At 47.4% G+C, this 144,179-nt stretch overlaps 1 protein-coding gene across 3 annotated transcripts; it reads left to right on the plus strand.

Annotated features, from left to right (window-relative positions):
• The first annotated feature begins 2,090 nt into the window (after window positions 1-2,090).
• On the plus strand, window positions 2,091-107,614 carry CDH15 (cadherin 15). Of its 3 annotated transcripts, none has more exons than XM_068260034.1 (14): window positions 2,091-2,168; window positions 64,955-65,125; window positions 68,752-68,907; window positions 70,853-70,997; window positions 74,006-74,166; window positions 76,048-76,176; window positions 81,442-81,627; window positions 87,817-88,070; window positions 93,121-93,263; window positions 97,389-97,625; window positions 98,511-98,750; window positions 101,269-101,405; window positions 104,674-104,838; window positions 104,920-107,614. In XM_068260034.1, exons 1-14 carry the CDS (start codon window positions 2,100-2,102, stop codon window positions 105,118-105,120), a joined length of 2,394 nt encoding a protein of 797 aa, XP_068116135.1. In that variant the 5' UTR covers window positions 2,091-2,099; the 3' UTR covers window positions 105,121-107,614. The 3 variants fall into 3 exon arrangements, with proteins under 3 accessions (XP_068116135.1, XP_068116136.1, XP_068116134.1); XM_068260035.1 differs by lacking the exon at window positions 2,091-2,168 and adding an exon at window positions 11,499-11,614; XM_068260033.1 differs by lacking the exon at window positions 2,091-2,168 and adding an exon at window positions 26,463-26,543.
• The last annotated feature ends 36,565 nt before the right edge of the window (window positions 107,615-144,179 follow it).

Raw genomic sequence — 144,179 nt, forward strand, 5'->3', positions numbered from 1 at the left:
GGGTCACAGCATGAGGAGAGAGCATGGCCACTCTCCCCCTTCCCTCACCTCAGGCTCTCCCCTCAGCACTCCTCCTCCAGCATCATCAGTGGCAGCAGGCAACGGGCAGGAGCACATACCTTCATGCTTTCCCATGCCGAAGGTTCCACTCTCTAAGTGTCTGATGCTACTTCCTGTTTAAACAGGAAGTAGCGTGAGGCACTTAGAGATTGGACGCCGTGGTGGATGGAGGTATGTGTTCCTGCCGCCGCCCGCTGCCACTGATTGATGGTGAAGGACGAGCGCTGAGGGGAGAGCCCAAGGTGAGGGGGGGGTGGAGTGACCCCCCTCCCCGCTGATTTGTGGCCATGCTCTCCCCTCATGCTGCGACCCCTCCGGCCCCCCCTAACAGCGCTGAGTGGGGAGGGGGGGGGCCATCCACATTTTTGCAGGGGGGCCCGGTGATTTCTAGTTACGCCCCGGATTGAACTTTAGAGTTGCTCTGTTTGATGCAGTGCAAAACTATAGGACAGCGATCTGCCAATGCTCTTACTCCAACTCCAATTTTTTTACATTTTCTGTTCTGTCAGATCAATTCTTTCAGTCAATTTTTATTTAAAATGGATCAAAAATAGATCGATCGATACATTTTGGGGGATCGATTCCCAGCAGATGAATTGAACCACGAATGAGAAAATCGATGAGTATATGGTCACCTATACTGTGGAAACCAGTGCAGAAGATGTCAGCGCTATATAAATAATAATAATCCCATAACTAACTCCCAACTGTTCTGTTTTGGAGGGACAGTCCCTCTTTGGGAGCACAGTCCCCCTGTCCCTTTTTCTTCTTCATTTGTTCCACTTTTAGGACTCATGTACAGATATATACGGTGACCATACGTCCCGCTTTACCCGGGACGCGTCCCACCTTCGCGGGGCGCTGTCCTAGGCTGCATGAGTTCCCGGGAAACGTCCCGCTTTTAGCCGCGGGACGTCCCGCCCTCGGGACTCTGGCCACCGTATATTGCATGAACTGGCAGCGGCGTTTATAGACACCGTGGCAGTTCATAGCTCGAACCCCCGCTCCAGCCTCCTTCGTCTTCCTCTTCCGGCAGAGCAGGGCCCACATTGCGTTTATTTTGTGCTGACATGTTGCCCACATTGTGTTTATTGAGTCCGCCAGGAGAAAAGCGCGATATCAATGTTATTTGTCTTGTCTTATTTGTCTTGTCTTATTTTGTACTGACATGTTGCCCACATTGCGTTTATTTTGTGCTGACATGTTGCCCACATTGCGTTTATTTTCTGGTGTCTGGGGTAACTGTTGCTGCATTTATTATTTAATGGTCATAGATGGCTATGTTTGCTTTGGGGTTACGGTATACTAGTAAATAGCATCACACAGTTTCTGCACACCCATGATGCGAATCCTCGTTTGACCACATCATGGCGTAAACACTGCTGTCTTATGCCTCGCTGTTACATCATTACGTTAGCTCCGCCCATACAATGTCATGGTCACGCCTATTTTTGGGCGTGCCGCACCTCCCCCATTTTTCGCTGCGCCGTGCTGCAGCCCCCTCCCCATTTTTCGGCGGCCCGTCCCAGGTTGAACCCACAAAAATCTGGTCACTCTACCATATAACAAGTGCAGCCATCATGTCCCTCATATAACAAGTGCAGCCAATTAACCCTCAGTAACAAGTGCAGCAGCAGCCATCATGTCCCTCATATAACAAGTGCAGCCATTCCCCTCTCTGGAAAAAGTGCAGCCATTATGCCCCCCTATAACAAGTGCAGCTGCAGCCATCATGTGTCACTTTCTGCATCCAATCACATACCAAACCAGAAGCACCATGTTTTAAATGTGCCCCCCCCCCCAATCCTCTTATTCATCCATCAAGTGGACCAATTGAAATTTATGAGTAATCTCTCTGGGGAGAAAACGAATGCTTGAATGTTAAGAGTTCTTATTGGTTCACTAAATGGACCAATAGGAAGTTGTCTCCGTGGAAATTCAAACCGGCCGTGATTTGTCCTCCTAATGAGTATTGTGGCGGATGAGAACAGCTGCAGATATGATGAGAGAAGAACAGAACTAAACACATACAGAGGAGAATGCCAGAAGAAGACAGAAGTATACAGAAGAAAAACAGATATAAAAACATAAATATACAAAAGATACAGGTGAAAACTGAATGCATGAATATACAATGTATGACCAATTCCGATATTGTAAACGACTTAACCAGGTCCCTCGGAGTTTGCTACAGTATAAAATAAAGGGATTCTACTGTATATAGTTTTATTACAATTAATAAATGTGTCTTAACAGACAAATAACATTTATATTGTGCTGTAGCCTCTAGAGTGCGCTCAGTAGGCATTAGCAGGGTTAGGGAGTCTTGCCCAAGGTCTCCTTACGGAATAGCTGCTGGCTTACTGAAAAGGCAGAGCCAAGATTCAAACCCAGGTCTCCTGTGTCAGAGGCAGAGCCCTTATCTAGTACACTACCCCTACCTATCTATAATTAAGGCTAGGGGAATAAATAATAATTAAAAGAAAAATGTATTTATGAAAATAAAACTAAAATAATTTAAAAATAATCATTTTATAGCAAATTAATAATACATTAATATGGCAACAATACTCAATAATAAAAAAAAATGAACAATCAAAATATTAATAATCACATTTAAACATCACTCTATGTTTGGGCAGATCGATCATGAGACAGATCCCTCTCTAATCGAACTTGATCAGAGAGAGAGATCTGCTGCCTGCCCATACACCACAGACCAATATCTGTTTAATTTCAGCAATAAATCTACCAGAAATCGTCCTCATGCCACCACCTCCACCGCCTGCCTGGCCACCCCCCTTGTTGAAGTGTGTCTGTGTAGGTCTTTGGTGATTCCTTCACAAGGGAGAGGGTTGTCCCAGACCTATAGAGAAGGTGAGACCGGGAGCCCTTATGGTGTAGTATCGTTAGGATGAGTGAGAGAGCAGAAATGTGGATAATATATACTCACAAAGGTAGGTTGCAATCCTGAAACCACCGTAAGTGCATGCGGAAAAACCCGTTTACGCTCGGTAACCCAGAACCCTCTGGATCTAGGTGGTCGCTCTCCTCCTATGGTCCTGTCCACTGGTGGACTGTACCGCCCAGTGGTTGGGACGGCACCTCAAAGAGGTGTTGGATACACAAGTAATAGCACGTCGGTGGAGGAGCCCAAGAGTATATTAAGCAGTAACAGATTAGTAATAAAGGAGGTCTCTTACCTCCTAAGAAGACTCACATAGATGGAAAAAGGAGTCTTTATTAATAATGGTAGACAACATGTTTCACGGGACACAGCCCGTTTCCTCAGGTCAATAAAACAGGTAACCTATGCGCCCTTGCTCTGCACGGCTGTTAGTTAAGGTTATCTGTTTTATTGACCTGAGGAAGTGGGCTGTATCCCGTGAAACGTGTTGTCTACAGTATAACCATTTTTAATAACGACTCCTTATTCCATCTATGTGAGTCTTCTTTGGAGGCAAGAGACCTCCTTTATTACTAATCTTGGTTGGGTTGTCTTGGCACCCTATGGAAAAAAATACAGGAGACAAAAAAGGGAGCCCGATAGTGCAGTATGTCAATAGTAAGTGTGTGGAGAAATCAATTGATTGAAAGGGCTACTCACAAAGGAGGGTTGCAAGGGGCAACCGACCACAGGAAGCAGGTGGAGACCATAAACCCGACTCCACTCGGGGCGGTCCTGGACGGACCTGGTTGCGGTCGCTCTCTTAGATGAAAAAGGATGGACAAAACATTAACCGTGGTAAAACAACGGGTGTTCTGTCACCACCCCTCGGACAAACATGTACGGGGTATAACTATGCACAATAAGGGAAAGAGGCGGCCTGATTTGAATAAAAGCTTTTAAAACCAGTTTAAAAACGAAAAAGAATAATGAGGTATCTTACCTCAATGACGAAATCTCTGTAAACTTACAAAAGATTTTTATTTGAGCACAGGCAACGCGTTTCGCGGGTCTGAGCCCGCTTCCTCAGGCCAATACAGTGCCAAATGACAGAAATCATGTAGCATAGGGCGCCTCCACCGACATGCTATTACTTGTGTGCATTTGTTAAAGTGTCCCCCAGATACCCATGCTCGGTAAAGTCTTACCTGTCTGCCGGTGCGACTTCTAGCCTCCCCCGGCGTTCATCACTGCGAGCAGCTGTACCATGTGGCACCAGGTAAGCCCAGCAGGCATGGACCATCGAATTAGATAATTACTATCAAATCGGATGCAAATTGGCGCCACCACCAGTGCTGGTCGTAATGGAGAAAGCTACGCTTACGGATCATTACGCGTAATTTTACGCTATTACGCATTACGAAATTACGCTTACGGCATAGACAGTCAATTTCGGTACATGTCTATAATTACGCATAGCACTTACGCAATTACGCGTAAGTATACCGTAATTCAGGTTATTACGTTATAGGTTTACGCGTAAAATCCTACTAGCAATTAATGCGTAAGGTCATGCTGCCAAGCGGAAAAGTTGACGCATGGATCAATGGTAGGTAGCCGCCGACTTTAAGGGTTAATAGCAAAGCCCCCTTAAGTGCTAAGAGCCTCAAATTTGGAGAATATATTAAGGAGATCAGAAGGAATAAGAGGAAAAATTTTTTTTCAAAAAGACCTTATAGTTTTTGAGGAAATCGATGTTAAAGTTTCAAAGGAAAAATATATACATTTAAAAACCCGCCGACTTTAACGGTTAATAGCAAAGCCTGCTTAAAATTTAGGAACACCAAATTCACAGGGTATATTAAGGGGATCAGTGGGAATAAGAGGAAAAAAATTTTTTTTTCAAAAAGACCTTATAGTTTTTGAGAAAATCGATTTTTAAGTTTCAAGGGCGAAAATGTCTTTTAAATGCGGAAAATGTCAGTTTTTTTTGCACAGGTAACAATAGTGTTTTATTTTCATAGATTCCCCCAAGTGGGAAGAGTTTTACTTACTTCGTTCTGAGTGTGGGAAATATAAAAAAAAACGACCTGGGGTCCCCCCTCCCAGACCTCTTTAACCCCTTGTCCCCCATGCAGACTGGGATAGCCAGAATGCGGAGCACCGGCCGCGTGGGGCTCCGCACCCTGACTATACCAGCCCGCATGGTCCATGGATTGGGGGGTCTCGGAAGGGGAGGGGCAGCCAAGCTTTCCCCTCCCCCTCCGAGCCCTTGTCCAATCCAAGGACAAGGGGCTCTTCTCCACCTCCGATGGGCGGTGGAGGTGGAGGCCGCGATTTCCTGGGGAGGGGTTCATGGTGGCATCTGGGAGTCCCCTTTAAAAAGGGGTCCCCCAGATGCCCACCCCCCTCCCAGGAGAAATGAGTATAGAGGTACTTGTAGTACCCCTTACCCATTTCCTTTAAGAGTTAAAAGTAAATAAACACACAAACACATAGAAAAAGTATTTTAATTGAACAAAAAACATAACCACGAAAAAAGTCCTTTAATATTCTTAATTAACCATTAATACTTACCTGTCCCTTTAGAAGGCCAGTTCCCACGCAATATCCTCGGAAATATACTAATCAGTTACAATGTAACAAAGTTATTACAATGTAACAACTTTGTTACTTTGTAACACCACCGCACCCGACGTCACTCGCCGCTCACCCGCCGGCCGCCGCATACACGCTAGTCCCCGCCGGCTCCCGCCGTCCACTCCGCCCACACCTGTCACTCATATACATGCTGGCACCCATGGGTGCCAGCATGTATATAGGTGACATGTGGGAGAGGCGGGGAGGGCAGCGGAGCCGGCGGGGACTTAGCGTCCCTTCACCCGACAGAGCTCTGAGCTATATTAGCTCAGAGCTCTCGAAAGCATCTTTGTATTTGGGCTCCAAGGAGCCCCATTGGTCCTTAGCAGACCAATGGGGTTCCTTCAAATCAGAAGGAACCCCATTGGTCTGCTAAGGACCAATGGGGCTCCTTGGAGCCCAAATACAAAGATGCTTAGAGAGCTCTGAGCTATAGCTCAGAGCTCTGTCGGGTCCTGCAGCACAGACACGGTGGCGGCGGCGGCGGTGAGTGACGTCGGGTGCGGCGTAGTTACAATGTAACAAAGTTGTTACATTGTAATAACTTTGTTACATTGTAACTGATTAGTATATTTCCGAGGATATTGCGTGGGAACTGGCTTTTAAAGGGACAGGTAAGTATTAATGGTTAATTAAGAATATTAAAGGACTTTTTTCGTGGTTATGTTTTTTGTTCAATTAAAATACTTTTTCTATGTGTTTGTGTGTTTATTTACTTTTAACTCTTAAAGGAAATGGGTAAGGGGTACTACAAGTACCTCTATACTTATTTCTCCTGGGAGGGGGGTGGGCATCTGGGGGACCCCTTTTTAAAGGGGACTCCCAGATGCCACCATGAACCCCTCCCCAGGAAATCGCGGCCTCCACCTCCACCGCCCATCGGAGGTGGAGAAGAGCCCCTTGTCCTTGGATTGGACAAGGGCTCGGAGGGGGAGGGGAAAGCTTGGCTGCCCCTCCCCTTCCGAGACCCCCCAATCCATGGACCATGCGGGCTGGTATAGTCAGGGTGCGGAGCCCCACGCGGCCGGTGCTCCGCATTCTGGCTATCCCAGTCTGCATGGGGGACAAGGGGTTAAAGAGGTCTGGGAGGGGGGACCCCACGTCGTTTTTTTTTTATATTTCCCACACTCAGAACGAAGTAAGTAAAACTCTTCCCACTTGGGGGAATCTATGAAAATAAAACACTATTGTTACCTGTGCAAAAAAACCTGACATTTTCTGCATTTAAAAGACATTTTCGCCCTTGAAACTTAAAAATCGATTTTCTCAAAAACTATAAGGTCTTTTTGAAAAAATTTTTTTTCCTCTTATTCCCACTGATCCCCTTAATATACCCTGTGAATTTGGTGTTCCTAAATTTTAAGCAGGCTTTGCTATTAACCGTTAAAATCGGCGGGTTTTTAAATGTATATATTTTTCCTTTGAAACTTTAACATCGATTTTCTCAAAAACTATAAGGTCTTTTTGAAAAAAATTTTTTTCCTCTTATTCCTTCTGATCTCCTTAATATATTCTCCAAATTTGAGGCTCTTAGCACTTAAGGGGGCTTTGCTATTAACCCTTAAAGTCGGCGGCTTTTTTATATTATACGGGAGCGTAATATTACGCGATTACGGCAGACTGTGTAATTTCAATGGGAGTTTACTGTCTTACGCGTAATTTGTTACGCGTAAAACGTAACCCTACGGTCTACGCGTAATTAATTACGCGTAATACCGTAACCTTACACGTAACGCTTACGGTGCATTTGTAGTGAATTACGATGCGTAATTACGCTAATGCGTAATTTCGGCCCAGCACTGGCCACCACAAGCATGCCCGTTCGACGATTCGACCATTTTCGGCTCGAAATTGGTCACATGTATTAATTGGATATGCTGCAAGATGTCAGGCCGATGTTGACCGGGTGAGCAGCTGTAACGGCGTGCGATATTGGGATGAGCGGCAAACACAACTGATCTGCTGGCGCTATTTCCCCTATTGTGAATGTCCTCCCCTGTCTGCATTGCGCTGAGCTTCTGCAGAACACACGGCTAAAGTCGGAAGCCTGCCCGTAATGTGGAAAAGGCAATAGGGACCACAGCGGGAGACAGCTGAAGTATTAAATGCATGGGCGAGGGGGACATTGTCATTCACATGGGGGGGGGGGGGGCAGAGACTGAGTTAACAAGGTGACGTCACAAGGCCAATTCCCAAGAGAATCTCAGAAATCGGTCTGCTGGTGTATAGGAAGGCAACAGACCTCTCTCCAATCCAACGGTCAATCTGCCCCATAGCTTCCAACTGTCCCTCTTTCTCTTTCTGTCGTGTCCCTTCCTCATTGTCCCTCTTTCAGGATTGATGTACAGGTCTGTGTTAATAGATGTATTTTTCTACTGAAAAATGTATTTAACTGACTTTCAATTGTATTCCCAACAATTCAATTGATCTATTTCTTGTTTTGAAATGCTAAAATGAAGAAAACCTAATGATGATAAAAGGACCAGCGTGGTGTGAATGATACAATTACACCTTTTCAATCTGAATTCTTTGTAATATGCATTGCGAGGGGTGTGGTTGAAGGTGTGGCAGGGATAGTGTCCCTCTTTCTTTCCCCAAAAGGTTGGGAGGCATGCATACATCCTCTAATGCAGGCACGGGGAAAACTTGGCCCTCCAGCTGTTGAGGAACTACAAGTCCCACAATGTATTGCAGGAGTCTGACAGCCACAGTCATGATTCATAAAGGCAAATGCATTGTGGGATTTGTAGTTCCGTAACAGCTGGAGGGCCAAGTTTGCCCGTGCCTGCTCTAATGTATGGTCACCTTTAGGAGTCAACACCAATGTGCAAAGAACAGGAATTTGCTCTGGCACAAAGGATCAGAGTGAAGACCCATCGTAAACATGTCATTGATTAGGTTTCCTGCGCCCCTCCATCCCATAGCAACAGCGCATTGTCTGCTGACTTCTCCTCTGCAAAAGTTTGTTTTCTTAAAACAGAAAGTGTTTGCGATAACAGTAAGGAGGCTTTTAGGACCATTGTAGCCCCTCACACACTCCAATGAGTTCTGGGTCACCATGAGCTGGCTGGTAAGTCTGTTCCCCTCTGCACTTGGCCCTAGACCAGGCATGGACAAACTCGACCCTCTAGCTGTTACAGAACTACAAGTTCCACAATGCATTTGCCTTTATGAGTCATGACTGTGACTGTCAGACTCCTGCAATGCATCGTGGGACTTGTAGTTGCTTAACAGCTGGAGGGCCAAGTTTGCCCATGCCTGCCCTAGACTATGATACATACACTACACCATACATGCATAAATAGACATATGACTAAGGTAGGGACTAGACTGTGAGCCCCTCTGAGGGACAGTTAGTGACAACTAGCGCCAGCATATTACACAGCACTGTACAGAGTATATTAATAATAACAAATTATTGTTGGGACCTCTAATGGACAAAAATCTAATCAATCTGATCAGATTAATGAAATCGATCCTAATTTCACTTTGATCCCATCAATCTGATTGGATTGGTTAGGAGATTTTTGTCCATTAGGCTCTCTGTACACTGCATGCGATTCCAATTCCGATTTTTAATCGTTTTTTACATCCGATTGCGATTTTTAATCGTTACTGCATGCTGCGTTTTTTCCTACGTTATTCTTTTGATTGCATTTAGGGAAAATTGGAATTGCAAATCGGAAATGGAATCGCAAAACGGATTTGCAGTATTGGTCCCAAACGCTCATTTACAATCGTTCGTATGACGAATCGCTCGTAATTGATTGCTCAGCAAATGTTATCATTAGTGGCCACCTTTAGGCTATGAAAGCTGGAAAAAGCCCCAAGTAAGTAAAATAGAACTCGTTCCCCCGTCTCGGGTACAATTTAAGCCCCGTCCACACGCTAAATGAAACTCTGCCAGATCGGCTTATCATGTCTGATAACACATCCAGAGCGTGTACAGCAGTCTCCTTCCTGGTGGATCCCTTCGGTCAAGATATGGTCAAGAGCATTGTTCACCCCCCGGCCACCCCATGATGTCACTCCCGCACCACTAGGTCCGCCTTTTGTTATTCTCCCCCCCCCCCCCCCCCCCCGTACAGCCCTGGCCCTGCAATGTGGCCTGGGGGATGGGGTCCCCGCCAGATGACATACTTGATACGTGTGTACCAGGCTTTAAAGCAGTACTAGCTAATGACCCGGCGTTGCCCGGGTATGTATTTGGCTGGTGTTGGCTCCGCCCCCTTTTCCTAATCCTAACACACAATTACTCAGTGACCAAGTTTGTGAGCTTTGCGATCTTTGGCATCAATAATTTGCATTGAAATGAAAAAATCTGATTGGCTGTTTGTGGCTCCACCCCCTTTTCTGAATTTGAACCCTAGTCACCCAATGACCAACTGTATCAGGTTTGAGGCTTGTGCCATTAACAGTGCAAGAATGACAGCAATTAAATATTCCCCTTGAAAATCAATAGGTGAATTTTGATTGGCTATTATAGGCTCCACCCACTTCCCTGAATAGTAATCTCAGTCACCCAGTGACCAACTGTGCAAAGTTTGAGAACCGTGCCATTAACAGTGTAACAATGGCTGCCCACTTTTTGGTTATGGGGATAAAAAGTATCCTATATGTTATTCCGGGTAATATACTGTATTATGTGTGTGCCAAATTCCATTCACATCCGATCAGCCATTGTTGCGTGATTGAGTAACAAACATCCAAACTTTAAAGGGACCCTAAACTGAGAAGGATATGGATTTTTCCTTGTAAAATAATACCAGTTTCCGGACTCTCCTGCTGATCCTGTGTCTCTAATACTTTCAGCCACAGCCCCTGAACAAGCATGCAGATCAGGTGCTCTGACTGAAGTCAGACTGGATTAGCTGCATGCTTGTTTCAGGTATTCAGCCACTACTGCAGCCAAAGAGATCAGCAGGACTGCCAGGCAACTGGTATTGTTTAAAAGGAAACATCCATATCCCTCTCAGTTTAGGTTCCCTTTAAGGCTATGTTCACATATAGCATAGCGTGAAAATCCTGCCTTTTCCGCAGGGGCGTTTGCGTTAGGGTAATGCGTTTTTACTGTATTTTTGGTGCGTTTGCGTTTTGCAGGGTGTTTTACGCAGATACGTTTTTCATGCGTTTTGCATGCGTTTTAGTGCGTTTGCAATTAGGTAAGGTAACATAACCAAGCAGCTCGGGGTGACCAAAACCACTGGGAATTTGCGTTTTGTATGCGTTTTTCTTCAATGTATGCAAATCAATAGGAAGACAACAGGAAGCGGGAACACATCACAGATATTTACTTTTTAATTAAAAACGCACTAAAAATGCATTGAAAACGCACAGCATATGCGTTCCCATAGACTTCCATTATGTGCGATTTGGCAGCCAGCCTGCACATTAGGCAACACTACCAGCGTCTGCAGAACGCTTACTGTACAACGCAAGTGCAATCCTGGTCCTTCTGCGTCCCACAGACTAACATTGCTGCATATTATACAACACTACCGGCGTCTGCAGAACGCTTACTGTAAATCGCAAGTGCAACGCTGGTCCTTCTGCGTACCATAGACTAACATTGCTGCATAAAACACAGCATTTCCCGCTCCGCTAGCGTTTCTGCCCTGTGTGCCCCGACGTCACATTTATAATATTAGTGAGATTGTAGAGTGAGTAACAGGTGTCGGATCTCGCATTGTCCCCGCATTCCTCCGCTGTTTTGATCCCCCCAATAATAGTGGGGTCCTGAGCCGGGGAGTGACCTTGGATAGAGCAGAGACTGCGACTGGCACAGCTGCAGCCCCTCTCTGAGCGCACACAGCCTACACCCCCCACACCCCTGTGATTCCCCCTCCCACCTCATGGAGTAAAGTTACACTTCACAACATTTGTGCTGTCACTCACACAGAAGTGGAGAGGGATCCTGGGACACAGGCCGACTCACAGACATTTGTCCTGATCCCAGGGAGAGACAGCAGGATGGAGGGATGGAGGATCCTGCTGGCCATGTGCTTCCTTCTGACCCTCTGCTGCCAGGTAAGGGAACCCATATTTTATGCCAGTCCTGGGGGGATAGTCACATTGTACTTATCTGGGCAGCACGGTGGCGTAGTGGTTGGCGCTTTGCATCGTTGGGTCCCCGGTTTGAATCCCAGCCAAATCTGCAAGGAGTTTGTATGTTCTCCCTGTGTCTGCGTGGGTTTCCTCCGGGCACTCCGGTTTCCTCCCAAAACATACAGATACGTTAATTGGCTTCCCCCTAAATTGGCCCTAGACTACAATACATACACTACACAATATAGACATATAACCATGTTAAGGGACTAGATTGTGAGCTCCTCCAAGGGACAGTTAGTGACAAGACAATATACTATGTACAGCGCTGCGGAAGATGTTGGCGCTATATAAATATGAAATAATAATAATCTGTAGATAGGGTTTTGCCTAAGGCTAGGCTCACAGCGGGTGTTTGTTCCACGTAAAAGGAAGGAATGCAATGGAACAGAAAAGTCTCACCGCATGTTATCCGCACCTTGCCTTGCAGTGAACCATACAGCCAATGAAAAGTATGCTTCACTGTTAACGGTCCAATTTCTAGTGAAAAATCGTTAGAGCGATCAGAAATTCTAATTGGATTGGTTGTAAATAATCTCCACTGATGGGCACATTCGATTACGAACGATTATAAAAATAGTTGTGCGATTGGATTTTGGTCAAACCAAAATTTGGATTTGCTTATTGGTTGTTTGTGATAGATAGGAAGCAAATATTGGTTCGTTGATGGTGTAGTGAACGACTTTTCTTCCAGTCAGAATTATCTGATCGCTCGAACGATTTTACGATAGAAATTGGATAGTTAGTGGCCACCTTTACTGTTAGTAATTTACGGTGGCATGCCGTTAGACCGCACCGGGCGCATTGTGAACATAGGTGTTGCATTGTAGTGTGACATTCTGCATTATATTGCAGCCGTTGCGTCGCGCCACTGTGAACATAGATTAATGCTGTCTATATACTAAGCAATTTTCTAACGTTATCAATCTCACAGTTTGAGCCCAATAACCCAAAGTAAAATCGTGAGTGACTTAAAGGGGTTCTGTGAGGTGTAGAAAAACCCAAAAAGCGTCACTTACCTGGGGCATCTATCGGCCCCCTGCAGCTATCAAGTCCCACGCTGCCACTGAAGCCTCCGCCGTTCGCCGCCGCCGGTGACCTGATAATTATTTGTCTAACTAGCCGAATAGCACTGCAGCAGTGGCCACGTTCGCCCTCGCTCCCCCGCGCATCATCGGGAGCTCACTGTGCAGGCGCAAGAAAACTTCAGTGACGGCGTGGAACTTAATAGCTGCAGGGGGCCGGTAGAAGCCCCAGGTAAGTGACGCTTTTTGGTTTTTTTACACCCCACACAACCCCTTTAATGCATGTCCACTGTCTATTACACCATAATTATTATTCCTTATTCCTATGGAGCCAACATCTTTTATTTACGCTGTACATAGTACAAAGCAGATAATAGGATCATCTCCAAATAGCAGATAAATAAAGATGGATCAAACTTTCAAACCGTTCCAGGTGATTTATTGTAATAAAAATAAAATGATAAACACACTATTCACCATCAATAAAAAGAAGAACTGTTATGATTTTGCTATTATAGTATTAATGAATATAGCACTGATATCTTCTGCAGCACATTACAGAGTACATAGTCATGTCACTGACTGTCCTCAGAGGAGCTCATAATCTAATCCTACCATAGTCATAGTCTAATGTACTACCATATTATTATTATGTATTTATGTAGCACTGATATCTTCTGCAGCACTTTACAGAGTACATAGTCATGTCACTGACTGTCCTCAGAGGAGCTCACACTCTAATCCTACCATAGTCATAGTCTAATGTCCTACCATATTATTATTATGTATTTATATAGCACTGACATCTCCTGCAGCACATTACAGAGTACATAGTCATGTCACTGACTGTCCTCAGAGGAGCTCACAATCTAATCCTACCATAGTCATAGTATAATGTCCTACCATATTATTATTATGTATTTATGTAGCACTGACATCTCCTGCAGCACATTACAGAGTACATAGTCATGTCACTGACTGTCCTCAGAGGAGCTCACAATCTAATCCTACCATAGTCATAGTCTAATGTCCTACCATATTATTATTATGTATTTATATAGCTCTGACATCTTCTGCAGCACATTACCGAGTACATAGTCATGTCACTGACTGTCCTCAGAGGAGCTCACAATCTAATCCTACCATAGTCATAGTCTAATGTCCTACCATATTATTATCATGTATTTATATAGCACTGACATCTCCTGCAGCACATTACAGAGTACATAGTCATGTCACTGACTGTCCTCAGAGGAGCTCACAATCTAATCCTACCATAGTCATAGTCTAATGTCCTACCATATTATTATCATGTGTTTATATAGCACTGACATCTTCTGCAGCACATTACAGAGTACATAGTCATGTCACTGACTGTCCTCAGAGGAGCTCACACTCTAATCCTACCATAGTCATAGTCTAATGTCCTACCGTATTATTATTATGTATTTATATAGGACTGACATCTCCTGCAGCACATTACAGAGTACATAGTCATGTCACTGACTATCCTCAGAGGAGCTCACAATCTAATCCTACCATTGTCATTGTCTAATGTCTTACCATATTATTTATATAGCACTGGCATTATCTGCAGCACTGTACAGAGTACATAGTCATGTCACTGACTGTCCTCAGAGGAGCTCACAGTCTAATCCTACCATAGTCATAGTCTAATGTCCTACCATATTATTGTTATGTATTTATATAGCACTGACATCTTCTGCAGCACATTACAGAGTACATAGTCATGTCACTGACTGTCCTCAGAGGAGCTCACAGTCTAATCCTACCATAGTCATAGTCTAATGTCTTACCATATTATGTATTTATATAGCACTGACATCTTCCGCAGCGTTGTACAGAGTACATAGTTATGTCACTGACTGTCCTCAGAGGGGCTCACAATCTAAACCTACCATAGTCAGTCTAATGTCCTACCATATTATTATTATGTATTTAGATAGCACTGACATCTTCTGCAGCACATTACAGAGTACATAGTCATGTCACTGACTGTCCTCAGAGGGGCTCACAATCTGATCCTACCATAGTCATAGCCTAATGTCCTACCATATTATTATTATGTATTTAGATAGCACTGACATCTTCTGCAGCACTTTACAGAGTACATAGTCATGTCACTGACTGTCCTCAGAGGAGCTCACACTCTAATCCTGCCATAGTCATAGTGTAATGTCCTACCTTATTATTATTATGTATTTATATAGCACTGACATCTCCTGCAGCACATTACAGAGTACATAGTCATGTCACTGACTGTCCTCAGAGGAGCTCACAATCTAATCCTACGATAGTCATAGTCTAATGTCCGACCATATTATTATTATTATGTATATAGCACTGACATCTTCTGCAGCACATTACAGAGTACATAGTCACGTCACTGACTGTCCTCAGAGGAGCTCACACTCTAATCCTACCATAGTCATAGTGTAATGTCCTACCATATTATTATTATGTATTTATATAGCACTGACATATACTGCAGCACATTACAGAGTACATAGCCATGTCACTGACTGTCCTCAGAGGAGCTCACACTCTAATCCTACCATAGTCAGTGTAATGTCCTACCATATTATTATTATGTATTTATATAGCACTGACATCTTCTGCAGCACATTACATAGTACATAGTCATGTCACTGACTGTCCTCAGAGGAGCTCACAATCTAATCCTACGATAGTCATAGTCTAATGTCCGACCATATTATTATTATTATGTATATAGCACTGACATCTTCTGCAGCACATTATCATAAACTCCAATTGATTTTGAATGATGTTTTGGTGATCAGACAGAGTGGTAAATTTTCCGTTGGTAGTCCAAAATATTGTTCTCATGGACAGTTTGTCTGTTTCCCAAACACTTTCTGATCAGCTATCTGGGAGTGTCCTTAAAGGACAACTGAAGTGAGAAGACTATGGGGGCTGCCATATTGATTTTATTTTAAACAATACCAGTTTCCTGGCAGCCCTGCCGATCTATATGTCGAAAGAAGTGTCTGAATTACACCAGAAACAAGCATGCAGCTAATCCTGTCAGATCTGACAATAATGTGAGACATACCTGATCTGCTGCATGCTTGTTCAGGGGCTGTGGCTAAAAGTATTAGAGGCAGAGGATCAGCAGGAGAGCCAGGCAATTGGTATTGTTTAAAAGGAAATAAATATGGCAGTTTGGATGAGGTTGGGCAGGTGAAGGTCAGCTCAGACTCAGCCTTTCTGACCAAGGGAAGTATGTAAACAACAGCACATGCTAGCCAGGTAAATCTAGAGAGAGAAGATGGAGAGAGGGGGGCTGACCTGCTCTTTCAGTTGCTATGCAAGCCCCAGTTGGGTGTCAGAGAACCCAGCACAGGAGATGCCCACAGTACTTTTTTAGACAACAATTTTAAGATGTAGTTAAAATAATTACTTGTAAAAATAATGGCTCTGAATGCTTGTTTAGGGTCTATGACTGAAAGTATTGTTCATCATATAAACATTTAAAAGCCGCTCGTTGTGTCTGAGCCACAGCCCTGCAACAAGCATGCAGCCAGACACACCGGAGTCACACCGGAGTCCCAGCCCTGCAACAAGCATGCAGCTAGCGGAGTCACACCGGAGTCCCAGCCCTGCAACAAGCATGCAGCCAGACACACCAGAGTCCCAGCATGTTATCTGCATACTCAGTCTGGGCCGGTGACTTGCACAGTTTTTAAGATCATAAGCAGAGATCATATTGAATCAATTGTGTAGCATGGTGGCGTAGTGGTTAGCTCTCTTGCCTTGCAGCGCTGGGTCCCTGGTTTGAATCCCAGCCAGGGCACTATCTGCAAAGAGTTTGTCTTTTCTCTCTGTGTCTGCGTGGGTTTCCTCTGGGCACTCTGGTTTCCTCCCACATTCCAAAAACATATGGATAAGTTAATTGGCTCCCCTTAAAGGAGAACTGTAGTAAGAGGGATATGGAGGCTGCCATATTTATTTCCTTTTAAGCAATACCAGTTGCCTGGCAGCCCTGATGGTCTATTTGCCTAAAGAAGTGTCTGAATCACACCAGAAACCAGCATGCAGCTAATCTTGTCATATCTGTCTAAATTTGTCAGAAACACCTGATCTGCTGCATGCTTGTTCAGGGTCTATGGCTAATAGTATTAGAGGCAGAGGATCAGCAGGGCTGCCAGGCAACTGGTATTGCTTAAAAGGAAATAAATATGGCAGTTGATTAGCGCTTTCTAAGTGCTTTTTAAAAATAGCTCCCAATCACTTTAAATAAAACATTAAAATCGCGGTAAAAATCGCCACGATCGCATAAGCGTAAAAAACGTATGCGATCGCAGGATTTTTACACGATTTTTACTGCGATTTTAATGAAAGTGATTGGGAGCAATTTTCCAAAAAGTGTTCAGAAAGCGCTAATCAATCACAAGTGCTTAGAAAAGCACTTATTGTGTGGCTGAGCCTTAAAGGGAAACTGAAATAAGAGGTATACGGAGGCTGCCATATTTATTTCCTTTTAAGCAATACCAGTTGCCTGGCAGCCCTGCTGATCTCTTTGGCTGCAGTAGTGTCTGAATAACACCAGAAACAAGCATGCAGCTAGTCTTGTCAGATCTGACTTTAAAGTCTGAAACACCTGATCTGCTGCATGCTTGTTCAGGGGCTATGGCTAATAGTATTAGAGGCAGAGGATCAGCAGGGCTGCCAGGCAACTGGTATTGCTTAAAAGGAAATAAACATGGCAGCCTCCATATACCTCTCACTACAGTTCCCCTTTAAGAGTCCTTTCACAGTGGGGCTGACCACACCGCAGGGCAATGAAAGTCAATGGGGACTTTGATACTGTCGCGGTACGGCACGATGTGATGGAAGTGACGTTTTTTACGAACCTCTAGATCTACGTTACCGCGTGCTTCTGTGTCGACATGCGTCAGACCACAAGTCATGTAAGTCTATGGGGACGGCTGTCAGTGTGAAAACCCACTGCAATTTTTACGTGTCGCGCATGCACGGAAGCATATTTTCTGTAATACACTTCAGCGCACATGATCGCATCGTCCACAGGAAGTGAAAGTCACTTCCTGCTTGGCCCACTGCCAGACGGGATTACTGTGTACTAATGTGGTAATCCCCGAAGGCCTGTTTTCGGCAGTGCGGTGCTTCCCCTGGGCTGCACCGCTGCCGCCAATCCGCAGTCTGGCAATTGCCATTATTAGAGAATGAAGATGGCAGCCTCAGTATTTCTCTCACTTCAAGTTCCCTTTAAAAGGGGCCTTGAGAATTCAGCTCTAGTGATCATCGTAATGTGCTAATTTCGCAATTATGAAAAATTTCACGTAAAATTTCACAAACATAATTCTGAATTTAAAATTTAATTGATTTTGCAAGATCCATTAGTCAATTTTGTATGTTATATGAAATGATGAATGCGCCAACAAAACAACAAAAAAACAGTTCGCGCAAACCAGAATAGTTATGGAGGAAATAGTGGGAACAAGTCCTCAAACTTTTTTTTCCCAAAAAGACCTAGTTTTTGAGAAAATCAATTTTAAAAATTCAAACATTTTTTTTTAACTCAGTAAAATGACATTTTGCTGCAATAAGTTTAATATATACAGCAGAGTTCCAAGTTCTGTATACTTTTTTTTATATAGGGCAGCGGAGGTGGGGGAGAGCCCCTTATCCCTGGTAAGGAGAAGGCCTTTGGGGGGAGGCGCTGTCGCCCATCTCTTCCAGAGCCCTCCCCCCCCCACACACATCATGGGCCATGGTTTGACAGAGGCGCTCAGTGTGGTTTTGATGCTGTTAAGCTGTATGCTCCTTTTTGATTGGCCTGATGAAGCAGGATTGAGCCCGTGAAACCCGTTGCCTATTTTTTACTGTGGAGTATAAATAAATTGTTGTTTGACTGTTGATGCCACAGTCCTTCCTTTGTCTGCATGGATGGGATAGGCCCACCACTGCCCCATCGGTTTTAAGCTCGTTTAAGTGACTTTTATTCTATTGGCGCCTCTGGAAAGCTTCTACATATTGCTAAGTCCACCCTTGGTGGAGGGTTGTACCCATCTTCTTCCCATCTACAGAGAGCGACTTTTAATCCTGAGTGGGGTCAGGTTAATCTCCCCACCTGCCTATACAGTGGTTGCCTAATGGTAACCCTGGTTTGTGAGTATTAAATTGTTATATTACTCATTATTAATTATCATCTATACAATATCCCACTATTGGGCTCTTGGTGTCCCCCCTCCCTTTATCATGGGCCATGGGGGCTTGTATAGGTCAGGGTGCAATTCGGGCTCCGAAGTCTGGCTATACTAGCCTGCGAGGGGTTAAAGAGGCTTGGGAGGGGGGACCCCCGTTGTTCATTTTCTTAAAATATATAAAATGTGTTTATAGAGCTCGTAACTCTGTATATATTAAAGTGAACAGCAAAAAAATGTCATTTTGCCGAGTGTTTAAGCCATTTTTCCTTTGAATTTTTGAAAACCTATTTTCTCAAAAACTACTTTTTGAATTTTTCACTTGGTCCTAAGGAATCAAATTTTGCATTTTCACATAACGCGTAAATGCGAAATTACAGATTATAATTATGGCTACACGCAAAATGAATTACAAATTAATTTTGCATAATGATGTTACATTGTAATTTGCTACTTTTAAAGCGAAGTTATGATTATGTGAAATCTGAGCTTAACACTGCTCTGCTTACTTACAGAGATCCAATCCCGTGGTGTAATGTCGGTTACACACCTTGCCATTTTCCATCAGATCGACAGACTGAACCAAAAATTTCTGCCATGTCTGGTCTGCTCTCGATTGATAATGGGATTGAGTTTCAGATCACTACAGCACAAAATCCAGTTATTGATCGGGGGCAGGTCGGATACGTTGGACGTTATCAGTTCGAACTATTGATCTGAACAAAATTGCATGGTGTGTACCTAGCTTTAATGCTTGTATCCACCTCGTGATTTTTCCGATGATTTTCCCGATGACCATCAATTTTTTTGAACGAGTGGTTGTTTACACGATCTTGCGACGTGGGTACAGGCGCACAATTACATGATTATTATTATTATGTATTTATATAGCGCTGACATCCTCCCCAGCGCTGTACAGAGTACATTGTTTTGCCATTTAACTGTCCCTCAGAGGAGCTAACACCCTAGTCCCTACCATAGTCTTATGTACTATGTATGTATTGTATAGTCAGTGTATCTGTCATAGTCTAGACTCTAGGGCCAATGTTTTTAGGGGGAAGACAATTAACTTATCTGTATGTGTTTGGGATGTGGGAGGAAACCGGAGCGCCCGGAGGAAACCCACACAGACATGGGGAGAACATGCAAACTCCTTGCAGATTTTGACTTGGCTGGTTGCGAACCAGGGACCCAGCGCTGCAAGGCAAGATCGCTAACCACTACGCTCCCGTGCTACATGAACGTCGCTTAGCGTTGCACGGCGATTATTGACCGTCAAGGCGGATCGGATCTTTAAGACCTCGGATGACTCCCGTGCAAAGTACCACGATCATTAGTTGTGTAACGTCGCATGATGTCGCGCATGCCCACCGCCCGGAAGATAGATTGGAGGAGCGACTGTCGTCAGGGAGACATCGCTGGATCCATCCTCCTGCATCGCGAGGTGAGTATATAGCATTAGTGACTAGATAACCAGACGCTGAATCGCGGTCAGACCCGGCCAGGCTTCACTGCGCACGCACACGGACGCGCACCGCCATCCGTCATCGGCCATTACCAGGCTGTAGCGTTCTAATTGGCTTTTAAAGAAACAGAACATCCATAAATAACATGCCGGTGATGGGATTTGGCCCCCCTGGAGGCAGCAGCTTGATTAATGGCGATCTTTATGATAATTTCGCCGTATCTCGTAGCGGCGGGTGAACTGAACCAGATGTGTCCCCGCTTTTATCTGTCGGAGCAGATGAATGATGCTGGGCTATTATTATCTCGTCATCGGCAGAGCCAGGCAATGCCGAGCACATGTTCCAGTGCGTCCCGTCATACAATGCGGGGGGACATCACCAGCCAGGGACCCTCATTGCCATAATAGCAGCCTATTATCCTGGTGTAATCACTGAGGATGCCCAGGTACTGTACGATCATTGCTCTGCACTGCCCCCTCTGGCTGAGGGGAGGCATGGTTTCTTGTGGGTCACAACATACGGTACATTGTAATCGTCCGCAGCGCTGTACAGAGTACGGTATATTGTCATGTCACTAACTGTCCCTCAGAGGAGCTCACAATCTAATCCCTGCCATATGCGCTTTGAGTCCTATGGAAGAAAAGCGCTTTACAAATATTATTGTATTGTATTGTATAGTCTTATGTCTATATCGTGTAGTGCCTAGTTTCTCAACGTGTGGTACGCGTACCCCAGGGGGTACTTCTGATGGTCCCAGGGGGTACTCAAGCTTGATATACTTAACCAAGAATAACAAATTTTGTGTTTTAGAAAATGATAAATCTTATTTAAACAACACCAAATTAGTATATTAGCTATTTAAAAGTAATAGTAAAAGCTTGGAAATGTTTAGAACCAATTATCATGTACTACGATAAAATATATATTTGTCAAGGGGTACTTGTGATAATGTTTACTATGCTAGGGGGTACTTTGAGTACAGGGTTTTAAAAGGGGTACTTGCCAATAAAATGTTGAGAAACACTGGTGTAGTGTATGCATCGTAGTCTAGGGCCAATTTAGTGGGAAGCCAATTAACTTATCTGTATGTTTTTGGGATGTGGAGGAATCTAACCTATTCCATGGCGCTGTACAGAGTAAGAACAAAACATGAGGTACATAGTAATCAGGGCCAGTGAGGCAAACGACGCTGGAACGCACGCTGGATCGCGGAAGAGGTGAGTCATCCCCGCCCGCTGCCTCTTAGTTATTAATACGCTGCTGCTGCACTTAAAAGCTAGAGGGGGAGTGCAGATCGGGGGACCCAGGTGAGGGAGGGGGGGTCCGACCCCCCTACCCACGTCTGTGCCCAATACCCCCTTCCTGCCCGCTACCCCCTCCAGCTCGGCGGCCCCCCACACCCACGGCCAGGTGGGTACCGCCCTCCGGACTTTGCCGCCTGAGGAACCAGCCTCATGGGCGAACCGGCCCTGATAGTAATTAGTACAGACAGTGGTATACACACAATATAGACATTAAAGTGGAGCTGAACTCTGGCACAGGACAGAAGGGAAACACAGAGAAATGCACCCTGTGTGTGTTTACAGAGTTTAGCCCGTCTAATCCCCCCTTGTCTGTAAATAATCACAAGTTGTAATTAGATCTCTTAGCTCTGTCACATGACTGCCAGTTTCTATTAGAAACACCAAGGGAATCTGAAGCAAAAATAAACTTATGATATAATGATGTGTATGTGTAGTACAGCTAAGACATAGAACATTATTAGCACAGATATGACTCTCATATTGTTTCCAGTACAGGGAGAATTAAGAAACGTCACTTGTTATCTGTGCAAAAGAGCTTCTCTGAGTCCTCTGACCCAACTCGGGTCGGTTGCAGTGCTGTTTTCTGAAGCACGTATAAGAAACAGAGACACAACAAAGAAACGGTGGAAAAACAGCTTCAGATAAGGTTTTACTGCAGGGAAGTTCAAAGGGCCATTAGCTCAGCTCTGTTTCAATAAAGTGTGTGGTTTGTTATTGCATATACAGTATGACAGTATGATGCAATGTTATAACAAAAAAAAAGCTATAGAACTGAAAATAAAAATATGAGACTTTTTTTTTGCTACCAGTGTTCTATTAATTATCCGTACTATACATATAATTCATTGTATCAAATGGTTGTCTTTTTCGCTTCAGTGTCACTTTACCTACTTAAGCCTTTTGGAGGTAGCTGCTACGTCCAGAAGGCTGCCCCTGCTGTCGCTCACGCCGCAGCCGATCAGGCGCACTCCCGTGCACATTCTCGCCGCTGCCCGTTAGCCCGGGAATGCAGCTACATTCATTGATCTAAGTCCCTGTTGGAAAGATCGCTGGCTTCTATCAGAAGTCGCAATCTTTCTAAGTTACACATCCACGCTTCACTTCCTGTAAGCATAAATAGTACGCTAACAGGCCGTCTAGAAAAAGAATTGACTGAGGCCATCTAGGGGCCAAATAGTAAAATTACACCTACCTACATTTTTTTTTTATACATAGACCCACACTTACATCTAAAATGTACTTCTTACTTCCCACACACTCCCAACTATACACAATAAAAACGTTTAATAAAAAATACAAAAAAATAAAATAGTCACCTTAAGGTCTGAACTTTTTTAATATGCATGTCAAGAGGGTATATTACTGTATTTTTTAAATTATGAGCTTGTAAATGGCAGTGGCTGGATGGTGTACTGGTTAAGGGCTCTGCCTCTGACACAGGAGACCTGGGTTCGAATCTCGGCTCTGCCTGTTCAGTAAGCCAGCACCTATTCAGTAAGGAGACCATGGGCAAGTCTCTCTAACATGCTACTGCCTATAGAGCGCACTCTAGTGGCTGCAGCTCTGGTGCTTTGAGTCCGCCAGGAGAAAAGCGCGATATAAATGTTCTGTGTTTATAAATAGTGATGGACATAAAACTGAATAAACCAACCTTTGTGTAAAATATTGGCTCCATACATTGTAATAGGGGACATAATTGAAATGGTGTAATAACTGGCACAAATGGGCAAATAACATATGTGGGTTTTAGTTATGGTAGCATGTATTATTTTAAAAACTATAATGGATGAAAACTGAGAAATAATTATTTTTTTCTATGTTTTTCTTAATTTTTGAGTTAAAATGCATTTAGAATAAAAGAATTCTTAGCAAAATGTACCACCCAAAGAAAGCCTAAATGGTGGCGGAAAAAACAAGATATAGATAATTTTATTGTGATAAGTAGTGATAAAGTTATAGGCTAATGAATGGGAGGTGAAAGTTGCTCGGATGCATAAGGTGAACAACACTGTAGGCTGAAGTGGTTAAAGGCAGTCAGAGGCCAGATTAAAAAACAAACGAACAGATACTCACCTAAAGCCCCATCTACACCATACAATTTTTTGTCCGATCAATTTGATTCAATCCGACATGCCCGATCGGGATTCGATTCAATTCGATTCAATTTGCCATTGTTTAGCAATGGCAAATTGAATCGAATTGAATCCCGATCGGACATGTCGAATTGAATCAATGAATCAAATTGACTTGTAGATGGGGCTTAAAGGAGTTTTCAGGCAATTTGAATCAAAATAAGTGCTACTTACCCGGGCTTCCTGTAGCCCCAAGCTACCAGCATGTCCCTCGCCGCAGTTCCGTCAGCCCTTCGCCGCCGCTGCCTCTCGGTCCGGCGCTGTCAATCACCGCCACGTGGACTGGAGTGTACTGTGCAGGCGCAGTACCTTTCGAACCACGTGGCAGTGATTGACAGCGCTGCTCACGCAGGTGCAGTAGAGGCCGACCTGGAGGTCGGCCTGAAGTCACCGCCGGGGACTGGGAGGCAGCGGCGGCGAACGGCTGCGGGCAGAGCTGTGGCGAGGGACATGCTGGGAGATTGGGGCTGGACGAAGCCACGGGTAAGTAGCACTTATTTTGATTCAAATTGCCTGATAACTCCTTTAAGGCTTGGGAATGCTCTGGGGTCCTATAGAGCCTTCCCTCCAGGTCCCGTCGTTCCTGCGCTGGCTCCCCTGATTGGCCGGAGACTGCTCTCTGCCGCTGCGGGAGCCTTCGGAAGTCTTCTGGAGCCCGAGTGTTCCTGAAGATGGGCCACTCGGTACTGCACATGCGTGACCGCGCTTTCTTGCGCACTCGCATCCATTGTAGTGGGAACTCAGCCTTACGCTCTTTGTTAGAGTTGTTATTTCATAAATCATGTTTTGCTGTTCATTTATTATAGATACCGTATATACTTGCATATAAGCCGACCCGCGTATAAGCTGAGGTACCCACTTTTCCCTCAGAAACCAGGAAAAAGTGATTGACTCGTGTATAAGCCCCTCCCCCCCCGTATAGCCCCCTCCACAGTAGCCAGATGTGCCCCAATACAAGTTAGCCCCCCTCCCCATAGCCAGATGTGCACCAAGGATCTTACAGCTGTGTCTCAAGAAGCCACTAGATGGCGTCATAGATATGAGACACAGTGATTGCCATACAGGAAGAATCCCCGATCATTGCACCATTGACGTGTTGCTTGCATGCTCCGTTCCACAAGCCGGGGACACAGGTAGCCTTGAGCAGCGCACTCTGCACACCATGTTGCTGGGGATGCAGGGCATGGACAGCAGGGCACCAGCTGGCAAGAGCAGAACCACTAGTGCACAATCCTTACACTCCTCTGCCAGTAACAAAACCTGCTCCACCATCCGCTCTGCTCCACTGACTCACATATAAGCCAAGGGAGTAACTTTTCAGCACATTTTTTGTGCTGAAAAATTAGGCTTATACATGAGTATATACAGTAAGTTCCCACCTGTAGCTGCCTGTAGCTGTATTAGTACAAATGTTCACTTCTAATATCCTTGCTGAATTCTGATATGACCCAGGAGAGAGCTGCAAGTGGTTGATGCCAGTAGACAGTCTGTGAAAAAGAAAAATCCATTCCAGGCTTTGCTGGACCATCATGTACGTCCTCCAGGCTAGCTCCAACCCTAGTCAACCAACCTGTGGTCCCGGTTGCCAACCAATCATTGTGTCTAATACGTGTGAGACCAGCCTTCCTCATCCTGTATGCACATCAGCAGTATGTGGCCTGTATTCCCCGCTGTCCCATTCCCACCAGGATCCCCGGACACCGGCCTTCCTCATCCTGTATACACATCAGCAGTATGTGGCCTGTATTCCCCGCTGTCCCATTCCCACCAGGATCCCCGGACACCGGCCTTCCTCATCCTGTATACACATCAGCAGTATGTGGCCTGTATTCCCCGCTGTCCCATTCCCACCAGGATCCCCGGACACCGGCCTTCCTCATCCTGTATACACATCAGCGGTATGTGGCCTGTATTCCCCGCTGTCCTATTCCCACCAGGAACCCCGGACACCGGCCTTCCTCATCCTGTATGCACATCAGCAGTATGTAGCCTGTATTCCCCGCTGTCCCATTCCCACTAGGATCCCCGGACACCGGCCTTCCTCATCCTGTATACACATAAGCAGTATATGGCCTGTATTCCCCGCTGTCCCATTCCCACCAGGATCCCCGGACACCGGCCTTCCTCATCCTGTATACACATCAGCAGTATGTGGCCTGTATTCCCCGCTGTCCCATTCCCACCAGGATCCCCGGACACCGGCCTTCCTCATCCTGTATACACATCAGCAGTATATGGCCTGTATTCCCCGCTGTCCCATTCCCACCAGGATCCCCGGACACCGGCCTTCCTCATCCTGTATACACATCAGCAGTATGTGGCCTGTATTCCCCGCTGTCCCATTCCCACCAGGATCCCCGGACACCGGCCTTCCTCATCCTGTATACACATCAGCAGTATGTGGCCTGTATTCCCCGCTGTCCCATTCCCACCAGGATCCCCGGAGATCGGGATAACACCATCTATTGGACATAACGGGTGCTCAGGAATGTGGGACATCCATGAAATGACAGGAATGCTGTGTGTTTGTGACTCACTGAGGAGCAAATGTGTCTCTATTTATCCATGGTGTAGATGATCTATACATGTGAGGCCCACTGAGAACCTGTCTTGCTCACATAGGAGTTCCATGTCCTGGGAGAGGTCATGAGGAAGAGACACAAATGCCTGGAATGTGTGACAGTGCTGTGCTGTTCATTGGGAATGCTAAAATCTCAGGTGTGTCTATCTTTTTGGTAAAAAAAAAAATGGTACACATTTTTTGTAAGGGATTCTGTTGACAGCGAGCTACCTGACCGATGACTGTGGCTGCTACAGAGGTCTATGGCGTAGGAGAGGGGGCCGGGGACTATCATAGAGGAAGCGACTGCTACCTCAGAAGGTAACTCACTGTCACAAGGAGGGGGGGAATCAGGCATCAACGGGCAACTATACTACCTATAATGCGGCAACTGCCTATACTGGGGAAACTATACTATCTATATTGGGGAAACTATACTGCCTATACTGGGGAAACTATACTACCTATACTGGGGAAACTATACTACCTATACTGGGGAAACTACACTACATATACTGGGGCAACTATACTGCCTATACTGGGGCAACTATACTACCTATAATGCGGCAACTATACTGCCTATACAGGGGCAACTACACTGCCTATACTGGGGCAACTACGCTACCTATACTGGGGAAACTATACTGCCTATACTGGGGCAACTATACTGCCTATACTGGGGAAACTATACTACCTATACTGGGGAAACTATACTACCTATACCGGGGCAACTATACTACCTATACTGGGGAAACTATACTGCCTATACTGCAGCAACTATACTACCTATACCGGGGCAACTATACTACCTATAATGCGGCAACTGCCTATACTGGGGAAACTATACTATCTATATTGGGGAAACTATACTGCCTATACTGGGGAAACTACACTACCTATACTGGGGCAACTATACTACCTATACTGGGGCAACTATACTGCCTATACTGGGGAAACTACACTACCTATACTGGGGCAACTATACTACCTATAATGCGGCAACTGCCTATACTGGGGAAACTATACTATCTATATTGGGGAAACTATACTGCCTATACTGGGGAAACTATACTACCTATACTGGGGAAACTATACTGCCTATACTGGGGCAACTATACTACCTATACTGGGGAAACTATACTACCTATACTGAAGGCAACTATACTACCTATACTGCAGCAACTATACTGCCTATACTGGGGCAACTATACTACCTATACTGAAGGCAACTATACTACCTATACTGGGGCAACTATACTACCTATACTGCAGCAACTATACTGCCTATACTGGGGCAACTATACTACCTATACTGCAGCAACTATACTGCCTATACTGGGGCAACTATAATACCTATACTGGGGGCAACTATACTACCTATACTGAGGCAACTATACTACCTATACTGAGGGCAACTATGCTACCTACTAATACTGGGGCAACTATACTACCTATACTGGGGAAACTATACTGCCTATACTGGGGCAACTATACTATCTATACTGGGGCAACTATACTACCGATACTGGGGAAACTATACTGCCTATACTGGGGCAACTATACTACCTATACTGGGGCAACTATACTACCTATACTGGGGAAACTATACTACCTATACTAGGGAAACTATACTACCTATACTGCAGTAACTATACTGGGGCAACTATACTACTTATACTGGGACAACTATACTAGGGAAACTACACTACCTATACCGCAGCAACTATACTGCCTATACTGGGGCAACTGTACCACCTATACTGGGGGCAACTATACTGCCTATACTGGGGAAACTATACTACCTATACTGGGGAAACTATACTACCTATACTGAAGGCAACTATACTACCTATACCGGGGCAACTATACTACCTATACTGGGGAAACTATACTATCTATACTGGGGCAACTATACTACCGATACTGGGGAAACTATACTGCCTATACTGGGGCAACTATACTACCTATACTGGGGCAACTATACTACCTATACTGGGGCAACTATACTACCTATACTGGGGAAACTATACTACCTATACTAGGGAAACTATACTACCTATACTGCAGTAACTATACTGGGGCAACTATACTACTTATACTGGGACAACTATACTAGGGAAACTACACTACCTATACCGCAGCAACTATACTGCCTATACTGGGGCAACTGTACTACCTATACTGGGGGCAACTATACTGCTTATACTGGGGCAACTATACTACCTATACTGGGGAAACTATACTACCTATACTGAAGGCAACTATACTACCTATACCGGGGCAACTATACTACCTATACTGGGGAAACTATACTACTTATACTGCAGCAACTATACTGCCTATACTGGGGCAACTATACTACCTATACTGGGGAAACTATACTACCTATACTGGGGAAACTATACTACCTATACTGCAGCAACTATACTGCCTATACTGCAGCAACTATACTGCCTATACTGAGGCAACTATAATACCTATACTGAGGCAACTATACTACCTATACTGAGGGCAACTATGCTACCTACTAATACTAGGGCAACTATACTACCTATACTGCAGCAACTATACTGGGGCAACTATACTACCTATACTAGGGAAACTACACTACCTATACTGCAGCAACTATACTGCCTATACTGGGGCAACTATACTACCTATACTGGGGCAACTGTACTACCTATACTGGGGGCAACTATACTACCTATACTGGGGGCAACTATACTACCTATACTGGGGCAACTATACTACCTATACTGGGGGCAATAATACTAGCTATACTGGGGCAACTATATTACCTATACTGCAGCAACTATACTACCTATACTGGGGCAATTATACTACCTATACTGGGACAACTATACTACCTATACTGTGGCAACTATACTACCTATACTGGGGAAACTATACGACCTATACTGCAGCAACTATACTGGGGCAACTATACTACCTATACTAGGGAAACTACACTACCTATACTGCAGCAACTATACTGCCTATACTGGGGCAACTATACTACCTATACTGGGGCAACTGTACTACCTATACTGGGGGCAACTATACTACCTATACTGGGGGCAACTATACTACCTATACTGGGGCAACTATACTACCTATACTGGGGGCAATAATACTACCTATACCGGGGCAACTATACTACCTATACTGGGGAAACTATACTATCTATACTGGGGCAACTATACTACCGATACTGGGGAAACTATACTGCCTATACTGGGGCAACTATACTACCTATACTGGGGCAACTATACTACCTATACTGGGGAAACTATACTACCTATACTAGGGAAACTATACTACCTATACTGCAGTAACTATACTGGGGCAACTATACTACTTATACTGGGACAACTATACTAGGGAAACTACACTACCTATACCGCAGCAACTATACTGCCTATACTGGGGCAACTGTACCACCTATACTGGGGGCAACTATACTGCTTATACTGGGGCAACTATACTACCTATACTGGGGAAACTATACTACCTATACTGAAGGCAACTATACTACCTATACCGGGGCAACTATACTACCTATACTGGGGAAACTATACTACTTATACTGCAGCAACTATACTGCCTATACTGGGGCAACTATACTACCTATACTGGGGAAACTATACTACCTATACTGGGGAAACTATACTACCTATACTGCAGCAACTATACTGCCTATACTGAGGCAACTATAATACCTATACTGAGGCAACTATACTACCTATACTGAGGGCAACTATGCTACCTACTAATACTAGGGCAACTATACTACCTATACTGGGGAAACTATACTACCTATACTGGGGAAACTATACTACCTATACTGGGGAAACTATACGACCTATACTGCAGCAACTATACTGGGGCAACTATACTACCTATACTAGGGAAACTACACTACCTATACTGCAGCAACTATACTGCCTATACTGGGGCAACTATACTACCTATACTGGGGCAACTGTACTACCTATACTGGGGGCAACTATACTACCTATACTGGGGGCAACTATACTACCTATACTGGGGCAACTATACTACCTATACTGGGGGCAATAATACTAGCTATACTGGGGCAACTATATTACCTATACTGCAGCAACTATACTACCTATACTGGGGCAATTATACTACCTATACTGGGACAACTATACTACCTATACTGTGGCAACTATACTACCTATACTGGGGCAACTATACTACCTATACTGGGGCAACTATACTACCTATACTGGGGAAACTATACTACCTATACTAGGGAAACTATACTACCTATACTGCAGTAACTATACTGGGGCAACTATACTACTTATACTGGGGCAACTATACTAGGGAAACTACACTACCTATACTGCAGCAACTATACTGCCTATACTGGGGCAACTGTACTACCTATAATGGGGGCAACTATACTGCCTATACTGGGGCAACTATACTACCTTTACTGGGGAAACTATACTACCTATACTGAAGGCAACTATACTACCTATACCGGGGCAACTATACTACCTATACTGGGGAAACTATACTACTTATACTGCAGCAACTATACTGCCTATACTGGGGCAACTATACTACCTATACTGGGGAAACTATACTACCTATACTGGGGAAACTATACTACCTATACTGAGGCAACTATACTACCTATACTGAGGGCAACTATGCTACCTACTAATACTAGGGCAACTATACTACCTATACTGGGGAAACTATACTACCTATACTGGGGAAACTATACTACCTATACTGGGGAAACTATACTACCTATACTGCAGCAACTATACTGGGGCAACTATACTACCTATACTGGGGCAACTATACTACCTATACTAGGGAAACTACACTACCTATACTGCAGCAACTATACTGCCTATACTGGGGCAACTATACTACCTATACTGGGGCAACTGTACTACCTATACTGGGGGCAACTATACTACCTATACTGGGGGCAACTATACTACCTATACTGGGGCAACTATACTACCTATACTGGGGGCAATTATACTAGCTATACTGGGGCAACTATATTACCTATACTGCAGCAACTATACTACCTTTACTGGGGCAATTATACTACCTATACTGGGACAACTATACTACCTATACTCTGGCAACTATACTACCTATACTGGTGGCAATTATACTAGCTATACTGGGGCAAATATACTACATATACTGGGGAAACTATACTATCTAAGTATCTATGCTGGGGCAACTATACTAGCTACCTATACTAGGGCAACTGTACTACAGATACTGGGGGCTACTATACTAACTACCTATACTGGGGCAACTATACTACCTATACTGGGGCAACTATACTGGCTACCTATACAGGGGACAACAATATTGGCTACTTATACTGGGGCAACTATATTAGCTACCAATAGTGAGGCAAGTATACTGGCTACCTATACTGGGGGCAACCAACTACACCTGGCTACCCTATACAAGGGGCCCCTGTGCCTGGCTACCTACCTACCTATACTGAGGGGGACATTTTTCGGGTGCCGTGCTGCGATCATTCCTAATCAGGGGTGGGTCGGGGGGAGAAGGGGCACATCCCTGATCGGGGTCATGTCCATTCCCTCCAGGTGCTGCGATTGATTCCCTTCCCCATTAGTCGCTAGGCATGCGCGGGCACCCGCCGTTATAACACTGGGCACGTATACCTGTCCAGTTACACTTGAGCGGTGTCTATCTGGACGACTATAGGCCACACAGCGGTCGGGGGCTGCGGTACACACGCCGATTCAACCAACTGTAATCTAGCGTGAGTATGGGGCTAAAAGTGCACCTGAAACACTGAAAAACAATGATATATACCTTGGGCTTCCTCCAGCCCCTTTCAGGCTGATCAGTGCCCTATTAAAGGTTCCTGAGATGAAGATAATGGCTATATTTATACTTACCTGGGCTTCCTCCAGCCACATGAGGTGTGTGGGCTCCCTAGCCGTCCTCTCCGGCCGCTCAGTTTCTAATCGGCTCCGGTAATCAGGCCAGTTCTGCGCTTTTGCACATGCACAGCAAGGACATGGCAAAAGGGGTGCGGCACATTACCAGGGCTGATTGCAAGAGGACAGCGAGGGATCCCACGCACCATGGGGCTGGAGGAAGCCCCAGGTAAGTATAAATCTAGCCATTATCTTCATCTCAGGTAGGTTCTCTTTAGGAGTATGGCCATGCTTAGTGTGACCGTGAGTTGTATGTCGTAGCTGGTAGGAGGCGACCGTAGTTTGGGATTATCCGCTGCTTCCTGTGCCGCCGCCCCACCCTCCGCTCTCCTTCTCTGCCATCCATCCTGCTATGTGCTGTAAATCGGATCATCTGACAGCTGGACATATTTGAAATGCCCCCGGGGAGGATATCTGGGAACCACATTCATCCTTTGCCATAGCAGCTCTGATGAAATATCTCTTCCACCTCATTCACAGACAGAAGGAATGGATTTCACAGGCATTGCTGTGTCTAGCCATGTCACTGCGCGGTGCTACATTTACCAGCACAGGAGGAGGGAGCAGCCAATCAGATTGCAGCCATGGCTGGACTTATACATACTGCCCCCTAGCAAAATGGTCTTCTGTTGCCCCTTTATACTCAGCCTCCTATACGGCCACTTATTCCACCCCTAGGCCATCTTTCTTGCAGCTACCCTTCCATGTACAGCAGCCCCCTACCATTCCATGTGCAGCCCCCTCTTCATAGTTACATAGTTATTTGGGTTGAAAAAAGACATACATACATCAAGTTCAACCAGAGAACAAAGTACACCAGCCTGCTCCCTCACCTATCCCTGCTCATCCAGAGGAAGGCACAACACCATCCTGCACCCTCACATATCCCTGCTGATCCAGAGGAAGGCACAACACCAGCCTGCACCCTCACATATCCCTGCTGATCCAGAGGAAGGTACAACACCAGCCTGCACCCTCACATATCCCTGCTGATCCAGAGGAAGGCACAACACCAGCCTGCTCCCTCACATATCCCTGCTGATCCAGAGGAAGGCAAAACACCAGCCTGCACCCTCACATATCCCTGCTGATCCAGAGGTAGGCACAACACCAGCCTGCTCCCTCACATATCCCTGCTGATCCAGAGGAAGGTACAATATCGGCCTGCTCCCTCACATATCCCTGCTGATCCAGAGGAAGGCACAACACCAGCCTGCTCCCTCACATATCCCTGCTGATCCAGAGGAAGGCACAACACCAGCCTGCTCCCTCACATATCCCTGCTGATCCAGAGGAAGGCACAACACCAGCCTGCTCCCTCACATATCCCTGCTGATCCAGAGGAAGGCACAACACCAGCCTGCTCCCTCACATATCCCTGCTGATCCAGAGGAAGGCACAACACCAGCCTGCACCCTCACATATCCCTGCTGATCCAGGGGAAGGCACAACACCAGCCTGCTCCCTCACATATCCCTGCTGATCCAGAGGAAGGTACAACACCAGCCTGCACCCTCACATATCCCTGCTGATCCAGAGGAAGGCAAAACACCAGCCTGCTCCCTCACATATCCCTGCTGATCCAGAGGAAGGTACAATACCAGCCTGCACCCTCACATATCCCTGCTGATCCAGAGGAAGGTACAACTCCAGCCTGCACCCTCACATATCCCTGCTGATCCAGAGGAAGGCACAACACCAGCCTGCTCCCTCACATATCCCTGCTGATCCAGAGGAAGGCACAACACCAGCCTGCACCCTCACATATCCCTGCTGATCCAGAGGAAGGCACAACATCAGCCTGCTCCCTCACATATCCCTGCTGATCCAGAGGAAGGTACAGCACCAGCCTGCTCCCTCACATATCCCTGCTGATCCAGAGGAAGGCACAACACCAGCCTGCATCCTCACATATACCTGCTGATCCAGAGGAAGGCACAACATCAGCCTGCTCCCTCACATATCCCTGCTGATCCAGAGGAAGGCATAACACCAGCCTGCACCCTCACATATCCCTGCTGATCCAGAGGAAGGTACAACACCAGCCTGCTCCCTCACATATCCCTGCTGATCCAGAGGAAGATACAACAGCAGCCTGCACCCTCACATATCCCTGCTGATCCAGAGGAAGGCACAACACCAGCCTGCACCCTCACATATCCCTGCTGATCCAGAGGAAGATACAACAGCAGCCTGCACCCTCACATATCCCTGCTGATCCAGAGGAAGGCACAACACCAGCCTGCACCCTCACATATCCCTGCTGATCCAGAGGAAGATACAACAGCAGCCTGCACCCTCACATATCCCTGCTGATCCAGAGGAAGGCACAACACCAGCCTGCACCCTCACATATCCCTGCTGATCCAGAGGAAGGCACAACACCAGCCTGCTCCCTCACATATCCCTGCTGATCCAGAGGAAGGTACAACACCAGCCTGCACCCTCACATATCCCTGCTGATCCAGAGGAAGATACAACAGCAGCCTGCACCCTCACATATCCCTGCTGATCCAGAGGAAGATACAACAGCAGCCTGCACCCTCACATATCCCTGCTGATCCAGAGGAAGGCACAACACCAGCCTGTACCCTCACATATCCCTGCTGATCCAGAGGAAGGCACAACACCAGCCTGCACCCTCACATATCCCTGCTGATCCAGAGGAAGGCACAACACCAGCCTGCTCCCTCACATATCCCTGCTGATCCAGAGGAAGGCACAACACCAGCCTGATCCCTCACATATCCCTGCTGATCCAGAGTAAGGCACAACACCAGCCTGCACCCTCACATATCCCTGCTGATCCAGAGGAAGGCACAACACCAGCCTGCACCCTCACATATCCCTGCTGATCCAGAGGAAGGTACAACACCAGCCTGCTCCCTCACATATCCCTGCTGATCCAGAGGAAGGTACAACATCAGCCTGCTCCCTCACATATCCCTGCTGATCCAGAGGAAAGCACAACACCAGCCTGCTTCCTCACATATCCCTGCTGATCCAGAGGAAGGCACAACACCAGTCTGCTCCCTCACATATCCCTGCTGATCCAGAGGAAGGTACAACACCATCCTGCACCCTCACATATCCCTGCTGATCCAGAGGAAGGTACAACACCAGCCTGCATCCTCACATATCCCTGCTGATCCAGAGGAAGGTACAACACCAGCCTGTACACTCACATATCCCTGCTGATCCAGAGGAAGGTGCAACACCAGCCTACACCCTCACATATCCCTGCTGATCCAGAGGAAGGCACAACACCATCCTGCACCCTCACATATCCCTGCTGATCCAGAGGAAGGCACAACACCAGACTGCTCCCTCACATATCCCTGCTGATCCAGAGGAAGGTACAACACCAGTCTGCTCCCTCACATATCCCTGCTGATCCAGAGGAAGGTACAACTCCAGCCTGCACCCTCACATATCCCTGCTGATCCAGAGGAAGGCACAACACCAGCCTGCTCCCTCACATATCCCTGCTGATCCAGAGGAAGGTACAACTCCAGCCTGCACCCTCACATATCCCTGCTGATCCAGAGGAAGGCACAACACCAGCCTGCACCCTCACATATCCCTGCTGACCCAGAGGAAGGCACAACACCAGCCTGCTCCCTCACATATCCCTGCTGATCCAGAGGAAGGCACAACTCCAGCCTGCTCCCTCACATATCCCTGCTGATCCAGAGGAAGGCACAACACCAGCCTGCTCCCTCACATATCCCTGCTGATCCAGAGGAAGGCACAACACCAGCCTGCTCCCTCACATATCCCTGCTGATCCAGAGGAAGGCACAACACCAGCCTGCTCCCTCACATATCCCCGCTGATCCAGAGGAAGGCACAACACCAGCCTGCACCCTCACATATCCCTGCTGATCCAGAGGAAGGCACAACACCAGCCTGCTCCCTCACATATCCCTGCTGATCCAGAGGAAGGCACAACACCAGCCTGCACCCTCACATATCCCTGCTGATCCAGAGGAAGGCACAACACCAGCCTGCTCCCTCACATATCCCTGCTGATCCAGAGGAAGGCACAACACCACCCTGCTCCCTCACATATCCCTGCTGATCCAGAGGAAGGCACAACACCAGCCTGCTCCCTCACATATCCCTGCTGATCCAGAGGAAGGCACAACACCAGCCTGCTCCCTCACATATCCCTGCTGATCCAGAGGAAGGCACAACTCCAGCCTGCTCCCTCACATATCCCTGCTGATCCAGAGGAAGGCACAACTCCAGCCTGCTCCCTCACATATCCCTGCTGATCCAGAGGAAGGCACAACACCAGCCTGCTCCCTCACATATCCCCGCTGATCCAGAGGAAGGTACAACACCAGCCTGCTCCCTCACATATCCCTGCTGATCCAGAGGAAGGTACAGCACCAGCCTGCTCCCTCACATATCCCTGCTGATCCAGAGGAAGGCACAACACCAGCCTGCTCCCTCACATATCCCTGCTGATCCAGAGGAAGGCACAACACCAGACTGCTCCCTCACATATCCCTGCTGATCCAGAGGAAGGTACAACACCAGTCTGCTCCCTCACATATCCCTGCTGATCCAGAGGAAGGTACAACTCCAGCCTGCACCCTCACATATCCCTGCTGATCCAGAGGAAGGCACAACACCAGCCTGCTCCCTCACATATCCCTGCTGATCCAGAGGAAGGTACAACTCCAGCCTGCACCCTCACATATCCCTGCTGATCCAGAGGAAGGCACAACACCAGCCTGCACCCTCACATATCCCTGCTGACCCAGAGGAAGGCACAACACCAGCCTGCTCCCTCACATATCCCTGCTGATCCAGAGGAAGGCACAACTCCAGCCTGCTCCCTCACATATCCCTGCTGATCCAGAGGAAGGCACAACACCAGCCTGCTCCCTCACATATCCCTGCTGATCCAGAGGAAGGCACAACACCAGCCTGCTCCCTCACATATCCCTGCTGATCCAGAGGAAGGCACAACACCAGCCTGCTCCCTCACATATCCCCGCTGATCCAGAGGAAGGCACAACACCAGCCTGCACCCTCACATATCCCCGCTGATCCAGAGGAAGGCACAACACCAGCCTGCTCCCTCACATATCCCTGCTGATCCAGAGGAAGGCACAACACCAGCCTGCTCCCTCACATATCCCTGCTGATCCAGAGGAAGGCACAACACCAGCCTGCTCCCTCACATATCCCTGCTGATCCAGAGGAAGGCACAACACCAGCCTGCTCCCTCACATATCCCTGCTGATCCAGAGGAAGGCACAACACCAGCCTGCTCCCTCACATATCCCTGCTGATCCAGAGGAAGGCACACCACCAGCCTGCACCCTCACATATCCCTGCTGATCCAGAGGAAGGCACAACACCAGCCTGCACCCTCACATATCCCTGCTGATCCAGAGGAAGGCGAAAAACCCTTACAAGGCATGGTCCAGTTAGCCCCAAAAGGGACAAAATTCCTTCCCGACTCCAGATGGCAATAAAATCCCTGGATCAACATCATTAGGCATTACCTAGTAATTGTAGCCATGGATGTCTTTCAATGCAAGGAAAGCATCTAAGCCCCTTTTAAATGCAGGTATAGAGTTTGCCATAACGACTTCCTGTGGCAATGCATTCCACATCTTAATCACTCTTACTGTAAAGAACCCTTTCCTAAATAAATGGCTGAAACGTTTTTCCTCCATGTGCAGATCATGTCCTCTTGTCCTTTGAGGAGGCCTAGGGACAAAAAGCTCATCCGCCAAGCTATTATATTTCCCTCTGAGGTATTTATACATGCTAATTAGATCTCCTCTAAGGCGTCTTTTCTCTAGACTAAATAAACCCAGTTTATCTAACCTTTCCTGGTAAGTGAGACCTTCCATCCCACGCATCAATTTTGTTGCTCGTCTCTGCACCTGCTGTAAAACGGCGATATCTTTCCTGTAATGTGGTGCCCAGAACTGAATTCCATATTCCAGATGTGGCCTTACTAGAGAGTTAAACAGGGGCAATATTATGCTAGCATCTCGACTTTTTATTTCCCTTTTAATGCATCCCAAAATTTTGTTAGCTTTAGCTGCAGCTGCTTGGCATCTTCCTTGTCTAACATTCATGTTCTGTACATTGCTCCTTATTATATATTGGCTGGTATGTGTCTGCTGTCCCTTCTCTATCTACTGTATATTGTACAAGGTGTACTGTGCAACCATGTACTGTCTGTTTCACTCTTATTTATTAATTCAAATAGTTTATATAACTCTTGATCTGTATTGACAGCACCATGGAAGAAGTTGGTACTATTCAAACCAATATTGATAACACTACTAAAGCATACCTCTCAACTTTTAGATATGAGAAAGAGGGACACTTAAGCCACGCCCCTGCCACACCCCTGACCACGCCCCGTCACACCCCTAGTCATGCATATCTTAAAAATTTCATAAGAAAAATATGTTGTTTTATAATTCAAAGCACACTGTTCCTTTCTATCCTGAGGCATTTTCCTTCATATTAACATTTAAAAATTAGTAATATATCAATGTAAAGGATGGGAATAGCGTTTAGATTCAAACACATTTTTTAGTGGGAAATATATATATTTCCATAGAAAGAGGGACAAAGTCCTGAAAGAGGGACAAATGAGGAGGAAATAGGGACAGGGCTCCAAAAGAGGGACAGTTGGGAGCTATGCTAAAGCAACTGTATGACATCCAATAACAGGCTGCGGGCCAAACACCATTGCACAGCCTGTGCTGTATGAAGTGCTTCAGAAGCCTGCCAGCCCCAGCAGATCACTGGCCCACTACCTGGCAGCCCTGGTATAGTACAGTGTGTTGGCACGGTGTAGGCCGGTGATGGTAAGCTTGGCAGGCAGATTTCTATAGGCCAGGACTGGCAGCTCTGTGCAGTGTTAGCAAGGCCACGTACATTCCTAGACACAGCACATAATGCTGCGCCCGGCTTGTGTCAGCGGAGAGAGGCAGCGCGCGATGCCTTGGCAGGAACCCTGGGAAAATACGCTTAGCAGCTAATCAGATGGCCGGCGCCTCCTCTCTGCCCGTCCAACAGGCTCTCTGGCAGGGGAGGAGGGATGCAGCATTACTGCAAGGTTATGGCATCCTACAGCCTACATCCATTGGCCTCGATTCATAAAACTGCCTGCGAGCGGGGAAAGTCGAGCGGGGAAACACCGCTGTCGGTATTTCCGCCTTCAGGGTGGTAATTCATAAAAATTTAGCTACTTGTGATATACGTGCGGAGATACTCCGCTGTAGGCAGGCGTTAGGCTGTCGGGAGACATGCGGAAACAGGGGAAGCAGGCGGAATCCCTCCGTGCGGTGTTCTCTCTGCAGCTGCTTGGGAGGTCTGTCCCATTCACTGCAACGGATTCCGCACGCTTCTCGCCACATCAGAGGTAGCGGTAATACCCGTCCGCATACCGCTACCTCTAATCTTTATGAATTGACATTTGTTACTGTTGCTGTGATAATCACCGCGGAAGGCGGTGATTGATCACTCTGCTCGCAAATGTCGGCTTTTCATGCGGAAAAAGCCTTTATGAATGCATATTTTGGTGTGTGGTCGGTAAAGTGAGCGTTTTTTTGCATTTCCGAATGCGGGAATGCTTTATGAATCGAGGCCAAAGTGTTCAAGTGTGTTCCCCCCTCTGTTATCTGTTCCCATCATGACCCAATGGCCTCAATTCTGGTAGCTATGTGAGGTAAGTATTTTTTTGTAGGTAAAATACCTCATAAGGTATTTTCCTCTTTTTTTTTTAATTCTGAAAAATTCTGAAAGATTTTTCTCCATTTCCGAACATGAGGTAAAACATGAGGTAAATGCATAAAGTGAGGTACTTCAACAAACATGAGGTATTTCAGCGGTAAGCATGCAGTAAATAAATAATAGTAGTTTAACTGTCTTCCATAAGTGAGGATAGTCTTTGGAAGATGTTTTTTTTTTTTTTTTTGAGGGGGGGAAGGTGTATTTGTTTATGCAGCAACCTATGAAAAGTATATTTACTGTATAGGCATGCTTTATGAAAAAAAAATTGTACATTTTTGGAGTTTTATTTCTACTATTCTTTTCTGTTACACAGCCTGAATAGGAACGAACAGCAATAGGAACTCCACTAAAAACTGTAAAATGCATACAAATTGACTTTATCTCCAGGTACAGGCAGGTCTTAAACTGATCGGTAAATCATGTGCTAACATGCCCCCTAATTTCCATAAGAATAGCTATTTTCAGTAAAATTAATGCAAATTACCACATAATTTACCTCATGAGGTAAACATGAGTAAGGGCTGGTGCACACCAGAGCGGTTCTGCAGCGTTTTTTAACACGCTTGCAGGGGGAAAACCGCTTGGCTAATGAAAGTGAATGGGATGGAGCACACCAGAGCGGCTCGTTTTTTTCACAAACGCAAACTCGGGGGCTGCAGCATTTTTTAGATTTCTGAGGCGTTTCTGCCTCAATGCTAAAGTTTAGGAAAGTGGAAAACCGCTCTGAAAAGCGATAGATCAGAGCGGTTTTCCAGGCGTTTTTGTTACAGAAGCTGTTCAGTAACAGATTTACTGTAACAATATTTGTAATCTGCTACACAAAATGCTCCAAAAAACGCTAGGCATGTTTAGAAAACATTCTAAGAATCGCTCTGAAATCTGCTTCAAAAACCTCTAGCGTTTTGCAGATCTGCTAGAGGTTTTTGGTGTGCACTGGGCCTAAAACAACAATAGGAACTCCACTAAAAACTGCAAAATGCATACAAATTGACTTTACCTCCAGGTACAGGCAGGTCTTAAACTGATTGGTGAATTATGTGCTAACATGCCCCCTAATTTCCATGAAAATAGTTATTTGTTCGGAAAAAATTAATGCAAATTACCGCATAATTTTCTACATGAGGTAAATCATGACTAAAATCTACCAGAATTGCTAAAAGTCATTACTTCATGAGGTAAATTTCCTCACATGAGGTAATTTGTTTGATAACCCTACCAGAACTGATTCCAAAATGTGTTTTGAAGTGTAAAGGTTGCCATACGTTACTCCATTTTCAGCATCCACATCTGAACGATTCGATCATAATCATTGAGGCCGACTTCACACTGCATATTGGCGGTGCGGTGTAGCAGCCGTACACCAGAATCAGGACTTCGGGGAATACCGCGTTACTGTGTGGTATTCCTCATCTGGCATCCGGATAAAGCAGGAAGTTTTACTTCCCGCTTCCTTCCTGTTCGGCAATTGATGCTGCGAGCGGAAGTGTATTTCTAAAGTATGCTTTCGCGCATGCGTGACACTGATAATTGCGGCGGGTTTTTACGCTTTCGAGCATGCGTGACACTGATAGCTGCGGCGGGTTTTTTAAAAGTGTGTGCGTTACCACAGACTTACATGCCTTCTGGACCAACGCAGATCTCCGCAGGAGCCGCACGGTAACATAGGTATTGAAGCGCGTTGGATAGGGCACCTCTGGTGCAGCGTACCGCAATGTGGGGAGTATGAACTTCCCCATAAATTTTCATTATGGTGCGGTGCGTGGAACGCAGGAAGGTATGTGTTCCTAGCCGCTGCCCATGATTGATTCTTGAGTGGAGTGTTCAGGGCCGGATTTGTACTTTTTACCGCCCAAGGCCAACTATATCACCTGTATGGTTGTTATCTCTGTGTGCCCCAACGAGAATTCGCCTTACTTTCCATCATTGGTGTCACAGACAATAAGTATTTTAGTAATACGTGTATAGATTAGAAGTTATATTTTGAACGTTTATGGTATGCTTGCCATCTCGTTAATGATGGACCCAATGTGTCACCATGAGAGTTAGGCTTATGTGTGCCTGCAGGATAGAGCTTACATATCTTGTAGGGACATCACAAGTACAGGACAGAGAGTTCAAAGGTTAAAGCTATCCTTGTAGATAGAGATGGCTGCATAAAACAGCTTTACTGCCACTCACTGAGCCGCCCCTAAACTTCTGGTGCCCTAGGCCATGGCCTATGTGGCCTTGCCAGAAATCCGGCCCTGGGAGTGTTGAGGGGAGAGCCAGAGGTGAGGGAAGGGGAACTGTCCCCCCTCCCTGCCGATGTGTGGCCACGCTCTCTCCTCATGCTGCGACCCCTCCTGCCCCCCAAAACGGCAACTGAGCGGGCCCTGCCCCCCCCCCCCTCCCGCAGGTGCAAGGGCTGCAGCCCCTATTGTTACACCCCTGAGCCTGTCATTACAAGCTCTGTCTATTTGGCTTAAAGGGAACCAAAACTGAGAGGGATATGGAAGTTTCCTTTTAAACAATACCAGTTGCCTGGCAGTCCTGCTGATCTCTTTGGCTGCAGTAGTGGCTGAATCACACCCTGAAACAAGCATGCAGCTAATCCAGTCTGACTTCAATCAGAGCACCTGATCTGCATGCTTGTTCAGGGGCTGTGGCTAAAAGTATTAGAGACACAGCATAAGCAGGAGAGTCAGGCAACTGGTATTATTTTAAAAGGAAAAATCCACATCCTTCTCAGTTTAGGTTCCCTTTAAGGTGCACTCTAAGTGCGATGTGGATGACGTTTGCCGTTATTGTGTCTGCCCCTAATCAGAGGAGCTTTGTGTATACTGGTGCGCTGCCACTGCGGGATACTAAGGCACTAAATGCTGCTTTGAGATATTATACCATATTTAGTGGTTTTTTTTTCTGTCTTGGATGGTGTTAGTAGTCTGCATCTTGTCATTCCGTGTCAGATATGTGTGTGCGCCAAATAACTGAGGCGTGATACCAGGCATAGGTCATGCTTCATGGAGGCCTCTGGGGACTAGTTTTAAAATAACTTTGCAGGGAGATTAGTGATATTCTTATTAGCCTAAATAAAAATAAAACATCTTTACGTACCTTGACAGTCCCTCTACTTTAGTTTTCATAAAGCCACTACATATACCTGGGGGTAATTAGTAATTAGGTTAGTAATTTGTAATCAGGCTGGTCACATGATCACATGAGCCTGTTATTACTGCAAGTAATGTAATTTCTGAAGTGGTGCTGTGTGTGCAGTACAGCAGACAGGCCCTGCATCTCTTGAGGCTGGGAATGGGGAGAGGGCTCAGGTTGCTGCATGCTGTAAGTCTCAGTGCTGATGTCTTGGTAGACTAAAGGTAGCTATACATCTAGCGGTCGACTTTATTAACCACCCTGGCGTTCTGATTAAATCGCCAGGGTGGCTGCGGGAGGGTTTTTTTTGAATAAAAAAAAAACTATTTCATGCAGCCAACTGAAAGTTGGCTGCATGAAAGCCCACTAGAGGGCGCTCCGGAGGCGTTCTTCCGATCGCCTCCGGCGCCCAGAATAAACAAGGAAGGCCGCAATGAGCGGCCTTCCTTGTTTTGCTTAGATCGTCGCCATAGCGACGAGCGGAGTGACGTCATCGACGTCAGCCGACGTCCTGACGTCAGCCGCCTCCGATCCAGCCCTTAGCGCTGGCCGGAACTTTTTGTTCCGGCTACGCTGGGCTCAGGCGGCTGGGGGGACCCTCTTTCGCCGCTGCTCGCGGCGGATCGCCGCAGAGCGGCGGCGATCGGGCAGCACACGCGGCTGGCAAAGTGCCGGCTGCGTGTGCTGCTCTTTATTTGAAGCAAATCGGCCCAGCAGGGCCTGAGCGGCAGCCTCCGGCGGTGATGGACGAGCTGAGCTCGTCCATACCGCCAGGCTGGTTAAGGAATCGACTTCAGTATGGTTGATCGAAAGTCGATTGACTAGTGACCCACACACTACAAACAATATCCTATGCAATTCACCTTCACATTCAATTTGACCAATGTTGTGTCTCCATGCCCTGAATGCAAAAATTGATTCAGAGTCGATCGAATACCATGTGAACAGTAGCCGATTCCTCTGCGATCGACCGATATCTTGCATCATACTCTATCGACTAAGCTGGTCGATTCGACATGAAATCAGCCACTTTTCACCGATTGAGAATTTTAGAACACAGACGATTCTCTCTCGATTCCCTCAAATGATTGAATCAAATAGTCAATCGTACAGCCAAATCATTAGATGTATGGCTACCTTAAAGCGGAATGAAACCCAGCAGGTCTTCTTTGCTCTAAAAAAATTATTTACAGCATATTATATGCAACCAGCATTTTTTTTTACTAGAACAGCATTCAAAGGGTTATACACAGGATTTGAAAGTTCAGTGCAGAGAAATCTGGACACATCCAAACTTTAGATAATGTTATCTTGTGTTTACTTAATTGCATCAAGTGAGGAATGTGACGCATTCTCTGACTGTGCAGAAGCTCCTGGACACAGACAGACACTCAAAGCATTTCTGAAGCAGTTATGAATAAAATGCAAAGTCAGCTGTCAAATAAAAAAACTGTACTTTTGGGAACGTATAATTTCTAAATGAATAATAATACTTATGCACAAATGCAAATATGATAGCCGTATGGCATATAGAAAGTAGGAAAACATGTTTTCATTGAATATTATGTCATAGTTTTATACCGCTTGAAAGCCTTGTACACACGTTAGATAAAAGTCCTTTGAAATGTCAACTGAATGCAAATTGCACTGTTTCGGATGATAATTGTAAAAAAATATATAGCTAAATGACAATGGTGAGCATAGATATTGTGCAGTCTCAGTTTGCTTGATCCAACTGGCAGATCAATTCAGATGATTATTGGGCAGATAAAAAAAGTTAGATTGACCCTTCCATAATGAAGGTTCGTAACACTGAATGCCGTGGAGGGTGCCCGGGTATCGAGCGCGATTGGTTACCAACGTGGGGGCTGTTCATGTGCCCCCCCCCCCCCCGGCTTTGTGATCGTCGGAATTTCAGCGAATGCAACCGTCCGCACTTCAAAGAACCCGCCTCTAAAGCTCACTCCCAGCCACAATGCATGCTGGGAGCTGTTTGCCGTAATGCACATCTACAGAATACAGCTCCCGGCATGCATTGCGCAAACAGCTCCCAGCATGCATTGCGGCTGAGAGCGAGCTTTAGACGCGGGACGGGATGACATCATCACAGAGATGGGGGCTACAGAAGCAGCCCCTCGTAGTTAACCAATTTTTTCTTGCTTATTTCCCTTTAACCTCCTTGCCGTTCTAAAAAATCCGGCAAGTAGGCAGCGCCGCACTTTTTTTAAATTTATTTTTTTTTAAAATCATGTAGCGAGCCCAGAGCGGCGGCATCCCCCCACCCACTCCGATCGCCTTCAGCGATCAGAGTATGCAGAAAATCCCGTTGAGAACGGGATTTCCTGCAGGGCTTCCCCGGTCGCAATGGCGACCGGGCGGGATGACGTCACCGACGTCATGGACGTCGTGACGTCAGAGGGAATCCCGATCCGCCCCTTAGTGCTGCCTGGCACTGATTGGCCAGGCTGCGCAGGGGTCTGGGGCGGGGGGGGGGAAGGGGGGGGGGGCGGCACGGCACAGCGGGTAGCGGCGAATCGGTGGCGAGCGGCGGCGATCGCGTACTACACGCAGCTAGCAAAGTGCTAGCTGCGTGTAGGAAAAAAAAATTATGCAAATCGGCCCAGCGGGGCCTGAGAAATCCTCTTGCGCAGGTTACCCCGAACTGTGTTCGGGATAACCGGCAAGGAGGTTAAAGCCTCATCCCACGCACGATGCAATATTTGCGGCAATATTACCCAACGTCATGGAACATTGTTTACATTAATCACGTTAATTGATGTAGCCACCCGCAGCGATCGTGCATAATATAGGTCGGCGAAATATAGGTCCAGTGCAGCGTTATGCTGCAACATAACTGCACACATATTTATAAAAAATTTGAATGCAGGATTAGCATCTTTATCACTTAATACACTCAGAACAGTTGCTGTTGAAATTTGATTTTTATGGTGACAATACCGCTTTAAGAGAAACCGAAACCAAGAATTGGACTTCACCCCAATCAGTAGCTGATACCCCCTTTTACATGGGAAATCTATTCCTTTTCACAAACAGACCATCAGGGGGCGCTGTATGGCTGATATTGTGGTGAAACTCCTCCCACAGGAAAGCATTTTTTTATTACATTATTTTCGCTGGAGTTCCTCTTTAAGTGACAGACACAGCGGATCGAATCGTTAAGATACCCGACGACTCCGCGCAAAGTATCGCGATCACTTACTACGCGTTTGCACCCATCATGTAGTCGGGTGAAGTCACGAGAAGGAAGAGGCGTTGCTTAATGACTGTTGTCAAAGGGACGTGGCTGGATCCGTCAGGTGGTGAGTATGTAGCTTAAAGGGAACGTTCGAGATAATTTAAAAAAACAAAAATCTACTTACCTGGGGTTTCCTCCAGCCCCTGGCAGCTGTCCTGTGCCCTTGCTGCAGCTCCTCTCCCTGAAGATGTCCCCTCCGGTACAATATGTCTCCTGTGCTTCAGTGTGCAACTTAATTAGCAAATTGTTGTGTAAGGGCTGGTGCACACCAATCGTTTTTGGTAGCGTTTTCAAAACCGCTGCCGCCTGTGAAAACACTTGGCTAATGTATCTCAATGGGATGGTGCACACCAGCGGTTTGAGGTTTTTAGCAAACAGCAAACATGCCCCCTGCAGCATTTTTGCGGTTTGCAGAGGCATTTCTGCCTCAATGTGAAGTATAGGAGAAGCTCAAACTGCTCTGAAAACTGCTAGATCAGAGCGGTTTTCCAGGCGTTTTTGTTACAGAAGCGGTTCAGTAACAGCTTTACTGTAACAATATATGAAACCTGCTACACAAAAACACTCCAGAAAACGCTAGGCATGTTTAGAAAACCTCTGTATACATGCCTAGAATCGCTCTGAAAATCTACTTCAAAAACCACTAGTGTTTTGCGTATCTGCTAGAGGTTTTTGGTATGCACTGGGCCATAGATCGATCTATTCCATTATCTGTAGAAATGCTTTAGGCTGGATGCAGATAAGTGTCTGTGCGGAAAATCATGCGTTTTCTGCCATGCACGTTTCTGCCTTCTCTGCGTTTTCATTTTGTGTGTTTGTTTGCATTTACATTTTTTCATACGTTTGTGTTTTTAGATATTCTGCATTTTTTGATGGGGAAAAAAACAGTATCACATCTTTTTTTGTAAAAGCTGCCTGCGTTTTCTCCCTTATAGGAAAGCGTTGTAATTTGAATACAGTTTGCAGGAAGTTGAGTCGAGAGCTGTGATTTGTAACGTGACCCTTAGGCTTTCATTAGGTGTGATTTTGCCTGCGTTTTCCACTATGCGGCAAAACGCACGCGATCCAAACTAGTGTGCTCCCAGCCTTACACTTTTTTTCTATTTGAAAACACTTGTGTTGCAAAAATGAAGGCCAAGTTCACAGCGGTGCATTGTGGTGCAGCGAAATGGCCTCTTTGTAATGCGTCTTACCGCACTGCAATGCACCACCTATTGGGGGTTCGTTGCAGTGTAATGGGTTGCGTCAGTGTAACACACTGCCACAACCTGTTACTGCAAAAACGCTTGTTAACCATGAAAGTGAAGCATACTTTTCATAGACTGTATGCTTCACTGTACCTGATTCAGAGCGAGGATAACATGCGGCGATGATTGTTGTTGCGTTGCATTCCTAATGTCACAGGGAACGCAGCACCCACTGTGAACATGGACTAAATCCAAGAACTCCTTCTTCCCCTCGGCTGTCAGCCTCCTGAACTCCCTCCACAAACTCCCAGACTAAATTGAACAGACTTTTTGTGCCACTGTTCTGTAGGATGCATATTGTTGTGCTTGTTGTTCTTTACATCTGTAAACTGCATGCTTGTGCGCCTATTCATCTATCTCTACCTTCTACTTGAGCTACGTATTGTGCTGAACCCAATTGCAGGCAGGACCCAGTCATGCTTGGCGAAATAAACGATTCTGATTGTATTTACATAGGAGATCCAATCCCTTTAGCACGCTCTCATGATTTCACCTCACTGCAATTTGTCTTCTGGCAATAAGGAGTCTTCCATGCACAAATTAATTTAAATATCAATTCGCTAACCTATGAGCAACCTCCACTACATTCTGATATGACCCAGGTAGGGGTTTGCAAACGTTGGTCAACTAATGACGCTATAAGGAGAATAACTCAGGCCAGGGTTTGCCGGATCCTCTCTGTTCTCCTGTGAATGCGACTTTCCCCGGTCGGTATATATAAATGGCGTATTATCCCGTAGACGCGGCGCATACTTCGGCCTTTGTCTTGTTTAGGAATGAGGTGGATTCCAGCGACGCCTGAAATGTGATCGTACCCCTGGCCTCTCCGGGAGGGGGGCACGGGGGCAGCAGCTGGTACATTCTGGGTCACTGGGGACTGGTAAATTCAAGTTAATCCGCACACTTGTTCCCCTCCCCCTCTGGGCAGCTGGATAATCAGTTACTGCGCTCAGCATGGAGCTGTGAGCAGCATCACACCTGCCCAGCCTGCCAGCAAAGGGTTAAACGCCCAGAGGCAGCAAATAGGGTTATAGTTGTGTTTTTATATTGCCCAGATGGGTCTGTTGGGGGTGGGGAGGGAGGCAGAGATCAATATATAACGTGTTTGTGTATTAATAGGTATGGAATCCTCACAGATCGCTGATCGCAGTCACAATCGCTCAGCGGTTTGTAAAGCGATTTCAGCAGCTGTTTTTGTAGTGATTTTATTGTAGTGCTAACCAGGGCCGGTTTAAGCAACAATGGGGCCCCAGGGCAAAATAAACCTGGGGGACCCCCCCCCAACATATACCCCGGAACAAAAATCGGCATTAGGGGACCTTTTTTGCAGCTGGTATAGTCAAGGTGTGAAGTCCCAATCGGTCGGAGCTCCACATTCTGGCTATCCCAGCCTGCATGGGGGACAAGGGGTTAAAAAGTTTCAGGAGGGGGGACCCCACATAATTTTTTTTTTTTTTCAATTGCCACACTCTAAACATAATTTTTTTGGGGGGGAAATAGGAAAAAATGCCAGGGATCTTCATACAGCCATATTGCGGCTGTATAGCGATCCCTGGCCAAAGCGCTGCGGCTGCGTATAGACCCCCTGGAAACCCCGCCAGGAAATTTATTGCGCTTTCGTTTGATGCATGTAAAATTACACTACCGTTAGGTTTGCTACTAAAAGTTACATTTACCGCATTTAAAAGTTTAGGTTTTTCGAGTTCTGCAAGGGATTGTCGGTAAGCTGGTGGTTTCTGGGTAGTACAAGCGCTGCAAAATCGATTAGGTACCGTTTGAAAAGCAAATTTTTCGTCAATCCTATATTTAACATTGAATCGCTAGCAAAATGGAGCAGGCACCTTGCGTGCAGAAAAGCATTTGACATCTTCTGGCGACTTCTTGCGGTTTTCTTACCAGCATGGGGAAACAAAGACGCGACGGTGGGCATGGTGCTTGGAACGCCGCGTTCGCACAAACGGCGGTTAACGGTAGAAAACTACGGTACAAGCACTATTAGATGCTCAAAGCATTTATTTTGGTGCACAATAATTATCGTTTTCAAAATTACAACATTATAGTTTTTACATTGTTTTATTGTTTTGAAAGTTAGAAATTATATAGTTTTTGTCATTTTTAATGTTTTATATTTATAAATTATTTATTTTTGAAAATTATCATTTTGAACATTATAAAGTTAGGTAGAGTGGTTTTAGGGTTAGCCGTTAGGAAGGGGGAGTCAGAAAGGGAGGGGGGTTTAGGGGGAGGCGGCAGGAAGGAGGGAAATTCTGTGTGAGAGTAGGGTTAAGTTAAAGTCAATGGGAATTGACCCCCCCCCCCCCCCCCCAAAAAAAGGATCAATCTACCTGCTCCTCTCCTGGTCCCCTCATTGCAGCAGCTCCCCCATTTGAATCCCCCACTGCAGAGGAGCGTACGGGCGAGAGAGAGTCCATAAGTCTACCTGTAGCGGTAGTGGAAAAGGACCCTTAAGATGCCCACTTATTATATAATCCTGATTGTACTATTTTCCAAAATGTATGCAGTGGACGTGTAAACTGATTGGAGATACTTTGAATGGATATTTTAGGCAGTCCCTCATATTACATAGACGAGGTAAGATTGTACAATCAAAATTGTGTCATCAGTGGGCACCTTTAGGCCCCTTTTCCACTGTCTGCTCCTGTTTATCCAAGTGGCTGGAAAATGTATTGGTTAAAGGACAACTGTATTGACAGGTATATGGAGGCTGCCATATTTATTTCCTCTTAAACAATACCAGTTGCCTGGCAGGCCTGCTGGTCTATTTGGCTGCAGTAATGTCTGGATCACACCAGAAACCAGCATGCAGCTAATCTTGCCAGAAACACCTGATATGCTGCATGCTTGTTCAGGGTCTATGGCTGAAAGCATTAAGCTCAATCTACAAGATACGATTCTTTGTGCGATTCGATTACGATTCTATTTACGATCTGATTAAATCCGACATGTCCGATCGGGATTCGATTCAGTTCGATTTGCCATTGTTTTGCAATGTCAAATCGAACTGAATCCTGATCAGACATGCTGGATTTAATCGGATCTTAAATAGAATCGTATTCGAATCGTACAAAGAATCGTATCGTGTAGATTGGGCTTTAGAGGCAGAGGATCAGCAGGAGAGCCAGGCAACTGGTATTGTTTAAAAGGAAATAAATATGACAACCTCCATATCCCACTGACCATCACTTATCCAGTAAAGAGTCCTTGGGCAACAATACACTGCTACTGCTTAGTGAGTGCGCTCTAGTAGCTGCCTTGCAAGCCCTTGGAGTCCAGCAGTAGAAAAGTGCTTTACAAATATTATTATCCGGTGGGCGCATGCAAGCAGTGGGGTACATACATACAAACTCCTTGCAGATGTTGCCCTGCCTGGTATTCCAACCAGGTACCCAGCGCTGCAAGGCAAGAGCACTAACCACTACGCCAGCTGGAAGGCACTCGCTCCTGGCAGTTGGGCGCCCTGCGTGTGAGAGAGCCCTTGCAGTATCAGTATGAGGTCCAGAAAAAATAACGAAATGTGCATTGGCTTGTATGGTGGATGATCAGGATTGTTCCACCACCACCCTCTACCTGCTCCAAGGAGGACATAATTACTGCACCAAGGTGTCCCTCCATCACCCCGGCCATCTGCTGAGATGTTTGGTTATTGGAGTGGCTGTGACAGGCTGGTGACCAGCTTCAGCAGATGGCCATTCCTCCACATTCCTGACCTCAGTGTCACCATTTGGCTTTCCTGGCTGACAGTATTTAGAGTAGTGTAAATATCTGTATGGAGGTCAGCTATATCCCATGATCAGGAAAGCTGCTTTAGTGCACCTCATAACTTTCTGAGATGGACAGAAGGATGCTAAAGTTGTCTCCAATCTCTTACATGAATGGTTCCCATCATGTCACATGTCCCTCCTGCACAGCTGTTTACATGCTCAGCATTGGGACTGTCTGTCACAACATTATGGGGACCACTGTCATACACAAGTTCGCCCCAGTGACTTATGTCCTGTTTACTCATTATAAGGAGCAGAACAATGTCATTATCAGTGATGCTTGGATATCCCATTCCCCAATCACAAATTCGAGTAAATCTGGCCATGGCAGAATCGAAATACGGATACGCCGTGATCGTGATCCAGATTTGAATGGGAGCTCCGAATTTGGCTCGGATTTTAGCCGTGATTACATGTAGAATCCGTGATCACGGCTGTGATCACGGATTTGACTTTAACGTTATTAGCAAAGCCCATATATATGCTACAATCAGCAAAATTGCATGGATTATAAAGGTGAGAAGTGGCTACAAGTTAAAAACATTTTTTCAAAAAGACCTTATAGTTTTTGAGAAAATCGATTTAAAAGTTTCAAAGGAAGTTTCGAAGGAAAAAAGTATACATGACAATGCGATAAATACATTAACTGTCATTTACCGCATTTAAATGGATACTATTTTCTTTTGAAACTTTAAAGAGAATCTGTATTGTTAAAATCGCACAAAAGTAAACATACCAGTGTGTTAGGGGACATCTCCTATTACCCTCTGTCACAATTTCGCCGCTCCCCGCCACATTAAAAGTGGTTAAAAACAGTTTTAAAAAGTTTGTTTATAAACAAACAAAATGGCCACCAAAACAGGAAGTAGGTTGATGTACAGTATGTCCACACATAGAAAATACATCCATACACAAGCAGGCTGTATACACCCTTCCTTTTGTATCTCAAGAGATCATTTGTGTGTTTCTTTCCCCCTGCAGTTCTCATGCACTGAAGTTTCAGGCTGCTCTTTTCTTCCTGCAAACAGCTTTGCCCTTGTCTGAATTTCCTCAGTATGTGAAAGCCCAGCCAGCTCAGAGGACACTTTATCCAGCTTGTAAAAGATAGGAGAGCAGAGAGAAGCTGCACTAATCTAAATATCACACAGGCAGTGTGCAGAGAGGGGCCTAAAAGGGGGAATTCATAGCAGAACCACAACACTGAAGAACTTGGCAGCCTTCCAGACACTGGCCGACAAGTCTGACAGGGGAAAGATACATTGATTTATTACAGAGACTGTGATAGCAGAAAGTGTTGCAGTAAGCCAGAACACATTAGAATATCTTTTGGAACTTGTAGGATGATAAAAAACTTGATGCAATTTTTGTTACGGTGTCTCTTTAAAATCGATTTTCTCAAAAACTATATGGTCTTTTTGAAAAAATGTTCCCCTTGTTCCCACTGTTCTACTTAACATATCCTGCAAATGTGGTGTTTATATCATGTGAGAGGGCTTTAACTGCTAAAGTCGGCGGGTTTTCAGGTTATAATCAAGGCCGTGATCACGGCTAAATCCGTATTCACGAGCCGGATTTGGACCACGGGTGCATTCGGAACTGAATCCGTGATCGAGAGGCAATCACGAATTTGGAATCTGACCTCGTGATCAGGAATAACAGCTTGTGATGGGTTTCCTGTGGTCACGAGGCCGCTGAGAGCAACACTGGTCATTATGCCTCTTTAAAAGGAACCCGAGGTGGGAGACCTACAGAAGCTGCCATATCTCTTTCCTTTTAAACAAATCCAGTTGACTGGCAGTCCTGCTCATTTTGTTTAGGGTCCATAGCAAAAAGTCAGAGGCAGAGGATCAGCAGGACAGCCAGGCAAAGTGCATTGTTTAAAAGGAAATAAATGTCACCCTGCATATGTCTCTCACCTTTGATTCCCTTTAAAGGGAACCTAAACTGAGAGGGATATGGATTTTTCCTTTTAAAATAATACCAGTTGCCTGACTCTCCTGCTGATCCTGTGTCTCTAATACTTTCAGCCACAGCCCCTGAACAAGCATGCAGATCAGGTGCTCTGACTGAAGTCAGACTGGATTAGCTGCATGCTTGTTTCAGGTGTGTGATTCAGCCACTACTGCAGCCAAAGAGATCAGCAGGACTGCCAGGCAACTGGTATTGTTTAAAAGGAAACATCCATATCCCTCCCAGTTTAGGTTCCCTTTAAGTGATCTAAGAGGACAGCTGTACACAAGCTAGATTCTTGGTTTAGACAGCTATAAGTGGCCATCTTCCCAAGTAATCATCAGCTTTAAAGCACATCTGAAGTGAAGAATATGGAGGCTGCCATATGTATTTCCTTTTAGCGAAAATGTGATAGCATGCTGAAAGGAATAACTTTAGATACTTACCTATAGAGAGGGGAGTCTCTGGATCCTATAGACCCTTCCCCGCCCTCTCTCCATGCTTTTGTTTCCCTGCTGCTCCCACAGCATCTTCAGAAGTCCTCAGAAGGTTTTCAGTGCACATTCCCTGAGAACTTCCAAAGATGGGTGCATCGGTACTGCGCATGCCTGGGCCCGCACTCTCGTGTGCGCAGTATGGACCTGCTTGTCTATTGAAGCACTCAGGGACGGGAATACTTCCAAACGGGGCTGGTACTCTCATGAAGCAAGGTGAAACATTTGCATCAGGCACACAGATTATAGGGGCGGCATGTTTGCACTGTGTTTACACTAACAGCATGCAGTCAGAGTAGGAGGAAAAGTGAGAGGAGAGCGTGGAAGGTGAATAGATTATCATTGGGGAAAAGCAGCTTGTTGTGCTGTGTGAGGAGCCTGACAGTGAGTGAGGAGGGGGGAGGCAGGAGAGCAGCATTGGGGAAAAGCAGCTTGTTGTGCTGTGTGAGGAGTCTGACAGTGAGTGAGGAGGGGGAGGCAGGAGAGCAGCATTGGGGAAAAGCGGCTTGTTGTGCTGTGTGAGGAGTCTGACAGTGAGTGAGGAGGGGGAGGCAGGAGAGCAGCATTGGGGAAAAGCAGATTGTTGTGCTGTGTGAGGAGTCTGACAGTGAGTGAGGAGGGGGAGGCAGGAGAGCAGCATTGGGGAAAAGCGGCTTGTTGTGCTGTGTGAGGAGTCTGACAGTGAGTGAGGAGGGGGAGGCAGGAGAGCAGCATTGGGGAAAAGCAGCTTGTTGTGCTGTGTGAGGAGTCTGACAGTGAGTGAGCAGGGGGGGCAGGAGAGCAGCACTGGGAAAAGCAGCTTGTTGTGCTGTGTGAGGAGTCTGACAGTGAGTGAGAGGGGGGAGGCAGGAGAGCAGCATTGGGGAAAAGCAGCTTGTTGTGCTGTGTGAGAAGTCTGACAGTGAGTGAGAGGGGGGAGGCAGGAGAGCAGCAGTGTTTCATTTGACTTGCACAGCAGAAGGGAGGAGGTGGCACTGCTGTCCTGAGGAGGAATGGAGTGGCTGAGACACCCAAGGCTGAGACACCAAAGTGCACCCCCCCCCCCCTCCCTCCCCTCCCAGCCGTCACACACTGATTGCTATTAGACTAAAAGGCACCCAACACCTTAATCTCTAGTTACCTGGCTTGCAGTCACTGCCATGTATCCCCTTTTCTTATTTTTCTCTGCTTCAAACACAATAGGGGAATGATAGCTGAGTGAGTTGCGTGCCCCCTCCTACACTGCGCCCTGCCTCGCCCCACCCTACGCCACCTCCTGCACTGCACCCTGAGGCTGGAGCCTCTCTTGCCTCTGCCTCGGCCCCGCCCTGCACCCCCCTCCTACACTGCGCCCTGAGGCTGGAGCCTCCCTCACCTCTTCCTCTGTCCCGCCCTGCACCCCCCTCCTACACTGCGCCCTGAGGCTGGAGCCTCTCTCGCCTCTTCCTCGGCCCCGCCCTGCACCCCCTCCTACACTGCGCCCTGAGGCTGGAGCCTCTCTCACCTCTTCCTCTGTCCCGCCCTGCACCCCCCTCCTACACTGCGCCCTGAGGCTGGAGCCTCTTTTGCCTCTTCCTCGGCCCCGCCCTGCACCCCCCTCCTACACTGCGCCCTTAGGCTGGAGCCTCTCTTGCCTCTTCCTCGGCCCCGCCCTGCACCCCCCTCCTACACTGCGCCCTGAGGCTGGAGCCTCTCTCACCTCTTCCTCGGCCCCACCCTGCACCCCCTCCTACACTGCGCCCTGAGGCTGGAGCCTCTCTCACCTCTTCCTCTGTCCCGCCCTGCACCCCCTCCTACACTGCCCCCTGAGGCTGGAGCCTCTCTCGCCTCTTCCTCTGTCCCGCCCTGCACCCCCTCCTACTCTGCGCCCCGAGGCTGGAGCCTCTCACCTCTTCCTCGGCCCCGCCCTGCACCCCCCTCCTACACTGCGCCCTGAGGCTGGAGCCTCTCTCGCCTCTTCCTCGGCTCCGCCCTGCACCCCCCTCCTACACTGCGCCCTGAGGCTGGAGCCTCTCTCACCTCTTCCTCTGTCCCGCCCTGCACCCCCCTCCTACACTGCGCCCTGAGGCTGGAGCCTCTCTCACCTCTTCCTCTGTCCCGCCCTGCACCCCCCTCCTACACTGCGCCCTGAGGCTGGAGCCTCTCTCGCCTCTTCCTCGGCTCCGCCCTGCACCCCCCTCCTACACTGCGCCCTGAGGCTGGAGCCTCTCTCACCTCTTTCTCTGTCCCGCCCTGCACCCCCCTCCTACACTGCGCCCTGAGGCTGGAGCCTCTCTCGCCTCTTCCTCAGCCCCGCCCTGCACCCCCCTCCTACACTGCGCCCTGAGGCTGGAGCCTCTCTCACCTCTTCCTCGGCCCCACCCTGCACCCCCTCCTACACTGCGCCCTGAGGCTGGAGCCTCTCTCACCTCTTCCTCTGTCCCGCCCTGCACCCCCCTCCTACACTGCGCCCTGAGGCTGGAGCCTCTCTCACCTCTTCCTCGGCCCCGCCCTGCACCCCCTCCTACACTGCGCCCTGAGGCTGGAGCCTCTCTCACCTCTGCCTTGGCCCGGTCCTGCTAAAGCGATCTGGGAATGAGGCACGTCAGAGTTCTGCTATAGATCCTCGTTACATACAGCGATCTGCATTCACCACAAGCGATGGCGCTTCTGAACGATGAGATCATCGGACGCTCTGACGCTGCTTCTGTTTCACTCTTGTCTATTGTTGTTATAGTCACCTGGGTTGTATTATGGCGATAGCCCCAGTCTGACAATAAAATGTTATGGGACACCGGGGACCCCCATAGCTCGCCTCGAAGGCTTGTAATTCCACAACAGCTGCTGTGTCTTAAGGCACCACTCCGCTTGTTTAATGCCTTCGGATATCGACACTCGCTGCAATAAAAGGCTCTATGTGAGGGGCCTATATAACAGCTTGTAACTGTTTGGTGCGCCCCCCATACCGGATTTATTACAGGAACCAAACTCCATAGAGGCTGCTACAAGGCAGGCAAAAAATCAACATACGCACACTTTGCATAAATCTCAGCCAAAATACATTTTTTGATCACTTTGGGTGATAGTTTAGTCTTGGTCAGTGTACAGATAAGCTGTTAGGCCAGGGGTAGGGAGCTTTGGCTCGGGAGACAGATGTGGCTCTTTTGATGACTACATCTGGCTCACAATTAGGGGTTTAATCACTAAGCTACACGGCTCAAGCATCACAGCTTAGTGTGGCAGCGCAAGTAACATTTTCAAAGTAGGCTTGCTACTGCTGTAGCATGCACTACTAACTTACTCACGCTCCCCCCAAAACTAACAGCTGCTCAAATTGTCCCACTCTGGTTCCTGTCAGGTCCAGTGACTTTGTAGGATGAGATCCCCGCACTTTGATTGGCCCACTAGGCTGCCTGTCACTTGACAGGCAGCCTATTGGGCCAAAGTGCAGGGATCTCGTCCTCCAGAGTGAATAAACCCCCAAGTCAGCTAGCTAATTGTACAAGCTGTTAGTCGGTATTTCTCCTGTCTGACTCTCGGGGAAATTGCTGAAACCCAAGAGAAGCTGAAGATGTGTCTGACACTTCCAGATTGTCACCCGAAACGGTCACAACTGGTCAGAGAGACAGAAATGCAAGACCTCAGGCGTGCATGAAATAGAGGCGCTATGAAAAAAGGGCGCAGGATACAGCCAAATTCCTTATTTTACAATAATATTGTTTTGTTCACATCTAAAATGATGCCATCGATTTTCGATTTTTTTGCACGTTTTTCCCCCTCCAGGCGCTCCACTGTGCGCAACGATTTTGTACAAAGCATTTTGTAAGTGCTTTTGCAGAGCGATTCCATTTGATGTCAGGAATCTACTTATCCCTAACCCTTAGACCCCCCCTGGTGGTGGCGCCTAAACTTAAGACCGCCCTGGTGGTGCCTAACCCTAACCTCTCTCTGGTTGGTGCCTAACCCTAAGCCCCCCTTCCTGGTGGTGCCTGACCCTAATGCTGGGCATACACAGCGCGATAATGTGCTGGTATCGAGCCAGAGGCTCGATGCTGGCGCGTCCCTGCTCGCCTGCGTGTGCCTGATCCCCGCTCGTCCCCGCCGGCGCTCCTTATCAGCCGCTCGATTCCCCGCCATTGTCCGCCAGCAGGGATCGAGCGGGGTCATCGGACCTGCTGAATATTATCAGCTTAAGACTCCCCTGGTGGTGTCTAATCCTAACCCCCCCCCCCCCCCCCGGTGATGCCTAATGGCCCATACTCACGGGCTAGAATTGTCGCCGCAACACGCGGCGCGCGCGTGTTGCGGCGACAGGTCGCCCGTGATTATGGGCCGTCGCACGGGCGCGCACCCCGAACTGTCGCCCGTCGCTGATGTCGCCAGGCGATTGAAAGTTTCAATCGCCTGGCGACAGTCGCCGCCGCACCTCCACCGCAACTGTCGCTAGTCCGCGTGAGTACGCGGACTAGCGACAGCAACCTCCATTGAGGTATGCGGAGCTTCCGCGGGGGGAGGAGGAACGTCGGCGACAGCTTCCGTCGCGCCGCTGGTCCCTCTTCCGCGTGTGTACGCGGAGGGACCTGGCGAGGAGCTGTCGCCCACACGCTCACGTGTGCTGGCGACAGGCCACTTTTGCTGCCCGTGAGTATGGGCCATAAGTCTCTCCTGGTAGTGCCTAAAACCCAAACCCCCCCATGTCGGTGTCTGACCCTAAGACCTCCCCTGGTGACCCCTAAGAACCTGAGATTAAAAAAGAATGGAAAACAAAGTTAAATGACATGTCAAAACGATAATGAACGTAATTATGATTCTAAAAAGGACCCCAAAATTAAAAATCTCAAAAGGAATGTAAAAATTATTTTAAAAAAAGTTAAATTACATGTCAAAACGACAATTAACCTAATTATGATTCTAAGAACGAGTGCAAAATTGATTTAAAAAAAGTACAATATCAAAATATTGAAAAGTTAAAAAGATAATTTAAAAAAAGTGATAGTTGTAAAAACAAATTATATAACAATATTTTCGGATTTTAGCATTGCAAAACGATAAATAACAATAGGCGAGGAACAGTTTATTGGGCGCCCGATTCGTCCAGTTTTGTGCCCAATAGCTGATATTTAGCGTTGGAGTCAATTTATATTAGATTTGATACAAATGCTTGTACTGAATTTAATACTAAAAAAAGTGAAAATAACAGTTTATTGCCACGCTGGTCTGAATTCAGCCATGGCGGATATAACGCGTACGTACAAAAAGGGCGCCTGGACAAAAAGGGCGCGGGGTGTAAACTCTAAATAATAATTAATCATTAACCTCCTTGCCGGTCTAAAAAATCCTTAGGCAAAGGCACCCAGACCAGGTAGAAAGGAAAAAATGGGAGGGGGGGGGGGCATATAGGGACCTATTTTAGAAACACTAAAGGGTTTACATATATTCTTGGGGTACTATTTTTTTTTTTTTTTTTTTGGTTCTTAACCCCCTTTAACCTCCTTGCCGGTCTAAAAAATCCGGCAAGGAGGCAGCGCCGCACATTTTTTTTTTTTTTTAAATCATGTAGCGAGCCAAGGGCTCGCTACATGATAGCCGCTAAGCGGCGGCATCCCCCCACCCACTCCGATCGCCTTCGGCGATCAGAGTATGCAGGGAATCCCGTTGAGAACGGGATTTCCTGCAGGGCTTCCCCGGTCGCCATGGCGACGGGGCGGGATGACGTCACCGACGTCATGGACGTCGGGACGTCATAGGGAATCCCGATCCGCCCCTCAACGCTGCCTGGCACTGATTGGCCAGGCAGCGCAGGGCTCTGGGGCGGGGGGGAGCGACTCGGCGCGGCGGATCGCGGCGGATCGGCGGCGAGCGGCGGCGATCGGAAGTTACAAGCAGCTAGCAAAGTGCTAGCTGCTTGTAACAAAAAAAAAATTATGCAAATCGGCCCAGCGGGGCCTGAGATATCCTCCTGCGCAGGTTACCCCGAGCTGAGCTCGGGATAACCGGCAAGGAGGTTAATAGGGTTTATAAAAATAGTGTGCTATATTTCGTTTACAAATAAAGTTTAACAAAATTATAAATCATTAAATAATGTTTATAAAATCGGAAATTGTGAAAACGTTAATCTTCCCTATTTGTAAAGTTAAACTTATAATTACGTTTATTAAAAAAACAAAAATATATGTTTAATTGTTATAATTGTATATTATTGTGAATAACCTTCATTTATGGTTTGTTCTTATAATAAAATCTGAAAATATTCTTTATAACGATGATATAAATATAAGTACGTTCGTAATAAGTGTTGTAAAACATTAGTAATTATTACTAAAATTTTACTAAAACTATACCTAAGCCTACTCTTACACAGAACCCTCCCTGTACCTATCCCTAACCCCTAGACCCCCCTGTTGGTGCCTAAACCTAAGACCCCCCTGTTGGTGCCTAAACCTAAGACCCCCCTGTTGGTGCCTAAACCTAAGCCCCCCCCTGTTGGTGCCTAAGTAACCCTCCCTGTACCTACCCCTAACCCCTAGACCCCCCTGTTGCTGCCTAAACCTAAGACCCCCCTGTTGGTGCCTAAACCTAAGACCCCCCTGGTGGTGCCTAAACCTAAGACCCCTCTGTTGGTGCCTAAACCTAAGACCCCCCTGTTGGTGCCTAAACCTAAGACCCCCCTGTTGGTGCCTAAACCTAAGACCCCCCTGTTGGTGCCTAAACCTAAGACCCCCCCTGGTGGTGCCTAAACCTAAGACCCCCCTGTTAGTGCCTAAACCTAAGACCCCCCTGTTGGTGCCTAAACCTAAGACCCCCCTTTATTATGTGGATAATAATGTTTTACTAATTATGGATGCAAAAAATATTTTGCAATTTACGTAACGTACTGATCGCTTTATTTTGTGAATAATAATGTTTTTTATTATGTGGATAATAATGTTTTACAAATTGTGACTCCAAAAAATATATTCCAATTTACATTACGTACTGATCGCTTTATTTTGTGAATAATGTTTTAAAAACAGTAAGGGATAAAACTTTAAATAATGTTTTAATTATTTAAATAAGATAAATATATTTAGTATTTTCATAAACGTTATTCGGCACGGGTGCCTTTTATAAACGTAAATCAACACAAGCTCAGTTATAAATCATTAAACAGCTCCGGGCGCCGTTTGTAAACTTTATTTAGCTCCGGCGCCCTTTTTTCCTGCTCGGCGCCCATTAAACGTTATTTATTATGGGAGTGAATGGCGGCGCCCTTTTTGTCCACTAGCTGCCTGCGCCCTTTTTTCCCAGCTCCGGATATAACAACCTCCATGCCCGAGAATTGGGAGTCATACCGGCGTGTGTACAGCAGCCGTACAGTGATCACTAAGGACCCTCTGCCATTAAAAGGAGCGATCATCCTGCAGCTGCTGTATACAGTTCTTGGGCATTGAGCAGCCGTTCAAGTGTTCTCTGGTTGAACTCGATGGATGGATTTATGTTTTTTTTCCACCCAAATTACTATGTAACTATGACGGTCTTTATATTCCGCCACGACCGAGTTCAGACTAGCTTGGCACATGTTGTCACACAGACAGAACCCACCCCTGATAGTGCCTAAACCTAACCATTCCCCTGGTGGTGCCTAACCCTAATCACCCCCGTTAGTGCCTAACCCTAATCACCCCCCCCCCATGGTGCCTAACCTTAACCCCCCCCCCCCAGGTGGTGCCTAACCCTAACCACCCCACCTGGTGGCACCTGACCCTAACACCCCCCCCCCCCCCCCCGGTGGTGCCTACCCCTACAGAAACACCCTTATACACATGGAAATGATAAGATCTTTGATAACGTAAAATCTGTACATATAAACAAAATAATATGACAAAAACTATAACGTTGCAAGCTTCTAAAACAATGACATGTTTCAAAAACTTTAATGTTCTAATGTTGTTAACGATATTTATCGCAGTGCCCTTTTTTCTGCTTTGGGCGCCATGTTTTGCAAGCTATGTTTTTTTTCTGGATCTGTGCCCAGAGGGATGCACCTCTTTAGCCTCTGCCTCGGCCCGCTCTTGCTAGGGACAGTTTTGGGGAAAGCTAATTAACCTATGGTGTATTTTGGGGTTGTAGGAGGAAACTGGAGTGTACTGAGAAAACCCACCAAAACACTGGACATACAAACCCTTTGCAGAATTCAGAACTCTACGGATGCAAGGAAAGGCTGCCGCTGCTATTCACTGTCTTGCTATATATGTATGCAGATCTGCATTGGGTTGATAACTGGTGGTATGCTTTGTGCAGGGCCGAGGCAGAGGCAAGAGAGGCCTCCAGCCTCAGGGCGCAGTGTAGGAGGGGGTGCGGGCCCGAGGCAGAGACGAGAGAGGCTCCAGCCTCAGGGCGCAGTGTAGGAGGGGGCGTAGGATGGGGCGAGGCAGAGGCGTAGGGTGGGGCGAGGCAGGGCGCAGTGTAGGAGGGGGTGCAGGGCGGGGCCGAGGCAGAGGCAAGAGAGGTTCCAGCCTCAGGGCACAGTGTAGGAGGGGCGCACAACTCACTCGGCTATCATTCCCCTATTGTGTGTGAAGCAGAGAGAAATAAGGAAAGGGGATACATGGCAGTGACTGCAAGCCAGATAACTAGAGATTAAGGTGTTGGAGGCCCTGGGGCACCACTTAGTGTAACAGCAATCGGTGTGTGACAGCTGGGGTGGGAGGGATGGAGGGGCGCACTTTGGTGTCTCAGCCTTGGTTGCTGAAGGACCTTGTCCTGGCTCTGACTGTGTGCCTTGCCCATGGAACTCTTCCAGGAAAAGGAAGTCCTCCCTATATGAGTTAGGCCAGTACTGTGGCTCACCTGTACAGAAAACATCCACAGCGTGGCTAATTGGAGACAGATTTGGCCTTCAATCAATAACAATTAGACAGCATTCCTGACATTTCATGACTATCCCAGATTCCTGTATCCCGTCTGCTTATTATAGCCTGTGATACATATGCTGGGACTGTCAGGAGGACATAGATGACTTCTAGAGAGGTGGACAAATCCCAGGTAGTCAAAAAATTATGGCTGGCGCCAACATTTTGCATAGCTCCCAACTGTCCCTCTTTCGGAGGGACAGTCCCTTTTTGGGAGCCCTGTCCCTCTGTCCCTCTTACTCCCTCATTTGTCCCTCTTTCAGGACTTTGTGCCTCTTTCTATATAAATATTTATATTTCTATAGTAAAAATGTGTTTGATTGACTCTAAAGTTTATTCCCATCCTTTAAATTGATATATTACTAATTTTAAAATGTTACTATAAGGGAAAATGAACCAGGATAGAAAGGATCAGTGTGGTTTGATTTATAAAACATCATATTTTTCTTATGAAATCTTTATGGTATGTGTGACTAGGGGGCGTGGTGGGGCGTGACCAGGGGTGTGGCATGGGTGTGGCTTAAGTGTCCCTTTTTCTCATCTCAAAAAGTTGGGAGGTATGATAGTATTTCTCTAATGGTTGTTAATAGAACTGGCTTCTACAAGCTTTCATCTGTCTCCTGGATTGACCAGGGCGGCTGTAGAATTCCATATGTATTTGTTCACCTCGGACTTATAATATGCCCTTGCATGATTTTATAATTATTATTAGATACATGAGACATTGAGAATTCTGTACAGGGCCGGTTCTAGACTTTCCGCTGCCCCCATATAAATTCCATCACCAGCGAGATCTCACCATGGCCAGTCAGAGGGGAAGCTTTGGCATGCGACCAATCAAGCAGGGGGGCTGGCACCAAGCACCATACAGACCAATCACAGCTGCCCGCTGCTCCTTTTGCTAACTCGTGCCAATGGTCTTGTTGGTGGGACCATCGGCACCGTCATTGGGCCAATCACTGCACTCGATCTGTGGTAGTGACCTTTCAGATGTCACTGCTACTGATCGAGTGCAGAGATTGGCCCAATGACAGTGCTTTAGTCCCACCTGCGAGATGATTGGCACCAGTTAGCAGACAGAGCAGTGGGTGACTGTGATTGGCTGGTCTGGTGCCAGCACCCCCGCCTGATTCATCGCGGTCCAAAGGTTCCCTCCTGACTGGCCATGGTGATCTCTCGCTGGTGATAGGGTATTACCATAGCATGGCTGGATAAGAGGCATATTTGCACACCTCACCTGCTTATAATATCATAGGCAGGGGCGACAGGTGCCACCAGTATAAAGGTCAAAAGTTCACAATAAACCAGAAACCTCTCAATGGTGAAGCGAATGAATGCTGTGTGAATGTGAAAGCTGGGTGAACTTTTAACCTTTAAAAAAATCTTTAGTATCTCGAAAACAATAAGAGATAGAATGGTGATTTTTCCAGCACAAACGGGTACAAACCCAACGCTAACCAACCATACCACTTTAGTGTCTGTGCCCTGTTGTAGGGGGGCTGGCTGACCTTTTGACCTTCATAAAAACCTTTAATATACTTCGAAAACGATAACAGGTAGAACAGTGATTTGTGTTGCACAAACGGGCACAAACTCAGCGCTAACCAACCATACCATTTCCATGTCTTTGCCCTGTTGTAGGGGGGCTGGGTGATGTCATCGTCTGGAAAAAAAAATTGCTATCAATTTCAAAACAAAAGCAGCACAAATATTTATTTTTATAGCACAAATGGGCACAAACGTAGCACTAACCAATCATGCTGGTATTTTCATTTGTGCTGATTGTAGGGGGGCCAACTTCACACCGTTTAAAGGCCATGTTGAGAATCCTCTATGGCGAGATGGACTAGCCCAAAATCTGTCAGTAATGTCAGATTTCTACTACCTACTGTAAGTGACAGCAACATAGGAGAAAAGTAATTTATGGCTCATTTTACTCTGAAGGAAATGTACTTCTCTTTTGTATGTGTGTACATGTAATTTAAATGTTACACTTTACTCTTAGTGCTCCTTTATCTGTGCTCTAGCGATATCTTTACATCTGGCCTGGCTGGTGTGGACAGAATGAGATAGGCTTTACTGAACATTCTCTTCTTCCTGCAGGTCGTCAGTGCTGCGTCAGAGGAAGAGCCTGCGCACGATGTCCCCCTCCTGTATCCATGGAGACAGCGATATATGGCATCCGGTGGTGTGCACAGGTATAAACGAGCCTGGGTGATCCCCACAATCTCCGTCTCTGAGAATCTGAAGAACATCCCATCACAAGTCGTGCAGGTATGAGGTGTACAAGAGCGCCATCCCGGTGCAGAACTAAACGCTACTGAAGACAACCGAAGGGTTCTGACTATCAGAGATGGACAATAAAATGCTACAAACTCCTGGGGGTGTGCAAGTCTAAGGCCGCTTTCACATATAATTTTTGTGTTGTGGCGTGATGAGTGCCACATCCCACCGCAATAGTCACATGCATAGCTCCGCCCCCACAGTGTACTGACAGGATCATATGCATAGCTCCGCCCCCGCTCAGTGACGCACACCCTGCTGCCAGAGTGTACTGACAGGATCATATGCATAGCTCCGCCCCCGCTCAGTGACGCACACCCTGCTGCCAGACTGCACTGACAGGGTCATATGCTGCTCTGCTGGGCAGGAAGGACGTCACTGGCATTCCTGCCGTTCCTTGCATGCGTGCTGCGACACACCATGTTCCCATCAATAAAATTCCTGCGTCAGCCATTGACTCCAATGACTTCTGCCGCTGCTACATTGCTGCGAAAGTCATACGGTAACGCACAGCGGACTTGGTTGCTCGGTCATGAACCGGAACCTTCCGGCGTAACGTGGCGCAGTAAGTGTGTTATGCCGCATTGCCTGGTTGATGCGTTACCCTGTGGTGAAACAGGGTAATGCAACACATACTGAAATGCAAGTGTAAAAAGGGGCCTCCAGGTGCCCGTACATCTAGCGATGATGGGCAAATCGACCAAGAGACAAATCTCTTTCTGATTTAATCTGTTGGCTGCCCATACATTGCAGACCGATTTTCGATAGAATTCAGCATGAAATCTCTCAGGAATCGGCCTTGTGATAATCCGCCGCCTGGCCGCTGTCCCCCCAAATATTAATGTGTCCCCCTGCAGTCCATGCATTCAGATCTCACCTGCTCCGGCTGCCGGACTGTCCTCCTGCTCCCGGTCTCACTCGGTCTCCTTTGCTGCTTCCTCATGAGTGCCCCATGTGGTGGACACGAGTAGCGCGTGGCGTGTATGTGACCTCATGAGCCTCATGAGCGCCCCATCTGGTGGCCACGTGTAGCACATGGTGTGTGACCTCATGAGCCTCATGAGCGCCCCATGTGGTGGCCACGTGTAGCACGTGGCGTGTGTGTGACGTCATGAGCCTCATGAGCGCCCCATCTGGTGGCCACGTGTAGCACATGGTGTGTGACCTCATGAGCCTCATGAGCGCCCCATGTGGTGGCCACGTGTAGCACGTGGCGTGTGTGTGACGTCATGAGCGCCCCATGTGGTGGCCACGTGTAGCACGTGGCGTGTGTGTGACGTCATGAGCGCCCCATGTGGTGGCCACGTGTAGCACGTGGCGTGTGTGTGACGTCATGAGCGCCCCATGTGGTGGCCACGTGTAGCACGTGGCGTGTGTGTGACGTCATGAGCGCCCCATGTGGTGGCCACGTGTAGCACATGGCTTGTGTGACATCATGAGCCTCATGAGCGCCCCATGTGGTGGCCACGTGTAGCACGTAGCGTGTGTGTGACGTCATGAGCGCCCCATGTGGTGGCCACGTGTAGCACGTGGCGTGTGTGTGACGTCATGAGCGCCCCATGTGGTGGCCACGTGTAGCACATGGCTTGTGTGACATCATGAGCCTCATGAGCGCCCCATGTGGTGGCCACGTGTAGCACATGGCTTGTGTGACATCATGAGCCTCATGAGCGCCCCATGTGGTGGCCACGTGTAGCACGTGGCGTGTGTGTGACGTCATGAGCGCCCCATGTGGTGGCCACGTGTAGCACGTGGCGTGTGTGTGACGTCATGAGCGCCCCATGTGGTGGCCACGTGTAGCACGTAGCGTGTGTGTGACGTCATGAGCGCCCCATGTGGTGGCCACATGTAGCACGTGGCGTGTGTGTGACGTCATGAGCGCCCCATGTGGTGGCCACGTGTAGCACATGGCTTGTGTGACATCATGAGCCTCATGAGCGCCCCATGTGGTGGCCACGTGTAGCACGTGGCGTGTGTGTGACGTCATGAGCGCCCCATGTGGTGGCCACGTGTAGCACGTGGCGTGTGTGTGACGTCATGAGCGCCCCATGTGGTGGCCACGTGTAGCACGTGGCGTGTGTGTGACGTCATGAGCGCCCCATGTGGTGGCCACGTGTAGCACATGGCTTGTGTGACATCATGAGCCTCATGAGCGCCCCATGTGGTGGCCACGTGTAGCACGTGGCGTGTGTGTGACGTCATGAGCGCCCCATGTGGTGGCCACGTGTAGCACGTGGCGTGTGTGTGACGTCATGAGCGCCCCATGTGGTGGCCACGTGTAGCACGTGGCGTGTGTGTGACGTCATGAGCGCCCCATGTGGTGGCCACGTGTAGCACGTGGCGTGTGTGTGACGTCATGAGCGCCCCATGTGGTGGCCACGTGTAGCACATGGCTTGTGTGACATCATGAGCCTCATGAGCGCCCCATGTGGTGGCCACGTGTAGCACATGGCTTGTGTGACATCATGAGCCTCATGAGCGCCCCATGTGGTGGCCACGTGTAGCACGTGGCGTGTGTGTGACGTCATGAGCGCCCCATGTGGTGGCCACGTGTAGCACGTGGCGTGTGTGTGACGTCATGAGCGCCCCATGTGGTGGCCACGTGTAGCACATGGCTTGTGTGACATCATGAGCCTCATGAGCGCCCCATGTGGTGGCCACGTGTAGCACATGGCTTGTGTGACATCATGAGCCTCATGAGCGCCCCATGTGGTGGCCACGTGTAGCACATGGCTTGTGTGACATCATGAGCCTCATGAGCGCCCCATGTGGTGGCCACGTGTAGCACGTGGCGTGTGTGTGACGTCATGAGCGCCCCATGTGGTGGCCACGTGTAGCACGTGGCGTGTGTGTGACGTCATGAGCGCCCCATGTGGTGGCCACGTGTAGCACATGGCTTGTGTGACATCATGAGCCTCATGAGCGCCCCATGTGGTGGCCACGTGTAGCACGTGGCGTGTGTGTGACGTCATGAGCGCCCCATGTGGTGGCCACGTGTAGCACGTGGCGTGTGTGTGACGTCATGAGCGCCCCATGTGGTGGCCACGTGACGTCACACACTCACACCTGGCGTTGGAGAAGCAGTGAGTGAGACCGGGAGCAGATGGACAGTCCGGTAGCTGGAGCAGGTGAGATTTGAATGCAAGGGCACCGGGGGGGGGGGGCACATTTACTTTTGGGGGACAGTGGTTGGGGGAGTCATCATGTTCATCAGCTACCGCGATATCGTTCAGTGTTAACATTGCGACCTCGATCGACCATGGCGGCCCAAGATTTTCCAGCATATTATGTTTAATTGATACATTTGACCAGCCTGCGGTTTATAGACGCCATCAGATCTCTCTTCAATCAGATTCGATCAGAGAGAGATCTGACTCTTGGTCGATTGGCTGCCAAAAAAACGCTGGATGTAGGACTTCCTTTACGTAAGTACTGGTATTTTCTTTTTTACTTTGAACTTTATTCTCAGCTATATTGGAATGATGTCATCTCCCCTTTAACAGCTGCTATGTTTGCTATAATTGCTCTTTTTGTTATAAAGGTTGATAACGCCACCTAGTGTTCACAATCAGAATGACACCCATCTAATGCTTACCCTGCATGTTTCTCTCTTTCAGATTAAATCAGACAAGCAGTACCTGGGCAGCGTCATCTACAGCATCACAGGGCCGGGAGTGGATGAGGAGCCTAAAGGGATCTTTAACATCAATAAAACCACCGGAATTGTATATCTGAACGCCGTGCTGGATCGAGAGAAGATTGAGCGCTTCAAGGTACGGCGTGCCATATATTCTCCGTGTCACCTCCGTGTCATCCATTGCTTTTACCTTACGCCTGGGCTCAGCACTCTGTAAACAAGAAATAGCCACTTAGAGTGCATACACACATCCAATTTATATTGGCCAATGTTACCACTTCCATGTAGTATCAGGGCCAACGGACTTAGAATACTATGAACGGATTGTGCAGGTAAGCTCTCATACAACATGGAAGTGGTAACATTGGCCAATATAAATTGGATGTGTGTAGGCACCATTACATGCTAATCATTCCACCTCGCATGCAAATTGTATGCAGCTTGAAACTGGGTGATTCAAGAGCGCTCCCTGCTAGTTTTGACTTCAAACTGCATAGAATAGACATTAAATCTCCATGCGAGCCAAAATGATTACTATCTCGTTGACTGACTGTAGCGTACTTCTTGCACCAGAGCAAGCTGAAGCCGCCACCCTTAACCCCTTCAGCCTTCAGTGTCGTTTCACCTTATGCATCCGAGCAATTTTCACCTCCCATTCATTCGCCAATAGCTTTATCACTACTTATCACAATGAAATGATCTGTATCTTATTTTTTCCGCCATCAATTAGGCTTTCTTTGGGTGGTACATTTTGCTAAGAATTATTTTTTTCCTAAATGCATTTTAATTGGAATATTAAGAAAAAAATGGAAAAAAAATCATTATTTCTCAGTTTTCAGCCATTATAGCTTTAAAATAATACATGCTACCATAATTAAAACACACATATTTTATTTGCCCATTTGTCCCGGTTATTACACCATTTAAATTATGTCCCTATCACAATTTATGGCGCCAATATTTTATTTCGAAATAAAGGTGCATTTTTTCAATTGGCGTCCATCATTATTTACAAGCTTATCATTCACAAAATTATAGTAATATACTCTCTTGACATGCATATTTAAAACGTTCAGACCCTTAGGTAACTAAGTTTTGTTTTTTTTGTAATTTTTTTTTTAAAATTGGGGTTTTTTGGAGTGGGGAGGTAAACAGATCATTTTAAATGTAATCGATTGTGTATATTTAAAAAAAAAAAAATGTATGTAGATGTAGTTTTACTATTTGGCCACAAAAAAAAATTTATGTAGATGTAGTTTTACTATTTGGCCACAAGATGGCTTTTTTGTTTTTCATCCTGTAAGCGAGAGCTTTCGCTTACAGGAACTGAAGAGTTGATGTGAAACTCAGAAAAATCGCGGCTTTTCAGAGAAGCCATTGGTTTTTCATAGGGAGACATAGATCAATGGATGGGAACTGTGTTCCCATCCATTGATCTCTGGGGCAGCGGAAGGTGGCGGGAGCACGCGCGGTTCAGCTGCAGCAGGGCAGGCTATCTGGAGGGATATATCCTTCCAGATAGACCTGAGTGGTTAACAACCAATCAGAGCTTTCTTTTTCTGCTCTGAAAATATAAGCTAACATTGGATTGGCTGCTGCCAGCAACAACTCCTTTTAAAAAGTAATAGCAGCACTTTCCCAGCTTTACAGAATGCTTTGAAGTAAAATACAACTTCCACTGTAAAGAGAACCTGTGAGAAAAAAAGAGATATAAAAAGAGATATAAATTAGGTATTATATATTGTATTTATATAGCGCCAACATATTACGCAGCGCTGGACAATAAATACATGCAATGATACAAAGGATGACAATAGCGAGCTATTAGCAAGGACCATGGTACTCGTGTAATGTGAGCATTGGTACGGTAGCCCACGTTACTGACTCACATTACTGTAGCAACACTCGCTTTATTCCAGTACCACGGGTTGTGCTTATAGCGTAACTCGCAGTACACTGCCTGCGGTAGTACTGGCAATATTGCCATGTGCTGTCTCCATACAGCAGTATTACAGCTGGTTAGTGCATCAGGGCCCTCCTCTCCCGTAATTAACTCCTCCCCCTCCTTTTTCCTCTTTCAGCTTCGGGCATTTGCTTTGGACAGCGACGGAGTCCCCCTTGAAGACCCAACAGATCTAGAAATTGTTGTTCTTGACCAAAACGACAACAGACCTGTGTTCTCCCAATCGTTGTACAAGGGATACGTCCTGGAGAATTCATACCCTGGTAGGTGGGGGCTGACAAAAGCAGAGTGTGTTTGGCTGGATCTTTTTGACAAACTTTATATATAGAGTTGGGTGGACTTCAGGGGCGTCGCAAGCCCCGAAGATCAGTGGCACGTGCCACAGATCTATTCTGGGGTGCCCCAAATGTCCCCCAGGCAGAGTCAGAGCTGTGGAGCCTCTATGGGTGCATGCTGGGAGCTGTGGTGCCTCAATAGGGCGTTTGCTGGGTGCTGTGGCGCCTCTATGAAGGCATGTTGGGTCCTGAGGTGCCATTCTGGGTGCTGTGGTTCCTTTATGGGGGCATGCAGGGAGCTGTGGTTATTCTATAGAGGCATGCCAAGAGTTGTGGTGCCTCAATGGGAGACCCATGGGAGCTGGTCCACTAGGTCAGGGAATGCTATGGGGGGCTGCCAGACAGACCATCCCGCCCAGCAGAAAGCCAGCACTGTCCGCACAGAAGCCAAGTTACTCTGCCTAGTTATGTTTAAGTGGCACTGCCTATTTATGTCAGATGCTGCATTTTTTTTTGTATCAATGGAGATGGGGGTTCATCCAACATTTTGCTGGGTAGGCCTACTTAGACCGCTGTTAAGCATGTAAATTTGGCTCCACTCATGACCACACCCACATTCTGGTGCTTGGCCCCCCCCATTTTATGGCTGGAGTGCCCAAATGTTCCCTGGATCCCTTAGGATCCTAGCAACGCCCTTGGTGGCCTTTAAGTTCTGACTGATTTGTATTGAGATGCAAAGCAATTTATTTAATTACAGTATTTGTTGTACTTATAAAGCACCAACATATTACACATGATAAGGTTACAGACAGCAATAAATAGTGGGCGACATACAGTAATACGAAAATACAAGGTACAAGATACAGGTGAGGGTCTTAGAGACCAGGTAGTTCACATCAGTCTGTGGGAAGGGTGCAAGATGATGAGGGTGAATGATCAAGTAATACGAAAATACAAGGTACAAGATACAGGTGAGGGTCTTAGAGACCAGGTAGTTCACATCAGTCTGTGGGAAGGGTGCAAGATGATGAGGGTGAATGATCAAGTAGGACACACTATGGGAAAAGTATCATGCCAAAGGCTTACAATCTAAAGGGAGGGGGTAGGGACAGATTAGATAGGGGACCGATGAGTGGGCACTCAGCAGAGATTAGGGTATTGGTAAGGGAAGGTAGGCCAGCATGAAGAAGTGCATTTTGAGGGCTTGTTTGAAGGTTTTGGTGGAAGGGAATAGCCTGATGGGGGAGTGCCAGAGAGTGGGAGCAGTTCTAGAGACGTCCTGGAGTTGCGCAATGGGAGTGGGTAATGCTTGGTGCAGTGGGCAGAGGGAAGATTGGAGGGGGCAGCCGGGCATGCGTCTGTGGACGAGATCAGAAATCTAGGTTGGACAAGTCTTGTGGACAGATTTGCAGGCCAGACACAGGATCTTTAAGCTGATTCTGAAGATGTGATGTTTTGACATGATTTTTACAAAATTGTACAGAAAACTGTTTGGCGAAAATCAAGGTAAAATGATTCTATGGCTGATTAGAACAGAACATTGAATCGATCCTTATAGATTTCACAATTGAATTGGAAGAGAGAACATGCCCTAATCGACGCGTTTATGGAAACAATCGAGAATAACCTTCTTATTATCTTCGATCATAACAATTGTGTCGAAAGTTTGCATTCGATGAAAAAAATGATACCGTCAATGGGCACCTTAAGACCCTTCCTTACAATTACTTTTTTTTTAATTGTTCAAGTGTGAAAAACAGTTATACTGAACATTGTAAGGCTCATACAAGCTTCACTAAAGTCATCCTCAAGTTGTTAACTCCGCTGTCTTAGGAAATGATGTAAATAAACTGACTTCAGTTCCCAATTAAAGTAATACTGAAGCAACCCTTAAATAAAAACAAATACTCACTTATATATAGGGGAGGCTCTGGATCTCTCCGTGTCCTTGTTCCTCCGATGCCACAGACCACCTTCCCCCTATTGAAGTTGTTGACAAACGGTGGAAAACAGGGCCGGCCCGCTCATGAGGTGGGGTGAAACATTTGCCTCAGGTGGCACATCTGGAGGGGGCGGCACCCGCCTGTCCGTGGGTGGAGGGCCGCCCGCCGAGCTGGAGGAGTAGCGGGCAGAAAGGAGATATTGAGCCTAGCGGTGGGGAGGGGGGTCGGACCCCCCTCCCTTGCCTGGGTCCCCCGATCTGCGCTCCCCTCCAGCTGTAAATAGTTAAGTACCAGCGTATAGATTAAGAGGCAACGGGCGGGGATCATTGGAGGAAGTGACGTCAGTGGAGCGCACTTTGGAACGCGGAAAAGGTGAGTGATCCCCGCCCGTTGCCTCTTAATCTATACGCTGGTACTATTTACAGCTGGAGGGGAGCACAGATCGGGGGACCCAGGCAAGGGAGGGGGGGTCCGACCCCCCTCCCCACCGCTAGGCCCGCTACCACTCCAGCTCGGTGGGGGGGGGGGGGGGGGCGGGGGCATCAATTTTTTTTTTTATTTTTTTTTAAATTTTGCCTCAGGCGGCAAAAAGTCTAGGGCCGGCCCTGGGTAGAATACGACTTCAGAAGTCTTTGGAAGGCTTGTGGATCATGGATAGGAGTGCTTCCGAGGGCAGCCAGCTTTTTATTGCATAGGAGTGCGCAATCGCGCATGTACAGAACGTAGCTGCCCGTCTTTGGCAGCACTTTAGGACACAAGTGCTTTTCGAAGCCTTCTGACTACTCCCCAGGGCATGGAATTTCAATGGGGGATAGTGGTGGGACAGGGGCACAGAGAGGCTTGGGAAGGGCCTGGGGGACCCAGAGCCTTCCCTCTCCATAGGTGAGTATCTCACTTTTTTTAGGGTGGCTTCAGTATTGCTGTAAGTCACACTGGTGGTTAGTCTCGCTTTCAGACTGCTCCAGCCAAATCCTGAATTGTCCATTCCCGGTGGAAAACACTCCTGCAGGTTATTGCCCAATGCTGTCATCTCCTGGTCTTCTTGTCCTGCAGGCACGGTGGTGATGAGGGTAATGGCAACGGATGCTGATGACCCAAACACGGACAACGCTCAGCTGAAGTACTCCATCGTCCAGCAGGAGAGCCCAGAACTCTTCAGCATCAACCAGGACACTGGCGAGATCAGGACTGTCCAAGTGGGGCTGGACCGAGAGGTAATGCAGAGCGCAGATCATCTTCATGGGGCTCAGTGACAACGGATAAGGTGATAGGTTCCTGCAGAGGCACAGCCCAGTGGGAAGCCTTCTGATTGGTTGTGCGACTTTGCAATGTATATTGGGGTCCTGGGTTCCGTTCACAGCAGGTTCACATTCTGTTTGACGCTCGTGTGTTTTAGCCATGCTTTCTTCACCTTAAAGGGAGCCCGAGGTGAGAGGGATATGGAGGCTGACATGTTTATTTCCAATTAAATAATGCAAGTTGCCTGGCTGTCCTGCTGATCCTCTGCCTCTAATACTCCTAGCCATAGATCCGGAACAGGCATGCAGGTCAGATGTTTCTGACTGACGTCTAACTGGATTTGCTGCATGCATGTTTCAGGTGTGGGATTCAGACACTACGTACCAGAACGATCAGCAGGACAGCCAGGCAACTGGTATTGTTTAAAAGGAAATAAATATGGCAGCTTCCACAGGTCCATATTATTAAACGAGTAAAAAAATTAATTTTCAGATCATTTTTCCTTATTAAAAATCACAAACATCAAAAAACGACTTTTGATTTCCCATAGAAAAGCATTACTTGTGAACTGCATTTGATTTGCATACAGTATGTGGGAAGAATGAACTCGATGAGTATTTTCTTTTAAACGCACCTGAAAACTCATTGAAAAATGTGCACAGTCGGGGTTTTTGTGCGGCCCATAGACTAACATTATGTGCGATTTCGCATGCATTTTCCGCTCTAAGGCAAAAGGCATGCAATTCAAATAAGTGCTTCCTGCCTAATAGATTTCTAATAGCTGTTAATTTACCGCCGCTTCTGCTCCGCCCCCCATCTATACTTTTATTTGACTTTTAGTCAATTTTGATCAATGTTTGATTGAAAATTTAAGGGAATTGATGCCATCCAATTCGAGTGATTGAATCTGCAGGGAATCGAATGGGCCACATACCATACAATCTTGGTTGGCCAATCTAACCACTTTCCTATTGTATAAGAGCTTATCAAAACAATCTTTTAAAAATTATTTTCAATCTGTTCCCCATTATACTACTAGATTTGTTAAATCTGTACAATCAAGATTGTATGATGTATGTATCCCTTTAAGTGGGCCACACAGGAAACCGTTTTTTTTTTTGTTTTGTTTTCAATTTGAGAATAGCAATCAGTTTTTCTGACATTTGAAACATCTGACCAATGTATCACACACGTGTTCAATTTTCCCCATTTATGAAAAAAAAATTGAAAACTCTGAAAAAAATTGTTTGGTTCTATAAATTAAAGAGGACCTGAACTCAGAACTTTCTCTCTGCTCTAAAAGATAGGCAACAGCATAATAACATTTAAAGAAAAACATTTATTTGTTACAGCTGTTACAAATCCTGCAATAAATCTGCAGTGTGTCTACTTCCCGCTTTCATGGAAGCAGGCATAGGGTTAACATCCTGAGTTTACAAATTAGCTACTTTGCCAAGGCTGCTGAGATTCCTGTGCTGATACAGCTGAGAGATAAAATTACAGTTGTAATTAGTCACAGATGAGGGGGAATTACACAGGCTAAACTCTCTAAATACATACAGGGTGCATTTCTGTGTGTTTTCCTTTTGTCTTGTAAAAGAGTTAGTGACAATCTGTCCTACACTATTCAGTTCTCATAATAATTGATAAGAAAAATCAGTCACTCCCGATCAACTTCTATCGATAAAAAAGGGAAGTTCTGTGCGACAGATCATTTTTATGGAATTCTTGTAAAATTGATTCTTTATTGTGACATGTATGGCCACCCTTACATGATGTTGTTTGATGAACTCTGTAAAGCCCTGCGGGATATGTCACTGCTATATAAATATGTCATTGTAAATATCTCTCCGCAGTCTGTGGGATCGTACAACCTGACGGTACAGGTCGCCGATATGCTTGGCGACGGCCTTTCCAGCACGGCCAGAGCTGTCATCGATCTGGGAGACCTGAACGACAACGCGCCGGAGTTCACACAGAGCGAGGTATGGCGGATGATTCTGCTTATATGAGCTGGAGGGACGGAAGAGGATGATTATATTTGTCTGAGCTGGATGGATGGCAGAGAATTATATTTGCCCAGCCGTCTGTATAATTGTGGCCACTTATGACACTTGGACAGCCGAGGTCATCGCTTATATTTTTATGGTGACTGCATCATTCGTGTCACATGATTCATCCTCAAGTTGTTCCCCAAAGAGTAAGTGTACCACGGCCTTAGAAGGCCTCATGAAACCATAGCCAGCAGTGGGAGTAGGTGTGTGGGGGGGGGGGGGGGGGGGACTTGTAGAGTGCAGCTGCGGGAACTAGAATAGAACTACAATGGTTGTCGGGAAAGTGGAATCCAGTGCAGCAGATTGCTGAAGGCAGAGGCGAGAGAGGCTCCAGCCTTGGGGCGCAGTGTAGGAGGGGGCGCAGGGCCAAGGCAGAGGCGAGAGAGAGGCTCCAGCCTTGGGGCACAGTGTAGGAGGGGGCGCAGGGCCGAGGCAGAGGCGAGAGAGGCTCCAGCCTTGGGGCGCAGTGTAGGAGGGGGCGCAGGGCCGAGGCGAGAGAGGCTCCAGCCTTGGGGCACAGTGTAGGAGGGGGCGCAGGGCCAAGGCAGAAGCGAGAGAGGCTCCAGCCTTGGGGCACAGTGTAGGAGGGGGCGCAGGGCCGAGGCAGAGGCGAGAGAGGCTCCAGCCTCAGGGGGCAGTGTAGGAGGGGGCGCAGGGTGGAGCCGAGGCAGAGGCAAGAGAGGCTCCAGCCTCAGGGTGAAGTGTAGGAGGGGGTGCTGGTCCGAGGCAGAGGCGAGAGAGGCTCCAGCCTCAGGGCGCAGTGTAGGAGGGGGTGCTGGGCCGAGGCAGAGGCGAGAGAGGCTCCAGCCTCAGGGCGCAGTGTAGGAGGAGGCGCATAGCTCACTCAGCTATCATTCCCCTATTGTGTATGAAGCTGACTGAAATAAGAAAAGGGGATGCATGGCAGTGACTGTGACTGCAAGCCAGATAACTAAAGATTAAGGTGTTGGGGGCCGGCACCTCTTAGTCTAATAGCAATCAGTGTTTGACGGCTGGGGTGGGAGGGATGGGGGAGGTGCCTCTTACTCTATTAGCAATCAGTGTGTGACGGCTGGGGTGGGAGGGATGGGGAGGGGCCTCTTAGTGTAATAGCAATCAGTGTGTGACGGCTGGGGTTGGAGGGATGGGGAGGGGCCTCTTAGTGTAATAGCAATCAGTGTGTGACGGCTGGGGTGGGAGGGATGGGGAGGGGCCTCTTAGTGTAATAGCAATCAGTGTGTGACGGCTGGGGTGGGAGGGATGGGGAGGGGCCTCTTAGTGTAATAGCAATCAGTGTTTGACGGCTGGGGTGGGAGGGATGGGGGAGGTGCCTCTTAGTGTAATAGCAATCAGTGTGTGACAGCTGGGGTGGGAGGGATGGAGGAGGGGCCTCTTAGTGTAATAGCAATCAGTGTGTGATGGCTGGGGTGGGAGGGATGGGGAGGGGCCTCTTAGTGTAATAGCAATCAGTGTGTGACGGTTGGGGTGGGAGGGATGGAGGAGGGGCCTCTTAGTGTAATAGCAATCAGTGTGTGATGGCTGGGGTGGGAGGGATGGGGGAGGGGCCTCTTAGTGTAATAGCAATCAGTGTGTGATGGCTGGGGTGGGAGGCATGGAGGGGCCTCTTAGTCTAATAGCAATCAGTGTGTGACGGCTGGGGTGGGAGGGATGGAGGGGCGCAGTTTGGTGTCTCAGCCTTGGGTGCTGGAGGACCTTGTCCCGGCTCTGGGTGAAGGGGAGGCCAGCAAGTCTGGAGGACACTGGTACTTATACTAAATTCTCACCCAGGATGATGACAAAGGATTGTGTCAGGCAATAAATATCTTGTGTGTCTATATATGCAGTAGCTTCATTTCACTCAAATCTGGGTTAAAAATCAGCTTAAAGGGGACCTGACCAGAGAAAAAGCTACATAAGGTAAGCACAGAGGTATGTTCAGACTGGATCCACATACCTCTGTGCGCTGTCTGTTCCTCTCCCCCTCCCCCCCCCCCCCCCCCCCCCTCCCCGGTCCCTGTAATCACTCTATGAAAATGTAACTTTTAGCTAAAGTCAGATTTTCAGACAGGAAGAGGCGGGGTTGCCACAATGTTCCCTCCTATTAATCTCCCATTTCCTCCACGTAAAGGACACCCGAACTGACATGTGACATGATAAGATAGACATGTGTATGTACAGTGCCTAGCACACAAATAACTAGGCTGTGTTCCTTTTTTTCTTTCTCTGCCTGAAAAAGTTAAACATCAGGTATGCAAGTGACAATTTCTGCCCGGGTCAGACTGGATCAAACTATAGCATAACCCTGATAAGTAATTACTGCCATTAAACACTTTTCTGTCAGTAAATGGCATCTGAAGGCAGAAAAGAGATAAAAACGGTCAATAATTTATAGCTTTAAGCTCTGGCATACTTCAGTGAAGGTGTCATTGAGCAGAGACAATGAAACTGTAAAAACTTTAAAAAAAACCTAGATCCAAATGTAAAATAAAACTGTGGTTTAAAAAAAAAAAGGTTTTTTTTTTGAAAAGTCATTTTTAGGAGACTGAGGATAGATGCAGTTTTCTCATCAGTTTATTTTCACCTCGATTGTTCTTTAAGAAGAGTGAATGGGGCGGAGAAGAGGAGGGAATTGTTGAGAGTGTGATAGGAGGCATGGTGCAGGAAGGGGAGGAGCTGACAACACACAGAGCTGTGTGGTTCAGGCATCAGGCAGGTATGGCACTACCACCTTAGGTAGTTTTGTCTCAGGTCAGGTGTGCTTTCTAATACAGCGCTGTATTGGGGACAGCCCTGTCACTTGGCAGCTCTGAATGCGGTCCCCTCTCATAGGCTGATGCCTGTGAGAGAGGATCGCCCTGATTGGACGGAAAAAAAAAAAAATTATTTAAAATAAAATAATTAAATTAATTAAAAAAAACCCCAAAGCCTGCAGCAGCGATCAGAGCCCACCAACAGAAAGCTCTGTTGGTGGACAGAAAGGGGGGGGGATCCATTTTCCATTTGTGCGCTAAGTTGTATGGCCCTGCTATAAAAGCTGCAGTGGCTTGAATTGTAAAAAATCGCCTGGTCACTGAGGGGGGCGTAAGCCTGTGGTCTCCGTAAGTGGTTAAAGAGACTCTGTAACAAAATTTTCAGCCTTATGTATTCTATCCTATAAGTTCCTATACCTGTTCTAATGTGGTCTGGCTTACAGCAGCCTTTTCTAGTTGCACTGTCTCTGTAATATATCAAATCTTCTTTTCTTTGTCAAGCTTTGTCGACCCAGAGAGGAATGCACTGCCTCTGCTGTGATAGGGAGAAGTTATGCACGCCCCCTCCGCTCCCCCTGCAGGCTCTGTGTGTGTGCTGTGTGTATGAGTCAGACAAGGTCTCTGCTCACAGCCAGCATCTGCAGGCTCAGCCCAGCGTCTGCAGAAAGATCAGTGCAGAGCCCAGACAGGCAGCTAAGGCAACACTGGGAGTAACATTCCAGCAATCAAGTCACGTTTGAGAGGAGCCTCTGCAAACAGGCACCTGCTCTGATGATGTATTTCCTGTTTGGCGGCCATCTTCATTGTTTACAAAAACAATGACTAAAACAGTGATTTTATCACCAAGAAAGCAGCGGGGAGCGGTGAAAATGTCACAGAGGGGGCTAGGAGAAGACAACAAACAGGCTGGTACATTTATTTATGTAAGATTTCACAGTACAGATTCTCTTTAAGGAGGGATTCCTTGATCTGAGGGAGTGAATGCCCTCTTACTGCTCTGGGCCCCCATGTAGTCATAGGGACGGCCCCCCTCTAGTTACTCCCCTGCTAGGCAACCTGGGTTACTCTACTTGTGCTATCTGACCGTCTGTATTTCCAATAACAGACAGAGGTTTTTGTCCTGTAGCCGTTAGCTCTGCAATGAGAGCTCTTTAGAGCGAAGTGTCTGCGTGGGGCAAAGAGAGCAGAACGTAGAAATGCTATACTTGTGGCAATATTGGGCTATTTAGTAAATAATAATTTTATTCTTAAAGGACTTACGAGGCCAATAATAGAGAAAAAAAATTAAAAAAGTTAGTTACCTGCGTCAGCTTGTAAGGCACGGAGGACGCCGTCCGCGCCCTCCGTGCCGTTCCGCCGGGTCCCCGCCGCTCAATAGCCCCCTGAACGGTCCCCGACCGCGCGGCCCGGGTCGGGCTCTCCAGACTGTACAAAGATGGCAGCCGGAGCTGGAAACAGCTGGAAACAGCTACAGGAAACAGCCTGTTACGTGGATCGGGGGGTTGGCCTTAGAGCTGCGCAGCCGCATTCGTGGCTATGCGGACTGCGCAGCCGCGGCCAGCTCCGGCCGCCATCTTTGTACAGTCTGGAGAGCCCGACCCGGGCCGCGCGGTCGGGGACCGTTCGGGGGGCTATTGAGCGGCGGGGACCCGGCGGAACGGCACGGAGGGCGCGGACGGCGTCCTCCGTGCCTTACAAGCTGACGCAGGTAGCTAACTTTTTTTATTTTTTTTCTCTATTATTGGCCTCGTAAGTCCTTTAAAGGCTACCCGAGGTGACATGTGACATGATGAGATGTGTATGTACAGTGCCAAGCACACAAATAACTAGGCTGTGTTCCTTTTTTTTCTTCCTCTGCCTGAAAGAGTTAAATATCAGGTATGTAAGTGGCTGACTCAGTCCTGACTCAGACAGGAAGTGACTACAGTGTGACCCTCACTGATAAGAAATTCCAACTATAAAACACTTTCCTAGCAGAAAATGGCTTCAGAGAGCAGGAAAGAGATAAAAAGGGTCAATAATTCATAAATTTTAGCTCTGGCATACTTCAATTAATGTGTCATTGAGCAAAAACAATGAAACAGTTAAAACTTAAAAAGTAGATTTAAACATAAAATAAAACTGTGGAATATCTTAAAAAGTCATTTTTAGGAGAAGGAAGATAAATACAATTGTTTATTTCATTAGTTTATTTTTGCTTCGGGTGTCCTTTAACATTTGTATTAATATTACTGTAGAGTCCCGGTTATCTGGAACTACTGTAAACTCACCAGCAGTTAATATACTTACAATTACTTTATTTTAACATTTAATACAGAGTTCACAATATCCTAGACTCTACTGTATTGGAGTCTCAGAAAGTAACACTCGTAGAACCTGTTTTTGTGATCCATTAACATCAGAGCTGGTTTCTATGATCATTCTTCTGTCTGACTTTCGTTTCTTTCTATCTTCACGGCGGTCCTAGTTCCTCCTGGAGGTCCCAGAGCAGAGCAGCGGTGTGGATATTGGGCGAGTCAGCGTTACAGACCGAGACCTCCGGGGTTCCCCCAATTGGCTGGTTCGATACTCCATCATCAGCGGAGATCCTCAGGGCGCCTTCTCTATCAGAACAGATCCCCAGACCAATGAGGGAATCCTGTCTGTTGCCAAGGTAAGTACCACCCTCGGAAGTAAAGGGCTACTTTCTGGGTGTGCCAAATCCCCAACTAACCACTGGCTGTCATTAGGAGAACAATTTACTAGTGACGTTCATAATCAGCGAATTACGATAATGCAACATTTTGCAACTATGCCCATATGTAGTTACGATTTGTAAACTGAATTGATTTTGTGTAATCATTCGTGATTTCGCGTAATTTTCACATAATTTCATGCCGACTTTAGTGGTGAATTACAAAGTCCCCCATAGATGCGATTGTCACCAAAATGACTACATATGTTATGGAGAATGGTGGGTACAAGTAAGAGAATTTTACAAAAAGACCTTTTGAGTTTTTGAGAAAATCGATTTTAAAAATGCAAAGGAAAAATGTTTTCTAAACTCAGAAAAATTACAGTTTAAAAACCATTTTTCCTTTGCATCTTTAAAATCTTTGGAGAGGAAATATAATGATCAACAGGCTCATTCTGAGTTTGTGTTAGATATGATGAGGCTCATTTTGAATTACAATTATTTTGAATTTAAAGGAGAGTTGTATCGACAGAAAAAAGGCGTGGCCATGGGAGCGGCGTGTTCCCCGTCCTACGCGTGCCTACACCTGGGCTTCTGGGAGGAGACCATGGTCAGGGGCATGCGTGGGTACCGGGAACACGTCGCCCTATGGCTAAGATATGTGGATGACATACTCGTAGTATGGAAGGGGACTGAGTCCCAATTGCACGAGTTTGTCGGAGAATTGAACAAAAATGATAGAGACATATTTCTAACGTACACTTACAGTAAAACTGAGATCTCCTTTTTAGATTTAAAAATCAAAAAGTTGGGGGATGTGCTGATCACGGGCACGTACCGTAAGGAGACTGCCGGTAATACCTTGCTGTCAGCTAAAAGTGCTCATTTGCCGTCGCAGAAATGGGCTGTACCTATAGGTCAGTTCATGCGATTACGACGCAACTGCAGCCAAATTGAGGATTTTAAAATGGAAGCTGAGGACCTCAAGATGAGGCTCTTAGCCAGAGGCTATCCTAGACATATAATCAATAAAGCCTATTATAAGGCATTATCAAAAAGAAGAACTGATCTGTTGGTAAACAGATCAGATGACAATTTAAAAGGAAATGATCCTGGATTGGTCAGAGTCGTGACCACCTATGGATCTCATTACAATGAAATAAGGGACATACTTGGCAGACATTGGCATTTGCTAGGTAGGGACCCGATTATTAAAAGTTTGGTGGGCGATTACCCCCATATGGCAGCAAGGAGGGGCAGAAACCTGTCAGACGTGCTCGTGAGCAGCGAATTTAAACCAAAAGATAGACCTGGTATGGTCAAAAGAAATAAAAAGGGAATGTTTCGTTGCTGTGATTGCTCTATGTGTCCATATATGGAAAAAGGAGATTCTTTTCCAAATTATGATGGCTCTGTTAATTATAGGATTAATGATTATATTGATTGTAACACGGAAAAGGTTGTTTATCAGCTGAGGTGTAGTTGTAATAAGGTCTATATTGGGAAAACATATAGACCTTTGAGAGATCGTATACAGGAGCATGTCAACAATATTAAAAACAGCTATGAAAAAAGTCCGGTTGCTATGCATTTTAAAATGGTCCATAATTCCAATCCTAGATGTTTGAAGGCAAAAGGAATTTATAAATTAAACATAAGTCCCAGAAGGGGGGACTTTGACCAGCAGTTGTTGAGGAAAGAGTCCTTTTGGATTTATCAATGCAACTCTATGCAACCATATGGGCTCAATAGTGACATGAACCTAAAAGTATTTTTGTAAAAATAATTCTGGCTGCCTTCTCAATAATGACCATTAGATGGAGTCTGCTCAGTCACGAAATCTCCATGGTAACACTTACGGAATTACGTATGTGGTGGGCGTAGTAATGGTCGCACATAAGAAGACCCTATGCCCAGGCACATGCGCACACGTCTGAAGAAGCCTATTGGCGAAACGCGTCACGTGTCCAGTGACGTCATCCCGCCGGCGGCATCGATCCACCCTGAGCCTCCGCCCCTCATCCCTTGCCGGCTTCGTTCCGGATGGAAGTGACTTGTGCGGTTAATCTTCAAAGAGATGTCTTGGTCTCCCAGTGACCTGGACGGAGCCAATGTAAAAGACTGACAGCCCCTGCTGACCAGTCAGGGCGCGTGAGTACCAGCCATATGTGGATGTATCTAGACAAGTTGTGGAGCTGATGAAACGATATTGCTAAAGCAAGCCAGTTCACAAGTCCTTATTTGCTGGATGTTATTTGTTTAACCTGCTGTGGTGGAAGCCTGGCGTGATAGGGTGGTGTAGCCCACGCTACATGTAATGGGGGTGTTCCATAATGGAGTGACTATATAGAGGCACTATAAATATAAGGGTGGATTGAAGATATGCCTTTGGGATGACTATATACAGCAACTGCGCAGGACTTAAAGGGGCCTGAAGACCTTTACTGCAATATACCGGTAACATTAGATACATAGGTGCACCTGAAGTCTTCTTGAAATAACCTGGCCGGCCTGGTGTAGTTTTGCTGTATGAATGAGATTTTTAATTGCTTTTAAACTCGTGGTGTTCTTATGGCATTTAAATAAGTGATTAAATTTTGATAAATTGCATTAATTCAGGCTCCCTATATTTTCCTTTTATGTTTCATATGTATCGATAGGTGAGACAGAATTTGAATATTTCAGGTTGATATCCCGCAATATTGATTAGGTTTTGTTCATCTTTAAAATCTGTTTTCTCATAAACTACAAGGTCTTTTTAAAGAATTATTTTTGTGACTTGTACCCAGTATTCTCTGTAACATATGTAGTATGTAGTAGAATATTTTGGTGATGACAGACTGTATGGGGACTTTGCTATGAACTGCTAAAATCGTCACAAAATTACACAAAAATTGCAAATAATTACAGACAAAATTAATTACGATTTCCCTGAAATTTTGCTTTACAATTTCTCATCATAATTGCGAATGCGAAACATGTGCTCATCACTACATATTACTGGTGCTCCAGCAAATATTGGTTAACTCACCCAAAGTGCTATTACCTATTTATTCACATAAATGTACATACTCCAATGGCTGCGGGGGTTTTAGCATCAGGAAGATGGGGTTTAGGGTTAGGCATTAAAGGGGCACTATGGCGAAATTTTGTAAAATTTAAAATATGTGCAAACATAGACAAATAAGAAGTACGTTTTTTTCCAGAGTAAAATGAGCCATAAATTACTTTTCTCCTATGTTGCTGTCACTTACAGTAGGCAGTAGAAATCTGACATTACTGACTAGTCCATCTCTTCATGGGGGATTCTCAGCAAGGCTTTTATTCTTTATAAAGATATTCCCTAAAAAGGATTTAAACAATGATGCTGGCCAGCTTCCCTGCGCGCTACACAGTTTTTGGCAGTTGGACAGAGCAACTGCCATTCACTAAGTGCTTTTGAAAATAAATAAATCCCTGAGAATCCCCTATGAAGAGATGGACTAGTCCAAAACCTGTCGCTCCTGTCAGATTTCTACTACCTACTGTAAGTGACAGCAACATAGGAGAAAAGTAATTTATGGCTCATTTTACTCTAGGAAAAACATTCTTATTTGTCTATGTTTGCACATATTTTAAATTTAACAATTTTTCGCCATAGTGCCCTTTTAAAAAGGAGGGTTTAGGGTTAGTGTAACGTTTGCGGAATCGTTTTCGCGGTCAGCGCACAAGATGCGCACTGACACAGTGAAAACCCTCCACAAGCGTATAATAAAGTAAACCCAGGCTAGGTGCAATGCACCAGCAGAGGGCAATTCCCACCGGCAGATGGCGCTGTGGAGTGCAGACGAGTACAACCGCTGCACGGCCACAGATGCCAGATGGGGATTGTACAGATCAAGACAATGCGGGGCTGAACAGCCCTTAAAAAGAAAGAGCACAGGTACAGGATGAATGTGTGTTCACCAATCTAGTCGCGACCCCGCGACGGTGAACACACATCAGCAGAAACAAAAGCAGGAACGCGATCGCGAGAAAGGCGATCGCCAGAAGTGACACAAGACAGATCAGAACAGAACACGAGAGGAGCAAAGGCACAGCAAACGACAATGAGAAAATAACGAAAACAACAAACGCTAACGAAACGCGAACACAGCACTCATTCGCAACATCGAACGCGTTTACAGCGCGATCTCCGCACGTTAAGCGCAACAGAGACAAGCACGCCACTCTAGCTAACCACCGACAGACAAACACGAAACAGAGGACGTGAGCGCTTGCTTAACGGTCACCTCACCGAGCCTACAGCAAGCGTTCGTATCAGACAAAACAGACAAACGGAAAACAGGAATAAGAAAGGAAAGATCCACTGCTCTTTCCGTCAGAGCGAGTGTGATCCGGGTTCAGGGACAGGCTAGGAAAGATCCACTACTCTTACCGCCAGAGCGAGTGCGATCCGGGTTCAGGGACAGGCTAGGAAAGATCCACTACTCTTACCGCCAGAGCAAGTGCGATCCGGGTTCAGGAACAGGAAAGGGAAGATCCACTGCTCTCTCCGCCAGAGCGAGTGTGATCCAGGTACAAGAACAGGAAAGGGACGATCCACTGCTCTTTCCGCCAGAGCGAGTGCGATCCAGGTACAGAAACAGGATTACAGATCAGAAGGATCCACAGCCGCTACCGCTAGGGGCTAGTGCGATCCAAGCAAGACAGGCAGATGAGATAGCTGGAAGCAACCGCTGCTCCAGCTATACTCCAAGAAAGCAGATCAGAAGGATCCACAGCCGCTACCGCTAGAGGCTAGTGCGATCCAAGCACGACAGATGAACAGAAGGGGCTACCAGTAGCAACCGCTGCTCTGGTTAGCACCCCCAGACAGACAGAACGATTTCCTGACAACCACCGTTGGCGACAGGACAATCGCAAGAGAGAGGCAATACAGACAAAACAGATAACAAGCTAACTGCACTAGGGAAGCTGCCTAGTGCAGTCCCAAAAATTACTTAAGATAACTTCAACAAGAAATAGCACGGCTGACACTCTAGGAGTGTTTCAACGAACCAAGATGGATGACCAGCAAAGCATTCTGGGAGCAGATGGCTTTTATACTGCCAGCCCTCAAAGGAGACAGCTGGGCAATTTGCATGTATGCAAATCCCTCAGCAAAGCAACTCTGAAAGTTGCAAGATATAGCCAGGTCTCTTTTCCAGAGACCTGCATCCCTCAGACATAAGGAATGGTCAAACAGCTGTCTGCCTGTGCAGCCAGCTGAGCGGATCATTACAGTTAGGTGTCAGGAAGGGGCGGTTTAGGGTTAGGCTTCAGAAAGGGGGGTTTAGAGTTAGAGATCAGGAAAGGGGTTTAGGTTTAGGTGTCAGGAAGGGGGATTTAGGTTAGGTATCGATAGAGGGAGCACTCTGTGTGAAAGTTGGGTTAGATTTAGCTGTAGCAAATAAAATATTGGCAACAATTACCAATGTTTTACTACCGTCTTTATCACTCTAAGTTTTTTTTTCGTTTTCATTTGCTGCCCAATTCACAGCGATATTTATTGTTTAGACTTACATCGGCTTCACCTGGCGCCAGTGGTGTAGCTAAGGCGCTATGGGCCCCAGTGCAAGTTTTACATGGGGCCCCCCAAGCACTCTATACATAGCAATTGGTGCAAGAAGGGGATGGCTAACAGTTTGTTAATGATTACTATTTAAAGCATCTATAAAAGTGATTATTACCAGCACAGGCGCAATATAGAGCTAATATTGTGCTTGAGAGAGGGCTCTGACCCAAGGGCCCTGATGCGGTCGCTACCTCTGCACCCCCTATTGCTATGCCACTGCCTGGCGCCCATTTTTCTTTGCGCGTCTGTTTCATGCACGTCGCCAGACTTTAATATAGTTTCTGTTACCTCCTGCACAGTCTGGAGACAAACCTAAATGGGCATGTAGCACCATCTTGTGGTAAAATTGCACACTGCAGCCTGCTCTGTCTGGAATTGGTTTATGGAGAGCTCTGCATACTCTGGACGGAAAAAATCAAATCACACCGGCCAGCTTTATCCATCAAAAATGGAGATGTGAAAAATAAACTTGTGTAGTGGACCTTATGAAGAGTTTGTTAGAATTACTTATATTAATCTGCAATGCTGTGACAAGCAGCACAAAGTCATTAGACACCTCTGCTTCCCTCCAGCCTCTAGATCACGAAACAACCGCCATCCATAACCTGACGCTGTCTGTGGCCAATGAGGCAGAGCTCCTCGCTTCCGTTCCGCGCACACCGCGCTCCAAGGCCCGCCTCACCGTCATTGTGAAGAATGTAAATGAGGCCCCGGTCTTCCTGGAAAACCCCCTGATGGTGAGGATGAGGGAGAGAAGCCTGCCAGGAAGTGAGGTCGCTGTGTATACCGCCATAGACCCCGACACCGGCCTGGCCCAGGACATTCGGTGAGCTCTGCTTCCATTCATCATGCCTAGGCAACTTAACCCATTCAGGTTCCGTCGTTTTCACGTGAGAAATGTTCACCTCCCATTCATTAGCCTATAACTTTATCACTACTTATCACAATGAACTGATCTATATCTTGTTTTTTCCGCCACCAATTAGGCTCTGCTTCCATTCATCATGCCTAGGCAACTTAACCCATTCAGGTTCCGTCGTTTTCACGTGAGAAATGTTCACCTCCCATTCATTAGCCTATAACTTTATCACTACTTATCACAATGAACTGATCTATATCTTGTTTTTTCCGCCACCAATTAGGCTTTCTTTGGGGGGTACATTTTGCTAAGAGCCACTTTACTGTAAATGCATTTTAACAGGAAGAATAAGAAAAAAACGGAAAAAATCATTATTTCTCAGTTTTCAGCCATTATAGTTTTAATATAATACATGCCTCCATAATTAAAACTCACGTATTGTATTTGCCCATATGTCCTGGTTATTACACCATTTAAATTATGTCCCTATCACAATGTATGGCGACAATATTTTATTTGGCAATAAAGGTGCATTTTTTTTTTGCATCTATCACTATTTACAAGTTTAAAATAAAAAAAATATAGAAATATTTCATCTTTACATTGATATTTAAAAAGTTTAGACCCTTAGGTAAATATTTACATGTTTTTTTTTTTTTTTATTGTAATGGTTTTTTTTTTATATTAAACATTTTATTTGGGTATTTTTGGGAGGGTGGGAGGTAAAGTATAGTTTTATAATGTAATTGTGTGTTGTTTTCAATTTTTTTTAATTTTAGTTGTAGTTTTACTTTTTGGCCACAAGATGGCGGCCATGAGTTTGTTTACATGACGTCACTCTAGGCGTAACACACGCTTAGAGTGACTCATCGGGAAGGGAACGGCCAGAAAAGGCGCAGCTTCCGAGAGAAGCTGTCGCTTTTTCAGCGGGGGAGAGGAATCAGTGATCGGGCACCATAGCCCGATACATTGATTCCGTGGCTACCGAATCCGCAGCCGGGAGCGCGCGTGCGCGCGATCGGGCACGGGAGCGCGCGGCAGCGAGCATGGTTCCTGGACGTAGTTTCTACGTCCAGGAGCCAAAATAGGTTAAAGTGAACGAGCACCATTTTTAGCACCCAGGCCATTTCAATAGCACATTAAATATGCATGCCAACAAAGTGGCTCATTAATAAAGAGAAACTTCAATTTTACCTCTCTTTACATTTGTACCTGCTTCTTACTTACATCAAACAATTACATTCTTACTACTTACATTTTTTACCTACTTCTGAGGCCTGCCCAACTGCAGGCAGATAAGGACTGATGTAATTATTTTATTGTACATATTAGTAGAGAGCAAACAAAAGCTTAGCAGGGGTAGATAAAAGACTGTGCTTCAAAAAGTTTACAGAGGTCACAGATGCTACCTTCACACCTTCCCTTGGATAAATACAGGTCCTTCTCAAAAATGTTGCATATTGTGATAAAGTTCATTCTTTTCTGTAATGTACTGATGAACTTTCATATATTTTAGATTCATTACACTACAACTGACGTAGTTCAAGCCTTTTATTGTTTTAATATTGATGATTTTGGCATACAGCTCATGAAATCCCCAAATTCCTATCTCTAAAAATGAGCATATTTCATCCGACCAATAAAAGAAAAGTGTTTTTAAAACAAAAAAAGTCAACCTTCAAATAATTATGTTCAGTTATGCACTCAATACTTGGTCGGGAATCCTTTTGCAGAAATGACTGCTTCAATGCGGCGTGGCATGGAGGCAATCAGCCTGTGGCACTGCTCAGGTGTTATGGAGGCCCAGGATGCTTCGATAGCGGCCTTAAAGGGACACTTAAGTCAAACAAAAAAAATGAGTTTTACTCACCTGGGGCTTCCAATAGCCCCCTGCAGCTGTCCGGTGCCCTCGCCGTCTCCCTCTGATCCTCCTGGCCCCGCCGGCAGCCACTTCCTGTTTCGGTGACAGGAGCTGACAGGCTGGGGACGGGAGTGATTCTTCACATTCCCAGACACATTAGCACCCTCTATGCTGCTATATGGTATATGATATATGCTATAGCAGCATAGATGGCGCTATTGTGGCCAGGAATGCGAAGAATCACTCGCGTGCCCATCCTGTCAGCTCCTGTCACCGAAACAGGAAGTGGCTGCCGGCGGGGCCAGGAGGATTGGAGGGAGACGGCGAGGGCACCGGACAGCTTCAGGGGGCTATTGGAAGCCCCAGGTGAGTAAAACTAATTTTTTTTGTTTGACTTAAGTGTCTCTTTAAGCTCATCCAGATTGTTGGGTCTTGTGTCTCTCAACTTTCTCTTCACAATATCCCACAGATTCTCTATGGGGTTCAGGTCAGGAGAGTTGGAAGGCCAATTGAGCACAGTAATACCATGGTCAGTAAACCATTTACCAGTGGTTTTGGCACTGTGAGCAGGTGCCAGGTCGTGCTGAAAAATGAAATCTTCATCTCCATAAAGCTTTTCAGCAGATGGAAGCATGAAGTGCTCCAAAATCTTCTGATAGCTAGCTGCATTGACCCTGCCCTTGATAAAACACAGTGGACCAACACCAGCAGCTGACATTGCACCCCAGATCATCACTGACCGTGGGTACTTGAGACTGGACTTCAGGCATTTTAGCATTTCCCTCTCCCCAGTCTTCCTCCAGACTCTGGCACCTTGATTTCCGAATGACATGCAACAGTTGCTTTCATCCGAAAACAAAGTACTTTGGACCACTGAGCAACAGTCCAGTGCTGCTTCTCTGTAGCCCAGGTCAGGTGCTTCTGCCGCTGTTTCTGGTTCAAAAGTGGCTTGACCTGGGGAATGCGGCACCTGTAGCCCATTTCCTGCACACACCTGTACACGGTGGCTCTGGATGTTTCTACTCCAGACTCAGTCCACTGCTTCCGCAGGTCCCCCAAGGTCTGGAATCGGTCCTTCTCCACAATCTTCCTCAGGGTCCGGTCACCTCTTCTCGTTGTGCAGCGTTTTCTGCCACACTTTTTCCTTCCCACAGACTTCCCACTGAGGTGCCTTGATACAGCACTCTGGGAACAGCCTATTCGTTCAGAAATGTCTTTCTGTGTCTTACCCTCTTGCTTGAGGGTGTCAATGATGGCCTTCTGGACAGCAGTCAGGTCGGCAGTCTTACCCATGATTGCGGTTTTGAGTAATGAACCAGGCTGGGAGTTTTTAAAAGCCTCGGGAATCTTTTGCAGGTGTTTAGAGCTAATTAGTTGATTCAGATGATTAGGTTAATAGCTCGTTTAGAGAACCTTTTCATGATATGCTAATTTTTTGAGATAGGAAATTTGGGGTTTTCATGAGCTGTATGCCAATATCATCAATATTAAAACAATAAAAGGCTTGAACTACTTCAGTTGTGTGTAATGAATCTAAAATATATGAAAGTCTAATGTTTATCAGGACATTACAGAAAATAATGAACTTTATCACAATATGCTAATTTTTTTAGAAGGACCTGTAATAGGCAGCTAGAAGGGGAGAACATAGCAGCTCCTATAGCTATTAGAGACCAGGAGGGAAAAAAAGGGGTGCTTGGTTCCCTGTAAAGCTTACCTCAGCTGACATATCTGTGATGCGTAAACAGCACCCCAAATGCTAAGCGCGTCCCCCCAACGTGTGGCTGTCCCCAGGAGAGACGTGCGTAGCACACACGGCATTACTGTTCAAGCATCACAGATATCTGGGAGGAGTTTACACCTGGGGTTGTATGAATCTATTTATATGCCTCTGAAGAAGCGGCCTTTAGCTGTGAAACGTGTCAGGCAGCTTTGCAATAACATGGACTCAAGTATGATGCAATAAATGTGATGCTATCAAGTGTGCAGCATGATAGCATGGTGGATAGCACTCTTGCCTTGTAAGGTCTCCGATTTTAATCCCAATCAGGGCACTATATGCACAGAGTTGGTATTTTCTACCCAGTTTCCTCCCACATCTGTAAAAAAAGCCAGTTAGTTAATTGGCTTCCCCTTAAAAAAATTGCTTTTGGCGCTATATAAATAGTAATGCAGTTTTGAAAATTAAAGGATTTTTGCTTGCTCCATTTAAAGAGAAACCGTAACCAAGAATGGAACTTCATCCCAATCAGTAGCTGATACCCCCTTTCCCATGAGAAATCTTTTCCTTTTCACAAACAGACCATCAGGGGGCTCTGTATGGCTGATATTGTGGTGAAACCCCTCCCACAGTGTGATGACAGCGCCTCACAGCACCGGGGTCCTGACATCATGCTGTGGGAGTCTTGTTGCATTGTGGGAAATAACAGCTGTTTCCAACTGCCAAAAAAGCAGGCAGCTGCTACTTCCACTGACATCACCTGCCAGCAGTAAAAATGTCACCATGTGATAAAAGTCAGAATGTAAATCAGGGAGAGGAAATATGTTACAATGGGCAAACACTGACTAAATCATTTATACATAATTATAGTAAAACTTAAAAAAGAAAAGCATGTTTTGTATTACATTATTTTCACTGGAGTTCCTCTTTAAACCCCTAATCTTTGAATCTTGTCTTAAAAACGTGATATACACTCGCACTTTATAATCCAGGAATGGGGGTAGAGATTAGGACAGACCCGGATAATCCGTAAGGCAATTTAGGCAGGTGCCTAGGGCCTGCAGGAAGTCTAGGGGCCCTATTTATGCTAGCCTTTAACAAATTTTACCCCCCAAAAAACAAGTGACCATTACGGGTGGGACCAAAGTTGTTGCTTGCTAGGGCCTTGTTTCACCTCAATCTGTCTCTGGATTAGGATCCCTCCCCCGACTGTTGCCAATATGGGTGAGGATTGGCCCTGTCTGTATGTCTCCTGGTGGCTCCATAACCCCTCTCAGCGGCCTGCCAGACGCATTATCCACATCATGTGCAGCTCACACCGTCCTTCTCAATAGTCACCCCCTCCTACATGAGATGCTCTGTGCGCTGGACTTCTGCTTTGCCACCAAGAGAGGTTTTTGTTCCATTAACAAATCCCAATCTTCTTTTTTCCTCAGCTACTCTCTGGTTTCCGACCCGGCAAACTGGCTGGTGCTGGATGGGCAGTCTGGGAAGATTCTGACCACCTCCACCATGGACAGAAAGTCTCCTTTCCTGGAGGGAGGCTGGTACACGGCCCTGATCAGAGCCACGGATAACGGTGAGATGTCCACATTACATAGCTGAGAGCCACGTTCACACTGTGTGATGGGACTTGGTTATTACACAGCGTATCCGCTACTGACGGCTTCAGCTAAGCTGTATCAGGTCACAGTGAGGCTTTTTAAAGGGACCCTGAGCAGTGGTGCTGGGTATGTTTTTAAGCATACCCACGTCTGTTTAGGGAACAATATAAGCTCTTGCCCTCCCAATATGCCCGCTCTCCACTGCTTTGCAATGACGACTCCTAAAGAAAGCTGCGCTTTGACCCGGACAATGACGTCTGCGGCTCCTTACAGCAACGGCGGCAGGCTCTGTCTCCTCTAATTACTTCCTACCCTCTGCCGCGCATCATAGTTCCGTGCATGGGACGCGCGCTGCGTGTGTCTCACGTGGTCTGGAGTGTTCTGTGCAGGCGCAGTAGTTCTGTGCCTGTGCAGTACACTCCAGACCACGTGAGCGAGAGCCAGGGTGATTCCATCCTCCCTGCCGCACACTTGCGCTGTTCCCATTGCTCTCACCGATCCAGCACCTCTGCAGCACGCTCACTCTGCTGTCACTGTGTATCCCGGACAGACCCTGTGATTACTGTGAGCCAATCACAGTAATCACAGGCTCAAACAGGTGAAGGACGGCTCTGGTCCTTAAAACGGAACTGAAATCCCTGTAAGAAATAAGAGTTTCTCTTACCTGGGGCTTCTGCCAGCCCCCTGCAGCCACCCTGTGCCCTCGCAGTCACTCATGGCTCCTCCGGTCCCCCCGCTGCCAGCTAGTTCTGCTTCTACCAGCCCCCTGCAGCCACCCTGTGCCCTCGCAGTTACTCACCGATGCTCTGGTCCCCCGCCGTGGCTCACTTTCACTTTGTGTCTGGGGGAACTGCGCCTGCACGGCCCTGGCCATGCACATCTTCGTTCACGCTCCTGTAGCCGGACACATACGGCGCAAGCGCAGTAGAGATTTTATTGTACTGCACCTGCGCAGGGCGCTCTTGGCCACAGGAACGCGTACTAGGATACGCACGGCCAGGGCGTCTTAGAAGTCGACCTCCATAATGGGAAAAAAAGTGAGCCACAGCGGGGGAACGGAGGATTGGTCCAGGACTACGAGGGCACAGGCCAGCTGCACGAGGCTGGCAGAAGCTCCAGGTAAGTGAAACTCCTATTTTTTTATTGAGGTTTCAGTTACCCTTTAAAGCTAACCCAGCCCACGCTCCGGTTTTAAAGAGAACCCGAGGTGGGTTTGAAGAATATTATCTGCATACAGAGGCTGGATCTGCCTATACAGCCCTGCCTCTGTTGCTATCCCAAACCCCCCTAAGGTCCCCCTGCACTTTGCAATCCCTCATAAATCACAGCCACGCTGCTGACAAACAGCTTGTCAGAGCTGGCTGTGTTTATCTCTATAGTGTCAGTCTGCTGCTCTCCCCGCCTCCTGCAGAACTCCAGTCCCCGCCTGCATCCCTTTCCTCCCTGCCGATTGGAGGGAAGGGACAGGGGCAGGGACCGGAGCTATGCAGGAGGCGGGGGAGCAGCGGAGACTGACACTACAGATGTAAACACAGCCTCACAGCATGGCTGTGATTTATGAGGGATTGCAGAGTGCAGGGGGACCTTAGTGGGGTTTGGGATAGCAACAGAGGCTGGGCTGTATAGGCAGATCCAGCCTCTGTATGCAGAGAACATTCTTTAAACACACCTCGGGTTCTCTTTAAATAACTGATTACCTTTTAATAGAAGGAAGCCTCTGGATCTTATTGAGGCTTCCCTCGGTGGTCGAACTTCCCCCAATGCTGAGCGCAGCTCCCCTCCACATCGGGACCTTGCAGCTCCTTTCTCGTCATCATGGCCACGCAGTAGCCGCGCGAACCCGTCCATGCATGCACAGTAGCACAGAGCCTTCAGCTCTGACTTACTGCGCATGCGCGGACGGGCTACTGCATGGCCAAAATGCAGGGAGAGGAGCTGCGTGGCCCTGATAGGATTAGCGACAACGCCTTATTGCTAATCTTCCAGGGGGCCGCACTCAGCGACGAGGGACATTGTAATCCAGAGGGAAGCCTCAATAGGATCCTGAGGCCTCCCTCTCTTTAGGTAAGTATCTGGTTTTGTAATGGTAAAGAAGAGAGATGCGTGCACCTTCCGTCTTGTAACATCCGTGTTTTATTGCAGCAGTGAGGAAGAATCATCACATAGGACTCTGTATAGCAGTTAAAACGATCAACATACCATGGTGTGGAGCGGTGATGGTGGAGGAGGTGGGCGGCGGGTGTGGATGGCGGAGAGCGACGGCCGTTTCGTGTCGCTAAGACACTTGGTCACGCTGCGTACCACCTGTATACGGAGGGCGGCTAGTTCCGGGTTATGACGGAGAGAATCTCCGCCCCTTCCGGAACAGTCGTCTTCTCCGTGGTTGGAGTAGCAGGGACAGCCGCGTATGACAGCGTCAGGCGTCATGCGGCCCACGGGTGCGTCCGTACGGACGCTCGCCTGGGCACTACATTACCCATAGTCCAACGGGCGGGGGATCATGCGCAATACATATCCACCGGGGGTGCTAAACCAGTGGGGAACCCAATATTGGACAAAAGGCAGACTAGAGAAATATTTTAGCATCTCGTAGTCCTGGGAAAAAATGTTATGTCTTAGGCTGCAAGAAAGCGGGTTATAGAAAAAAGAACCCAGCGATCATGCCTGCGCTGTCAGGTTGGCCAACCCTGCGTGATCGGGCAGTGTCAATTAATATTTAAAGTGACAGTGACTCAATTATTAGTGAATAGGGTGGTTAAAAACATAATGGACACTCAGCAGCTGTTAGTGGGCATATAAATAATACCAAGTATTATAAAAAGGCACTCATATTATAGATACAAATTGGGGACAGGGGGAATTTGAGGTGAGTGAATAAGTCCCATAGGAGTATGTGGCAGCCGTTAATATCTCCATGGTAAACAGAGCTACTATGGATCACCGAGGTATATAAATCGGTAGATAGACTTCAGCTCTGACTTACTGTGCATGCACGGACGGGCTACTGCATGGCCAAAATGCAGGGAGAGGAGCTGCGTGGCCCTGATAGGATTAGCGACAACGCCTTATTGCTAATCTTCCAGGGGGCCGCACTCAGCGACGAGGGACATTGTAATCCAGAGGGAAGCCTCAATAGGATCCTGAGGCCTCCCTCTCTTTAGGTAAGTATCTGGTTTTGTACCAGAGCTTTAGCTCAGGTACACTTTAAAGCAGGGTTCTCAAACTCAATTTACCTGGGGGGCCGCAGGAGGCAAAGTCAGGATGAGGCTGGGCCGCATAAGGAATTTCACAATCGCGGCGCATCGCCGCCTCTGCCCGCCCCTCTCACTCTTCCTTCACAGAGAGGGGTGGGGAGAGGCGGCGATTGATGTCAGGAGGGGCAAATCTGAAGCTGAAAGCTCTGCCCCATCCAGGAAATGCAGGCGGATTGCCCCCCAGGCGATTTGGGGGCTCTGCAGCCCTCGTTTAGCGGCGGGGATGCGGCAGATTACTTGGGAGCACTGAAGCGAAGTATACGGAAGCTTTTGCCGGCGAGGGCCACAAAATATTGTATCGAGGGCCGCAAATGGCCCACGGGCCGCGAGTTTGAGACCCCTGCTTTAAAGGGAACCTTAACTGAATGGGGGGTAAAGAGTTTCACTTACCTGGGGCTATTACCAGCCCCCCGCAGCAGTCCTGTGCCCTCGGAGCCGCTCTGGAATCCTCTGGTCCCCCGCTGTCACTTAGTTTCGTTTTTGACGACTCACCGGCTGGCCGCCATGCGTATTATTGGACGCATTCCCTACTGCAATTAGCGCTGTTGCGGACCGCATATTTTTGTATGCGTTGCGGTCCGCAACAGCGATAATTGCAGTAGGGAATGCGTCCAATAATACGCATGCCGGCTGGCCGACTGTTGAGTCGTCAAAAACGAAACTAAGTGACAGCGGGGGACTGGAGGATTCCAGAGCGGTAATTGAAACTCTTTACCCCCCGTTCAGTTAAGGTTCCCTTTAAGGGGCCAGAGCAGTCTAGTCCCGAAGTGGGTAAATATAAGTAAACTGACCCTTTAAGAATGTTTTTTTTTGCTTTGTTTTTTAACTGTAATTTTTTCCTGACAGCCGTCCCGCCGCTGAGTGGCACTGGCACCCTATTGGTGGAGGTGATGGAGGTGAACGACCATGCGCCAGTATTACAGCAGCACTCCGCAGAGCTGTGCAGCAGCCCACATCATGGGAACGGCGTCCTGCTGAGTGCCATGGATGAGGACCTGTCACCCCAAGCCCACCCTTTCCATTTCCAGCTGGATGACTCCTTCGGGATGTGGACGCTAAACTGGAGCATCAGTGAGGTCAATGGTAAGAGCGTGACCAGGGCATAGCCCCCAGCTGTTCCCTTTTCAGAGAGACAGTCACTCTTTCAAGGCTAAATCCCTCTCTGTCCCTCTTTCATTCAAGACTGATGCACAGATCTGTGTAAATCTACACTAATAAAGCAACAGGTGTCTGCGTGGATAGTGCGCAGGGCCGGTTCTCTCATGAAGCAAGGTAAAACATTTGCATCAGGCGCAGAGATTACAGGGGTGGCAGGTTTGTAATGTGTTTACACTAACAGCATGCAGTCAGAATAGGAGGAAAATCGAGAGGAGAGCGAGGTGAAGAGGTCATCATTGGGAAAAAGCAGCTTGTAGTGCTGTGTGAGGAGCCTGGCAGTGAGTGAGGAGGGGGGAGGCAGGAGAGCAGCATTGGGGAAAGCAGCTTGTTGTGCTGTGTGAGGAGGCTGACAGTGAGTGAGGAGGGTGGAGGCAGGAGAGCATCATTGGGGAAAAGCAGCTTGTTGTGCTGTGTGAGGAGTCTGACAGTGAGTGAGGAGGGGGGAGGCAGGAGAGCAGCATTGGGGAAAAGCAGCTTGTTGTGCTGTGTGAGGAGTCTGACAGTGAGTGAGGAGGGGGGAGGCAGGAGAGCATCATTGGGGAAAAGCAGCTTGTTGTGCTGTGTGAGGAGGCTGACAGTGAGGGAGGAGGGGGGAGGCAGGAGAGCAGCAGTGTTTCATTTAACTTGCACAGCAGAAGGAAGGAGGTGGCACTACCGTCCTGACTGAAGAGGGGGCACATCCTCACTAGTTTGCCTCAGGCAGCAACAAGTCTACAACCGGCCCTGGGAGAGATCATCCCATGACAGCACTGATTCCTGCTGCACACCACGCCTTCCTCACCATCACGCTCTGATCTCCTCCCCCTCCAGATACCCACGCCATGCTGGAACTGTTGACAGACATGGAACCTGGCCTGTACCCGGTGCCCTTGCTGGTGTCAGATTCTGGGGACCCTCCGATGGCCGCGCTCCACGTGCTGAATGTGACCGTGTGTTGGTGTGACACGATCGGTGTCTGCAGTGGCACCGCCGCCTCTCTCTTCAGCTCCACGGCTGGCATCAGCCTGAGTGCCCTGATTATCATCATGAGCAGCATCGCCCTCCTGCTGGGTAAGTGTCACCACAAAACAGTACAAGTCTCGGGAGGTGGGCATGGGCCACAACGCTTTATTATAACCCCCTTGGCGGTATAATTATTTCAAAATTTTACGGTCTAAAAGTGGTACAACTCTTTTGCATGTTTTTAGACCCTAAAACCGGCAAAAATCTCCCTGGGATTCAGCGATGCAGTTCTCCCTCAGTCCTCCGGGTGGCACTGTAACCCTATAGTGAGATTGCTGGCTGTCGCTATGACGACAGACGTCGATCTCGCTAGAGGGAAGCAGAGTCTCGGTGGAGAGGGAGAAAAATGGCGGCCGACATCGCATTGCTCTGCATAGACCTCCGCCGGCTACCAGGCGTTCAGCTCGGGGTTACCGCTCCTGGCATGTTTTTTTCCACCCCGAGCTGTACTTGTGATTATTGCTAAAGCGGTTAAGGCCACAACTTATGGCCACGTGCCTCTTACAAATAGGTGGGTGTAGAACACCCCCACTATAGAATACCTGTAACCTTGCAGGGGCAAACGCAGGATTTTTAAGGGGGGGGGGGGGGGTTCCTGAAAGGTCCAGAAGCACGTATGTCCCCGAGTGCTTCCGAATACAAGTGGCTCCATACTGTCCATGTACAAAAGTGCGCTGGTGTATTACGGAGCTGCCTATCTTTGGAAGTACTCAAGGACACGAGTGTTTCTGAGGGCTTCTGGTAGCAGCAAATGTGAACGGGGTACAGCGCTGGAACAACTCCCCAAGAGAGGAATGGGAGATAGACTTAGTTTGGACAATTCAGTGGAATATGCTACATAGTGTCACATAGCGCAAGCGATACCCATATGATGCAGGGATATATGCATCTGCGGAAGATGGCGGCGCTATATAAATACTAAATAATAATATTTTGCCTCACCAGGATTGCACTTTTATTTAGCTTTCCTGTAAGACAAGAAGACACAGCCAGCCAGCACTAGGGGAAGAGGGAAACAAAGGTTAATGAAGGAGGCTGGTGCACACCAAGAGTGCTTCTGAGCATTTTTCAAATCAACAGTGATTTGAAAAGCGCTTGGCTAATGTTACCCTATGAGGGTGTTCCCACAGCAGCGTTGTGATTTTTTCAAAATCGCAGGTATACTGCATGTAGCATGTTTTTGAGCAATTCATTCAAAAATCACTCTGAAAATCACTTCACAAAATCACACTCACAAATTGCTAGCGATTGCTATTGTCATTTTGGCGTGCACCAGCCCAGAGAGAGGAGTGGAGAAATTGAGAATAGCCTGAGATGGAGCAGAGAACTTATCTGTATTGAAGTCCCACATCACACAGGCTACTTGCCTGTAATCGGACTCCTATCCCTGTCAGTCTCTCACACAAGTCAGAAAGAAGCCCTCCTGGAGTCTAGGGACTGTCAAAAACTTTTCAGCTTGTTATCCACACCTTACCCACACATGCAGTCATTATAACAATGGGGAGAGACCAGACAGATGTTTGCCCACAGACCCTGAGTCCAGGCAAGCTCTGCATCATGCTGTGCATATTTACCAGCTTGCCTGCACTCTAATTTCATCATGTCTGACACTTCTGTGCTGTGGAGAGTCCAGGACTCCATAATCAACATTCTCTCACTGCAGGCTGCATCTTCTTGTGAGGGAAGCTGGGCTGCCTCTCTCATTCTATTAGCTGGAGGGAGGCACCAGAAGTAAGAAGGGAGGGAGAATGAGACTGTTTATATTATGCGGGCTTCCCTGGCTGAATACACAGCTCAGTGCAGGGGGGAGGTTCCAGACACCCGGAATAGCCCCCTGAGTTCGCCAGTGCCTTGGGGGTTGGCTGAGCTGAATTCTGTGAGCAATATGGGGTTTGGTGGACTGGCCAACCCTTTGGGAACTTAACATTTTCCACATTTGTTAAGAGACAATTTGTCCCTCTCTGCTAATTCACTATAGCGATATTTCCAGACATGCCCTTTGAACACCCATTTCATGTGCAAACTATAGAATCCAGAATTTTTACCCTATTGCGAGGCTAGGGTAAAGGCATGATAAGCCCTGCAACATGCGTATATGACCCTATGACCACTTGCTAAATTTCCAAGCGCCAGTATTTTCATATGTCCAAGATATTCCACAGCAGCTCCTTCCTCTTTTCGCCCCAATCCTTACACATGGCAAATCCAATCAAGTAGAAAGTATTGAATCTGAGATTTTGGACCTGGAGGACGACTGCTTATGATGTCATATCCTCGTCCCTCAGCTGTGGACAGTGGGAGTTTCCCACACTTCAGAGCGCCCACCCAGGGCGTGGCGAGTGGCGACTAAGCTACACACGCTCTTACACAGTTTCGTGAAATCTTACACCTCACTTATACCATAGCTCCCAACTGTCCCTCTTTCCTCCTCATTTGTCCCTCTTTCAGGACTGATGTACAGATGTATGTAAATAGATGTGTTTTGCTACAGAAAAATGTGTTTATGTGACTTTAGCAGAGTAATGTTTTCTTTTGATGTAATACTTTGTATCTCTTATTATGTCAGTGTTGGCCTTGCTGCTCCTACTATTCCGCTGTACCTCCAGCAGCGCCGCCAACAAGGGACTGCTGTGCGACTCTGAGGACGACGTCAGGGACAATATATTCAACTACAACGAGCAGGGAGGGGGAGAAGAGGACCAGGTATGCTTCTGCTACCTTCATACATGCTGCCTTCATACACCACATAACCCCTACCTGACCGCTTCCTATTACATAGCCGCTGGGAGATTTGGGTGCAGGGGAAAGCCGATATATGTCTCACCCTGCTCCTGCACAAGTCCTGGCTGCGGTAATTACTATTCCCCCTCCAGGCCGCCATGGATAGTGGGGGAAAGATGTAATTTGGCTTCCAGCTATTGCTGACACACAAATTACAGTGTTTTTAGAGTTATTTGTGCTCCGTCTTCTAACGGCGCCGAAATCACTCACTGTGTGCCGCTATAATTCCTATTACGGCCTATGCTGGCGCCAGCTGCGCCCAAATCTCCTGCGCTGTTTTTACAGTGCTCCACCTGACCAGGGTGTCAGTTCCTCAGAGGTCAAAGCAAACTTTTCTGACTATAACTACATTTGTTATATTCAACTAAATAACAGAATAAGGCCTCTTGCGCACTACATGCGATTCCGATTTTTTTATACGATCTGATTTTTTATTCCAATTAAAAAATGTAGCACCATGCAATACTTTCTTTTTTTTAATCGGAATCAAAAATCGGATCGTATAAAAAGATCGGAAGGGCATGTAGTGTGCAAGAGGCCTGAATGCAGGGACATCCAGCTCATCATAGTTGAAAACACCGTGCAAAAATGGCTGAGTGATCAGGAGATGCAGCCACTTCCTGGTTACAATAGTTTCTTTCTTTCATTTTCTCAAAGGATTGAAATGTATCTCCCTTCTGCAGTAATTGGCTTTATAAAATGTAAAATGTTTTTTTTTTTTATTTACTATAATCTTACTTTAGCGCCACTAGGTGGAAGTTACCGAGAAGTGCTCGAACTTTTTTTTTTTTTTTTTTTTTTTTTTTTGTGTGTGTGAGATTTTTCTAGAGACATTTGATGTTCTGTTTTATGAATCAACATGCCTCGTGATTCATTGGAGGCATATTGATTCATTCACAGGGGATTATTTGTCTCAGGGGAGCACTTGTTCCCCTTACGCAATCGAGCAGTGGGGAATGAGCGCACACCCGATAGGAACAAGCGCGCACCCGCAGAGCCGGGACAAGGTCCTCCAGCACCCAAGGCTGAGACACCAAAGTGCGCCCCTCCATCCTTCCCACCCCAGCCGTCACACACTGATTGCTATTAGCCAAAGAAGCACCACAGGGCCCACAACCTCCCCAACACCTTAATCTCTAGTTATCTGGCTTACAGTTACAGTAGGAATGACAGCTGAATGAATTCTGCGCCCCCTCCTGCACTGCGCCCTGAGGCTGGAGCCTCTCCAGCCTATGCCTCGGCCCGGCCCTGCGCACCCGCTGCAACACTGCTGGATGAATATATTCGTCCAGATTGCCGCTAAGCAGCTCCTGCTGAACAAATATATTTGTCCACTTAGGCTTAAGTGGTTAAAGAGAGTCTGAAGCGAGAATAAATCTCGCTTCAGACCTCATAGATAGCAGGGGCATGTCTGCCCCTGCTAAACCGCCGCTATCCCGCGGCTTAACGGGGGTCCCTTCACCCCCAAATCCCCCTCGATACAGCCGGGGAGCACTTCCTGGTTGGGGCAAGGCTAACCGCCGCAGCCCTGCCCCACGCGCGTCTGTCAGCGCGTATCTCCGCCTCTCCCCCGCCCCTCTCAGTCTTCCTTCACTGAGAGGGGCGGGGGAGAGGCGGCGATGCGCCGCTGATAGACGCGACTGGAGGCAGCAGGGCCGGCCCTAGACTTTTTGCCGCCTGAGGCAAATTTTTAAAAAATTGTCACCGCCGCCCCCCCCCCCCCCCCCCTCGGGGGGGGGGCCGCTCTGGGGGGCCGCCGAGCTGGAGGGGTAGCTGGCAGGACGGGGGTATTGGGCCAGCGGCGGGGAGGGGGGTCGGACCCCCCCTCCCTCGCCTGGGTCCCCCGTCCTCCGCTCCCCTCCAGCCTAAATAGAAGCAGCCGTATGTGTAAGAGGCACGGGCGGGGAGGACACTCACCTCTTCCCAGCGTGCGCTCCACTGACGTCACTTCCTGCAGGAAGTGATGTCAGTGGAGCGCACGCTGGAGCGAGGAGGAGGTGAGTGTCTCCCCGCCCGTGCCTCTTACACATACGGCTGCTTCTATTTAGGCTGGAGGGGAGCGGAGGACGGGGGACCCAGGCGAGGGAGGGGGGGGGTCCGACCCCCCTCCCCGCCGCTGGCCCAATACCCCCGTCCTGCCAGCTACCCCTCCCCACGGACGGGCGGGTGCCGCCCCTGGAAATTTGCCGCCTGAGGCAAAAGTTTCACCCCGCCTCATGAGCGGGCCGGCCCTGGGAGGCAGGGCTGCAGCCGTTAGCCCTGCCTCCAGGAGCGACCAAGTCTGCGACCAAGTGTTGCAGTTGGGGGTTTGAGGGTGAAGGGACCCCCGTTTAGCCGCGCGATAGCGGCGGTTTAGCAGGGGCACACATGCCCCTGCTAACTATGAGCTCTGAAGCGAGATTTATTCTCGCTTCAAAGTCTCTTTAAGGGGTGTTGCGTGTAGAATTCTGAGGAAAAAAATGAATTTGATCCATTTAAGAATAAGTCTGTAACATAACAACATGTGGAAAAGGTGATGCGCTGTGAATACTTTCAGGCCGACTAAGCGGTCGCCTGGAGTGCTAGGAGGGGGGAGCACGGATTATTTTCTGGTGAAATGCTGCCACAATAAATTTACTTTGTGGTGAAATGCTGCCACAATACATGTATTTTCTGGTGAAATGCTGCCGCATCACGATTATTTTCTGCTGAAACATTGCCGCATTACGATTATTTTCTGCTGAAACATTGCCGCATTACGATTATTTTCTGGTGAAACATTGCCGCATTACGATTATTTTCTGCTGAAACATTGCCGCATTACGATTATTTTCTGGTGAAACATTGCTGCATTACGATTATTTTCTGCTGAAACATTGCCGCATTACGATTATTTTCTGCTGAAACATTGCCGCATTACGATTATTTTCTGCTGAAACATTGCCGCATTACGATTATTTTCTGCTGAAACATTGCCGCATTACAATTATTTTCTGGTGAAACGCTGCCACATTATTATTTTCTGGTGAAATGCTTCCGCCACATGTTTTCTCGCCTGGAGTGACAAAATGGCTAGAAGCACCCGTTTCCCAATCCACTGTAGGAAGTGTTTCTCATGCTTAAGGAAAATTGTCACTAACGTGTTATCCTGACTGCATTCTGTCTTATGTCACTGAAGTGCTTCTTTACATTGTGCGCTGTGTCCCCACAGGATGCCTATGATATGAATCGGCTGCGGAATCCCTCCATGCCAGTGCCACCATCACCACGGCTAAAGCCTCCAATCCGCAGAGATGCTCCGTACAGCCAGACGTTGCCCCGCTACCCCCGGCGGCCCACCGATCGCCCCTCTGACATCGCAGACTTCATACGAGATGTGAGTATATCCCCCCTCTCCCCCTTCCTGTCTCCTGATCTGTGACAGCATGATAACCACAGCGCCTCATTCCTTTTCCAGGGCTTGCGAGCGGCAGACTCAGACCCCAGCATGCCTCCGTATGACACGGCGCTGATTTACGATTACGAAGGCGAGGGATCCGTGGCCGGGACGCTGAGTTCCATCCAATCCAGCGGGAGTGACAGCGATCAGGAATATGACTACTTGCAGGAGTGGGGACCGCGCTTCCGCCGCCTGGCAGACTTATACGGGCATGAGTGACCGCACAAAATTCCACCTGGGGACTCACAATGGCGAGACTGAGACCCTTCAGTCTTACCATAACCTGGAGAGACCACTATAGCTCATCTATTGGGCATAACTGCGAAGCATCCATAAACTGGAGAGACCACTATTCCCCATCTATTGGGCATAACTGAGAACCGACAGTGCTACCATAACCTGGAGAGACCACTACAGCTCATCTATTGGGCATAACTGAGAACCGACAGGCCTACCATAACCTGGAGAGACCACTATAGCTCATCTATTGGGCATAACTGCGAACCATCCATAAACTGGAGAGACCACTATTCCCCATCTATTGGGCATAACTGAGACCCTTCAGTCCTACCATAACTTGGAGAGACCACTACAGCTCATCTATTGGGCATAACTGAGAACCGACAGGCCTACCATAACCTGGAGAGACCACTACAGCTCATCTATTGGGCATAACTGAGAACCGACAGTGCTACCATAACCTGGAGAGACCACTACAGCTCATCTATTGGGCATAACTGAGAACCGACAGGCCTACCATAACCTGGAGAGACCACTACAGCTCATCTATTGGGCATAACTGAGAACCGACAGTGCTACCATAACCTGGAGAGACCACTATAGCTCATCTATTGGGCATAACTGCGAACCATCCATAAACTGGAGAGACCACTATTCCCCATCTATTGGGCATAACTGAGAACCTGCAGTCCTACCATAACTTGGAGAGACCACTACAGCTCATCTATTGGGCATAACTGAGAACCGACAGGCCTACCATAACCTGGAGAGACCACTACAGCTCATCTATTGGGCATAACTGAGAACCGACAGTGCTACCATAACCTGGAGAGACCACTATAGCTCATCTATTGGGCATAACTGCGAACCATCCATAAACTGGAGAGACCACTATTCCCCATCTATTGGGCATAACTGAGAACCGACAGTCCTACCATAACCTGGAGAGACCACTATAGCTCATCTATTGGGCATAACTGAGAACCGACAGTGCTACCATAACCTGGAGAGACCACTATAGCTCATCTATTGGGCATAACTGAGAACCGACAGTCCTACCATAACTTGGAGAGACCACTATAGCTCATCTATCGGGTGAGATTAAGAACCATCCATCAGTCCTACCATAACCAAGGAGAGACCACTATAGCTGATCTATCGGGTGAGACTGAGAACCGTCAGTCCTACCATGAACTGGAGATACCACTATAGCCTATCTATTGGGTGAGACTGAGAACCGTTAGTCCTACCATGAACTGGAGAGACCACTATAGCTCATCTATCAGGGAACAATGACTGTTGCATTGAAGGAGGAATTTTAGCATGTATATTTATAAAGGAACAGCACTAACACAACTTTACTACAGATAAGACATCTGGGGGCATGAGGAAGGGCATGAGCAACGAGAAATGCTTGGTTTCTGGCCCACAAAGGCAGTTAGGTTGTTTAATGTGTTTACAGGATGTTTTTGTTTGTTTGTTTTTTAAAAAAAGGTTAAATGATAAAAGTGAAAACAGGAATCAGTCTGTGCCCCGATTGGGGGGGAAGGGGGGAGCTGGAAAACAAACAATTCTGCCAAACTCTCCTGGGCTTATTAGCAATTGTGAGGCAAAAGTTTGCATTGTTCACCTGGGCTATATCAGGTCAAGGCGGGGGGTTCTTCATGTTACAGGTGCCTGCATGCAACTACAGCTTCAGAGCTACTAAATCGCCAACATTTTTTTCTAATGGGGACCTAGACTTTCGCTACTTGACAGAAAGGCTGAGTTATAGCAGGGCCACTAGCCCCTCTCACTCCCCACCCTGTGAACATATCGACTGGGAACTTCCATCTTCAGCACATGCCCTATAGAGCACACCCACACAATGACATCATCCCATACTGACACCAGCCCAGCCCATGACCGCAGTGTGTGCTGTGGCATCCTGTGGCGTGGGGGAAGATGATTTGCCAAGAGTGTAGTCACATATTGAGAGGGGGAGGAGCTACCATGGCAGTGGCACTCCTGGGCCAGGGGAGGAGCTAACCCAAACAAACTTAGATAAGCAGAGTGAGTTTAGGTACTTTTTAACTTTTTTTGTGGACTAATATGACCCAGGTGGGGGATGAAAACTTTGTGTTTGCATAATGGCTCTGTCCAGCTCAGTAGGGTTTGGACTTTGTAAAATCCCCTCTGATCTGAGCAACGTTGGAGATATTAGTAAAGGTGAATGCTGTGTACAGGTGGATCTGTAAGTTACTGATGGACAGAACACAGAATGCAGACAATCAGAAGAGGAATGGGAAGTTTAGAACGGCACTGCTTCTCTCCATACCTGTGCTGACCGCACAAAGAGGGGCTGACCACAAGCAAAGGATTCTGGGAGTGTTACAAGCACAGCGCGAACCATTATGGATGTTGCTTGGTGTTTCAGACTTGACGGACCCTCCTTAAATATTTCTACATTTTGTATGTTGTAATAAAATTAGTTTTGTGGCATTTTAGTCTCAGGTCTGCTGTTTGCCGTTTCAGTGGTGAAGACCGGTGATCAGAGCCGGGATAAGGTCCGACTCCTACAGCATGCAAGGCTTAGACACCAAAGTGCACCCCTCCAGCCATCACACACGGATTGCTATTACACTAAGAGGCGCCCCAGGGCCTCCAGCACCTTAATCTCTAGTTATCTGGTTTGCAGTCATTGCCCTCTTTTCCTAATTCTTTCTGCTTCAAACACAATAGGGGAATGATAGCTGAGTGAGTTGTGTGCCCCTCCTACATGGCGCCCTTAGGGTGGAGCCTCTCTCGCCTCTGCCCTGCGCCCCCTCCTACACTGCGCCCTGAGGCTGGAGCCTCTCTCGCCTCTGCCTCGGCCCTGGTGGTGATGCTTTGGGCCAGACTTAAAGGTGCCCATTAAAAGTACCCCAGTGACTTAATTTAAAAAAAAAACCTCAGGATGGGAAAGCCTCTGTATCCTAATGAGGCTTCCTTCATCTCTATCGGCCAGCCCGATCCAGAACAGGTGCAGTGACTTTCTGCTGGGGCTCTAGCAGAAATAGTGAGCCTGGTCTACTGAGCGCAGCGGCACCAACAAGCAGGCTTTCAGGGGAGCCAGCGCTGGATCCCCTCTGCAGAGGAGGATAGGGGGAGCAAATTTAGTATCCAGGGGCTTCCCCCTCCCGAGGTAGGGGTTAGAGTCGCTTATTTTTATTTTTTTTTACAATATTCATTTATAGATTATTTAATCGGCTCTTGCCCATTGTAAAGCCTTCCCTCTCCCTGATTTACATTCTGACATTTATCGCTGGGGGTGGCATCTTTAGTCCTGTCAGGTGCAGCTCTGTGGACTGCTTGTTTCTGAGAATTCCAAAGCTAGTACAAAATATACCTGGGCTCCCACTATGCTCTGGGAGGAGAAGCCAAACCAATCCAATAATCCTAACATTTGTATCGCGCTTTTCTCCTGTTGCACTCAGAGTGCTCAAGAGCTGCAACCACTAAGGGCACGCTCAAGAGGCCACCCCCTGCAGTGTAAGGGAGCCTTGCCTGAGGACTCCTTACTGAATAGGTCTCCCATGTCAAAGGAAGAGCCCTTAACCAACCACTGCTAAAATACCGCATAGCTAAACAGCCTAGGCTAAGTATCACTGGGAGTGGCGGGGCTACATAATACACAGCAATATATAGATATAGGAAGTGTTTCTGATGCTGAAATCAGGAAAATTACTGTAAAAGTGGATTATCTTGTCCTTACAATCCAATATTCAGTGCACATGCAGTAAAGGGCCACTAGGTAGCAATGTTGTACTGAGTACTTCGGCTTCTGTGAGCCCCACCATAAGGGCTGACTTGTTAAACAAAATGGCGTCAATTCACCAGAGAGGATTTACTAAGAGAAAAAAGTAGTGTTGGGCGAACACCTAGATGTTCGGGTTCGCGAACGTTCGCCGAACATCGCCGCGATGTTCGGGTGTTCGCGCCGAACTCCGAACATAATGGAAGTCAATGGGGACCCGAACTTTCGTGCTTTGTAAAGCTTCCTTACATGCTACATACCCCAAATTTGCAGTGTATGTGCACCTTGGGAGTGGGTACAAGAGGGAAAAAAATATTTGAAAAAGAGCTTATAGTTTTTGAGAAAATTGATTGTAAAGTTTCAAAGGAAAAACTGTCTTTTAAATGTGGAGAATGTCATGTTTCGTTGCACAGGTAACATGCTTTTTGTCGCCATGCAGTCATAAGTGTAATACATATAAGAGGTTCCAGGAAAAGGGACCGGTAACGCTAACCCAGCACCAGCAGCAGCACACGTGATGGAACAGGAGGAGGCGCAGGAGGAGAAGGCCACGCTTTGTGAGACACAACAACCCAGGCCTTGCATGAGGACAAGAAGCGTGCGGATAGCATGCTTTGTACCGCCATGCAGTCATAAATGTAATAAAGATAAGTGGTTCAATAAACAGGGACCACGCGGCAACGCTAACCCAGCAGCAGCACACGTGATGGAACAGGAGGAGGCGCAGGAGGAGAAGGCCACGCTTTGTGAGACACAACAACCCAGGCCTTGCATGAGGACAAAAAGCGTGCGGATAGCATGCTTTTTACCGCCATGCATGCAGTCATAAATGTAATAAAGATAAGAGGTTCCATAAACAGGGACCGGCAACGCTAACCCAGCAGCAGCAGCACATGTGATGGAACAGGCGCAGGAGGAGAAGGCCATGCTTTTTGAGACACAACAACACAGGCCTTGCATGAGGACAAAAAGCGTGCGGATATAGCAGCAATGCTTTATGCCGCCATGCAGTCATAAATGTAATACAGATGAGAGGTTCAATAAACAGGGACCGGAAATGCTAAACCATCCCAGATGTTCATTGGTCATGTTACTTGGTTGGGGTCCTGGAGTGTTTCCAATCCAGGATTGATTCATTTTAATTTGAGTCAGACGGTCTGCATTTTCTGTGGAGAGGCGGATACGCCGATCTGTGACGATGCCTCCGGCAGCATTGAAACAGCGTTCCGACATAACGCTGGCTGCCAGGCAAGCCAGCACCTCTATTGCGTACATTGCCAGTTCGTGCCAGGTGTCTACCTTCATGCCCAGTTTCAGGTCCAGCGGTGCCAGCCACAAATCCATCTGTTCCTTTATTCCCCTCCAAATTTCCTCCCCTGTGTGCTGCTTATCCCCAAGGCAGATCAGCTTCAGCAACGCTTGCTGACGCATGCCAACAGCTGTGCTGCACTGCTTCCACGATCCTACTGCTGCTGGTGCTGGGTTAGCATTTCCGGATGAGGTACAGCTTTGAGATGCGTTGGAGGAGAAGGAGTCAGAGAGGTAGGTGCTGCTGTTGTTATCCAGTGGGAGGGACGGCAGTGCAGCTGTTTGCGGCGTGGGCAACACCCGCGCCGTAGCAGGTGAGGAATCGCTGCCAGGCTCCACAAGGTTCACCCAGTGCGCAGGAAGGGAGATGTATCGACCCTGGCCGAACGCACTCGTCCAGGTGTCAGTGGTGAGGTGAACCTTGCAGGCAACGGCATTCTTCAAGCTTCGGGTTATTTTGCTGACCACGTGCTCATGCAACTCAGGCACTGCAGAGCGCGCAAAGTGGTAGCGGCTGGGAACCACGTAACGTGGGATGGCCACTGACATCATGCCCTTGAAGCTGTTTGTCTCCACCACTCGATATGGCAGCATTTCGCAGGCCAGAAACTTGGCTATGCTGGCTGTTACTGCCACGGCCCGGGGGTCATTTGCTGGCAATTTCCTCTTGCGCTCAAACATCTCCGACACAGACAACTGAACCGTAGCGCTGCACACCGAAGGGCTGTTGGTTGTTGTGTTTGATGAACACTGGGAGACCTCAAGAGCACTACTCCGGAAAGTGACAGTGTCAGCGTCGTCTGATGTTTGTGAATGTTGTGAACCACGCAATGGCTGGGCTACTGCTGCTGCTGAGGCGGGTCTGGTGGTGAGTCTGGTGAACCCAAGGGAGTCAGTGTTGCTGGTGGTACCCTGTCCTGCCGCGTTTGCCCACAGAGTGGGATGTTTGGATAGCATGTGGAGGCTCATGCTGGTGGTGGAGAGGTTGTTAATACTTTTCCCCCTGCTCAGGCGGGTCTTGCACACCTTGCAAATCGCCATGGTAACATCCTCAGTGCAGTCTTCAAAGAAAGCCCAGACTTTGGAGCACCTGCCTTGCTGGCGATTTCTGTTTGCGCCTCTTTTGCCTCTCACTTGAACTTCCACACTTGTGGTGCCTGAAATTGCGCGCCGCCTACCTTGTGGCACAAGGCGAACTCGTGCAGCAGTGGGTTCTTCAACAGACTCATCTGTGCTGCTGCTACGACGGCGATGTTCTCGTTCACAAACAAAATCTGGGTCTATGTCCATGTCCACATTGTCCATACCCTCCTCTTCCATCTCCTCAAACTCGTCATATGTCATTGTGGGGGGCCGCCGCCGTGGAGTAGAGCTCCCCAGAACAACCTGTGCGCAGCTCACTCCAATGTCGTCTGGTTATTTGGCAGTTGTGTGCGTGGTGTCGCTGCCGGTTGTGTCAGCTTTGTGCCCACTGGCTCCTTGTAACTGGCTGAGGACTCGGACCTCGTGCGTGATGATGTGCTGGTGCTGCTTAACCCACTGTTGGACGCTTGAGAGGTCATCCAAGTAATTATCTGGTCCTGTTCTTTTGGATCTGTGAGGGTGGTTGTCCTGGACAACATGGGCGGTATTGAGTGGGTTTTCTTGGGTGCTCCCCTGTGGCCTATACGTGAACCGTCAGGGGAAACACCTCTTCCCTTGCCCCTCCCTCTTTCCCCCGGATTTCTTCCTCATTTCACTTATTCTTAAAGTACACGCTGACTGGCAGCAGTACAGTGGCAGTACAGAAATGCTATACAGTGGTGGGTGAGTGGTGTACCACTATTGCCAGCAGCGACACAGAGCACAATGATATACAGTGGCGGGTGAGCGGTGTACTACTGTTCCCAGCAGACACAGAGTGGCAGTAAACACAATGCTATATAGTGTGGCTGAGCCGTGTACACAGAGTGGCATTAAACACAATGCTATATAGTCTGCTATATAGTCACCCCGAACGGGGTGATGTTCTGCAGAACCCGAACAGTGGCAAACACTGTTCGCCCAACACTACTGGGAACGCAGATTTTAGTACCTAAACACACGATACAACATGTTTTCCGGGGTCGGACTCTGAGGCACATACAGATGGTCCCGATCATCATCCTCATCATACAACTCTTCTCCTGAGTCTGACCCACCCACCACCTCTGCCACCCCAACATCCCCAGACACAGACCCCTCATCGTCCTCAACATTAACTTGGGATGCTGGCCTGAGCCCGACCTCCTCCTCCACATCAGGCCCCATCATCTCCTCAATGGCAGCCCTCATTAATTGCTCCGGCGCCGGACCGATGGACACAACGTTCTCCTCCGGGGAGGGCTGCTGCTGACCACTGGCTGCTGGGGTGGATGTTATAGCTTGCGTGGGGCGTTGGCTGTTGCTGTTGTTGGGAGTGCTGCTCACAGCGGAGGTCTCTGAGGAACTCATGGTGAGCTCATATAGTGGTTGGCGGTGAGTGGAGTATTACTGATCCCAGCAATATACACACTGACTGGCAGAGTACGCAATGCTATATAGTGTGGCTGAGCGGTGTACACAGAGTGGCAGTAAACACAATGCTATATAGTCTGGCTGAGCGGTGTACACAGAGTGGCAGTATACAATGCTATATAGTGTGGCTGAGCCGTGTACACAGAGTGTCAGTAAACAATGCTATATAGTCTGGCTGAGCCGTGTACACAGAGTGGAAGTACACACAATGCTATATAGTGTGGCTGAGCCGTGTACACAGAGTGTCAGTAAACAATGCTATATAGTGTGGCTGAGCCGTGTACACAGAGTGGAAGTACACACAATGCTATATAGTGTGGCTGAGCCGTGTACACAGAGTGTCAGTAAACAATGCTATATAGTCTGGCTGAGCCGTGTACACAGAGTGGAAGTACACACAATGCTATATAGTGTGGCTGAGCCGTGTACACAGAGTGTCAGTAAACAATGCTATATAGTCTGGCTGAGCCGTGTACACAGAGTGGCAGTACACACAATGCTATATAGTCTGGCTGAGCGGTGTACACAGAGTGGCAGTACACACAATGCTATATAGTCTGGCTGAGCGGTGTACACAGAGTGGCAGTACACACAATGATATATAGTCTGGCTGAGCGGTGTACACAGAGTGGCAGTATACAATGCTATATAGTCTGGCTGAGCCGTGTACACAGAGTGTCAGTAAACAATGCTATATAGTCTGGCTGAGCGGTGTACACAGAGTGGCAGTACACACAATGCTATATAGTCAGGCTGAGCCGTGTACACAGAGTGTCAGTAAATAATGCTATATGTAGCGTGGCTGAGCGAGGTACACAGTGGCAGTACACACAATGCTATATAGTCTGGCTGAGTGGTGTACACAGAGTGGAAGTACACACAATGCTATATAGTCTGGCTGAGCCGTGTACACAGAGTGTCAGTAAACAATGCTATATAGTCTGGCTGAGCGGTGTACACAGAGTGGCAGTACACACAATGCTATATAGTCAGGCTGAGCCGTGTACACAGAGTGTCAGTAAACAATGCTATATATAGCGTGGCTGAGCGAGGTACACAGTGGCAGTACACACAATGCTATATAGTCAGGCTGAGCCGTGTACACAGAGTGTCAGTAAACACAATGCTATATAGTCTGGCTGAGCCGTGTACACAGAGTGTCAGTACACACAATGCTATATAGTCTGGCTGAGCCGTGTACACAGAGTGGCAGTACACACAATGATATATAGTCTGGCTGAGCCGTGTACACAGAGTGTCAGTAAACAATGCTATATAGTCTGGCTGAGCCGTGTACACAGAGTGGCAGTACACACAATGCTATATAGTCAGGCTGAGCCGTGTACACAGAGTGTCAGTAAACAATGCTATATATAGCGTGGCTGAGCGAGGTACACAGTGGCAGTACACACAATGCTATATAGTCTGGCTGAGCCGTGTACACAGAGTGGCAGTACACACAATGCTATATAGTCTGGCTGAGCCGTGTACACAGAGTGTCAGTAAACAATGCTATATAGCGTGGCTGAGCGGTGTACACAGAGTGGCAGTACACACAATGCTATATAGCGTGGCTGAGCGGTGTACACAGAGTGGAAGTACACACAATGCTATATAGTCTGGCTGAGCTGTGTACACAGAGTGTCAGTAAACAATGCTATATAGTCTGGCTGAGCGGTGTACACAGAGTGGCAGTACACACAATGCTATATAGTCAGGCTGAGCCGTGTACACAGAGTGTCAGTAAACAATGCTATATATAGCGTGGCTGAGCGAGGTACACAGTGGCAGTACACACAATGCTATATAGTCAGGCTGAGCCGTGTACACAGAGTGTCAGTACACACAATGCTATATAGTCTGGCTGAGCCGTGTACACAGAGTGGCAGTACACACAATGATATATAGTCTGGCTGAGCCGTGTACACAGAGTGTCAGTAAACAATGCTATATAGTCTGGCTGAGCCGTGTACACAGAGTGGCAGTACACACAATGCTATATAGTCAGGCTGAGCCGTGTACACAGAGTGTCAGTAAACAATGCTATATATAGCGTGGCTGAGCGAGGTACACAGTGGCAGTACACACAATGCTATATAGTCTGGCTGAGCCGTGTACACAGAGTGGCAGTACACACAATGCTATATAGTCTGGCTGAGCCGTGTACACAGAGTGTCAGTAAACAATGCTATATAGCGTGGCTGAGCGGTGTACACAGAGTGGCAGTACACACAATGCTATATAGCGTGGCTGAGCGAGGTACACAGAGTGGAAGTACACACAATGCTATATAGTCTGGCTGAGCTGTGTACACAGAGTGTCAGTAAACAATGCTATATAGTCTGGCTGAGCGGTGTACACAGAGTGGCAGTACACACAATGCTATATAGTCAGGCTGAGCCGTGTACACAGAGTGTCAGTAAACAATGCTATATATAGCGTGGCTGAGCGAGGTACACAGTGGCAGTACACACAATGCTATATAGTCAGGCTGAGCCGTGTACACAGAGTGTCAGTACACACAATGCTATATAGTCTGGCTGAGCCGTGTACACAGAGTGGCAGTACACACAATGATATATAGTCTGGCTGAGCCGTGTACACAGAGTGTCAGTAAACAATGCTATATAGTCTGGCTGAGCCGTGTACACAGAGTGGCAGTACACACAATGCTATATAGTCAGGCTGAGCCGTGTACACAGAGTGTCAGTAAACAATGCTATATATAGCGTGGCTGAGCGAGGTACACAGTGGCAGTACACACAATGCTATATAGTCTGGCTGAGCCGTGTACACAGAGTGGCAGTACACACAATGCTATATAGTCTGGCTGAGCCGTGTACACAGAGTGTCAGTAAACAATGCTATATAGCGTGGCTGAGCGGTGTACACAGAGTGGCAGTACACACAATGCTATATAGCGTGGCTGAGCGGTGTACACAGAGTGGAAGTACACACAATGCTATATAGTCTGGCTGAGCTGTGTACACAGAGTGTCAGTAAACAATGCTATATAGTCTGGCTGAGCGGTGTACACAGAGTGGCAGTACACACAATGCTATATAGTCAGGCTGAGCCGTGTACACAGAGTGTCAGTAAACAATGCTATATATAGCGTGGCTGAGCGAGGTACACAGTGGCAGTACACACAATGCTATATAGTCAGGCTGAGCCGTGTACACAGAGTGTCAGTACACACAATGCTATATAGTCTGGCTGAGCCGTGTACACAGAGTGGCAGTACACACAATGATATATAGTCTGGCTGAGCCGTGTACACAGAGTGTCAGTAAACAATGCTATATAGTCTGGCTGAGCCGTGTACACAGAGTGGCAGTACACACAATGCTATATAGTCAGGCTGAGCCGTGTACACAGAGTGTCAGTAAACAATGCTATATATAGCGTGGCTGAGCGAGGTACACAGTGGCAGTACACACAATGCTATATAGTCTGGCTGAGCCGTGTACACAGAGTGGCAGTACACACAATGCTATATAGTCTGGCTGAGCCGTGTACACAGAGTGTCAGTAAACAATGCTATATAGCGTGGCTGAGCGGTGTACACAGAGTGGCAGTACACACAATGCTATATAGCGTGGCTGAGCGAGGTACACAGAGTGGAAGTAAACACAATGCTATATAGTCTGGCTGAGCCATGTACACAGAGTGTCAGCAAACACAATGCTATATATAGCGTGGCTGAGCGAGGTACACAGTGGCAGTACACACAATGCTATATAGTCTGGCTGAGCCGTGTACACAGAGTTTCAGTAAACACAATGCTAAATATAGCGTGGCTGAGCGAGGTACACAGTGGCAGTAAACAATGCTATATATAGTGTGGCTGAGCGAGCGGTGTACTACTGTTCCCAGCAGCGACACACAATGACTGGGGGGGACCCTGGCTAGCATGGCTGGAGAGCGAACTACCCTGCCTGCCTACCCAAAGCTAAACCCACAGAGAAATGGCGGAGATATGACGTGGTTCGGGTATTTATTTACCCGAACCACGTGACCGTTCGGCCAATCAGAGCGCGTTCAGGCCCAGCCACGTGACCCGTTCGGCCAATCACAGCGCTAGTCGAACGTTCGGGGAACGTTCGGCCATGCGCTCTTAGTTTGGCCGTGCGGCCGAACTCGAACATCACCCGAACAGGGTGATGTTCTGCAGAACCCGAACAGTGGCGAACACTGTTCGCCCAACACTAGAAAAAAGGTAGGTAGTTTGGAACTAGTAAAAAAAGGGCGCACAGGGATAGTGGACAAAAAGGGCGCCGCCATAGACTGCAATGCAAAATATCGGCTATTCGGCGCCCGACAGGAAAAAAGGGCGCACGAGAAATAGCGGTTACAGGGATCGTGTTAACAAAGGTTTTCGTTTACAGGATAAAGTTTATAACAAATATCGTTTACAAGTTCGTTTAGACTTTGTATTATACTTATTTTTTCGTTTGTAAATTTCGCTTATATGGGTTTTAACTAGTGTTGGGCGAACAGTGTTCGCCACTGTTCGGGTTCTGCAGAACATCACCCTGTTCGGGTGATGTTCGAGTTCGGCCGAACACCTGACGGTGCTCGGCCAAACCGTTCGGCCATATGGCCGAACTAAGAGCGCATGGCCGAACGTTCCCCGAACGTTCGGCTAGCGCTGTGATTGGCCGAACGGGTCACGTGGTTCGGACCCGAACGCGCTCTGATTGGCCGAACGGTCACGTGGTTCGGGTAAATAAATACCCGAACCACGTCATATCTCCGCCATTTGTCTGTGGGTTTAGCTTTGGGTAGGCAGGCAGGGTAGTTCGCGCTCCAGCCACGCTAGCCAGGGTCCCCCCTGTCATTGTGTCACTGCTGGGAACAGTAGTACACCGCTTGCTCAGCCACACTATATAGCATTCTGTTTACTGCCACTCTGTGTACCTCGCTCAGCCACACTATATAGCATTCTGTTTACTGCCACTCTGTGTCTGCTGGGAATAGTAGTACACCGCTTGCTCAGCCACACTATATAGCATTCTGTTTACTGCCACTCTGTGTACCTCGCTCAGCCACACTATATAGCATTCTGTTTACTGCCACTCTGTGTCTGCTGGGAATAGTGGTACACCGCTCGCTCAGCCACACTATATAGCATTCTGTTCACTGTTCTGTGTCTGCTTGGAATAGTGGTACACCGCTCGCTCAGCCACACTATATAGCATTCTGTTTACTGTTCTGTGTCTGCTGGGAATAGTGGTACACCGCTCGCTCAGCCACACTATATAGCATTCAGTTTACTGTTCTGTGTCTGCTGGGAATAGTGGTACACCGCTCGCTCAGCCACACTATATAGCATTCTGTTCACTGTTCTGTGTCTGCTGGGAATAGTGGTACACCGCTCGCTCAGCCACACTATATAGCATTCTGTTCACTGTTCTGTGTCTGCTGGGAATAGTGGTACACCGCTCGCTCAGCCACACTATATAGCATTCTGTTTACTGTTCTGTGTCTGCTGGGAACAGTAGTACACCGCTCGCTCAGCCAGAGTATATAGCATTGTGTTTACTGCCACTCTGTGTACACCGCTCAGCCAGACTATATACCATTGTTTACTGACACTCTGTGTACACCGCTCAGCCAGACTATATACCATTGTTTACTGACACTCTGTGTACACCGCTCAGCCAGACTATATACCATTGTTTACTGCCACTCTGATTCTGCTGGGAACAGTAGTACACCGCTCGCTCAGCCAGACTATATACCATTGTTTACTGACACTATATAGCAGACTATATAGCATTGTGTGTACACCGCTCAGCCAGACTATATACCATTGTTTACTGACACTCTGTGTACACCGCTCAGCCAGACTATATACCATTGTTTACTGCCACTCTGATTCTGCTGGGAACAGTAGTACACCGCTCGCTCAGCCAGACTATATACCATTGTTTACTGACACTCTGTGTACACCGCTCAGCCAGACTATATACCATTGTTTACTGCCACTCTGATTCTGCTGGGAACAGTAGTACACCGCTCGCTCAGCCAGACTATATAGCATTGTGTTTACTGCCACTCTGTGTACACCGCTCAGCCACACTATATAGCATTGCGTACTCTGCCAGTCAGTGTGTATATTGCTGGGATCAGTAATACTCCACTCACCGTCAACCACTATATGAGCTCAACATGAGTTCCCCAGAGACCTCCGCTGTGAGCAGCACTCCCAACAACAGCAACAGCCAACGCCCCACGCAAGCTATAACATCCACCCCAGCAGCCAGTGGTCAGCAGCAGCCCTCCCCGGAGGAGAACGTTGTGTCCATCAGTCCGTCGCCAGAGCGATTAATGAGGGCTGCCATTGAGGAGATGATGGGGCCTGATGTGGAGGAGGAGGTCTGGCTCAGGCCAGCATCCCAAGTTAATGTTGAGGACGATGAGGGGTCTGTGTCTGGGGATGTTGGGGTGGCAGAGGTGGTGGGTGGGTCAGACTCAGGAGAAGAGTTGTATGATGAGGATGATGATCGGGACCATCTGTATGTGCCTCAGAGTCCGACCCCGGAAAACATGTTGTATCGTGTGTTTAGGTACTAAAATCTGCGTTCCCTCCCAGTAGTGTTGGGCGAACAGTGTTTGCCACTGTTCGGGTTCTGCAGAACATCACCCTGTTCGGGGTGACTATATAGCAGACTATATAGCATTGTGTTTAATGCCACTCTGTGTACACGGCTCAGCCACACTATATAGCATTGTGTTTACTTCCACTCTGTGTCTGCTGGGAACAGTAGTACACCGCTCACCCGCCACTGTATAGCATTGTGCTCTGTGTCACTGCTGACAATAGTGGTACACCGCTCACCCACCACTGTATAGCATTTCTGTACTGCCACTGTACTGCTGCCAGTCAGCGTGTACTTTAAGGATAAGTGAAATGAGGAAGAAATCTGGTGAAAGAGGGAGGGGCAAGGGAAGAGGTGTTTCCCCTGACGGTTCACGTACAGGCCACAGGGGAGCACCCAAGAAAACCCACTCAATACTGCCCATGTTGTCCAGGACAACAACCCTCACAGATCCAAAAGAACAGGACCAGATAATTACTTGGATGACCTCTCAAGCGTCCAGCAGTGGGTTAAGCAGCACCAGCACATCACGCACGAGGTCCGAGTCCTCAGCCAGTTAAAGTCTGGGCTTTCTTTGAAGACTGCACTGAGGATGTTACCATGGCGATTTGCAAGGTGTGCAAGACCCGCCTGAGCAGGGGGAAAAGTATTAACAACCTCTCCACCACCAGCATGAGCCGCCACATTCTATCCAAACATCCCACTCTGTGGGCAAACGCGGCAGGACAGGGTACCACCAGCAACACTGCCTCCCTTGGGTTCACCAGACTCACCACCAGACCCGCCTCAGCAGCAGCAGTAGCCCAGCCATTGCGTGGTTCACAACATTCACAAACATCAGACGATGCTGACACTGTCACTTTCCGGACTAGTGCTCTTGAGGTCTCCCAGTGTTCATCAAACACAACAACCAACAGCCCTTCGGTGTGCAGCGCTACGGTTGAGTTGTCTGTCTCTGAGATGTTTGAGCACAAGAGGAAATTGCCAGCAAATGACCCCCGGGCCGTGGCAGTAACAGCCAGCCAGCATAGCCAAGCTTCTGGCCTGCGAAATGCTGCCATATCGAGTGGTGGAGACAAACAGCTTCAAGGGCATGATGTCAGTGGCCATCCCACGTTACGTGGTTCCCAGCCGCTACCACTTTGCGCGCTCTGCAGTGCCTGAGTTGCATGAGCACGTGGTCAGCTAAATAACCCGAAGCTTGAAGAATGCCGTTGCCTGCAAGGTTCACCTCACCACTGACACCTGGACGAGTGCGTTCGGCCAGGGTCGATACATCTCCCTTACCGCGCACTGGGTGAACCTTGTGGAGCCTGGCAGCGATTCCTCACCTGCTACGGCGCGGGTGTTGCCCACGCCGCAAACAGCTGGATAACAACAGCAGCACCTACCTCTCTGACTCCTTCTCCTCCAACGCATCTCAAAGCTGTACCTCATCCGGAAATGCTAACCCAGCACCAGCAGCAGTAGGATCGTGGAAGCAGTGCAGCACAGCTGTTGGCATGCGTCAGCAAGCGTTGCTGAAGCTGATCTGCCTTGGGGATAAGCAGCACACAGGGGAGGAAATTTGGAGGGGAATAAAGGAACAGACGGATTTGTGGCTGGCACCGCTGGACCTGAAACCGGGCATGAAGCTAGACACCTGGCACGAACTGGCAATGTACGCAATAGAGGTGCTGGCTTGCCCGGCAGCCAGCGTTATGTCGGAACGCTGTTTCAGTGCTGCCGGAGGCATCATCACAGATCGGCGTATCCGCCTCTCCACAGAAAATGCAGACCGTCTGACTCAAATTAAAATGAATCAATCCTGGATTGGAAACGACTACGCAACACTCCTGGACCCCAACCAAGTAACATGACCGATGAACATCTGGGATGGTTTAGCGTTTCCGGTCCCTGTTTATTGAACCTCTCATCTGTATTACATTTATGACTGCATGGCGGCAAAAAGCATTGCTGCTATATCCGCACGCTTTTTGTCCTCATGCAAGGCCTGGGTTGTTGTGTCTCACAAAGCGTGGCCTTCTCCTCCTGCGCCTCCTCCTGTTCCATCACGTGTGCTGCTGCTGCTGCTGCTGGGTTACCGTTGCCGGTCCCTGTTTATGGAACCTCTTATCTTTATTACATTTATGACTACATGGCGGTACAAAGCATGCTATCCGCACGCTTTTTGTCCTCATGCAAGGCCTGGGTTGTTGTGTCTCACAAAGCGTGGCCTTCTCCTCCTGCGCCTCCTCCTGTTCCATCACGTGTGCTGCTGCTGCTGCTGCTGCTGGGTTAGCGTTGCCGCGTGGTCCCTGTTTATTGAATCTCTTATCTTTATTACATTTATGACTACATGGCGGTACAAAGCATGCTATCCGCACGCTTTTTGTCCTCATGCAAGGCCTGGGTTGTTGTGTCTCACAAAGCGTGGCCTTCTCCTCCTGCGCCTCCTCCTGTTCCATCACGTGTGCTGCTGCTGGGTTAGCGTTGCCGCGTGGTCCCTGTTTATTGAACCACTTATCTTTATTACATTTATGACTGCATGGTGGTACAAAGCATGCTATCCGCACGCTTCTTGTCCTCATGCAAGGCCTGGGTTGTTGTGTCTCAAAGCGTGGCCTTCTCCTCCTGCGCCACCCTCCTCCTGTTCCATCACGTGTGCTGCTGCTGGGTTAGCATTACCGGTCCCTTTTCCTGGAACCTCTTATATGTATTACATTTATGACTGCATGCCGACAAAAAGCATGTTACCTGTGCAAAGAAAACAGACATTTCCCGCATTTAAAAGACAGTTTTCCCTTTGAAACTTTAAAATCGATTTTCTCAAAAACTATAAGCTCTTTTTGCTAAATTTTTTTTTCCTCTTGTACCCACTCCCAAGGTGCACATACCCTGTAAATTTGGGGTATGTAGCATGTAAGGAGGCTTTACAAACCACAAAAGTTCGGGTCCCCATTGACTTCCATTATGTTCGGAGTTCGGGTCGAACACCCGAACATCGCGGCCATGTTCGGCCTGTTCGGCCCGAACCCGAACATCTAGATGTTCGCCCAACACTAGTTTTAACTAGGTTTTTTCGTTTTAAAAATGCGCTTATAAAACTATAACAATTAAAATTTCGTTTACACTTCTTTTATCATTTAAAATTAGTTTTCATATGTATAATGCTTAAATCACGTTTCTAAAGCTGATTGTATTAGAAATACACTGTATTGTATTAGAAATACATCGCTTATGGTATTAACTTTGTTTTTACACTTCTAATGCGTTGATTATAGTTACTAAAATATCGCTTTAAATATTACTGTTATTTTAAGATTTCTACGTGATTTTAAGGCTAGTTATTCTATTACAAATATATAAATTATTTTATTCATGTTATTTGGAGTGAAGTATTTTAAGGATTAAATATATTATTGTTTATATGTGTTTAGTGTGTTTTGTGCAGTGGGGATGGTTAGGTTTAGGCATTACTAGGGGGTCTAGGGGTTAGGGATAGGTAGAGGGAGGGTTAGGACCAGGGTGGTGGTTAGTTTTAGGCACCACCAGGGAGGTCTTAGGTTTAGGCACCAGAAGGGGAGTCTTAGGTTTAGGCACCAACAGGGGGGTCTTAGGTTTAGGCACCAACAGGGGGGTCTTAGGTTTAGGCACCAACAGGGGGGTCTTAGGTTTAGGCACCAACAGGGGGGTCTTAGGTTTAGGCACCAACAGGGGGGTCTTAGGTTTAGGCACCAACAGGGGGGTCTTAGGTTTAGGCACCAACAGGGGGGTCTTAGGTTTAGGCACCAACAGGGGGGGTCTTAGGTTTAGGCACCACCAGGGGGGTCTAGGGGTTAGGGATAGGTACAGGGAGGGCTCTGTATTAGAGTAAGGTTAGGTATAGTTATAGTACAATATATGTAATATATACAATTTATTACATTATGTGTATTTACACAAAGGGGGGTCTAGGTGTGAGGGATAGGGATAAGGAGAGATATCTGTGACCCTAAAGTTAGGTATAATTGTAGTAAAATACCTGTAAAATCTACCAATCTAGTACTATGCTTAATACAAGTGTAAATATCGTTTTTTCTATAGACGCTATTTGACGTTTCATTTCAGAATTCGTTTACTGTTATAGACGGTATTTTGCCATTTCATTTCCGTTTATTTAACGTATTTAGCACTAAATTATCGTTTATAACCTCTTAAACGAAAAATACGGTTTTGCATTCAAACTTCTAATTTCGGCTACACCCCGCGCCCTTTTTTCCAGGCGCCCTTTTTTGATATACGCAGGTAGTTTATCTCATGAGGTATTTTAACACTCTGGAGTCAATTCACCAGTGTGAGAGGACAGAGAGAAAAATGTTGGATAGCAGGGGATAATGGAGAGATATGCATGAGGAAAGTGTGAGAAAGCAGAGAGTTAGGTAATCGGTATTAATGATTTACATGGGATACTTTTCCTCTCTGTAAGCTTGAAAGTGAAGTATTGTGGGTAGGAGGCGGAGTTTTACCACTACGTGACCAGAGTATTCCCGCCTTTTACTGCCGGATCATATCATAAATCATATCACGAGTGAGTCTGAACTTCTTCACCACCTCTGTCTCAGTAAAATTATCAAGAACTGTTCTCTCACGAAAAATACGAGGGGCGATTAAACAGACCCTCCTCCTGCGCCTTCGTCTCCTCATAATAGAAGCAAGCTCTAAGGCCTAGTGCACACCAGAGCAGTTCGGCTGCGTTTTGCGATCCGCTTGCGGCTGCGGATACGCTTGGGTAATTGATTTTAATGGGCTGGTGCACACCAGAGCGGGAGGCGTTTTGCAGAAACGCATACTCCCGGGCTGCTGCAGATTTTGGATTGCGGAGGCGTTTCTGCCTCAATGTTAAGTATAGGAAAAACGCAAACCGCTCTGAAAAACGGCACTTCAGAGCGGTTTGCCAGGAGTTTTTTGTTACAGTAGCTGTTCAGTAACAGCTTTACTGTAACAATACATGAAATCTACTACACCAAAAACGCTTCACAAAACCGCAAAATGCTACCTGAAACGCTACAGAAAAATAAGAAAGAGCGTTTCAAAATCTGCTAGCATTTTGCGGATCTGCTAGCGGTTTTTGGTGTGCATCAGGCCTAACAGAGTAAGCTCAAAAGGCTCCATCTTCCACAGCAGCAGCTGCTGTGTGAAAACCACGATATCTCCAGGTTCCTTCAGGGGATAAAGAGATGAAAAAATAATGAATGGCCACACCCCCTTTCTTCCCTGGTGAATTGTGATTTGGAGAAAAACTAACTACTAACTATCACTTATTTATCTCATACTTATCTCACATTTATCTCTTGCATTTCTCTCTGTCGATATTTTCCCCTATACTTCTGAAGAATTGCTATTTGGAGATATCACAGGAGGTAAATTACCTCCCAAGAGATAAATAGGTTGGTAACCTCTGGTGAATTGACGCCAATGATTGCAAGGAATAACCAAAGTAATGGGTGAAGAAATCTCTCTCTGTCTTACAATAAACACATCCCAGCTGGAACCTGACTGCTTTTTGTGCACCGTCTCCCACCAAATGTCAATCAATTCAAGCAATGGGACTGGCTTAAAGAGGAAATCCAGTGAAAATAATGTAATAAAAAAAGTGCTTCATTGTTACAATAATTATGTATAAATGATTTAGTCCGTGTTTGGCCATTGTAAAATCTTTCCTCTCCCTGATTTACATTCTGACATCACATGGTGACATTTTTACTGCTGGCAGGTGATGTAGCTGCTGCTTGCTGTTTTGGCAGTTGGAAACAGCTGTAAACAGTTATTTCCCACAATGCAACAAGGTTCACAGACAGGAAACTGCCAGGAGTACCACGGTCCTCAGAGTTTCTTGTGGGAGGGGTTTCACCACAATATCAGTCATACAGCGCCCCCTGATGGTCTGTTTGTGAAAAGGAATAGATTTCTCATGTAAAATTGTGGTATCAGCTACTGATTGGGATAAAGTTCAATTCTTGGTCACGGTTTCTCTTTAAAGGACCGCTATTGCGAAAAAAGTAGGCAGTTAAAATCAGACAGAACCGACAGGTTTTGGGCCAGTCCATCTCCTCATGGGGGATTCTCAGGGTTTTCTTTGTTTTCACAATCCAATATTTAGTGCACATGCAGTACAGCACCAGTAGGTGGCAATGTTGTACTGAGTACTTCGGCTTCTGTGAGTCCCACTATAAGGGCTGATTGCAAAGGAATAACCGAAGTAAAGCAATCTATGAGAAATCTCTTTCTGTCCTACAATAAACACATCCCAGCTGGAACCTGACCGCTTCCTGTGCACCTTCTCCCGCCAAATGTCAATCAATTCAAGCAATGGGACCCGTGGCGTATCTAGGGAAACCAGCGCCTATGGCCAGGGCCGGGTTTACGATAAGGCACTGTAGGCACGTGCCTATAGGCGCCTGATGATGGAAATGCGGCTCACTCCCCTCCCCCTGTGCCTCCCTCCTCCCTTCCCTATGCAGAGTCCTGATGAGAGTAAATGAGAGGTTACTCACCCAGCTCTCAGCATTCCACTGATGAGATCTCCCTTCAGTCAGGGGCACCGCCAGCTACTTAATACTGAGGATACTTATAGCTACCTAACACTAAGGGACACCTGTAGCTACCTATGACAGGCAAGGGAAGTAAGGGAGAAGCGGGGCAGCCAGCACACTTCTAGTCTGACTAGGTGGGGGTTTGTACAGGGGCGTAACAAGGTCCCACCGGTCCCCCCTGCAGAAATACTAAGCGGGCCCCCTCTCGGCCGTTTTGGGGGGCCGGAGGGGTCGCAGCATGAGGGGAAAGCCATGCTGCACTTCAGCGGGGAGGGGGGGCGGTCCCCCCATCCCTCATCTCGGGCTCTCCCCTCTGCGCTCCCCTCCAGCATTGAATAATTTGTATATCCAGGCGGCGGGCTGCAGCAGATCCATACCTTCCGTGCGCTCCAGCATGGATGTTCCTCTCTCTCTAGCCTCTGACGCGACTTCCTGTTCATGCAGGAAGTCGTGCCAAGACATCCGTGCCTATAGACAGTGATGTAAATCTGGGCCTGCCTATGGCTAACAGTGAAATCTGCCCTGGAGGAGAAAGGGGAGGAGGGGGGGGGGGGGGGGGGGGGCACCATCCCAAAAAATTAAGAGGTAGTCTCAGTTAAATTGGCTGTGTCTTTATTTACTATATAACATTCATTGAAATCAGAATGTGCGCAGTGCAATACATATGTTATGTAAGTAGATCAAGTATTTACTTATTTATGTGTTTCCCCCCCCCCCCCCCCCCCCTGGGATAGTACGGCTGTTCCTGCTGCTTTAAGGCCCCATTCACACTAGAGCATTTTGCTGACGATTTCGGCAAAACGCTCAAGCACTAGTGCTATAATACCCTATGAGGCCCGTTCTTACCGGGGCGATTTGCGTTAAATCGCCGGCGATTAACGCAAATCGCCAAACGCAAACGTGTAGCCTGCACCATTTTCATGCGATTTCCCGGCCATCGCGTTTCAGTGCTATAGAAGCCCTAAACACGATCACAGAAAAATCGCAGCAGTGTGTAGTGTACATGGCGGAAAAATCACTCCCACAAAACGCCGTCGGTAATCGCCTGCGTTTTGCGCTTTTAAGTATGAATGGGCCCTAAGAGAGCATAAGTGATGCATGTTGTGTTAACTGCATCCAGATCTTCACCAATGAACCGTGGTAACAATGTGCCGCCGGATAAAACGCAAGCGCCATTGCTGAAGGTTCTCCGTGTTTGCCCCTTGCGAGCAGAGGACATCGCTGTCCGATAGTGTCCGTGCTTCTCGTCTATAGTATGAAATTGCTGGAGGGGGTCTTTCAGAAACGCGACCTCATTGATGAGAGTTTATTATCCCTTCTACACAAAGCTCACTTCCAACTGGTGCCCAGAGCTTTAAATCGCTCAATAACCCGAGATTCTAATCACAGCGCAGCGCCGCACTACAGGCCCAGATCTCCGAGGCCCCAAAGCATTTATATCATTAGCAGCGAGCGGAGCGCTGAACTCCCTGATGTGTCTGCGCAGCAGAAGAAGGAGCGTGACCGGCTCGTGTAATTAATTCCTATTCTCTCTATTCCTTCAGATCAGAGACTGTGCTTGTTATGGACGAAATGTGGCCACTGCGATGGGATAGCTGGCAGACAGCGGGCCACCAGAAAGGGCTCCCCACCCATGTATCTGCTGCTTTGGTCAACAGGAGAGTCACCTGTTACAGTACCTTTCGCTGACGGTCGCCTGCATGGATGTTTACGGTTACTTGTTATCCGTTACAATGTGCGCACACGTACCAGCGCACACGTACCAGCGCACCCGTTGAACGCGAACTTTGGCGCCAATTTTCAATTCAGTATACCACTTCACCTGGAAGGGTTTTTAAAAATAATGAAAATGGATTTCATTTTTCTATGGGAAGGTGAATAATAGGGTATTTGGATGTGGTTTTACTTTTTGGCCACAAGATGGAGATACAGAGTTAGTGTGTTCTAAAAATAGAAACAGAACCAAGTGTTTGTATTTGTTTATATTTGTGTAAATACAGGGACATAGATACTCGTGCTGGGGGAGGTGAAAAGGTTTTTAAAGGGAAGGTTCAGAGATAGTTGAAAAAAAAATAAAAATCCAAATCCACTTACCTGGGGCTTCCTCCAGCCCGTGGCAGGCAGGAGGTGCCCTCGGCGCCGCTCCGCAGGCTCCCGGTGGTCTCCGGTGGCCGACCTGGCCAGGCCGGCGGCCAGGTCGGGCCTCTTCTGCGCTTCATTGTGCGTTCCACGCCGGCGCGCTGATGTCATCGGACGTCCTCCGGGCTGTACTGCGCAGGCTCAGAACTACTGAGCCTGCGCAGGGGTAGGGGTAGTGGCCCAACATCCCTTGCGGGGTGCTCTGGTGAAGACCCATCGCCACTTATACTACGCGCACCGGCGGGAGAGCCCACGCCAACCACTGGTGACAGGGTCAACAACGTCCCGAATTTCATAACACATCTATCCGTAACTCAAAGGGAAAACAGAAGCGTACCACTTTCCAATTAAAGGCGGTTGTAACTTCTGAAAATAAAAAGTTACCCAAAAATAGTGCCCAAAAGATATATGTAACCCCCCCACTGTTTTTTTCTTTCTACCTGGTCTGGGTGCCACTGCCTAACTGCGGGAACTGTGCTGTGCCAGTGGGATTGTGGGAAGTTTTTTGTTTTGCTACAGTAATAAGCTTATCGCAGCATGCAAATAACAGAAAGCTTCCTATTTCGAATAAGATAAGGACACTATGACCAGAAAATAATTGAATCCCTCCTCCCTTTGAAGAGTTTACACAGTGATGTAAAGGTGGCCATACAACTTGGCAGCCGATTGACCATCCGATTCGATAATTATTATTGAATTGGATAAAAATCAGTGCCGCCAAGTGCATGCCCGATCCACCATATGACCAATTTCGGCCCAGCACATCGATCGGACATGCTGCAAGATGTTGGGCTGTTGTGGTGGATCGGGCGTGCGGCGGTAATGGCAAGCGATATCCCCTGCCGATGACCCTCTCATGTCTAATGTGCCCCCTTCCCCGGTACAGTATACTTTACCTGTCCATGACTGCTGCTGATTCCGTCCTCTGTCCATACACGTGTATGCCGGAGTTCAGCAACCATGTGCAGCACGTGTATGTGGATTGGGAATGGAGCCCAGAGCCAGCTACGGTCATGGACAGGCAGAGTATAGTGCACCGGGAGGGCACAGTTGATATTGGGGGGACAGTGTCAGGCTGGTGAGTCGGCAGATGCGGTATCACAAGGCCGATTCCAGATCGATTTCAGTATGAAATTGATCTAGAATCGGCCTGGAGTGTACGGGCAGCCAACAGATCTCACTCTTATCAGATTTGAGAGAGAATTGTCTCTTGGTGGAATCTGCCCATCATTAGTGTTGGGCGAACAGTGTTCGCCACTGTTCGGGTTCTGCAGAACATCACCCTGTTCGGGTGATGTTCGAGTTCGGCCGAACACCTGATGGTGTTCGGCCTTTTAGTTCGGGTTCGCCCGAACTGCTCAATGCCCGGCCGAACAGGGCCCTGTTCGGCCGAATACGGCCCCCCTATGGGGTCGCAGGCATAAGGGGGGAGCATGCCCCGATCGCGGGGGGGGTCGGAAATTCCCCCCACCCCCTTCGCTAGCGCTCCCTCCTCTGCCCGCTTCCCCATAAAAAAGTTTGCGTAAAGTTAAATAGTACCGGTGGTGGCTGCTGCAGTGGCTGGCTGGCCTGGCAGTGGTGTGAGTGAGGAGGAGGAGTCCGAGTAGGACGCGTTGAGGCCGGGCAGCGGGCGGTTCAGCGGTAGTACCCTTGTGGTACTTCCGCCCTTTCTCTGACCTCACGTCCTCTACGTGATGACGCATACGGAGGGGGTGGGGGGAATTTCCGACCCCTCCCTCCGCGATCGGGGCATGCTCCCCCCTTATGCCTGCGACCCCATAGGGGGGCCGTATTGCGGCATGTTCGGGTCCCCATTGACTTGCATTGAGTTCGGGCCGAACATGCCGAACATCTGGCCCATGTTCGGCCAGTTCGGCCCGAACCCAAACATCCAGGTGTTCGCCCAACACTACCCATCATCGCTAGATATATGGCTACCTTAACCACCTTAGCGGTATGGACGAGCTCAGCTCGTCCATTACCGCCAGAGGGTGCCGCTCAGGCCCTGCTGGGCCGATTTACATGAAATAAAGAGCAGCACACGCAGCCGGCACTTTGCCAGCCGCGTGTGCTGCCCGATCGCCGCCGCTCTGCGGCGATCCGCCGCGAGCAGCGGCGAAAGAGGGTCCCCCCAGCCGCCTGAGCCCTGCGCAGCCGGAACAAATAGTTCCGGCCAGCGCTAAGGGCTGGATCGGAGGCGGCAGACGTCAGGACGTCGGCTGACGTCCATGACGTCACTCCGCTCGTCGCTATGGCGACGATCTAAGCAACACAAGGAAGGCCGCTCATTGCGGCCTTCCTTGTTTATTCTGGGCGCCGGAGGCGATCAGAAGAACGCCTCCGGAGCGCCATCTAGTGGGCTTTCATGCAGCCAACTTTCAGTTGGCTGCATGAAATATTTTTTTTTTTATTTAAAAAAAACCCTCATGCAGCTGCCCTGGCGATCTTAATAGAACGCCAGGGTGGTTAAGCCTGTTGTCTTGGTGGCAGGGCCAGATTTAGGCCATGGCCTAGGGCACCACAGAAGGAAGGGCACCAAAGCGGCAGGCTAAACCGGTGCAGCATTAGCAAGCTGAGAACTGCCCACCCGGGGAGTTCTGGGACTCGGCAGGAGTGCACAAATTTTCAAACATTTCATGCTGTAATCAATTGAAGTGTGTGGAGGGAATTGAGCATTGATTTGATTTGAGCAATTGATCCCACTTTGATCTGATCACATAGAGTTAGACCAATGAATGGCCAACTTAATTCTGGGTACACACACGATGCGTTTTTTCCGTTCAATTTTCTGTTCGATCAATTTTTTTTAGTCGATTTTCCAATCGATTTCCTGCTCAATTATGTATGTTTTCTTATCTATTTCCATTTACTTCTATGAGAAAATAATATCGGACATGACGGAAATGATCTATCAGACCATTTATCTACCAAAAAAAAAAACGTATGGTGTGTACCTAGCAATAGACAGTCAGATGTCATCTGAATGCATATTTACACCTCACTGAAGCTACACGGATAGCATTGCTGGTTCAGTGACAAATTATCAGATTAGCTTGTAATCAAGTGATTACTGAGCAAATGAAGGAGAGGAAGTTCCCCTCGCCCCACCACGATCTGATAATTTTGGGCAGCAATAGCAAACTTATCAATTAGCTTCTAAGTGATGTGAAAAGTCTTAAAGTGGATCCAAGATAAACTTACTCATTGCATAATTGTGTCCCTTTCCTATAGTTTATAGGGCATTCCTCAAGCCAAATACTTTTTTGTTTTGTTTTAATACTCTAATTCCCTATAAACTAAACAAGCCTCGCCCACAGGTTTTTAGAGGGCCTTGGCACTCAGTCCCATGTACCAAGGGCTTATGGGAGCTCAGTCTATGCAGGAGGAGGAGGAGGCTACTAGCCAGAGATTTCAGAGGCAGAGGGGAAGAGGGAGGAGTGAAATTTTCCACAGGCTGAGGGCTGGAGATGCTATCAGCTTGCCTCAGTGTAGTGTGACAAACAGAACATGGCTGCCCTCATTATATCACAGCAATAAATAATCATATACTGTTCAAGCTGTTTGCAGCTAGATTTTCTGTGTAAACTATCTAAACTTTAGTTAAGATATATAGACAAGTTACTTGTTATAGTTACTTTTTCATCTCCGCTTTAACTCGTACAGTAACTAGTAATTAGCTATGTTTAATGCTTTAGACCATAAATGAGATTTGAGTTTCGTCCCCCTTTAATTTATATTACAAACATGGAATTTCTCTTTGATTTGGTAATCTGCTCCCTGCAGCTGCGCCCCCCCCCCCTCCGTTTCCCGCAGCGTTGGCGAAACGTACCTGTCAATGTTACTTAGCGGCTTTCCTGCACTCAGCAAGCAAACCTCAGCCAAGCGGGATCTGTCGGCTCTAAGTGATGGCTGGCTGGAGAAATCTTCCCGTAACAGACTGTGACAGTCAGAAACCTTCACGCATAATCGCTGCGCTATTTTAAGTTTATGAGGCTTCGAAAAAAGCAATCTGCTCAATCCCCCCCCCCCTCCCCCACAGTGATTCAAGGCAAATATTATTACAACTTATTTACATTTTCTTTGTAGTGTGTATACAGAGTTTGTATACAGAACACAGCAATTCCACAGTGTTCTTACCAGAGACTTTCATGACAAATATTTTTACAACTTTTTTTACATTATTGTTTAATGATTATACAGAACACAACCATTCCACAGTGTCCCTAGCAAAAACTTTTTTTTTATACTCTTAGTTGGTCCAGGTGTTGAAAATGAGCAACATGGACTCCAGCTCAGTGCAATCCTCCTGTAGCAACATAGGAGCAAGTGTCATGACAGGACATACACTACACTCAAAATACATACAGATGACAACAAGTTAGTAGTGAGATCTTGTTCACTTCACACCTAGGGCGTTTTCGTTTTTTTGTGTGCAATCATTCCCTATGAGAGCGTTCACATCTGAGCAGTTCGTTTCCGATTCGCTCAGCAAAGCGCTGCCTGTACCATTTTCTGAGCTGTTTTTCTCAATGGAAGGTATAGGGAAATCGCAAAGCACTTGAAAAAGTGCTTTGTATAGCGATTTCCCCAGCGCTTTAATGAATAAATACATTGTATCTATTCATCATTACCGGGTGAAAGAGTTCTAAGTGAAAAAACAAATCGCTCTGCAAAATCACGCCAGTGTGAAAGGACCCTGAATGGTATACATGGCGAGAAGAGGATTACATTTCACATTACTTATCATAATTCTGACCGCTTCAGGCTCAGTCAGCCCAATCCACGCCGTGACCAGCCGGGAATCTGAAACACTTCCTGCAATCTTAGTAAGTAAAGAGGGCCTGTCAAGTCCCAGACCATACTTCTGAATGTGCGCTGCTTCTGAGAATACAAAGAACACTACATATGTCTGGCTTCTGCTTGCACGTCTATTTGGAATTTAAGACTGGGACCAGCTGAAAAAAAGCATTAAGGCTACTTTCCCACCAAGACGTTGCGTTTTAGGGGACGTTATGGTCGCATAATGTGCCCCTAACGCAACGGTGGTGTTGAAGTTGGACGTCAGATTGAGCTGCGCTATGCCGCTCTCAAAGCAGCCGCTACAGGTTAGGCCCGGTTCACATTGGCGTTTATTTGCGGACCGCAGCCGGATCGCAAAGTCCGCAAACGGAACAGACGATTAAGGGTCCATTGTTAATCAATGGACCCGTGCGCACTCGTCCGTTCCTCCGGATGCAGTCTGCGGTCCGGAATTTTCCAACATGCTCCAATTTTCCGGACCGGTCCTGCGTCCACCGCTGCCGGACCGGATCCGGACAAGAAATCCAGCACAACAGGAACTGAGGGGAAACGAAAGTGCACAACACACTTCCGGATGTAAGCCGGACGTCCTACCCCACTTCCTGTGGGGTTCTCTATGGTGTAGGCGGCCATGTGGATGTACCCAGCGCCGGACAGCCCCCAGCCTCTCCACAGCCACCCCAGAACACAGAGGAGGAGGGGAGACCTCCTCCTCCAACATTACTGAGCATGTGCAAACAGTCTAACGCTGCTTAGCCCAGTATAACGTACAGCACGTTGTTTAAACGTGTTGCGTTACTATGTAACGCAACGTGTGCACTGTGAACAGCACATTGATTTTACAGTGCTGTGAGTTGAGCTGCGTTACTGGCTGCTGTAATGTGGGACTTTAACGTCCCACTGTGAAACCAGCCTTAAGGGAACCTAAATTGATGATTAAAAAACAAGAGATTAGCTTACCCGGGAGTTCCACCAGACCCCTGCAGCTGCCCTGCGCCGGGACACATCGATCCTCCGGTCCCCCGCAGCACCCTACTTTCGTCTTGGTGCCCGGCCCCAGACCGCGCACCTCCTGATTGCCCTCCCATGGACGGGAGCGCTCTGCACATGCACAGTAGGGGGAACGTGATCGGGGACGCAGTGGCCATCGACTTGCCAGTTGGCCAGCTAGAAAAGAGTTGCTGCGGCTAATGGGGCTTATTTTGTTTATTTGCTATACGGCTTCCCCATCTTCTCTATTACTAAAGGATATGAAGTCATTTAGGCATTCCTCTCGGCTCTGAGTGTGGATAAAAAATTCATCTCGGCCTCTGCAATGCTACAGTAGATATCTTGTGTTTGTAACATTCTGTAAGTCACTATTCACATAGCTCCCACCTGTCCCTCTCTCGGAGCCCTGTCCCTCTTTTTGCCTCATTTGTCCCTCTTTCTGGACTTTGTCCCTCTTTCTGGACTTTGTCCCTCTTTCTATGTAAATATATACATTTCTATACTAAAAAATAGGTTTAATTGACTCAAAACTTTATTCCCATCCTTTAAAGGGACTCCGAGCAGTGAATAAAAACAAAATCTGAACTTACCTGGGGCTTTCTCCAGGTCCCTCTGCGTACTTCTGGCTCCTCTCCCAGTCCCTGCTCAGAAACGGCACCCGGCGACACCGGAACCGAGTGTCGGGTTCCCTTTTTCTGAAAGATGACGCTAGTCATCATCACGGCGGCCGGCGCAGTACTGTCACGCCGGTCGGTCGCCGTGATGACGCGAGGCGGCGTTTTCCAGAGCGGTGTGAGCTTTTCCTATACTTTACATTGAGGCAGAAACGCTTCTGCAAACCGCAAAAGTCCTGCAGGAGCCACATTTGCGGTTTGCTAAAAACCTCAAACCGCTGGTGTGCACCATCCCACAGAGATACATTAGCCAAGCGTTTTCACAGGCGGCAACGGTTTTGAAAACGCTACCAAAAACGTTTGGTGTGCACCAGGCCTTACTCTGCATCTGTGATGACTGAACATACCAAAGGTTGAATTCTAATGGAAATGGTTTGGTTTGGTTCACCGGTGGGAATCACTTGATGCCAGATACATTTGCTTGCCGGTTGCTTGAGTAACCCGCCCAAAACAACCCCAAGCCTCCTCTACTTGCAGCATGAGTGCTTACGGAGCCACTGGGCAGCGTCTTCTACCCATCCACTCCTAGCGGCTAGTGGCTTGCTCTGTGTATGGCTCCCGGCATGTCATGTGACACACCGGGAGCCGTGCACGAACGGCGTAAATAGTGATGAGCGTAATGACTCAGGTACGATTACGCAAAATTTTGTGAAATTCCGCGAAATTACGATTATGGCCGTAATCGAAATTTCACGAATTAAATGAAATTACGTGAAATTTCGTAATTACGATCTTTTTCGTAATTAAAATCTTTTAGGTAACACAAACAAATCAGAATTTCATGTTTAACACGCAAATTCGACCTTTCTCAAAATTGTGTTCCAGTCCAGAGGCTCCTGATACATTTAAAGCGGCAGCACTTGCAGGGATTTTTGCATTATCAGATATTGCAAGGCCCAAAACCAAGTGTCTCAGCATGCATGACTGCTAAGTGCACCTTGACAAAGAGCACCTGTCTTAGAAGTGGCTGCAGGTAGAGCCTCCTGATACATTTAAAGCGACAGCACGTGCAGCGACCTTTGCATTATCAGATATTGCAAGGCCCAAAACCAAGTGTCTCAACATGACAGCTAAGTGCACCATGGCAAAGAGCACCTGTCTTAGAAGTGGCTGCAGATAGAGCCTCCTGATACATTTAAAGCGATATCATGTGCAGGGGCCATTGCATTATCAGTAATTGCAATCAATGAGTCACTTTCCTGAGTTTAGTCATTACCTGAATGTGCATAATCACTATTAGAAACGAAATTACGTTCATTTTCTTAACTAAAATAACTTTGTTTCTATAGAAAACATGAAATTACTAAATTTTGTGTTAAACACAAATTTGCGACGAAACGCAAAATTACGATGTGAATAAAGTTTAGAGTCAATTCAACTTATTTTTCAGTGGATAAAATACATATACATAGATCTGTACATCAGTCCTAAAAGAGGGACAAATGAGGAGAAAAAAGAGGGACACCGTTCCCAAATAGGGACTGTTCATCCAAAAGAGGGACAGTTAGAAGCTATGATTTTATGCCCTACAATCCCCCAAAGCACTGTCCCTATTATCCCCTCAGGCTGCCGGTTAGCTGGGACTTCCAGCTCCCTGAGTTCCAGATAACAGGGACTTTGCTCTCTCTATTTTTGGGTTGTTTGGTGGTCGGGGGGCGTGTCTCAGGGTCCTGATATATTTTCGCTCATCTTCTCTGGAAAATCGGATCCATCCAACGCTCCTCGATAATTATCCTGCCTCCCTTTAAACAAATCTGAATCAATGGGCTGGTTTCCGCCTCTCTCCGCTCTGCCCGCTCCTTGCACAATGCTATATTATCTCACAGGCGGCGAGGGGAAGCGCAATGTTGATTTCATTTGCTGGCAATAAAGAGTCGCACGTTGCCTACACAATTCACACACCGCAGCTCACGAAAGGGGGCCATTCTCCTCCGCTACCCCTCTCACATGCCTCAAACAATATCAGCCGCTCGATCAATCGCTGCACATTATGTTCCACGCTTTAATTGGATAATATTGTCAAAAGCGGCAGAACTTTTGTGCTTTCACTGCCGGCGTTAACATAATGGATAAACTATTAATGCAGCGGGAGCTGAAATATTCCAAGACGTAATTCCACATAGCCTCACTTACAAAGCAGGACTCCGATCTTATGGAAGGCTTCCGCAGTGAGGAGGAGGTAAATCTACAGAGTACAATGGAGTTGAGTGTTATAGTGGACCCCACTGCGTTTGCTTTGTACATAGAGGTCCGCAGTAATGGGTTGGACAAAGGGGCAACGGTTTTTTTTGTTTTGTTTTTTTAAACAGAATCAGATACTCGCCTTAAAGGGACTCTTAAGCCAGGAATAAAAAATCAGTTTTACTTTCCTGGGGCTTCTACCAGCCCCCTGCAGCCATCCCATGCCCTCGAAGTCACTCACAGAGCCTCCGGTCCCCCGCTGCCAGCTAGTTTTGTTTTCCCTGACAGGGACAATAAACATCACCCCCTACCACCATCCCAATATTGCACCTTTTTATTTTTCCTGATGAAGACTAAATCCCATTAATAGTTGAAACATGTGGAATTGTTTTGGGTGATGTTTATTGTTGGGGTGACTATGTATAGAGACTGAGGCCCCTTTACTAACGTTTGGTTACACATGCAATGCTCCATTATCTTGGAATTGTGCATCCTGAGTGGGTCAGGGATCTTTTCTGCATATTTTTTTTCAATTGGAATGCGTGTATATCATGTTTATTGATATCTTGATGACTGCCTGTGACGACTTGCATCCTCATTCATATATACAACAACGCTAGAGCGCACTATTTTGTGGCTAGGCACGTTGCAGTCCTTTTCAATATGTCCATTTGATAGCCTTCCCCTCACTTGTTTTGGTGGTGGTGATGTGTATGGCCCGTGATATTGTTTTAACCACTTAATGCCCGCTCCACGCCAATTGGCCCCAGGACCGTCTATTGACAATTGGCGTAAGGTCCTTGGGGGGGGGGTTGCAGGGGAGCGCACGCGCCAATGCGCGCACATCTCCACTCTGTTGCCAGAGCTCCGCTCCGCCTTCAGTCTCCCAGCTCTCTCCTAGGAGACTGTTAGATGGCGAAAGCGCCATCTGAAGCCTATCACAGCCGATCGTGCTGATTGGCTGGCGGGGGGAGGGAGGGCTGGGGGAATAATTTATAAAAAAAAAATAGTGAAATTTATTAAGAAAAAAATAAAATCAACAATGCTGGGGGGGGATCAGATCCCACTAACAGAAAGCTCTGTTGGTGGGGAAAAAAAAAGGGGGGGGGGATCACTTGTGTGCCGAGTTGTGTGGCCCTGCAGCGAAGTCTTAAAGCTGCAGTGGCCATTTTTGTGAATAATGGCCTGGTCACTAGGGGGGTCCTCAAGTGGTTAAATTGACTAATATTATTTTTTTAGGTACTATAGTACTATTTAGGAAGGGCATGTTTCAGGGTCTGTTGACAGACACAGTGCTTGCTGTTCCCCTCTCTTAAGGTGAGTATTTAATTTTGTACCCGAGCTTCGGCTAAGTGACTTTTTATTAAGGCTGTGAGCACTTTAGGCAGTGCAGAGAACCATGTGTTTTCTGCTGTGTGTACTTGTTTTTTCACTGCGTTTGTAGTGTGTTTTTATATGCGTTTGCAATTGCATTTCAAGTTTGCAATCTGCATGCGTTTTTGGGTGTTTCGTGTTTGCGTTTTTTTTGTTTCGTTTTTTTTTTTTTTTACCCAAAAAAAACGCATGTAAAACTGCATTCCTCTGCGTCTCCATTGAGATGCATTGTGAGTGTCTTAAATGCGTTTTGAAAACTATGCAGCAAGTTGTGCATTTTCAAAACGCACAATGTAAAACACACATATATGCATTTTTACATACGGCCCATAGACTTGCATTAGCAACAAAAACGCCAGCGTTTCAGAGAAAATTAAAAAGGAGGGAAACTTACAATTGACCCCTTTAAATACTCTCTCATACTTGGATTCACCTGTGTATGTAGGTCAGGGGTCACTGAGCTTACCAAGCCAATTTGAGTTCCAATAATTAGTTCTAAAGGTTTTGGAATCAATAAAAGTATGCACCTGCCTACTTTTGTTTAAAGGAGCACTACAGCGAAAAACTGTAAAATTTAAAATATGTGCAAACATACACAAATAAGAAGTACATTTTTTCCAGAGTAAAATGAGCCATAAATGACTTTTCTCCTATGTTGCTGTCACTTACAGTAGGTAGTAGAAATCTGACAGAAGTGACAGGTTTTGGACTAGTCCATCTCTTTATAAGGGATTCTCAGGGATTTATTTATTTTCAAAAGCACTTAGGCTTCTTTCCCACTAAGACGTTGCGTTAGATGACACGTTAAGGTCGCATAACGTGCCCCTAACGCAACGCCTGGTGGTGTTGGAGCAGGACGTTACCAAGAGCCGCGTTAAAAGCAATTCTTGGTGCGCCTTCTCTGTTGGATGCGCTGCGGAGACCACGTGAGCGGAGCTCTCCGCATCACGTGGTTCCGCCAGCCAATCAGCGGCCGTTCCTGGAAGTAAACACTGCAAGTGCAGTGAAGGTCAAGTAGCCATGTGCCTGGCTACGTAGCGGCCTCTCCCCGCCTCCTCTCCGCCCACAAAATAAAAAAACACCCCTACTGAGCATGTGCAAACAGTCTAACCCGGCTTAAGCCGCTAGAACGCACAGTATGCTGTACTTCAAACGAACGTGCAGCGTTACTGTGTAATGCAACGTGGGCACTGTGAACAGCCCATTGATTTTTCATTGCTGTGCGGTGGGGTGCGCCTGTAACGTCTCACGGTGAAAGCAGCCTTAGTGAATGGCAGTTGCTCTGTCCAACTGCCAAAAAACTGTGTAGGGAGCAGGGAGGCTGGCCAGCATATTTGTATAAATCCTTTGCTGGGAGTGTCTTTATAAAGAATCAAGGCCATGCTGAGAATCCTCTATGAAGAGATGGACTAGTCCAAAACCTGTCACTTCTGTCAGATTTCTACTACTTACTGTAAGTGACAGCAACATAGGAGAAAAGTAATTTATGGCTCATTTTACTCTGGAAAAAAATGTACTTATTTGTATATGTTTGCACATATTTTAAATTTTACAGTTTTTTGCTGTAGTGCCCCTTTAAACATTTATTGCACACTTTCTTTAAATCCAATAAACGTAATTTCACTTCTCAAATATCACTGTGTGTGTCTTCTATATGATATATTTAACTGACATTTTTTATCGTAACAACCAACGATTTATACAGGAAAATCATGTTGGTTAACAGGGTTGACCAAACTTTTGCATCCCACTGTACTGTAGTTTTATAATAAACAACCTGGTCATTATACAACCTGGCCATTACAACATTTAGATTATTTTCCTAGTACAATATTAGTAATAGTATTTGGAAATAAAGGTGTCTTTTTTTCCGTTTTTTGCTTTCTCATTGTACACTATTTGCAAAAATAATAGTAATATACTCTCATGGCATACATATTTAAAAAGCCAAGTTAGGAAGGTAACAATATATGTTTTTTCTTTTATATTATGTTTTAATTTTCAAGTCTTTTATTTTGGTACAGAATATGCAAACATTTAATTGCTTTTGATTCAGTTTGTGACTAAGGGCTTGTTTCCACTGTTGCGACGCGATTTCGGCCGCATTCCGACGCTTGTAAAAACGCATGCGGATGCGTTTCCACATGCGTTTTTACCCGCGATTTCGCCTGCGATTTCGCATGGCAGGGTGCCATGCGAAATTAACCATGACACTGCCAGGGCTAAATAAAATTGAAAAAGGTGCGAAATCGCACGCGAAATCGCGGGTAAAAACGCATGTAACAAACGCATGCGTTTTTACTATTAAATACATTAGCGGCGATTCGCACGGATTCCCGACGCAGGCGAAATCGTTGGCTCTTTTGTGCGTTTTTTTCACGCTGAAAAAAACGCACCTCAACAACGCTACAGTGGAAACAGGCCCATCCACTTGTATTACATGTGCGGATCTGCATGCGTTGGACGCATGCAGATTCGCGATAGTGGAAACGAGCCCTAAAAAGAATACACAAAACGCTCAACTATTCTACTACTTATCATGTTTAAAATGTTACCACGTGTCTCTTGTAGTTTTGCCAAAACCTTCCCAAGTTTGATCATACATTTGAAAATGACTTTTTTATGTTGCATTTAGATGTCCCTACCTATTTTTTACGTGACGTGGGTCCAAGCTTTAAAGAGACTCTGAAGCGAGAATAAATCTCGCTTCAGAGCTCATAGTTAGCAGGGGCACATGTGCCCCTGCTAAACCGCCGCATACGCACCGCTAAACGGGGGTCCCTTCACCCCCAAACTCCCCACTGCGACACTTGGTCGCATGCTTGGTCGCTCCTGGAGGCAGGGCTAACGGCTGCAGCCCTGCCTCCATTCGCGTCTATCAGCCGCGCATCGCCGCCCCTCCCCCGCCCCTCTCAGTGAAGGAAGACTGAGAGGGGCGGGGGAGAGGCGGAGATACGCGCTGACAGACGCGCGTGGGGCAGGGCTGCGACGGTTAGCCCTGCCCCAACCAGGAAGCGATCCCCCGCTGCACGGAGGGGGATTTGGGGGTCAAGGGACCCCCGTTAAGCCGCGGGATAGCGGCGGTTTAGCAGGGGCACACATGCCCCTGCTATATATGAGGTCTGAAGCGAGATTTATTCTCGCTTCAGACTCTCTTTAAGACACACAAAAATGTATTCTACAACAAACTGGTGGTGCACTCTCCACAATTACACTGGTTGTATATATACGTCCATTTTGCAATAAGGGCTTTTTCACAGTGCAACGTTAAAGTCACACGTTAGAAAATGTTTTAACGCAGAGTAACGCCCAGCAATACTAAGTCTGTGCGACATTCACAGTGCACACGTTGCGTTTGTGTGCAACGTGTAGCGTTATTAGAAAGTCCTACTGTTATAAGGTGCGTTGGGCTGTTTGCACATGCTCAGTAATGACTTGGAAGCATACTTTTCATTGCCTGTATGCGCTACTGTATGCTACGATAACAGGGCATTAAGTTGTGTTGCGACTTTTTTTGGGGCGTTGCATTTTAATTTGCGTTGCGACTTTAACGTCGCATCAAAACGCAGCATCCTACTGTGAAAGAGGCCTAAGTGGGTACATTGGACTATAGCGTAACCCTCACTGATAAGGAATTACAGCCAGAAAACTCTTTCCTTTCTGAGAACAGCTTCTGAGAGCAGGGGATAGATCAAAAAGGTCCATAGTTTATTTATTTTAGCTTCTAGGACACTGAAAGACAACACAAATAACTTTTATATTACGGTTTTCTCCTAGCGGATAGAGATGGCTCGAACAGTTCGCCGGCAAGCAGTATTCTGCGAACATCGGCTGTTCGCATTCGCGACGAATAGCATACATTTGGCGTGTTCGATTTGCCCCCTATACATCATCAGTGGTGCTCATCCGGATTCCGGATATCCGGGTAACCCGTGCTGATACCACCTATATTTAACCCAAAACACAATTGCTGCATAATTTTTTGGAGGTGTCTGGGCTGAAAACTGTCATGTCCCAGTTGTGCGGTCGGACTTTGGACACAATGTGGGCTGCACGACCGCTGTATGGAACCTAGGCCTGATGTTAATTGACAGCCATGTTTTTTTTTTGGGGGGGGGGGGGATTTTAAGTCCCCACATCATCCATTAGTGTTTCCCTTTAAAAAAAACATAATGCTACATGCCTCATTTACCCTAAAAAAAGTTTTAAAAACAATTTAAAGCCCACTTCCGGTTTTTCTATTCGGATATCCGAATCCGCCTGGATAGCCCGGATAATGCGTTCGGATATCTGCATGAACGCGGATATCTGAAAGTTTGAATCTGGATATCCGATCAATGCGGCTTGAAAAGGAGTATCCGAGCACCCCTGTACATCATCATTGAGCAAAATTTTGACCCCTTACCTCACAGTCAGCAGACACATGGCAGCCAATCAGCTAGCACCCCTTCCTGAACCCCCCCCCCCCCTATCAAAAAGCAGTTGCGGTGGTCATATTGGATTAATTCTCTGCTGGCTGCTGGCTGTTAGTGAGAGCAGGGTCAGACTTGCTGCAGATAGGTAGGGAAAGCATTAGCTAGGCCTGTGTTCTTGTTCCTCACTTGCTGTGAAAGCACCCCACCAGGGGCGTAGCAATAGGGGGTGCAGAGGTAGCCACGGCATCGGGGCCCTTGGGCCAAGGGGCCCCTAAGGGTCCTCCCTCAATGACAGTATTAGCTCTCTATTGGTCCTGTACTCATAATAATCACTTCTATAGATACTTTGAATACTAGGGATTATTAACAAACAGCTCCCCATCCCCTTCTTGCACCTCTGACACTGTAGATACCATTGGCAGGTTTTGGTGCGCCGTATCAATTGTTATGTATAGAGTGCTTGGGGGGCCCCAATGTAAAACTTGCATCGGGGCCCATAGCTCCTTAGCTACGCCACTGCATCCCACACAGCCCTTCTGAGGGCTAGCACATCGGTCTCCTGTGTTTTTGTGTGTGTGACACTCCACAGCAAACTGACACCCAGAGCTGTGTGCACACTACTGCTGTTGACTCATTAAGTTGCAGGCACAGAACCACTCCAATGCATTATTATGTCACTGTATTCTGATAGTACTATTGCATTTCTCTGTGTGAGACACTCCACAGCCCACTGACACCCAGAGCTGTGTGCACACTACTGCTGTTACCTCATTACACTGCAGGCACAGGACCACTCCAGTGTATTATTATGTCACTGTATTCTGATAGTACTATTGTATCTCTCTGTGTGACACTCCACAGCCCACTGACACCCAGAGCTGTGTGCACACTACTGCTGTTACCTCATTACACTGCAGGCACAGGACCACTCCAGTGTATTATTGTTTCACTGTATTCTGATAGTACTATTGTATCTCTCTGTGTGAGACACCCCACAGCCCACTGACACCCAGAGCTGTGCACACTACTGCTGTTACCTCATTACACTGCAGGCACAGAACCACTCCAGTGTATTATTATGTCACTGTACTCTGATAGTACTATTGTATCTCTCTGTGTGTGACACCCCACAGCCCACTGACACCCAGAGCTGTGTGCACACTACTGCTGTTACCTCATTACACTGCAGGCACAGGACCACTCCAGTGTATTATTATGTCACTGTATTCTGATAGTACTATTGTATCTCTCTGTGTGTGACACTCCACAGCCCACTGACACCCAGAGCTGTGTGCACACTACTGCTGTTACCTCATTACACTGCAGGCACAGGACCACTCCAGTGTATTATTGTTTCACTGTATTCTGATAGTACTATTGTATCTCTCTGTGTGAGACACCCCACAGCCCACTGACACCCAGAGCTGTGCACACTACTGCTGTTACCTCATTACACTGCAGGCACAGAACCACTCCAGTGTATTATTATGTCACTGTACTCTGATAGTACTATTGTATCTCTCTGTGTGTGACACCCCACAGCCCACTGACACCCAGAGCTGTGTGCACACTACTGCTGTTACCTCATTACACTGCAGGCACAGGACCACTCCAGTGTATTATTGTTTCACTGTATTCTGATAGTACTATTGTATCTCTCTGTGTGACACTCCACAGCCCACTGACAC

This window comes from Hyperolius riggenbachi, chromosome 11 (assembly GCF_040937935.1).
Source record: "Hyperolius riggenbachi isolate aHypRig1 chromosome 11, aHypRig1.pri, whole genome shotgun sequence".
Lineage (NCBI taxonomy): Eukaryota > Metazoa > Chordata > Amphibia > Anura > Hyperoliidae > Hyperolius > Hyperolius riggenbachi.

Coding starts and splice junctions, on each gene's coding strand:
- CDH15 (XM_068260033.1), top strand. CDS start 26,472: ATGAGGAAGAGACACAAATGCCTGGAATGTGTGACAGTGCTGTGCTGT. Junction 68,908..70,852: donor AGAAGATTGAGCGCTTCAAG/GTACGGCGTGCC, acceptor TTCCTCTTTCAG/CTTCGGGCATTTGCTTTGGA. Junction 104,839..104,919: donor TCGCAGACTTCATACGAGAT/GTGAGTATATCC, acceptor TTCCTTTTCCAG/GGCTTGCGAGCGGCAGACTC.